Genomic DNA, 144,179 nt, shown 5'->3' with positions numbered 1-144,179 from the left:
TGGATTGATGGGCCAGGGTCCATTGTAAGAGGTTTAATAAGGCAAAATACTGGCTGTTGCACTTGGGTCACAACGACCCCATGCAACACTACAAGCTTAGGGCAGAGTGGTCAAAAAGTTGCCCATCAGAAAAGGACCTGGGGGGTGTTGGCTGACAGCTGTCTGAACATGAGCCAGCAGTGCACTCAGGTGGTTGAGAAGGCCAACAGCATCTTGTTCTGCATCAGGAATAGTGCAGGCAAAGAAGCAATCATGCCTCTGTACTCAGCCGAGCTGAGACCACATCTCAAATACTGTGTTCAGCTTTGGGCCACTCACTACAAGAAACACATTTTGTGGCTGCAGCATGTCCAGAAGAGGGCAAAGCAGCTGGCACAGGGTCTGGAGAGCAGGTCTTACAAGAAGTGGCTGGAGAAACTGGGATTGTTTCATCTGGCAAAGAGGCTAAAGGGAGATCTCACTGATCTCTACAGCTACCTAAAAAAAGAGGTTGTAGTGAGGTGGAAGCCAGTTTATTCTTCCTAGTATCATGTGACAGGACAAGAGCAAATAGCCTAAAACTATGTCAGGGAAGGTTTAGACTGGTTACTAGAAAAAGCTTCTTTACTGGAAAACCAGTCAGGCACCAGCATAGGTAGCTTCTTCAAGACGCTGAAGCTTTCATTTAAATCCTCACCGCCCCAACACCCATTTAAGATAAATGATTTTGTGTTAGCCATAAAGGAGTTCACAAGAGTTCATAACTTTTGCATTTTAAATATTCATAGCCAACATATTTGATTTACCCCACAATTTCCACCAGAAAATGAGAAAGTTTTGAAGAATGTGTTACTCTCAATGTAAATCTCCTGAAAGTCTCTGTCAATCATGTTAGTCCTTTCTCCACTGTTTTTTTTCCTGCTTAGTGATTGAAACGACACAAGTTCAATTACTTCATTACTTAATGAGTTCTTACCTTTAAAGGCTGTAAATATATGGAAAGCTAAACCAATACACAACAATTCTTCACAGAATAAAAATCTTATAAACATCAAGCCAGCTCATAAAGATCAACTACTATTCACTACCCTACCACTTCTAAAAAAGTAATCTAAATAAAAACCTGTAAAGGTCTGGAAAGCTTCTACCAAAGGATATGAATCTCCTCAGGGCAGCAGGCCCACAAGGATCATCAGAGGGCTGAGCATCTCTCTGACAAGGACTGGATGAGAGAGTTGAGGCTGTTCAGCCTGGAGAAGACTCTGGAGAAGTCTTACATCTGCATTTCAATATCTCAAGGGGACAGTATCACAGTATCATCAGGGTTGGAAGAGACCTCACAGATCATCAAGTCCAACCCTTTACCACAGAGCTCAAGGCTAGACCATGGCACCAAGTGCCACGTCCAATCCTGCCTTGAACAGCTCCAGGGATGGCGACTCCACCACCTCCCTGGGCAGCCCATTCCAGTGTCCAATGACTCTCTCAGTGAAGAACTTTCTCCTCACCTCCAGCCTAAATCTCCCCTGGCGCAGCCTGAGGCTGTGTCCTCTTGTTCTGGTGCTGGCCACCTGAGAGAAGAGAGCAACCTCCTCCTGGCCACAACCACCCCTCAGGTAGTTGTAGACAGCAATAAGGTCACCCCTGAGCCTCCTCTTCTCCAGGCTAAACAATCCCAGCTCCCTCAGCCTCTCCTCGTAGGGCTGTGCTCAAGGCCTCTCCCCAGCCTCGTCGCCCTTCTCTGGACACGCTCAAGCATCTCAATGTCCCTCCTAAACTGGGGGGCCCAGAACTGAACACAGGACTCAAGGTGTGGTCTAACCAGTGCAGAGTACAGGGGCAGAATGACCTCCCTCCTCCTGCTGACCACACCATTCCTGATGCAGGCCAGGATGCCACTGGCTCTCTTGGCCACCTGGGCACACTGCTGGCTCATGTTCAGGTGGGTATCAATCAGCACCCCCAGATCCCTCTCTGTCTGGCTGCTCTCCAGCCACTCAACCCCAGCCTGTATCTCTGCATGGGGCTGTTGTGGCCAAAGTGCAGCACCCTGCACTTGGAGCTATTGAACCCCATCCCATTGGACTCTGCCCATCTGTGCAGGCGGTCAAGGTCCCGCTGCAGAGCCCTTCTGCCCTCCAACCCAGCCACATCTGCCCCCAGCTTAGTGTCATCTGCAAACTTGCTGATGACTGACTCCATGCCCTCATCCAGATCATCTATGAAGATGTTAAAGAGGATGGGGCCCAGCACTGATCCCTGAGGGACACCACTAGTGACAGCCGCCAGCTGGATGTGGCACCATTCACCACCACTCTCTGGGTCTGGCCCTCCAGCCAGTTCCTAACCCAGCACAGAGTGTTGCCATCCAAGCCGTGGGCTGACAGCTTAGCCAGCAGTTTGCTGTGGGGGACAGTGTCAAAGGCCTTGCTGAAGTCCAGATAGACCACATCCACAGGCCTCCCCACATCCACCAAGCGAGTGACCTGACCTACCGAAGGACTGGGGAATGACTGTTTAGAAGGGCCTGTAGCGATTGGACAAGGGGCAATGGTTTTAAACTGGACCAAAATAGCTTTAAATTAGACACCAGAAGGAAGTTCTTTACAATGAGAGGTGAAATATTGTAACAAATTGTGCAGAGATGTGAGACATTCAAGGTCAGACTTCAGGGGGCTCTGAGCAACCTGTTCTAGTTGCTCACTGCAGTGGTGTTGGACAAGAAGACCTTCAAGGATCCCTCCCAACTAATGCATTCTGTGATTCTGTGTGATTCCATGACATATATGCACACACATAAAAGAGAAATAACAAGTCCATAATCGGATACATCATTTGCTTGCCACAGCTTGCATATTCCCTCTGTAGTATTAAAATAACCTGTGGGAAGCTATCATTCCAGAAATTACAGCTTAAAAAGAAGATTCAGCGTTGGACATTTATTGGGAAGACTAAGCCCTTTGACAGCTTTGCTGATAAGTTTTATTTATTATTTATTTATTAATTTTGAGTGTGTTGAGCAGCTGATTGCACCTTTGTCCAACCACAGGCAAAGAACTGTTCGGTTTAAAGCATGGTTTTACATGCAAACTATATTCAGTAGACTCTACTCATCACAAGTGGCAACAACAACAACAACAAAAACCCAAACAAAACAAAACACAGGACAGATTTAAGACTGTTGAGATTTTTCATAAAGTTGTGAAGGAACACAGGAATTACAAAGCATACCTAACTGACTGCAAAACATTTTCTCTAAGCAGGAGCCAAATTGCATCTGCTAAAGGATTTCCCCCCCCCCCCAAATCTATTGTGACTCTTCATGCTCCATTTTCCATTTGTAAATATTTGTGACAATTAAAAAAGTCCTGTCCTCTGCATGCAGTCAAACTTACTGTTTATACTGTCAAACTTACTGCTTTGCTTAGCTCTCCCAGAAATGAAGCTTGTTTCTACTCTGTGAAAACATTTCCATTAGATTTAGTAGGACTGAGGGAAAAAAAGGCAAGTCTTCACCTCCACACAAATCAAAATTCAAGAGGAAATCCACAGTTCAAAATAAAGAGATATTTTACTGCCAATAGGGGGAAAAAAAAAATCTTAACAAATCAGCCAGCTGTTGCACTAACAACATCAAATAAAGAAATTGTGGAGCTTTATCAATAATGCATGGCTGCGCACAGACGATTTATAGCTGTTTTCCATCACTGAGTATTGTGTAGTACTAAATTAAGTCTACAAAATTCAAGGACAGTCCACCCACACAGCTACTGTAAGCCAGTCAGGCCACTTTGAATAAACATTTTAAAGGCATAAAGTGAGTTTTATTAGCATGCTGAGCCACAGTTCCTAGTGGACAAAGGAGCTCCTTTGAAAAAGTATGAGTACATTCAGGAAAAGAGATGAGTTTACTCTTGGCCCTTACATGTAGAGAAATAGCAAAAAGGTTAAAATAGAATTACATGTAACAACTTGACCTCCTGAATTTATTTAGCTTAAAACATGAAGCATGAGAATTTATTTGCTGTACTAGAGTTTATTACATGTCTCACAACAGCCTGAGAGGTGCTGAACAGAAAAAAAAAAAAAAAAAAACAACCAAGAAATAAAGATGGTCTGAGAGGTTTTGTTTACATTTAGGTAGCTCTAAAGATTAAAAGGCTTCTTTTTTAATCCTTCACAAGTCACATAAATCAGAAAAGTACACAAAGGCTTTCATCAAGATAACGAACTAGTTATCGTACTGAAATCACCTCATCAACATTTATAGCACCAGTAAACAAGTGAGAAATAAAATCCCTCCACAGGCCAAATTAACCAAGAGTTGGTGTGACAGAAGTGCTTTTCGGTTAGTCCCACCTCTTCCTACCACAGCAGTCCCAACAGCACCTAACACATGAGAAAGCATGAAGGAATTTGGAGTACACAAGAATGCAGGTGTCAGCTCTGCACCTTCAACAATTTTACCCAGGCTCTGCACCGACCACAGTCAACATGCCACCTGGGTAGTTTGGTTTGAGTTTTGGAGTGAGGTGTAACCAGCCACAACGTGGATGGCAGCACCACCAGGAGGTGGGTGTGGGTCATGCTGCAGACTTTAGCTCTAAAATATACTGACTAGTATGAGGTTTGTTATGACCACTCTGTAACCAGAGCATCACTTCAGGCAGAACCGTCCAGATCCCTCTGGTAACCAACATAAGGTGATGTTCCTGCCTGGAAGAACTACTTCTGTACAGCGTGGGAAGATGAAGGACGTAGCACAAGATGGCTTGGCAGCTTGATGACTTTTTGGCATATTTAAGTACAACAACAACTAAGAGCAGGAAGGATGCAAATGAAAGTATTTAAGCCACATGCTGAAGTGGAAATATTGAGCCAAACAAAAGAAACTATTTACTGTGGAGGTGTGGGGAGGAAAAACAATTCTAATCTCTGATCAGCAGTATTTGGATTTGCAGACACCTTTAGTTTTCTAGTTAAGATGCGTATTACTGAATAGCAAAGTTCAACTTCACTTTCAATAAGCATGCTTTCTCAAAAAACAGATCCCCTTTGCAAATCTGAATATTTCATGGACCCCTGAAGCAAACTAATCAGTGTGTAAAACTGATTTAAGCAAGCTCAGAGAATTCAGAAAGTAACGAGCCAGCCTTGACTAAGTCTTCTCACTATACTGCTGTGCCAGACCAACCAACTCCCAGACTTTGGTAAAGTTGTTTTCCCCCTGTGAAAGCAGAATCTGTCTGCTTTGTTCTACAGACAGAACCTATTCCAAATGAAGTGGTACTGAGATCTAGTCATGTGTTTTAAAATAATAATGTTAAGACTTTCAAGACAAGCAGAAGTCTCAAAAGCTCTACAGCTTAAGACTTAGCTAAAGAAAGCAACTGCTGAGTAATTTGTCATCTGAGCTGTCAGAAGTGCAAGCATTTCTTCAGAAAGTTGGTTGGGGTTTTTACCATTTAATAGGTTGAGTTTCTACTGTGAAAAACTGAAACTGGTGTTTTACAGTCTGATGACACTTCAGTAAACCCCTTGACTAAATCAAAAACAGGGCACAGCTTTGAGAAACCCCAGACAATCCTACTGATGCAACCATGGCTTTATAAATGGACATTCTTTTTTTAATGAGGTTGTTGCTCACCTCACATTGCCAAAGGTAATCCAACAAGTGCATGGCCTTAATGACCTGCACATGAATCACATTCAGTGAAATTTAGTGACAAAAAAATGCTCTGGTACCTGAAGCATGTCACACCAGTGCTTTGTAACTCAAAATGCACTGAGGTGGTCATATTAGTATTTCAAATTAGCATTTATCTGCAAAAATGCCTTGAGCATAACAAAATGTTACTGTGTTACATGCACACATGATGTCTGGACACTCTTTTTTGAGGAGAAATTGAGCCGAACTCTCAGTAACTCTAGGTGTGCCAAGTTACAGTGTTGCACTACTCAAATGTACAGTGGAACAGCATGCTGTGCCACTCAGTGTAAGGCTGTGCAAAGAAGATACACACATATCTATACGACACAAGAGATACTTAAACTCAAAATATCTGAGAAGTCCACCCCTACATCCTGTTACTCTTCACAGCCACAGCTTTGTGAACAGAGCTGACCCCTAGGTCTACCTTAATGTCCATTTGTTAGTGATTGCACATGGTGTTCCCATACTTTGAGGAGCTGACTAGCAGTCAACAGTCATCATTACTTTGGCTATTCAATAAGTGGACAGAAGTCTACTCTTCTACCGCCCTCTACTTTGCACAGCCACAGGGACATCTGGAATGTGATTATTTTACTGATACCTGCTGCACTGCACTGGCCAAACAGATCTGGGGACCTCCAAGGGCAACCTGAATGTGCCACTATACACTTATCCACATTTCCTTCACTTGGCTGAGGGTGCACACACTCCTACAGCCAGGATGTGGCCGTGGTGCATAGTCATACAGGAACTGAGACAAGCCTAGTCACAGTGGTAACATTTTCTTGCCTAGCCTTTTCTAAGCATATTTCCTCTATGCCAGCCTCAGCTCTGCCTCAGGGCTCCAAAGTATTCACTGTTGTTTTCACCTAGCTCCTCCTCAAAGCACTTCTTTGTCACCAAAAGACAAAACCCACCTGCAAATTACTTTCCTGGTGAGAAGAGCAAAAGCCCAAATACACCTAAATGAAGACCAGCATCCTGTAAGGAGGAACAGACATCACTCTACATTCAAAAGCCCGGGACCAATTTGAAATGTGCTGGCATGAGGTCTGCAGTGGAGGGGCAGGCAGGCTTCCAGTCACAGCAGCAGCACCCTATGCACCCTGCTGCACAGAGTTTTGACATGGCAGGCAAAGGGAGAGTTAGTAGAGTCTGGGTGTATGCATGTACACAGACGTACACCCCCCATCTGAATGTCAAGGTCCGAGAAGTGAAGAAAAGCAGAAGAGTTGCTTTTCCATAGCTATGAAATTCTGCAGTTTGGGACAGGAGCTCCATTATTTTTGCAAACACTACATTCAGTAGCCTTCTACCTGTCCCAACAGCTGTCAGCAATTCAAGGCCACATCAGTAAGCATAAGATTTACTCTATACTCAAAAGCCAAACAAACTGTCCTCATTACTTGGGTTCACCTTGATTGAAGCACCACGAGACAAGAGTTAGCCTGCAGTGAGATATTTTAAGTAATCAGAATGGCCTGCAGACTAATTTTTGCTGTTTGAGAGAGAAGTTCAGTTTTAGGTGCATCTTATCTCTCATTCAAACCTGCAGCTCATTGCAGTGCACATAACAAGGTGAGCACAAACATTCACAAGAGCCAGCTGCTCCAAAGAGCAGAGCTAGCTGCCATTTCAAAAAGCAGATGACCAAATCCAGGAGTCAGTAGCAAAAGAAATAGCCTTTACACTAAGATTAATCCTACAGGTTTGATTCAGGCCCTCCCTGTAGTGTTACTCTTAACTTGATTTGCATCTTTGCACACACAAAATTCCTATATAGCCCTGTCCTGTTAGGGCACTTCAAGCCAGTCCTTGGTCACCAAAATGACTCTACAGTGAGTGAAGACCATGCTGTGTGCAGTGACATTGCTAGAAGCTAGATAGAATGTTTTGGTGAGAAGAACTAGATTACAGGCTGTGAAAGGGAAGCCATGGTGATGTCTACTTCACTCATAGGCTTGCTGAGAGGGTTAAGAACAAGAATCCAAACACAGATAAGAGAAATGCTCTCTGCCCGGGCTGTGGGCTGCATTTTCTCTCTCTAATCTAACCTGCCGTCTCTCTGATTAATCCCCCTGCTTCGTAACCCCCCTGGCCAACCCTCCATTCTTCCTTGGGCACAAGGCAACATCTAGGGTAAGGTAGAGAGGGGTGGGAGAAGGTGAAAGGGTGGTTGGGAGCCTGTGATGGTTTGGGGGTTACCCCGCCCCTCCCACACTTTGTATTTGCCCCAGCTAACTCAGACGGCCTCTGGGAATATAGATGAAGCAATTTATTTACAGCTAGCAGAATTTACAAGCAGCTATTTACAATATATACAGTTATATACAATTATATACAGAAATATACAAAGGATAAACAATATGAAAGCACAACTCCCCTCCCAGAAACCTGAGTCCCCAGGAGGGGCTCTCAAACCACCCCAACACCTCCCCCCGGTCTCTCTCAACCTTACCCCAGTTCTCAGGAAGAAAAGAGGTGCAGCCAAGAGGTTAGGGAGCAAGGTTAGTAGGAGCAGGGTTAATGAGATGTGACCAGGTCTAAGGCAAAAGCAAGAGAGAGAAACAAAATGGAGAAAAAGTCTTTCTTCTTCCCAGAGTTCTCAGCGAGACTGTGAGAGAAGTTGACATCAATTGTTTTCATTTCACTGCCCATTATCTAGTTCTGTTACCAAAACATTCCAGCTTGCTTCAAACTAGCACAGAGCCCCTCCTGGGGACTCAGGTTTCTGGGAGGGGAGTTGTGTTTCTGTATTACCTTTTACCTTGTATATTTCTGTATATAACTGCATACATTGTAACTATCTTCTTGTATATTGTGCTAAGCTGTAAATATAAAGCTTCATTCAATTTCCAGAGCTGGCTGAGTCTAGTCTGGGTGATTTTCCGAAGTGTGGGGGGGCGAGTAACACCCAAACCATCACACAAACATATTCTGTTGGTCCGCTCTGTGGCTGGGTCCACTCCCCTGCTGAGAAGAGGCAGCAGCACTATAGTGGGGCGGACAGTTCAGCTAGGAATCAAGGAGGTGAATGTGAAATATGCAAAATTAACAAAATATGGCAGCAGCAGCTTTAGTCAAAACAGAACGGGCACTTCTCCAGTTGCAGTTAGCTTCTTACCCACATTTTTCCATTTTTCTAGCTACAGTTAGCTTATTAACCATATTTTTCCTTGTGAATAATTTGTCTCAGGCTGACATCCCGCAGGGACTGAAGATTAAATCTTTGTACTAATAAAACATTATTAATACACAGATGAAGGACTAAGACATTCTAATGGAAAGGCATACAAACACTTAAGAGTGTAAAGTTAGTGATTTAGAAAAAGAAATCAAGTAGCTTCTTAACTGCATCAATTTTTAATGTTACTGAAATCGATAAATTTGATCATAACTAGCAAACACTGATAGCTGTGTCCAGTTTAAGACTTCATGGTGGTATGGTCCGTTATGAATCAAGAGGTGGAGCTAGAACAGTCTGCTGAATGTCTTCCTGCTACTCTCAGGAAAAAAGGCACATCTTACCGTAAAACACTGAAATGCCAGTCCTCTACTTTCCTTTAGGCCCTTTTAAACACCAGAAGTAACATAGAGGATTCAGCTACTTCAGCGCTTCAGCATTTGACAGCACATTCAGAAACCTGAGAGTCATCCTACATGAAGAGAAATTAGAAGTGCAAATTAGTCACCAGTTAGGCAATATATCACATGCTTAAAACTCCTGATGCCTGGTAGAGTCATGCTGCTAAATAATAATGAAATTGCCAACTATCACAATTACAAAAGGCTAAGTAACTTCTTGCTTCCATGGTGAAATGCACAAGCAATACTTTGGTTATGGCACCCTGGAAAGAAAGCATGAATTTTGCAATAGCTCTGTCACCCTGCACTGCCTTCCCAGTTTATACCCTTTGTTGAGACCACAGTCGCTGTGAATGAACATAAACAGAGATCCAGGCATGTCAGGATAGACCAGCCATGCCAGGTTACAGAAACACAACAGTAGTGTTTAAGGAAAGGTAACCTTGTACTAGTTTGAACTAAGAAATACAGCAGAAGCTCATGCAAGCTAAGAACTAGCACTTCATAAAACAGGATATTGGTGTAAATGGAAGACACATGGAAGTACTTCACAGACTGCAGTAGAAGGACAGACTTTGTCTTATTACCCTGAATAAGCTTTAAGAAAAAGAATCTATGTCTTGCAAGAGATGATTAATTGTTCAAAAGTTAGTCTGACATTGCTTAGCTTATGATAAGATCACCTCAGAAAGAGAAATTAATGAAGTTATGCTAATGCTATCTACCCTAAGAAAAGAGTATATTGAGGTAGCTGTTTCCAGGGGAACCTCATAAGAGATGAAAAGTCAGATTCCCAAAACACTGAATTTATATCTGTGCTAGTTTGAGCCTAGCTGGGATATTTTAGTGAGAAGAATTAGCTTACAGGCTGTGAAAAGGAAACAGTGGTGATGTCTACTTCACTCATAGGCTTGCTGAGATGTATAAAACCAAGAACACAAACAGATAACAGAGTTTGCTCTCTGGCTTTGGCTGCCTTCTATCTCTCTCTAACCTGCTGTCTAACTAATCCATCTGCTTCCTAATGCCCCAGCAGATTCTCCAAACTCACCTTGAACGTAAGGCAAAGTCTGGGATAAGGTAGAGGGGTGGAAGGGTGGTTGGGAGCCCCTCCTGGGGACTCTGGTTTCTGGAGGGGTATTGTGTTTCTGTATTACTTTTTAACTTGTGTATCTCTGTATATAGCTGTATATATTGTAAATATCTGCTTATATAATGTGCTAAGCTGTAAATATTCTAATTTCCAGCTCAGCTGAGTCTAGTCTGGGTGATTTTCTTAAGGGGGGGGGGGAAAGGTAACACCCAAACCATCACAATATCCTTGAGGATTAACTTTGTTTGACAAATTCAGCAATGGTTCCCCAAACTGGTATCCTGATACTGAATTTACCTCATTATAATGTGAAAACCCACACCCTCTAGCTAGAGAAGTCTCCTGCACAAATAAACCTCTTAGCCTCTGAGCATGCACAGCAAAGAAGAAAGTACCCCATGGCTAGTTAGTGGGCACTGAGAAGAGGCATATATGATATATTTTAGATGCATTTTACTGTATAAATACCTGCTGCACATTTCAACAGGGCTGCCAGATTCACAGAGTTACTACCTAGCACCTGTTTCTGTGCAGAACTGGAATAAAACAAATAACTGAACTTTGTGTGTTGGTTGACTTTGCACACTGGGTAAAGAATCCAGATTTGGGAGAACACAAGAATTCGTACATATTCTCAATCCTTACTGCATAAAGCCATTCCAGTTGGGGCTGAGTTCATGCCTGCATCACTAGGGCACGTAAGATCCTTTCCTCCACAGCAATTCAGCAAATAGGCTCTCTCACTAAGGTTTAGCCACCTGTGTTTCAGTTCCAACTCGTGCAGCATGTCTCATCTGCCAAAAGAGCAAACGTCCCAAAACCACAGGTGCAGACAGAGACAGCATTCTTTGCCTGGAGACATCCTGCCTCAGAACCACTCACAGGTACAATCCATGTCAGCTGCACCCCGAAGCTATGCCGATGTTGCATAGTTGCACAATGACATTGCTACAACACCTAACAGCTATGAAGGGATGGCAGAACAATTTATCTGTATCTAACGTGGTTACTCAAGAGAATGTTGAAAATTATTTTGGGGGAAAGACACTTCTTATGATCTAGGTTTTAATTAAGTACTTCCCTAGAGCTTTAGTGTGAAAGCACAAGGCAATTGTCCCAGTTTGTAAAACTACAGAAATGTTAACAGAGTACAAAACAATCCGGGTAAGAATTAAAGACATTTTCATTATAAATTAATAAACAAATTAGCACTGAAAGCATGTCACAGACAGGAGTCTCTAGGTGTGTATTATTCCAAACCTACACTGTTTACAAATCCCAAACCCAGACTCATATGGGTTGTCTCTATAAACTAAAACAACTAGGGAAACTACAAGGGTCTGTCTTTGGGAGGAGGGGAGGAATGATTACCCAGGAAGACCTTAGACTCTGGAAAGATAAACCATAAATGCAACATCTGTTTCAAAAATAGAAATTTAAAAAACCCTCAAAGTTTAAATCAGCTTCACAATAGTATTCAGTGCCTTTAAGCTACCTCAAGTAAACAGAATAGCTCTTCCTCCTTCTAGCCCTTCCTCAATATGTTCAGTCATACTTCCAGCTATTTATGCAAAATATGAACTCATTTACACTATAAGTTAGCTATTCAGCACACTCTAAAGATGCTTTTCTTATGTTTCAATGGGAGTGCATTTCAAGATGATTACAAGTATCCCATTTATGTATTAAAAGCTGTAATGCATTAAGAAACTTCAGATGATAGAAAACAAATTATATCCTTGGAGCTCTACAGTCAGAGAAAATACAAAGTACCATGACTGTTGTATTTCTATACTGAAATGCAGAGCAGGAGGTAATATAAAGTGTTACAGCAGTTTCCAGTAAAATTTCTTATTATTTCAAGACCTTAGTTTTCACCTTCAAGATGCTCAGTTGGTAGTTACACATTCTGGACCACTGCTCAGGGACACAAACACTGTCCTACCACACCCAGTACATCACGTCTACATAAGGTGGTGTCAGGATTGTTCACGTATTTCAAATGGGTTAATTTTGTCCCACATTTCACCTTTGCATGTTGCCTCACATCTAGCATGAACTCTGTATCAGATACTCTGTGTAATTCAGATGAAGGAAGTGTTTATGTCCACACCTAATCCAGAGCAATTTGAAAACACAGTAACTGCAACATCAAAGCCCAGGACATAACTTAGGCTCCAAGATGAACTGGTGACAACTTTCTAGGAATTGCAGCTCTTTATCAAAGACATCTGAACAAAAGTCAGAAATCCTTTTTGAAGCAGGATTTATCATGTATCTTACCATCGTAAAGATAGAACAAATGCTTCAGTTTTGCTTTTTACCCCACACAAATCACAGCATAGATGCCACAATGTGAGCTGACCCCTACACACCCAAGCCCAACCAAAACAAAAACCTTACGCTGCACACTCAGTTTTCCTTTAAGGAAAGAGAGAACAAAGCACACCTAATACATGTTAATAAAACCATCAAACACTGTTGAACACTCTGATAATGGAGATTAACAAAACAAACAAAAAAAAGTAACACTGTAAGTAAAATCAGAATCTGCATTAAACTGATTAATCTATATCATAGCAACAACCAATTGCTCTTCTAAACTGCCTCACAAACAGCAATCTAAATTCATCCTCAGACAGAGAACTCAGTGATACGAATAACTGAGTGCTAGGTAGAATTACAGAAAAGCAGAAAGTAAAACAAACATGGTAAAACAGTTAAGCAGAGATACTGCATATTCCAAGGAAGCACATCTGCTGCTGAAGCTGTCATTTTTACAGGAAGCTTTACTCTTGAAAGCTTGCCCTGCAACAGGTGTTTCTTATTTCCCAAAGACATTTTTTCACTGCTTTTTGACAGAAAGTCTATGTAGTTCATAGCACAGTCTGGCTTGGCAACTTCTCCACAGGCAGGTAGCACACATATTCCATCTTCTCTCATTTCCCACTTAAAAATTGTTCAACACTTCCTCCCACACGCTTTTCCAACACACACATCTCACTTCAGCGGCCAGATTCACCTATCTAAACAGGAATTTATGCTAATCTGAAAAAGCACCGGCCCCATTAACTGCAAGGACATGCTTGGACAACTTACTGAGATGTGCCCGAGATATTGCGTTAAACACTTCACAGTTAAAGACTCTCTGCGTAGCACCAGAAGCATTGCTGCATTCTTGCTGAGGAGGAGACGTTATTTTAAAACCAAAACTGAGAGCGAAGGGAATCCTTCCAGTGGTAAAGACACCATTTCCTGGTGAATTCATTCTAAATTTTTGGACACAAAGCCGTCAAGTAGCCAAAAGCAATATTCAATCTTGGTATGCTTCGCTGGCATAAGTTCTCGTAATTGCTAAAGGAAATAACTAAGGCTATGTCTGCATGGCACAAAGCACCATACTAATTAACCTTGCAGAGACACTAATTAATCTGGGCAGGATGCCATGATAACATGACTACTCTGCCGACTTGGGAATCTCCCCATGCTGATGTATTATGCCATTTGGTCATACTCTGCTCTCCCTGCACCCACCTCCAAGCAGTCTCCCTCACACGAAAGAGTCTTGCACCAAAGAGGACCTCTCAGAAGCTGTCCTATGGTTCCGTTTTTAAGTCTATGCCCTTCGGCAGACATTACCAAGCTGTACATTGCTGCATTACTTTGTAACAAACAGCTCCAGAAAAGACGATCCAGGACATCTCAGAGGAGCTATGATAATGATCATTGTCTAGCAATCATCGGTAGCAATTTATCCAGTAACATTTTAATTTCTCTGATGGTCTCCAAAAAGAGGAAGTAAAGACCCTGTTAATGATAGTGTAAATGTTTGCCAGCTGGTAGGTTCTAAATCACCGACAATGGTGTGGCCACTAACATCCTGGAAAAACAAAAACAAAAACAAACCAACAAAACCCAACAAAATAAAACAAACAAACAGAAAACCCAAACACATAAAAAAACCCCAAACAACAACAACAAAAAAACCCACCAGTTAAACTGTTGCCAAATCAAACTGCCTTCAGCATTCTGGTGATAAAACAAGTCCTGGGCTAAAGCCAGAACATTTTATCTGCTATACCTGATGCCACCTCTTGGTAGAAACCAACTCTTCAAGTACTGGGAACGGACTTTGAGCATCTTGTGACTTGTTAAAACAAATGACATAAGGAATAATAACGTGCTCAGCAGTAGCTTGGAAGGCCTGTGACAATAAGAAATGGGTTTTGAGCAGAGAGCAAGAGAAGGGGAACATCTGACATACAATACACAGCAGAATGTAGCCACGTAGCCTGCCCAACAACACAGGGTGCAAAGATGCAGATAGATCTTTCACTGTGGAGTAAACAAGCCAAAGGCAGGAGAAAGTGTTTTACTGCTAAGCAGAACAGACAATATCAGTCTGCATAGCTCCAGTCTCCTCTTCCTCTCCCCCACCAATGCTCATCTGAAAACGAGGCCTTTCCAAGACAATCCCGTTTGTATGGCCTCTCTCAAGAAATGCAGACCTTCTGTAAAACAATGCCCCATGAATTTATGCATGAGTTACTTTAGCACGGGAACTCACATTGCTAGTAATGAGACACACTAGCACGGCTAAAACCTGGCAAGCGAGGCTGGCTTCTCACATTTCGGTCCATTTGCATAGCAGAGGTCGCAGAGTGAGAAAGGACAGCTTCACCTTGGTCCCAGGTTTGCACTACTGCAGCCAGAAACCACTGACTGGTTTGAACAAGTAGGCCAATTCTTGTGGCAAACGCACAGGGACAGCTGTTAGTCCAGTATAAAGTGGACTGCATTGAGAAAGCTTTTTTAGTGCAATAAGCGGCATCATCAAGATGCTCCCTTAGCACTTCATGCTCCTATCAGAGTGGACAAGTACTCAATTAAGTCTGCCAGGTCCAGGAAGGATGAATACTAATCCTATGCCACTGTAAAAAGCATGATCACTAATTTATGAGAAATTAAACCGAATTCAATAAGTAGGTGTTAAATTAGCAGTTCTCACACTTAGACCCAAAGTATGTGGGCTCATGAAAAATGGAAAGGTGTAATGAAAAACACATTTGTTATCTGATTACTTTCAAAGTCAGTAAGACTTTTTCACAGGCACCTGGTGCACAGGTAAATTTGAGTCTGACTAATAAAAAGCTGCCCCCTTCAGAACAGTTGTGGTGGTTTATTTTTCACCCAAAGGCTGAATTTGAATTGTATACAGTCAAAGTGGCAATCTACACAAACATTTCAGCCTCCAAACAACACAATCTGGCCAAGATTGTAACAAAATAGTAAGACCCAGCAAGCCACACAAACAGATGTGTTGAATCTTAACATTTTTAGCTGTCAAGTCATGTGGGATTAACTCACCACCATTCACTGTACTCTCAGGGTCAATACACAGATACATTCCACTCTGTCTTCAGTACCTTCCCTGTACAAACTGTGGAGATCAACACGGCCTTTCTGGTTGGAGTTCTTTGCTCACTAGGATGACAGAGTACTGTGACAACACTCACTGTGATGGAGACTCCAGCTGGTAGACAGCAGTCTGAGATTTAATTAGAAATGCATAAACTTTGGCAAAGAAGCAGCACAAATATCCACTCTAACAACCACTGCCGCAGATGAAGCTTGACCGACAGTGCTAGACCTCACCAAGTGCTTCCTTTTATCCCATTTGTGAAGAAACCACAATCATCACCCATACACAGGGACTCATGTCCAAGGAGTAAGAGGAGGTAAAGTATTAGCACACCTAAATTTTGTTTGCTGGGAGGGTTTTTGCCTTCTTTTCACATGTCTCACTCTGTAGGCACATCTAATTGTTCTCTGCAAGACTAAGCTACCAAAACTCACCCCATATTTACAATTTTTTTTCAATTTAGGGAAAAAAACAAAACAAACAAAACAAACAAAAAAAAACACCACGGAGGGAAAAGGAGGTGTCACAATTGAAGCACTGATGGAAAGTTACCTAAAAGTGGTTAAAAAAAAACAAGGAAAACTGGGGAGACCCTCAGCTACACATCAGCCTCATTTAACTTTTCTCAGTACACCAGTTATACCCTGTACAGCATTGCATCCTTCAATCTGTTACATCCTTGCTCACATTACCATATCACTTCTGACAAGCAACAACGCACATGATAAACTTGTGCTTGCTTCCCTAAGGGGAACAAAGATTAGGAAAGGGTATGAAGGTCAATCCTTTGTCTTGCAATGAAAAGGAACTGGGAAGGTTGAGAATGAAACTGAAAGGGATCATAAAACACTATCTTGCTTGCCTGGTTCCTAGGTCAGATGCCCTCTCACCTGCCTGCAGGACACAGGCTATCCCTGATAAGAGCCACCTGTTTATTCCTTTGGTCCCATTCAAGCTAGACAAGCAGAGAAAGGGAGGGAAATGAGCCTGCCATTTTTTTTAGGGCAGAAGACAGTTCACTAAGCAATCTTAACGTTCAAAAAGACTAATCATACAGAGCTGTTAGTCATTATCTCCAGAAACAGAAGCCGAGAAACACTCTTCCTTTGTGCTGTTTCCACATCCTCATAGAAAATAGAAACATTCTCCATCTGTTAAGCATTACTACCCATCTCCACAGATGTAACACAGCTATAGCTAACAACAGTGAAATAGGCAGCTGATCTGCTCTAGAACCACAACAATAACCTGCCGGCACCTTAGAAAACTCCTATCACTCACGTATCGGTCTCTGTGTCTAGACCTGGGGGCTGAAGATCCTCTTACTTCAGGGATAGACAATATCCTGAAACTTCAACTTGACAGGAAAAAGGCACGTCCCTCCTCTGGCACCAAGCCAAACAAAGTCACTTGGCTTTGCAGCTCTGACTATCCATATGTATGCTGTCTAGCTGCCTTTGGGCTTTCTTAATATTAAGCCTTTTCATATTTTCAGGCTAAAGTTTTGAAAACACAAGGAATTGACAAACTCCAAGCTATACAGTGCTATTGGGCAGTATGCTCCTCACTACAACGGGCTACAACAACAGGGATCCTCAAAACTCTAAGTCACACATCACTGAGGACCACTGCAGCAGCAATGCTGTTTCCCTCGTGTAAAGGCAAGAAAATTTAAAAAAGACAGCTGTGTCATCAGATGATCTGAATCAATGACTTGAATAAGCAACGCTGAAAATAAAATCATCCTGCATTTACCTCCTGTGAAGCTCATTAACCCATAACAGCCATTCTATATCCTTACACCTTCAAGAGGACCACGTTCCAGGGACAATAGTTAATCTCTGATGAGAGGTTGTAGACAAAACTGAGCATTTTCAGGGACTTGGTGACCAGGAAAACTAAGTAGACAAGTATGTGACCTTAAATGCAAGGTCAGATTATTCTCCAGCACCTCACCACGAGGTCCTCTTAAGAGAAGATCTTTTCTCATCTTAATTTCAAACCCTATCACTGTAAGACTTTTTTTTATCCTGTATCCATCAAACAAAGCATGAGAGTAGTTGGTCCTACTATAAGCAAGAAAGACTAAAAAGTGTTGAGATGTGCACTGGTCAGTAGGTTTGCCTGTGTTGAAATTGTTAAAATGGCAATACTCCTGCTCCTTCTGCCAAAAAAATAAATAGGAAGACTGCCATTACAATAACTGCACTTTGTCTCTCTATGTAGGTACATGCAGAAAAGAAATATAGTAAATAATACACAAAACATTGAATTTTCAGGCTCCAGCTCCTGAAGGTTATAATCTAATCTCTCAGATCAGACTGGGGAAAACAACGTATGAACTGTGTGATTTTCAGCACACTTCCTCCAACAGTCAAAAGAACAGTATAAAACCTAAAAAAAAAAAACACCTCACAAACCACTTTTACCCCCACAGTCCATGAAATAAAATATGGTCAGAGCAATGTGAAGTCAACCAATTCCACCCGAAAATTTGCAGGCTCTTCTTTGCAAGTGCTGACAGCAGAAGGGGGGGGGGGGGGAGGGAGAGAGGACAGAATGAAAAAAGCGGATGAAAAAGCCATTGCACACTTTGGCAATACTGCTTGAGCATGAGGGCTCAAGCATGCTTGCGAGTACTGCGGATGAGAAGTTGCCAATTTAATCATCCCACCACAGCTTCTGCCTAGCAGACTTCGATTAGTGCTGGGCTATCCGGGTTGTTGCAGCAGTTTGCAGCTTGTTCACCAGAAAGATAGCAATGTGTCTCTCTCTCACACACACACATTTACACACCCTCTATTAACACTTCCTCGACATTAAGTGCTGCCATTCAAAAACGAACCACCACTTGAAGCCACAAATACTCTCTCACTTAGATGTCTTTTAAATAATCCTTTACATTGTAACACTACAACCTACCCAGTGACACAAACCAGCTCACATTTCACCATTTCACGAAAAAGCAAAGGAAAGTCTAAACTTACAGGGCTGCTAGTCCACGGTTTCTTTCTAGCACACTGTACATCGCTGAACTGCAATGCCTGCAACAGTAACTTGACCTCTCTGGGAAGGTGGGCGGTATTACACAAGCTGAAACATTAGAAACATGCATAATTACATTGGGTATTTGCCACACATTCTTTCATCTGTGAACCAGTGTGAATGGAAAAGGCGCTCTGACACTCCAGGCTTAGCTTATGTCCAAATCATCAATTAAGAAGATTTTTCATGAGGACACATTTTTTTTAGAGGAGGCGAATTTCCCTTTGGACTATGTCACAAAGACACAAGGATAGTGCGGCCAGCTGGAAGACAACAGTGGGCTAACACCAGTTATTTTCTGCTTTCTTCCTCACCACTTTGCTCTCCTCTGACCCCACATGCCCACTGCATTCACTTACACTGCACCTCTCAGGATGCCTGCCAGGACACCCTCACTAATGCATCCCCTCACTAATGACCTACCCATTCACCCATTCGTGGACGGCGACACCTCTCCTACATGCCTCTCAGCACAACCACGAATCTCTATCAGACCAGAGACTTTTAGCAGAAGGAGTGTATCTACAGGGCTGGCTTGGACAAAAACACCACTAGAAGGACAAACAGCACAGATGAATGAGGAGAAAGGACCGTGTTGGCTCCTAGCTGCAAGGGCAATCATAGCTCACATCACAGATGCTTAAACTTATGTCAGGAGTCCCTTAAGACAAAGTATACAAAGTTCCCTCTATATGCAACCCTCTGTTCAAGGAAAGCTGCACATTACCTTTTGAGTTCTGGGTGGCAGAACCAAAATACAATGAAATATCACAAGCCAGTATTCACAGCTGAAGCCAAGCAAAATAGTTTGAGAACTTTTAAGAACAGAAAATTACACAAAACACATTTTTTTCTTTAACAAGGAGAAAAAGCAGTTCCTAAAGACAGAAGAATTGTGCATGTGTTTACAGTCGTCTACTGTTACATCAAGTTCTCCTATTCCACAAACTCAAAACCTAGTCACACTCCTGACCAAGTGAGATTACAGAATCACAGCACTTTATAGAGGTTGGAAGGGACCTCCAGAGATCATCAAGTCCAACTTCCTTGCCAAGGCAGGATCCCCTAAGCTAGTTCACTCAGGAACGCATCCAGGCAGGTTTGGAAAGCCTGCAGAGAAGGAGACTCCACAACCTCTCTGGGCAGCCTGTTCCAGTGCTCTGTCACCCTCATTATAAATAAGTTTCTTTTCATGGTGAGGTGAAACCTTCTATGTTTCAATTTGTGGCACTTGTTCCTTGTCGTATTGCTGCTGACCAGTGAAAAGAGATTGGCCCCATCCACTTGACACCTACCCTTCAGATATCTGTGTACATCGATCAGATCTCCTCTGTCTTCTCCAGACTAAACAGTTGCAGGTCTCTCAGCCTCTTTCATAGGTGTCGAGGAACGGAGTTTAGGGGAATTTTGGGGAATAATATGCGAGGCTGATTAATTATAAGGTTTAAACGATTTATTACTAAAACACTAGAAATCCCCTTCCCCAAACTTATTTATGACTATCCCACCTAAGTTCTTGGTTCGCGGTTGCGGATTAAAATACAGAATGGTAAAAATGAAGAGAGTCTGTGATTTTAAGAGAGTTCATTTGAGTCTGGAGATATTATTCAGTCTCTAAATAAAGAGTTTGTCGGTTGTACAGATTGGTCAGTTGTACAGATTGGTACAAAGTTATAATCAATTCAGACAATTGGACAATTCTTACCAAAAACAACCTGTAGGACCACCCAGGGGTCAGCCCCCAACAGGTGTTCAGTGGGGAAAGGGAACCAAGGTCTTTGTCCCAAAACATAGCCTATGTTTACCTTTTCTGCCCCTCTGGGGGAGAAATCTTCTCAGAGGCTCTGTAGCTGCTGGGACAATGGCTGTCGCCATGCAGACAGATAGAAAGCAATTGTTTTGATTTTACGATGACTTGGCCTTCATGTGAGCCATGATCCTATCTATCTATGATTCTATGATTCTATAATTCTATGATTCTATGATCCTGTGTACAAATGGGACCTTTGCAAGAGGGCTCTGCTCTCTTCCATGACAACTACCTGAGGGGTGGTTGTGGCCAGGAGGAGGTTGCTCTCTTCTCTCAGGTGGCACAGCGCCTCAGGCTGTGCCAGGGGAAATTTAGGCTCGAGGTGAGGAGAAAGTTCTTCACTGAGAGAGTGATTGGATACTGGAATGGGCTGCCTGGGGAGGTGGTGGAGTTGCCGTCCCTGGGGCAGTTCAAGGCAAGGTTGGACGTGGCACTTGGTGCCCTGGTCTAGCCTTGAGCTCTGTGGTAAAGGGTTGGACTTGATGATCTGTGAGGTCTCTTCCAACCCTGATGATACTGTGATACTGTGTGATATTCCACCCCCCTGGCTCGCATGGGCCAAAAAAAAAATCGAAAAATGAGATGAAATATACATGTTATACCTAACCATTATACATACAACACCTTTAAACCTTAGAATATATAAACAGTGCAACTAATACACAAGCAAAACTATAATCTAAACCAGTTTAAAACAGATTAATCCCATATTCCACCCCCTGCATTTGGACAGTGAGTAACCGACAAACTCTTTATTTAGAGACTGAATAATATCTCCAGACTCAAATGAACTCTCTTAAAATCACAGACTCTCTTCATTTTTACCATTCTGTATTTTAATCCGCAACCGCGAACCAAGAACTTAGGTGGGATAGTCATAAATAAGTTTGGGGAAGGGGATTTCTAGTGTTTTAGTAATAAATCGTTTAAACCTTATCATTAATCAGCCTCGCATGTTATTCCCCAAAATTCCCCTAAACTCTGTTCCTCGACAACAGGGGAGTCCAGTCATCCTCGTGACTCTCTGCTGGACTCTCTCCAGCAGGTCCCTGTCTCTCTTGAACTGGGGAGCCCAAAAATTGACACAGTATTCCAGGTGCAGCAATATTTGTAGTTGCTGCTATCCCAGTTGCCCCTGAGCTTGAACTTCTGTTACCAACATCCACATATTGCTGTGCTGGGCAGCTAACTTAAATGTCCCTTTTTCACAGTGAAGCATTTGGAGCATTCTTGATTCCATCCATTTTATTCCTGGTGCTTGCCAGAATTCGATGTAGAGTACGCAATGTTTATTTCAGCTAATTCCACTTGCACTAGGGACAATATATGCATCTGGAACACTGTTGCAGCAGATGCAGGCATAATCCTAGGATAATTCTTGTTCTGTACTGCAAGCAGCCTGTCTTTCTCTGTTCCTTCCCCAGGACTTTATGGCTCCAAAATCTACAAATATCATAGCAGCATATATATACACACACAAATATGAGGGGTGTATGTGTATATATACATATATATATACACACACACATACATGAGGGGTGTATGTGTATATATACATATATATATACACACACACATACATGAGGGGTGTATGTGTATATATACATATATATATACACACACACATTAAAAAGATATATGAGTATCCAAGATCTGTATCTCCTTTAAGCAGGATAACCAGATAAATCAAGTAACAGAGTTGCAACAATGGCCAGATATATAGGAAAAACAACTTTCCACATGCATCTGAAATCTCAATATACTACAGATTAGTCAGCGTCAGGTTAAGACAACGCAAGCAGAACTTACCAGAGATGGTTTTTTTTTTGTTACTTTTAAACCTGCCTTTATACTGTGGTTTGTTTGTTGGGTTTGGGTTGGTTTTTTTTCCTCCAGAGGTTAAATCCTGCATACTTCCTGACACACTTATGTGGGTAGCTTTATTTTGAAGTTTCTCTCCATCTCCTATACAACCTAAAAAAAATCAATTTGATGACAGAACAATCCTCTTAAGGATTTACCCAAAGTATCTCTTCAAAATGTCCAACCTATGCAATTAAAATGCTTTCAGTCAAAGTGAAGTGATTTGTGGTGAAAAGACGTGCACTACAGCACAAAACTGTGAAAGAGCAAAGATTAGAGTGCGCATCAAATCCTGGTGGGAATCTCAGAATTGCCATTAGGTTAGCACAGGAATAGTGCTTTCTTTCTCAGCATTTGCTTTTTCAGTAAACACAAGAGAAACAAAAAGTCAACATTATAGTTTTGAGATTCTAATTTAGAAGTGGTCGGATAATAACCTTCTGCAAGTAACTATCCTGGGAAAAGGTTGTTAGAGCTCAGAGCTAATTAGGGTTTGTCAAGTTAAGCTCCTCCTGCTTTGTTCAGAAAACCTAGACAAATATCTCAGCCACGGATAAAGCTGGGGCCCTTCACAAATATTTGGTATTCCACTGCAAGCTTAGGCACATTACGTAAACATCTGGAGTACCCACTAGAAACATGAAAACCTCCCCTCTGCCCTGCAGTGTCTTCTTGACACCATTTCATCAAGAATGACAGAAAGCAAGCAATTCACAGAGGGCCTGGGGAGGGGGAATAGTTATAATCTGTAATTTGTCTACACAGACAAGAGGGTTTGGGGGGAAAAAAAGGACGAGGGGAAATTCAAGTCCATAAACCTGCTTTCCAGTACTTTTTATTTAACTTCTGAAAGAGGGAAAGTACCTTTCATCATTAACAGTAAGAGACTGTTTCCAGAAGTGTTGAAGGGTTAGAAACTAGACTGCTCTGGAAGCAAACAACAGTGAGAATTGGATATCTATTCCATGGAAACTGACCATATCGGGGCCCATAATTAATAAACCAGTTGCATTCCATGAAGCAGATACTTTGACACATTTCACTGCATAGGCAGATTGAAACCAACAAGCTACTTCTGTGTGAGCTATGGTCTAAGGAGGAAAAGGCTCATGGTTCTCTCTGGAATGCCTTCACCAGACTCCTAATACAACGTGAGAGCCTTGAGGTTTGATTGCAAAGATGCTTTCAGAATTGTAGATATCAACCCTAACCACTAGGCACTTTTTCCACCTATTTGTTTATTTTTTGAACCTGCAGAAAAGCTGCCCCTTACATACATTTTGAAGCACTATGTGCATGTGCAGCAACTACATATATTAGGTGCAGCTTAGTAACCTGAGAACATTCCCTTCACAAAACCAGGGAAACAAAGGCTTCCTCTTCATTGCTACTCCACGGGAGAGCACTGAAGGGTTCCAGTGAGACAAAGCCAGTAGCAGACAACCAGTGCGATAAACCACCACTTGCATTTTTTTATTCCAATGAGTAATAATGACATGGTTTAAAAGTAAACACTATCCATGCAAATGTTAAACATGAAAGAAACTGTCATCAAGGGGTAGATGCCTTGAGATCACATTTCAAAGCAAGGCAGCATCATTCGGTTAATCTTTTGGGGAAATCACTATGGATATTCTGCCTCGGTGTGATTAACACTGGAATTCCAGCCTCTTCCATAGAAACCTCAGGGGTCAAGAGTAGCAGCTTGTATATCATAGAACCAACTAGGTTGGAAGAGACCACCACGATCATCCAGTCCAACCTATCCATCCATTCCAATGTATCCAACCAAGATCATCCAGTCCAGCCCTATCTAACCAACTAGACCATGGCACAAAGTTCCCCATCCAGTTTTTTCCTGAACACCTCCAAGGACAGCAACTCCACCACCTCCCTGGGCAGCCCACTCCAATGGCAAATCACTCTCCCTGTGAAGAACTTTCTCCTAATATCAAGTCTATACCTCCCCTGGCACAGCTTGAGACTGTGTTCCCTTGGTCTCTGGTGGATTCACATTGAATTGTGTGGAGTCCATGTGTCATCCCTCACCGGCATAAGACCAGGATAAATCGGCAGAACAGAACTGCATCTTCATCTTAAGCCAGTAGCCTACTGTACTGAATGCACTAAATAACATAGATCCACACAAAATACTTGGATCACAACAATTCTCAGTGAGGACACGCAAGAGGTCAGTTTCAGAAGTGTCATGCTACAACGCTAATATATCTGTACTATCAACAAAAGCCTTCTGCAACAATAAGACTAACAAGTTTAAGGGGAAGAGGGAGGGAAGAAGGGATCTCTATGGAGTCGCTGTGCCGGGAGGTGTTCAAGAAAAGCCTGGATGAGGCACTTAGTGCCATGGTTTAGTTGACTGGATAGAGCTGGGTAATAGGTTGGACTGGAGGTCTCTTCCAGTGTGGTTGATTCTATGACTCCGTGATCATAGAATCAACCAGGTTGGAAGAGACCTCCAAGATCATCCAGTCCAACCTAGCACCCACCCCTAGCCAGTCAACTAGACTATGGCACTAAGTGCCTCATCCAGTCTTTGCTTGAAGACCCCCAGGGACGGTGCCTCCACCACCTCCCTGGGCAGCCCATTCCAATGCCAATCACTCTCTCTGGGAAGAACTTCTTCCTAATATCCAGCCTATACCTACCCTGGCACAACTTGAGACTGTGTCCCCTTGTTCTATTGCTGGTTGCCTGGGAGAAGAGGCCACCCCCCACCTGGCTACAGCCTCCCTTCAGGTAGCTGTAGACAGTAATAAGGTCACCCCTGAGCCTCCTCCTCTCCAGGCTAAACAACCCCAGCTCCCTCAACCTCTCCTCATAGGATTTGTGATACTATAAAATGGCCTCCCACAGCTTCTGCACAGCCAGGAATGAAAATCTGTTCTTCCAAAAGCAGTTGCAGATTTTTTTTTATTATTATTATTACTGTTATTTTTTGCTATGTAGTTGAGAGGCAGTTTACATATCCACGTTTTATTCCCCACATACCCTTATAAAACCTGTAAAAACAAAGCCTGGCTTCCTCAGCAAGCTGAGAGGAAGGCTACTTCTTGCTCTGACAGTGCGTTGCTAGGCAGAGAACTAGAGGGGTTCGGGGAAATACGTGGTGGGCTTTTCCCACCCCGAGCTACTTCACCGTAAATCCTTTATGAAACCCGATGAGCAGAAGCATGCCTATAGCCTGGAGCGATAACGCCGGCTCTTGCCTTTCATGCCGAAGCGGCTGTGCCTCTACTCCCCAGGCACTTCTCAGCAGCGACAGAGAGGAGTCTGTGCCACCGGACAGCCGAGGAAGCAACAGCCCCTGGGCTACAGCAGAAACGCCGCTGAAAATTTCACCTGAATCCCCTCCAGCCTGCTCGGCACAAATAGCCTCAGGGTGGCCAGCACCAAGACACCATAATCAGATGAGTTTTTTTCTCCTTATTCTTACCCTTTGCAACCTGAGAAGAGTTGAAAGAGGACACCAGCTAGCAAGAGGGCCGCTAATTAATTCCTCATCACCCAGGTACTGCAAAGCTTCTGACTGCAAAGTACCTGCTAATCTAGGAACAGAACAGGCACTTGATCTCGTTTTAAGAAAGGCTTGATTCCTTCTGAATAATGCCATTAAGAAAGACACAATCATCTCCTAAGATCAGTTTGTAACTTTTACCCTACCGTCAGTGAGAAAAGATGAAAAAGCATGAAAAAGCAGATGGAAAGCAGCATTTACTCTTGCTCACATTATTCTAAGCCTGGTTAACTTTCAAAGCACCAGGTCAGCTTGCTACAAGCATAGAAGCTTTCAAAAGGACAACTTTACCTGAGAAGGAGTCCTTGTATAATCTCTTAGGTGGACAGGTTTCCCTGAAATAAACCATTTCTGAGTAAGATGCACCAGAGCAGAAATACTGCGTTGCAAGACCAGAAGGCAGTTTGCAGGTAGCATGCTAGTTTAATACAGCAGCAGCTACAGCACTTTGAAGCTAAGGAAGCAGGATTTTGTTGCCTTAGGTGCTCAGATAACCTGGATCAAAGGCTACGAAAACCTCTTTGGAAACAGCACTAAAAGAAGAGTCAGCAAACACAGATAGAAAAGCGCCAGTGGACTCCACAGAGGGAGATTTTAGCACACTTTAACACTCAAGATGTCAAGCTTTCTGTGACCAGCAAAAAATGAGGCTGCCTTGCTAGTGCTAAAAAATGTTTCAACAGAAACAGTTAAGCTCTTGGTTGTCTGATGGCAGAGACAGCCATAAAACAACTACAGCCTCAAACTCCTGCAGTTCAGGTGCAGCCTTTTGGAGCATCAAAGGGACATCACAGCCATAAAAAACTCTGAAGAACAAATCATCTGCAAGGACAAATACCAATCCGAAGAACTTCTATCCTTCTTATTCTATTCATGACTGTGATGTCACTCATTTCAGCTACAACAAAGAACAGAAGTTTATTCTTTTGGTTGGTTGGGGTTTTTTTTTGTTAGGCTGGACAAGCTGTAAAACTGTGCAACACCCAAAACAGCTCAAATCTCACCATACTTTCCCAGTCATTTTAAAATGTTCTCTACACTTTTTCTCTTCACTAACTGCTTCTACCCAGGGCAAAGTGGGAGCACCAAGACCACCTCATCGCACTGCATAGGTACAGTGGGCAACAAGGCAAATGGACAAACAGGCGATGGAAGGTTGTGGGGCTATTTGGGGCTTTGTTTTGTTTTAATCTGTTAACACTTCCGAGGCACACAGAGTACACCTTGAATGCAGCACAGAGCTGCAGCCTAGCCAGCTGTGTTGCTTCACATTAGTTTTTCCATGCCTTTGTCCCTGTCCTGAAACTACTCAGCAATGTCAGTTATATACAACTTGTATAAAACCAAGCCAAGGGAAAACAAACAAACAAAACCCCATACACAAACCCAAACAACGAAGGAAAGCAAAACAAAGAAAAAAAAAATATAGTTTTATATTTCCTGGCCTTACCATAGCATAAAATCTTCACTGCAATCTGCAAAACAAGTTACTTGGTTTGAATCTGAAGATACCTGCAGTTCAGTCTCAGGTGTGCACTTCAGCATCAACAGAATGCAAATGTTGAAGACCAGATATTTTCCTGAACAAACCAGATTTTGCTCTGGACAAACAATGTGAACACTGTTTGCTCTGGTTTATTTTTCATTTTCAAAGCAAAAATCTTCCACTACAGGACATACCATCATAGGCTAAACAGTTTCCTTATACAAGCTCCTTTCTTATGAGGTAACTGGATTCAAGTCCTCCTTTGGACAAGAAATCTGAAAGAAGTCGGCTAGAGGATCCTGAAGATGCAGATAGGCTGGATCAGGAATGTGGTTGGCCAGAAGCTAGGCTGGGTAAACAGGTAATAAATAGCTATTCTCTGGGCTATTACTAAACATTTCACACCAATACTCTCAGATCTGAAGGGCAGGACAGAGAACAAAACGCACAGGGACGCATTTCCTACTAGATATTGTTGCTTCTTCTCAAAAGCAGTAAAATGCTCTTTTCTGAGTGGGAAAATGAATCCTTCCCTACTTGGAATAAATTCACTTACACACATTCCTTCCCTTTATACTGTGTACATCCCTACTTGGCATTGGGAGCTGTTGCACAAGATGCCTCAGCTGTTACTGATTAGCAGCTCATTTCAAGTCTTTTCTGTGTGCCCCAATCATCTCTGCCCTATCAGTCAGGCATCCTGACACTATCGGTTTCTTACAACTTCGCCCTCAGGTGTACCAAACAAATACCAACTCAATAGCTCAGAGTTTACCACATACCGGCAATCTTCTTCCCCTTTCTCCAAGGCACAAACTCCACCTGGCTTGCAACTATGCAGTCCTAAACAGCACAAGCAATTCTCATCATCAAAAGCTCCATAGGCAGCAGAGTATTGCTGCCATCCCCGATGAGACTGAAAACTGTGAGTCAGGAACAGGTGTCCTGTTAAGGAGAGGCTCTGTCTATTGCATATACCTCATAGATACCGACAGCTGCTAGACCGCTGGACCACCATGCAGTCTGTCATCCACTGGCTCCTGAAGAGCAGGATCTGGTGTCCTCCAGCCCAGAATGCTGGGTGTGTGCATACACCTATGGGAGGGGAGTTAGTTAAGGGTAACTGACAAACGTGGTGCTTCAAATCAGAGACTGGAGAAAAACCGAGGTACTTCAATTTCACCTAACTGAAATGTATTTTTTAAAAGAAAAAAAACCCAACCAACACCCTTTCCCTACATACTGAAGGCCATGAGTCTGTCCTTCACAAGTACCAGCACTGTTGTTTTGAATATCACAGTATCACCAAGGTTGGAAGAGACCTCACAGATCATCAAGTCCAACCCTTTACCACAGAGCTCAAGGCTAGACCATGGCACCAAGTGCCACGTCCAATCTTGCCTTGAACAGCTCTAGGGATGGTGACTCCATCACCTCCCCAGGCAGCCCATTCCAGTATCCAATCACTCTCTCAGTGAAGAACTTTCTCCTCACCTATCCAGAGCTATGTCCAGGTACAAACAAAAGGTAGCAACCCCCCGACTCCCGCAGCAAGCTTTGTTGTAACAGCTGCTGAAAGACCATGATACGCACCCTGTACCCCACTGCCTTCCACCTTGAGCCACCAGGCACCAAGATGATCTGATTCACCTTCATTTGCTCACAGCACACAGCTTCTAACCTTGCTCTGGGCCTGCAGCTCATGCTTCATCCACCCTTACAGCAACATCCTACCTGGCTCTCAGAGAAAGCACAGACACAGGCTGTCACCCCTTCTCTACCTCCTTTACTGTGGTGTGGTATTCTCAATGAAACGTTTACAATCAAGCACATGCTGCACTCACTGCAAAGTCCTGCCCCGGGATCTTACCCCAGCATTGCACAATGTGTGCTACTCAGCCCTGCCATTGCAACAAGCCCAGGAGTAGTGCAGGGGTGAAGTCAAGTTTCCATGGTCTCACAAAGCCTCCAAAGGCCAAGGCGGTGCCAAGTGACATGCAGTTGTCTTTGAAAAATGGAGACAGAAGACAAGGTAAAAAACACTGCAAACGCTGGGAACTTGTTTTCTACTGTAAGTGTTATACTAGGAGATAAGCTAAAAGACATTCTCCTGCCCATCTGCATGCAGCTGCTGCCATATCTGGTCTTATTTCCAAACACGACTGCTAACTGTCCATGCAGGCTGCTCTATGAAGTTAGTCATGCCAACTCCAGTATGATTTGGCTGATAGCAAAACAAAATAAACAACAACAGAAAGTGTCACTGGTAGGCCCTATAAATAAATAACAGACGACATTTACATTTGTGTCAAACCCATGCTTTGGCAAAAGAAAAGTTAATTCACCCAAGAGCACTTTGATCTTCTGACAAATCATTTCCTGATTCAAGTTGAAACAACACAAAGGACTTTGGACACCAACCAGCTGTCGCCCTTGCATTGTAAGCTGGCACTAAATCCCACACAGCCAGAAAGATTTAGGTGGTGGGAGGGAAGCAAATGGTCCAGTTGCATTCACAGCATGTGAGAAGTTTGTTCTAGAGAAGTAATTCCTCCTGCTACCTGATGCAAGATGACAGAACAGAGATCCATCAAAAGCCATGAAGAGAAAAGCAGTGTCAGGACACTTCAACAGGACAGAACCATAGCAAAACCTGTTGGATGGACTACAGCAGAGGGGTGAGGGGAGATGTCTTTGGTTTTGGTTGTTTTTTTTTGCTTTGCCCTCCCAAAGATGCTTACATACTAACAGATTCCCAAATGCAATGACCCCTTTGCGACCTTTGGGCCCGAGCTGAGTGAGAGAAACAAGAAGTGAGCTTAACAAAGATCTGAGACAGCAGCTGGGAAAAGTGAAGGCAGAGATGAGGTTTAGTAGCCATCTCCTTTTGTCCTGTTTAAAACGAAGCACTCACACACTTACTTGCGAGCTTAACAAAAACATACAAAGCAAAGTAGGCTAGCACACTTTCAACAATCTCTCTGATACTCTCTCAGTACAGATACATTCCTATCTTTCTACTAGCAAATAACAGCATTTGCCAACTAAAAAGAAATGTAGCTCAGGGGGAAGTGGATTAGGAGCATGCTATGTAGTTCTGTTACAGCAAACTCTTAATTAAAAAGCATTTTTAATTCAAGGTGTTGAAAGAAGTAGTCCACAGGACTGAGTAGTTTCTTCCAGTCTACATCCTCATTTTAATTGATGTGTTTTATTACCAGGCTTTGAGAATGAACAGGCTGTAATACACAAACCAAAAAGAAATTGCTGTCTTAACTACTGAGATGCAATTAATGTTTATTAACTTATTTTTAACTATAGATAGCATAAAACTGAACTCTTGAAACTTCTCCTTGTGGCAGACCTGTTACTCTTATATTATTTTTCATGAAAACAAGTTTTAGTGGCCAGACAGCTCTCAGATGTGCTGCCTGACCTGCAACCTGCCTAGTGGGTCAGTGTCTTCAAACTCAGCAGCACAAAGGATCAACTTGATAAAACTCATGCCTAGAGCTTTGAACTGCCTAATGCCAGATCTAAACCTGTCATTACTCCAAAATCTCATGTGGCTCTGTTGTGATGCAAATACTGTACAGTCCCCAGACACACACACACAAAAGTCATTAAACTGGAATTAGGAGTTATAAGTAACATGCAACTTGAACAAAAAATCAGGGTTAAAAGGAGCACCCAAGAAAAGATGTACAAAGAAGAAAGTAGAAAATGGCTGCTTACAATTACACTTCAGGCAAATACAGGTACAGGAGGGCTCTGTGCTGGGTAGCCTCCATCAAAGGCTCAGTCTCCCTTCCCTCCCAAGTGCAAGACCTATACCCACATCACCTGTCACCTCCATAAGTCTGACGGACTTTGCCACCCAACTCTGCTAGTGGGCTGAGAGCACAGACAGCATTTTAACGCTGCAGCCTCCTGTAAGCCTGCCAGTCACATCAGTTGGCAGACAAGGCTGATACCAGCAACAGGCCAGCTCTGTTAGACACGTAGCCAAGGCCAGCTCATCTGCAGCCAAGTTCCCTGCAGCTCCCCAGCTGCTGATCAAACAGGGAATTGAGCAAACCAGCCAACAGCAGAGGAAACACTCACATAGCACTAGGTCAGGAGTTAAAATAATGATCTGCAAGTTCCATCATGAACAAGATTGATGAATGCCAGAGTCACACAGAAGAGAAACTTGCCTACAAATAAAATATCCAGCCTTTGATGCAATTTCTGTCACTTCAGATAGCCCGCAAGGTTAAAGTAAGCAGTCTCTTCCCTTGAGACATAAATTAAACTAGGACTTAAAATGAATTTTCGTGATACAGTTGAGGAAATGGAGAGAGCTAATAGAGACTTCCTCTAGCAGCTCAGCATCTCAGTCTAAGTATTATCCCTTTATTATTATAAGGATGAAAATTAAAAGCTTGCTTTGCCAGTAACTCCATCTTTAGCTTCAATGTCAGTACTGACCATCATTCACTTTATCTGATATCAGTCCCGACACAGCCATCAAAAAACAATAAGACAGTCAAGACTTTCATGGGGCACAACAGCTTTTTCCTACAGTAACAAAGAATGATTCATGCAGGAACATACAACCAAAAAATGTGGCTATTCCATGCACCCATGTAGCAACCAGCTATCAAAAGACAGGTTAACAGTGAAAGGAAATCAAAAGATTAATTAAAAAGAAAACAACAACGTGTAAATGAGACTAGAAGAGTGTTCACAGCTAAGAAAACACTAGATTCCAACATAAAGCAGGAAGAGCTCAAGACAGCAGATGGCCTGTGGCTGAAGGGAAGGGCAGTGATGGGGCTAGCCCACAGCCCTCACTATTCTGCTGCAATCAACAAGAGAGTACTCGCAAAAGCACCTGTGGCACCTCAGTGCATTTGTGTGTTGTGACCCCTGGCCACTATATGGTCTATCACAGTTTGGATTCTGCTCTGTTTTTGAGAAGATGCCAAAAAGACAAGGTCTTAAATATGCATGGACAAGACAAAGTTCAAGCCAACATTCCTTGACAGGAAAGGTTTCCTCTCTGTGAGGAAAGGTACTTCCATGAGGTAGCAGGGGTAGCTTTTATTAGATATACAGAAATTTTCTTTGCAATGCTGGGGCTTGAACTTGGTTCCACAAATAGCCCAGTATGTTTTCTTTTTCCATTTGCAAAGTAGAACATTTTGTAACACAGCAGTAGCCTGTAAAGCTGCAGTAGTCACACACAGTCAGAGGCAGCTATGTCTTCATGCACACACACTTGCAACAAAGAGAAAATAATTGCACAGCTTCTGCTCCTGCAGTAACCTCTTCAGACAAAGTTCAAAACCAGCAGTAATTTCATGACAAGATGAAAATGCAAAGGAAATGATGGTTTTCCAAGAAGGAGTTTTAGTTGTCAGAGGAGACAGAGGAGCCTGAATTCTGCGAGGAACACCTCTTTCACGTCTTTTATTTCTTCCATTTTCTTCCTGTTACTCCCCTTTTCTGTATTGTCTAAGAAATTCTGAATAAACAGAGTGAGCATTCAGGGGCAGGGTGAAAGAGGAGGAGCAGGCACAACTTGACAGGCAGCGAACAAAGCATGCGCTAGATAGAAGAGTTACAGGAAATAAAAGGAGTCCAGAGAGCTGAGAGAGAGGAATAGCAAAAGCATGAGAACAGCCAAGATGCTTCACAGACATGTCTGGGCAAACATTCAAGGCCACGAGATGAAACTATCAGAAGCCAGGAGTTACATCGTGCTCCTTCACAGCACAGTAAAAACTGTCCTGAACATCTCCCAGGCGTGACCCATAGGCAATGCCCACAACTTCCTCTCTGGCAACTTCTTCAGAGCTGGGAGAAACCAGCTGTGATACACATCCAGGCCTTCCCTAAGCCTTCTTAATAAATAGGCAGCTGGTAGTCAACCTGGCTTAAGTGGTCAAGATGAGGCAATGGGCACAGATGGGGCTATCAACTCACAAGCTTAGCCAGGAGGCAGACTGGCCAGCAGCTAGAGCTGCCCATTGAATACTTTTCATCTTCAATGTCAAATTCACTATTTCTAGCAGGAATATTTTAAGAAGTCTTGGATCTCCACAGTATAGTCATTCTCCAAAACCAGGAGGAAATTTACTTGAGTTTTCCTCAGGACATGGTGCTGAAAGCCCCACCTCCATGAGCTGCTCTGCCATTTTGCTGTGGACTCTTGCCGTGTTGCAGGCTAAGCAGGCTGCTGGAAGCAACGTTTCAGCTATCTGACTTGAATCTACTTCTGCATGCAAGTCAAAACCACCTAAGCTAAGGCAAATCTCTTTCTAGCAGGATAATACACTGAATTTAAATCCTCACCTGAAAACCGCTGTTGCTTTAATTAGATTCAGTCAAATCCAAGTCTTTGCAGTCTAGACATGGTTTAGCAAGTGCTTTTATGCAAGTAATTCATTGCAAGAGAACACAATTCTTAAAGGAATTAGAAAGATAACTCATCACATGCTAAGTTTTATCTGGAGCTTACCTCAGTTTTGGCAACAAAAACCTCAATGGATTTTGACATGGAAAAGACAGCCTAACCTGACTGTTCAAACGTTAGTCCAAGCAGAGATTTTACTTAGGGGAGGAAAGAAAAGAAAATGTTCCTCTTCCAAAGTTTAGCCTGCCACAAAAGGCTTTCTGTTCAGAGCAAGAGCATTAACATTACAACTTTGATACACAGCACAGAACTGTGAGTCTTGAGACAATACAGAACATAGACTTCCATTCCTTACTCTACTGCTATCTGTATTCTCTATACTAGTCTTGGTTTCAGCAAACTTATGATGACTTATAAAAAGGAGAGAGAAAAGTCACATTCATAGGATCTACTGCTTCCAAACTGCAGTACAGATACAGTGATCACAATTTAAAGAACCTCCCATGATCACATACCTATTTAGGGAAACTTAAGGCAGGAGTATCAGAGCAGCTTTGTGGCTTGACAAGTCTTACATAGAAATCGAAGCAATGAGATGCTCCAACTCCACCAAAGTCAATTTGGCTAAGCTTTAATAAACACTTTACATTGCATATATACAACATGGCTGTTGAACGACAGAAAAAAAACTAAGTGCCAATGCTGTTGTGCTCCTAGTTGTGCCTAAATACATTATTGCCATATTTTATTTGCTCAAATACTCCGTGGCAGAGTGGAATGTGGAATATCAGTCCAGTGTGTCTCTAAAGACTGAATGTGCAAGGGGAAAAGCCTTACACGCCCACCTAGTTGTTCTGCAGGGCGACACCAGCCAGCAGGTCTTGTAATAAGGCTCTCTCAGCACTGTCAGAAGAATGGTTGTAGCTGGATGCTGAATCAATACAGTATTAACCAGTTCTATTTAACAGCTGTACTTGAATGCACCAGTAAGCATAAAGCAACCCATAAATCATCTCATTTTTACTCAAACATGTGAAGAAATCCCATTTTCTGCAATTTGCTAAGGAGACAGCCCTGACTTTTTTTTTTTGTTGTTGTTATGCAAATTAGAAGTTGCTTAGAGGAAGAGGGAAAAAGGAAAAGCTCTTTTAGCTGAGAGTGAAATTTCCTCCCTGCACAACAATCACAGAGACACCAGCACCCAAAGTGCCTCCTCCAGGACTCCACCACTCTCCTTCAGATTGCACACAGCCAAATCTCTGGGCCATTATCTTCACCACTGCATGCCTCTGTCACGTCACTCACCTGCAGTCACCAAAAAGATCTGGAACCACCCAGAACCGGCACCTGATGTGTTCATCTGTCCTTGAAACTGGAGGATGCAAATCACTGCCCTTACATGAAGATGTAGCTACAAGGACACTCCTTTAGCAAGCAGTTAACGAAGCAAAACACCACCCCAAATGAAATTCAGCTTAGGAATGTGAACTATGTAGGCACAGGGGCTCCGATGGATATTGAGGGAGGACAGAGGCAGACAGGTTGCTTTCACAAGCAGTAGTGGTTTCCTGTCCAGAGCAGAAGACCAACCTGGCTGCCTTCCCTCACCTCATGCATGTGCAGGCACAGGCATGCCGACAAACACAGAGATCGGGAATGTGAGCAATGTGGAGCAGGGGCCAGCTGGAGTGGCTTCGATGCCCAGGAGAGAGGGATGGTAACAGGTATTAGGGAAACAACACAAGACCAAGAAGCATCTCAAGTTGCTCCAGAGATGCAGGACATCCTTTAAGGGGGAGTCTGTGGAGGGGTTGCAAGTCTCAACTGACTGCACACTGCAAGCATGAGAAGGGTCCCTTCTTGTCCTACTTGGTTCATGCTTATGGAAGCAAAATTTTACATAAAGCTTTGTGATAAACCTGTCTGTCATCAATTTCATCTGAAGCAATCTGCAGGTCTCCAGTTTTCAGCTGGTTGCTGATAAGAAAAGTGTACGAGCATTCAAAGTAACAGAACACAGGCACTTCACACTTCCTGAGCCAGAGATCTGATATTCAGCTGTAGAAGCACAAGCCTTTTCTCCCCCAGGCTAACAGAAAATGGAATTGCTACACAGAAAACAGACCTGAAAACAGACCTCTCAAGTCTGTTTCAGCCAAAACCAACAATTCCTTACAGTATGAATCAGTCACCTGCTATTTTTAAGGTTCCTGAAGAACTCCATTTTATTTCTACCATTTTCTCAGTCCGCAGACCTCGGTCCAGCCAGAGGGGCAGAGAATGCACACTGCCTATCCAGCTGGTGCTGCAGCAACCCCGGAGGGGCTCACGCCTGTGGCCCCTGGTCACCTCCCAGCACCGGGTCTTGCAGGAGCACAAGACTACATCTCCTTAGCACGCCTACTGCACAACTCGTGACAATCATGATGTGTGCGTGAACACAAAGAAGGGTTTGTTTTCCTTACACTTCCCCAGCTGAGAAGGCTCCCAGCAGCCAGTAGTATTTTTTGTTGATGTGACCAATCTCACACGTTGCTTAAAAACACAACAGTCACAAGCAGCAGCGGCGATGGGGTGCGAAACTGCAAGAATAAAGAAAGATAAAGGCCAAATGATAAACCACAGATGGAATCAGGATCAAACTAAGGCAGCCGTATATCAGAGCCCTTGTTTCATAGGCAGGAACACATCAGAGCCCTTATCAACTTGGAAAAAAAAACACACAAGTAAAACAGTCCACCACACTACAAGAACAAAGAAGTATGCATGAAGTTTGTCGGCCTGTTTAAACAATGCTGACAAGATGCATAAACTGCAGCTAATCATGTCTACATCATTTTCAGCACCTCCTGGTTTCAGAGAGATTCAGTCCCATGGTCTTCTTGAAAGTGATTTTATCTCATCTGGAAAAATGCCCAAGTTGCCATGCTGGTAAAGCACACTTGGAGAAAATGGTAAAGTGATGCCAGATTAAGACTAGAAGGAAGAAGACTTCTCAAGACCCTATCATAAATATAAAACAACAACAAAACCAACCAACCAAAAAAAACCCACAAAACAACCAAAAAGGGCAAGTTAAAAGCTTAAGAATGAGTTAAACACCACATGTCAGGAAAGAATGTAACTTAACTAAAAATCTCTTCTTGTGTTGCTAAGTCTAACAGTCTGTGATACAGACTGTGGTTTTAGAAGCAAAGTTGTTTACTGAAAAATGTTAAGTGTGGCTTTGAAAAAAAACCAACAACCATGAAACAGCTTAATTCTAATCCCACTCACACAAATCCGCAGGAACACCTGAAAAGAGCCAGATCATTTTTAATGTCTTTAAAAAAAAAGAAATTAACAAAACTGACTCCACTGCTCCAGAGCCCTAACTAACTGTTTGTAGGTCTGTCCTGTTGGGTTTTCTTAATATTTAAAACTGGCTTTTCAGCAAAGCTGTCCAAGGGCTAAAACTGTGACTAAATACAGTCAAAAAGAGACTTTCTGCTTCTTGTGTTGTTTATGAAAATTTGAGATTATGAAAAATGTAAAGCCACTTTAAAACTTACATTTCTATTAATAACTTCCTTGTGATGCGGTTTCAAATGCGAGTGACAATTGCTCTTCGTTCAGCAAGCCCATTTTTAGTCACCAGTCTCTCCAAAACAAGGTGTTTCTCCTGCCAGATGGACAAAAAGCTGGAGAAGCACAGAGCAGGTTTAAGAGAGCGAGTGAAGAGCTCTAAACACAGCAGCTACGGAATCCTGCTTTGACATAAAGTCCCATCTTAGTAATAGCTATATGACAGTCCATAATGCTCATGTGCAAGTTTGACAACTCTCCTCCACTTTGTTTCTTCAGTCATTTTGCACTCATCTTTTACTTCTGCTCTCCTGTGCACTTACACATCACAGAACAAAAAAGCCAAGCCTAGCCTGCCAAATTACTTCTGCTTCCTGTCCCCGTTTGCCCCAGAAACCCAATTACAAAGTTAACTCATGCTAATGGAGCCTGAAGGGATGAGCACTCACACTCAGCTACATGACAGGTCACTATGAATGACCAGTATGATTTTCACCCTGGTTTGCTATCTGAAATGTAAACAATGAGCATTGAAATTATCCACTGCACAACTGCAGATACATCTTAATCTGAGTAACTGGAGTAAAAAAAAAACACACCCACACCTGAAACAACAAAAAAAACCCTCCAACGCCAAACAAACAAAACCCCCACCACAGCAGGATTGAACCCAGCATCAGTTTCTACTCTGAAGAAAGATTCAGCTAAACTAAACGACTCTCAGCAGACATTTTGCTGAGTCTGTTGAGGTACATCCACTCAGAAGAAAGGCAACGCTCAGCTGTGGTACAAGCCTCCAAAAGCTGGTCTGCAGTGGGAAGTGGATTAGGTCTTAATATATCTATTTATTAACATTGCAAGGATACTGAAGTGAAGGAGTTGAAACAGAGCTTGTCTAGCAGCTGGGTTAATAACAATGCATTAGTGAGAAAACCCAAAGGCTTAAATTGTTTTTGCCAAGCTGCAAACCAGAGAAGAGCTATCAATTCTTTCCTATTTCTCTGTTGTCAGATGTCTGGAAATCAGAGACAAATCCTGCAATATTGTCTCATTTAGTAACTAAGTATGGGTCCTGTCTTCATACCTTGTCTCACCATCAACACCACGACTGTCTTTTGTTACTTTTTATACTCTTGATTTTAAAACAATTCAGAGATAAAAACAAAGCAGAAGGCTCTTTCTAGTCTGAATCCAAAAATTTTCTTCCCCAATCATTACACATCTTGGCAAACTCTCTCCATGGAAATACTGAACCATCACACAGAACACTCATGCATTCTTTCTCTGTCCAAGCCAGATTAGTTTGGACTAACTCTGAAAGATCTTCTGCACCACTGTATTCTGCTACAGGGATGAAAAGAACACAGTTTGCAGGGTTCTTGGGCTTTTTTTGACACAGCAGCTCCAAAACAGCTCAGGAGCGAGCCCCACCCTTTCCTCATTTAATAGCACATGAAGTGAAAACACTGTGACGGGAGCCCACCATGCACAGCCATGTTGATGCACCTAAACAAACACATGCAACCTCTGACATTGTCAGAAGACTCCCAGCCATTAACTGGGAAAACAGTTGCAGTTTAAAACCAAACCAAACCAAGAAGAGCCAGAACAACTCAGGGGAAATCCTAGTTTTTATCTTTAAGACAAACAAGTTGCAGGCTGGTGACATACACGAATATGAAATGCAAAGCAAGGAGCTTTCTCGATCTCACCCACGCAGCACAGCGTGTCTGATCATTATCCACCAAGACAGTCCTAATGGATCAGATTTTAGAACAGGTCATGCTTTCCAGCAGTTCCAGGTTTGACTCGCAGACATAGTACCATGATTTTAAAGCTTATTAATTGCTGAAGTAACCCTGTAGCGCCAATGAGTGGCTTTCCAACCTCGCTTGCTACGCTGGCACAGCACAGGGGATGCTGTGCACAGAGAATAGCCAGGGGGAGTATTTTAGCCGGTTTGTTTCCAGCCAGATCAGTGCTCTGAGCCATTTTGTTCCACGGCCACATAAATATTCGCACCATCACAAAGAAGTTGGCAGCAAAAGTGCAAGAGAACTCACCGCTTTCAGCCAGGCACAGATTTACCGGCAACCCCTGCAAAGGCCCCTGTGGCACAGGCAGTTGCAGTCAATGGGAAAGAGCCAGGAAGTATGGAGACTCGTATGGATGCTGAATAAAACAGAAACAGCTCTGTCACCACTTTAGGAACTCAAAGTGCAAATAACATGGTCAATCTGGGCAGAATTTCCCCCTTTAGTACTCCATAACTCAGAAGGGATGAGATATTTGTAGGAATAATGAAAAAAGCTTTTAAAAAACACTTTATTTTTAAACAAACCAAGCAAACGTTTCATAGACTCCAGGTACCTACAGTCAGAAGCATCCTCTGCTTCAGAGGACCAGTTCGTGAAGCAGGTTTAAAAGAGATCACCAAGCCAGAGCAGACCAGCAATCCATCCTGAGAAGTGTGGTGCCCAAGCAACCCAGCGAGATATCTCCGCTGCCTACCTGTACATCAACCACAACCAACCACCACACAAGTCAGGGGCGCCCATAGCTCACAGCATACACAGCTGCAGAGACAATGGTGCAGCAGCCCATGTTTTGCATGTAAAAGACTTTTCTCACACTGCTATTTCGTCCTCCTATGCTCTGCATGCCACACCGCTGGGACAGCCCCACTGCCCAACACCCTCCTACCGTCACCTTCATCAAAACATTTTCTAAGACGCCTAGTTTCAGAGTTACAACCTCCAGCCCATCAGGGCAAATACCTGGGTCTAAATGTGGCTCCTGTATGCAACAGGAAGGCTATACACGGAAGAAACATGCGAACAGTAATTTGGCTTAGAAGAGGGCCAGACTCACTCTGGCAGATTTCCTGACTTGCAATTAAGTTCCACCTGCTCTTGTCAGGCTCCTCCATCTTCAGTCTACTCACATTTCTAAAGAATTAAAGGAACATTCAAAACACACATACATGACTCATGTCTAATTGCCAGCTGTCCTTCCCCAGGACAGTCCTAATTAGAAATCAAGAAAACATTTTTGAGCACAGAAAGACACAAAATCTTGGCATTAACTGCCAAGGGAAATCTGTGGGAGAATTTGAAGTCTAACAGGATGACACCTTGTAAGTTGTATTTTAGCCAAACTAGTCATTGGGTTTAATACTGGGGTAAGAGCCTGGTATCTGGGACAGCTTGGAAGTGAGACTGGATGATCTTGTGATCTGTCCTGAGTGACAGAAGTCTTTTCATTACTAGCAAAGCTCAGGAAGCATTTTTGGTATTTACTACTGCACATTAAAAGTAATTTCCTCTTTTCTTCATCACGGACAAATACACCTTTAATGTTGAAGAAGTGACTATTGCTGTATACATCTTTCTGCTATTTTGCAGTTTGCCAGGGAACCTTCAGCAAGGCAGAAACACAAATATAGGCTAAAACAGTACTCAGATTTAACTACAAGTCTCAGCACTGCTGTCATGACTGCAGACAGTTTCCCAAAGTAAAATACAGGGACAACATTCAGAGTTAAAGAATTAGATAAACTTTAGAGTGCCATTCACAGTACAACACTCCTAGAAGTAATCTGCATAAAACAAACTGAAAAAAAATAATCTATTATGCTGGTTGTTATTTTTGGACATGTATAATTACTTCCTTTCACATCTCAGTCTTCTGACAGCTGGGAACAGCCATATAATTTGCAGGTTACTTCCCCTCTATGAGAAACATCTATAAAGGCAGCAAGAGATAACCGTGGAGTGTCTGAGTTGACAAGCCTAAGTGGTTCCCTCAATTCTCCATGAGATGCCTAAATGTATTTTTTTACAGTACCACCAATTACTCAAACACTCAGATATTATTAAGATACTTAAAATGGATCAAACACTTTGTAAGTCTAATCATTAATCTGATTCTCTAGTCACAACAAACTTAACTTTGGTGTTTAAATAAGGTATACAGACAGATATTGTGAGGTTTTGTATATCTTTATATAGCTTAAATTAAAAAAAAAAAAAGGTAAATCCTAGGAAAAAAATACAGCTGGCATTTTGAACCACCCGTAAGCTACATTTAGCCCATCTTTAAGAAGTTAGGCAGAGCCAAAACTTCTATCTAGCTGCTTATTGTTACAATTCCACACAAACTTACCAACATTATAATATGATAGCCTAGTCATCAGCTTAACACTTCTCATCTTGCCACAGCTCACAAAAATTTAGATAAAATTCCTACTCATGCATGTATGGACACACAAAGCTTTAAAGCCACTTTACATGTTCTGAGTAGTTTCCCTTTCTGGACCACAAAGGTAAATTCAGATGGATCGGACAGTCCAGATAGTGATGTCTGAAACTTCTCCTATGGCTCATTAGCCAATTCCATTAGCTAAATGACTAGAAAAAAACCCTTCTTCTCCATGACCTACTGCTACAGCAGGTGCTGACACCACAAGAAAATCTGCAACTGTCTTCAATTAACATCTAATGTTTTAGTAACTAAAAGCACAATCAGCTGCCTGTTTCTGACAGCTCTTCACAGTGGTTCTGCATCACTTGCAGAAAAGACTCTTCATTTAGACATTTTCATTTCCCTTTCAGCATCTATTATTTAGAAACGCAGGACACTGCTGAAAGTGAGATGACAAGCTGTACCAGAAGTTTGTAAGGCTGAGAAAATACAGAAAAAGCAAAGATACGTAGGGGGAGCAATTGAAGAGGCTCATATTATACAGAGGTCATTTGTGCTATGAGAAATATATCCATTGCCAGTTTACCCAAAGAAGTTTGATTTTTAGAGATCCACTAAACAGGCACCTAAAAGAAATACACTTAAGGATGTGGCTTTATTCTCACTTTCTCCAGTGTAATTTTAAAGTAAAAACTAATCTCAAAAGAAATCAGGTGTGTACAAATTTAAACCCAAAACCAATGGGTAATCCCATATAGGCTAGAGTGATAGAGAAGCTGTCATTAAATTACCCAGAGTGGCCATCAGTAATTTAACATCCATATCGTATTTGCCACTGGAGAACCCTCCATCTGAGCTGATGAATTTTCATCTAGCGAGAGCTCAGTCAGTAAAAAAGGAAAAGCCTTGCTGTGACATTAGACAAACTAACCACCAAGAGTTCAACAGGCCATCAAATTCCACCCAGCACACGGGTCAGCAAGGTCACAGGTTGTGAGGTACACAAGAAACTGGCCACCTACACTTCTGCCCAAGCTGCTCTCTGGCAGCTGGAGCTGTACTGCTGCTAAGTTTGCTTCCCCTACCATGAGTGTGACCCATGTTTCCTCATACCCAGCAGTGTGTGGGATACTCACACAAGTTCCCATACCCAGATCCCCTCATGCCTTCTACATCAGCGGCGCAGTCTCTCTTGCTCGAAAGGGATGGATGAAGCACTTTGACTTCTCTGCTATAGGAGACCTGTCTGGAGGCAGTTCTGGTATAGGATCTCATTTTACCTAGTCACTAAAACAAGAATGGTATTCCCAGAAGAGAGACAAAACTTCAAAGATACCACTTGCAGATGGGTTGGGGGCAGCTGCCCCCCAGCCCCACTGCTGCCCAGCTGTAGTACCTGCTCACTGAAAAACAGACTCCAGACGTGGTGACCTTAGCAACATTCCCAAGGGCATGAAACCTCATCTGAACAAAAATGTCAGGGCTTTCTTTGCACACCTTAGGTGCTTATTAAATTAGTTCAGCCTTTCTGAACCTCACATTAACCCAATCAACCTCCTCTCACTTATCTCTTACTTTCCTTTCTTCCCAACATGTACTCATACAGCCTTTAATCAGATCCTGTCACCGTGCCAGGAAGGGTGAAATAAAAGGGTAAAATACACCCAATATTTTAAATTAGCAAATTTGTCATGGTCACCTTTCTTGGCTAGTCAAGATGCAAGGTTGTCAAGTATGCTACAGAATTGCCAGATGGGCTCTGCTGTTAATTGTATGTTTGAGAGGTTTTATTTAACAAAAAGCACACTAAGCTTGGCCTTAGCATCAGTACAAGAAAGTTAAACTTAACTCGGTCTTCCGTGAAATCCAGGGCCAAAGAAGTCACAAGAAAGTGACTGTCATTGCTGAGGTTTGTAATTACACCTGAATCAGTCTGTACACGTAATTGTGTATCAAGTTATTTGGCCTAAAAATGTTTGTTTCAGAACGATGATAGTTTTCAAACTAGTTTTCAGGATGTCTACAAGAGCTTTTTGAGATGCACAAAGAGTAGCCCAAGTTCAGGCATACTCCTAGGCCCAAGTCCTCCCCATCCTCCCCCGCCCTATCCGTAAGAAAATTCCCTAGTGCTCTACATAAATTGCCATCTCACAAGCTCGGCTACCCCCGCGACATTCCGTCTGCGGGAGGCACCGCTGAGGATGCCACCCGTACCCTGCGCGCCAGTACCTCGTCCCGCTCCTTTCCCCAGTGCTGGCGCTGCCCACGCCGCCCAGCCACGCTTCCATCCCCGGACGAACAAGAAGGCGGCAGCGGGCGATGAAAGTAGGGGGGAACTGCCGAGCCTGTGGTGGGCGTACGGCGGCTGCTCCGAGGAGCTCAGACCAGCACAACATGAAGGGAATAGTCACGGCATACCTTCGCCGCTCCGAAGCAGTCACGGGATGCAGGGGTGAGCAGAACACACTCGTCCGTGTACACTCTAGGCACAGTCACGCACTTTTAGTCAAACTAGGGAGCTGGTACCGGTACCAACAACTCTCGGCGACGTGGTTGCACGCTGCTCCCCAGGACCGCCTCCTTCCTGGTGCCGGGGCAGCGCCGTGGCAGACCGCCCGCTCCATGCGAGGGACATACCCAGAGCATCCTCCAACCCCCACACTCCGTGGCGGGCCACTCTGCCCAGCGAGAGGGGCAACAGTTCCGTCGCTCCCACCAGCCCCTTTTCGTCTCGTCCCCGTCCCCCGCCCGCCGCTCACCTCCGAGCTCTGCGCTCCGGCGGAGTCCCGGCACGACCGCCAGACGGTGCGAGGGGGAGGTGGTGTTGGGGTGCCCACCAACCTCGCAACGAACTGCAGTCCCCCTAGCAGCCTGCACCACCAGGACCCCGCAAACTCCTCTCGTAGCCGCTTTGTATCCGCCGGTGACCTGCACTGCGGCTGCGCGCTGCCCAAAATCAACAAGGCGCGCTTCCAACCTCTCTGCCGGCACCCTCAGCCGTACCGCGCCCCCCACGCCTAGCAGGGCCTTCTCTTTGCCCGGGGTCATCGCCCGCCCCGAAGTGCAAATCGTGTGCTCCCTGGCAGTGCGAACTCCGCAGCTCCGGACCACGTTACCTCTGACAGTGTAAACCGGCCTGCTCCCCCAACAGTGCGACCCTCATCTACCCAACAAAGCAGCTCCTCCGCGCCGCAAGGCACCCCTCTAGGAAACCCTCCTGCCCCATCGCGGGAAGAGGGATGGTTAGGGACTAGTTCTGGGAAACTGACGGCATTGCCCGCCCGTGCAGCTCCGGAGGCGGCTGGGAGAGCTGGCGGCCGCGGCCGGGAGGATGCTCTGCCTTCCACTGAGCAGCCTGGGGCAGCAGGGTGCCAGAGCTTCCAGGGACAGCAGGGTTACGGCCGAGGCTGCCAGTGAAAATGTAGCATCCTCGGGAAAAAAACTCTCTAGGGTAAACCTAGATGGTGTCTTCTCGGTGCTCGGGCTGGAGGGACCGACTCAAAGTCCTCAGGAGGAGCTTTTGACCATGGCGGGGTCTGAGTCAGAGCCGATACCTGGTCAAGACTGGCGCCGGCCGCTGCCAAGAGACTGGGATTTCCTACCGGATATTGCCAAGTGAAATGCCTTTTTTTTCAGTGTCAGACCCCCGCTATAATGTGTCCATCTACCGCCAGCTATTCTGTTTCATGAGGCTGAATTTCATCCTTGTTCAAGCCTTTCAAAAAAGAGCAAACCGCAGCAGGTTCCTCTCTAGTGCTCTGTGAATCTCAGGTAAGAAGCTACGTTTATAAACTTGTGCGTTGGTCCAGGTCTGGATGTGGAGTCCTGCAAGGTGACAATTTTGAGTTACTTCACAGCACAAACGGACATTTCCCCGTGTTTGTCTCATTTTCCCTGTGGTATGCTGTCAAACACTGGCACTTCTTGACCATTCCCTCCTATTTCCTTCCTTTCATTACCCATTCCCTGGGTAACTATCCTGAAACTCTCCATATTTACTCTTTTTTTTTTTTCTTCTTTTTATTATTTTTTAAATTTTCTTATTTCTCCCTCCAGACACGATACCTGAAGCTCCTGAATGGACAGCAGCAAAGATTGCCTCAATGAATATTGATTCCAGAATCAAGCAAGGAGATAATTAGAAAAATTAGAAAATTCTCTCCATTTTTCCCAGGGGATCACACTCCAGTAATGGTAGGGAATAAATGGTGGGGTTTTCTCAGTCTATAAAAAGCTAATAGGCTCGGTGATATTTCTGTCTAAATCATTTCCAGTATTTCTTCTGAAATCACTGAAGCCATTAAAACATTTTAGAGATTAAATCATGTCACGTATTTTTCCAAGTAAAGCCCCAGTGATGTTGATATAAATGATCTCTCAAACCACTAAGCTTTTATGGAAAAAAAAAAAAAAAAGCTTTTATATATTTTAATTCAAAAGTGCATATTTTTAGAAATACATGCAATCCAAATTTTTGACCAAACCCCGCAGCTCTTTAAGATGCTGATAATTATTAAACCTGAAAGTGCTAACTTTCCATCTAGAGGCTTTTTATGGTTGAGTTACCAGTCTTAAGAAAAGTGGGGGGAGTGATGAAAGAAATAGTTGAGACAACAGTGAGCCTCACTTAACCATTATATATATTAACGATCCCAAAGAAAGTATACTTAGGCCAGCAAATAACTCCTTAGCATCAGCTCATTCATCTGAATAGTTTGGGTCAGGACCATGTTGTACCAGAAACTGTACAAACACAGAATGAAAGCACTTCAGACCATGGCAATGAACAGAGCAAGCAGACAGGACTCTTTCCACTTCTCCCACTTGATCTTTTCTTTCAGCAGTTGCCAGGTCTTGACAGTTTAAACAAATAAAATTAAATGAAGTAGTCAATTGTTGTGTTACCTGCGTCAGAGTGTCAGGAAAAGTCTCTCAGTGTGGTCACACAGTAGATGGGGCTTTTTTTCTTTGATGGTGCGATTAAAACTACCACATCTTGGTTCACCCTTCCGTTCTTCAGGGCTTGTCTGTCAAACTACCCATGACTCTGGAAATCTGCCAAGTAGGACAAAGTGGGTATACAAAGGAGCAGAAGGAGTGGGGATATAAAGGAGCAGAAAGTGAGGAGGGCCTGTAAGCACCTGCTCCTCCATATCATCTGCCCTGGCCTCATAGGCACATAGATGTGTGAGCGATTGGGAAAGGGGACACAGACTCTCCCGTAGTCTCCCTGTAAAGCAGCAAAGAGAGTAACTGGCTTTGGTCTAAACTAATCCAGGCAAAACCTCAAGGAGAGAGAAGAGATGAGGATGCTGCTGTGTTTCTATCCCTTCGCGGGTGGGACTGGTGAGGTATGGGGTGTTGCTGCCCAGCTGGGTATGCCCTGTCTGGGTCACTGCCACTGGCTATGTCACTCTCAGAGACAGCTGCACAGCCCTTACCTTCCATCCAGGGTTGTGAGAGCGAATGAGTTTGCAAAATGCACAGCACAGGGAATAGGCGCCTTTGCAGCCCTTTTCCACCTCTTTGGGGTGCTTCTCATCTGGGCTTTCCTCGGGCAGATGGGAGAGATGGATACATAAACAGATAGTGAAAAAAAAAAACCAAACATGTCCTTCAAAAAAAAAAAAAAAGAAAAAAAAAAAGAAAAATAAAAGAAAGGAGACCCATTTATTTAGTTCAATAGCCAGATGCCCCCCATGTCTGTGAGCAGTTAATCATAAGTGGAATATCCAGGACTAAGAAAAGGCAATGTTTGAAGAGAAACAACACATTGTAATTTTCCATTATCTGGATCTGGTCTAGATAGACACTGTGTATGCTTTGGCAGAGTTTTCTGTGAGATTTTAGGTTTCACACAGTACAGATAAAGCCTGTGCACACATAGTTCAGATGTTAGGGAAGAAAAAGGACTTAAGAGAAGCCATCCCATCCAATGTCACAGTTGGTACACTGACCAGGGGCTCAGGAAGAAGGAGTTTCCATGGAGTGTCAGGCCCTATGTATTTGTGTTTTAACACCCACCATGCTTCACGTTTTATGTTGAACAACTGGCACAGCTTACTCAAGAGCCATATGGCTGCTGTTGTGCAGTGTCCCGTCAGCAGCCTTGGAGGCTGCAAGTGCAGCTGAGTGAAAGTGGTCAGAGGCAGGGTGCACCAACTCTGCTCCCAGATGTCGCTCGTATCCTGTTCACAAGCGTTGAAAGTAGGAGGACCACACATGCCTACTGCTTAGCTGCAGTTACAAAGAAGCACGAGAGGCCATGTGTATGTTCAATTAGTTGCTTTAGGTCATCCTCTAACTGGAATGAAGTCTGTGGCTACACTGCAAGCAACTCCTCGTCAGTAGTGGATAGAAAACACTGAGGCTAACTCATTTTTTGCACAATACTCCCCTCTTCTGCCTTAGGCTGGCACCCTCAAAATCTGAGATGCACAGCCTTGATGTAGTGGAAACAGCCTTGCCCTGTAAACGGAACAATTCTGTTGAATTTTATAAACAGAAAAATTCTGCCTTTGCCAAAACAAACAAACAAAAAGTTTAAACGTTCTTTCCATAGGAAATGACAATGTTTTCCTGTGCCTTACTTTGTCATTCTAGAAACATGGTTCACCTGAAAAAAGCCCAGCCCATATATTTACGGAAAAGCAGCTTTGGCTTGTAGAAAGTGTTGTTTCAAAGCAGCTGCCTAAGTCTGACCAGAGCACCACGACTCCCTCCCTGCCTTTCCAATTCCCCCTTGCCTTTGTGGTGACAGAGATTGGACAGTGTGGCAGAGATTGGCCGGTGCTGCTGGTGGGACTATCTCTCTTCAGAGGCCTGCGGTGAGCTCCTGCCTATAAAGGACACTTTTGAAGTGCTGATCACTGCCAAGCTGCTGCCTTTGCCAAAGCTAAATTGCGGTCTACGGAATTAAGGAAAGTCCATTTAAAATGCACTGGACCTTTGTTGCTCTGCACATTCATGCTAAACATTGTGAAAAGCAAAACATTGCACTGGTGTGAATGACCCTGCACAGTGGGCATGGCAGCTGAAAGTCAGAATAATCCTCTCTGCTGGCAAGCTTGTGAAAGCCCTTCTTTTTCTTTCTGTGCATCTACTCTTCTGAACTGCTTTTAGAGAAGCAGTGGTTTCAGAAGGTGTACACAGTGTCACTCTTTTCTCAGCGTAGCACACCGCTAGCAGATCATGCTGCATGACTTGTTTCTGAGCACCATCTGCAAAGGAGGGACACTACACAAACACAGAAGGCGGCAGAGCATTTTTTTCTGCCCTGGTTCCAGGCTCACATCAGTGGCTGCCTGGAAACAGTGCAACACAAAAAATGAAATGAGGCAGCATAAGATGAGTTTCCACCATCTGAGATTTTGGTGCCGGAGGGTGCGTGTTGCTGTTTGCCATGTGGTGTCTTGAATCTCATCAGTAGGCCTACGTATGTTTGAGGCACAACAGTGTTCTTGATTTGTGCGTGAATGCACAGGAATGCAACTCCAGAAATAATTTACTAGCTGAACTGTAGCACTGGCCTTTCCTCTTGTCTTTAAAGGAACAGTGTCAAAACACTATAGTTTCCAAGATTTAACCAACTCAAATGAGATAGAGGAAAATTTGCCATAACTTTGCCTTCTAGATTTTACCTTTTTAAAAATTATTATTTTGTTTTAGATCGCTACAATATTAAAAACCAACAAAAGTTTGATTCTTCAGAGCTCTCCAATCTTTATTTTATCTCTGAAGTGGGTATAAAGAGGCTGCTACACTTTAGGTCGAATCGGGCAGTGGCATCACCACGTTCAGTCTCCACAAAGCACTTTGCTTGGATTTGACATCTATCATGAATTGTCTGAGAGATTAACATAATAATTTCCTGAACAAGTTAAGTGCATACAACTACTGGGGTGTAGAATTACAGTGGAAAATCATGCCCAAACCTTAAATTGTCACCAAAAGTCAATTTGGACACCTGTATTGGGGCAGGTGAGTGAGTCCACTTGCCAGCTGATGACATGGAGATGAGTTTGGACAAGCTCACAAGATACCTACCTCATGTATCAAGGCAGGCAAAAAACATTTCACATCACTCTGAGAGCAAACCTGAGACCCATAGTAAAAGACAAAAGCAACAAATATAGGAAGAAATCAGGAGATTAAAAAAACGCTGGGAATTTCTTGCCAGAGCAAGGAATTTGTTAAATAAACGCCCAATTCTCAGTTGGTGTGATCCTAAATTTGTGCATGTTTACCCCAGGGAATGGCAGAATCAGGAAATTAATGGCCCTAGCATTTTTTCCCCTGCTTTGTGGCTCTCTGGAGAAGTTCCTCCCTCATCACAGATTTTGGTTTCACAGCAGGAAATAGATAGCATCTAGGGGGGCATTTAAAGAACCTCTGTGTTATACGTGAGACATTTTGAGGTTTCTTTCTATCTTTATACGCTTAGAGAATTTAATTATTAAATTAAAACGTGCTCTGTGCCAGAAATGGGCTAGCAGGAACTGCTCTTATGCACAGATGGATTTATTTACTTTGTGTTAATGTTGATTTTATTTCTGTGATGTTGAATAGATTTCATCAGAGTCATTAGTCCTTTGTCCTAGTTTTGTGTTTACAAGGGGATTTTAACTTAGAGGGATGGTATTGTAGTTTTGTTGTTGTTTTTTTGGGTTATTTGTTTGTTTAATGGGATTAGGATATTGAGAGTCTTGACTATGACAGTGCAAGAGGAAAAAAACTCATATACTGAGGTGCTGAGAAAGGTGGTCAAGCTGTCTTCTCCTGGTTTCTTCCCTCACCAAATGACATAACAAGTAAGGGGCCATAAAATGGTTAAGTGACAAATCTGAACACTGAAGTTCTCACTGTGACCAGTGTCTAGGCTGAAGAAGAGAACAATGCTTCATTCCTCTTTTGCAGACATTAGCGTGAAGCTGCTTTGATAGATGCTGGGAAAAGGTTCTCTTGTTTTTTAAGTGCATCTCTTGTTGATTAATGTGTGATTTATAATGCTAGAGATGAATGTAGATCCTCCCTCATAACTCACAGATGCTTTTCATCCTGTGGTGTCTGATACTGGCCATGGCATAGGTAGTAAACGAGATAACTGAAAGGCATGCCAGGTCTAACAACACTACATTTGTGTTTCAGCAAACTCATGACGACCAGTGGAAGTCTTCAGCCTTCAAATCTGCCTCCTGACAACACAACCTGGCACAAATGTAACTGTGAAATCCTCCGTAAACTAAGATGAGCTATCATTTTGTCAGCCACAGGCTTCTTAGGGGACCTGGCAGTTGTTACACAGACATAGGTACTCTGTCACCACTGGAGACCATCCGGGAACATATGAGAGCCCCCTGGTGTTAACGTATGGTGTGTAATTCTGCTCTCTGAGTGCACCTTGCTTTACTGATGCAGAATGGTCCCGAGGATTAAAAAAGGTGTTATTCCACAAAGCATTTCTAGGTTTGGGCAGTTTTCCACTCTTACTCCAGCAACAGTGTTAAGCAGGTGGCATGGGCTGGCATGTCCCAGATCTTCCTCACTATCCTCAGTGTTTGCCTGCAGCCACACTTGCGAAGCTGCGTGCCACACCAACACCTGCATGGCCACTTGTCCTTGCACTAGACTGTCCTAGTCAACCCACACAGAGGTTCACAGCAGCTGGGTGTCACAGAGGGGTATTCTGATGCCTATGCCGATTTTGGTGGAGGGGAGAAATTAATTGGGGTGAGATAATATTCTATGAAAAAATATATGTATTTATTAAACTCAATATACTGAACTCTCACAACCCCCAGCCACTGTATATTTAATATTAAAAGGATTCTACACGGTTATGAAAACATTCTAGGATTTATATCTACAGTAACTTATTAAGAACTTGCAAACATTCACACTATAAACTGAGAGAGGAGTTTTCCCCATGGCTTAATGCTGCTTGGGGTCTATATACTATTCGCCCAGCCGAGTGGGCTGGAAACTGTTTCTGCTCTATGGCAGAGACAACAGATATTACAGAGGCATTAAAGCGTTTACTTGCAATTCTTATTAATTATCAGTCACCCTCTGGGGCTACGTCACAGCCTATTACTAGTGTCCAAACTTCAGAGGAGTCTTTGCCCATGGACTTTGAGGCTGGAATCCTCCTGGTTTCTGGAGAAATAGTCTCTGACCTTGTGCTGCTGGCTTCTTTGGGGTGCTCTCTCCAGGGATATGTAGGCAGGATCTCAGGTGCAGAGGCAGGATGCTGTGCTGTCTCAGCACGATGTAACACTGGCCAGACAGGCCGATCACGTGCAGACAATTCAGAGTCTGCTGCCTGGTTAATTCAGCGGCAGTGGTGCTTACCTGGCAATGATAGGCAGCAGGCGTGCAAGGTGTGCATCGCTGTTTGGGAGTCTGTGCTCCATAGGTAAAGGCAGGCAATACAGGATCTGGTCCTGGTAACACAGTGGCGTGCAGATGTGCACAGCTGGCTGGGAGACTGTGAGCTCCACATATATATATATATAGGCAGGCTTAAGTGAGCTCTGCAAGTAAGTATGCAGGCAGGGGAGTCCGAGCATGAGCAATGGAGTCCGAGCTATGCAGGGGAGTCCAAGCACTTCGTTTAGCTGTGTACCCCCATTTATTGATTGTGGGCTGAGATTAATGGCCCTTTGGCCGCTAGAATGACCAATCAGGTTGGTAGTCAGCCAAACCTTACCGTAATAGGCAAAAGCCACTGGTCTGGACTTTCCCCAGATATGGGGATCACATGGGCTTACACCAGGCAGACACGAGCTGGGTGTGTGGGGGCTTACACAACAGGTTTAGAAACACCTTATATAACATAGACCCTGAGCAGGCCAGACTATGGCACCAGGTCTGTTGTGCCCCTTTTATCCATTTAATGTGTTTACCTCTGGTTGGGGCAGAGAAACATGTCCAGGCAGGGCAAGGCACAAATAAGCCTGTTTTTGGGCCTACAGGCCCTCCACAACACTGGGTACAGGGATCTTGGTCAGGGGGTGAGTTACAGCAGCGTTGTGGAGAGCAGAGATGGGAACTGAAAGCAAAGTGCTGAAGTTAAACAGAGGACTAAACAAGCTCCAGTGTTGCACTCACGAATACCACATGCTAAATTCCTTACCTGGCTGTAGGAATGATCAGCAGTGAAAGAAGGCTCAGCTGGCTTTTGTGAGAAGATTGCCTTCTTCAGCAAAGCCTTCTGAGTGCTGCGACGGCAGCTGGTGCTGCAGGATCGGCGCCCTGATGTTGGTACCCAGCTTGTGAGCGCCATCCCAGTAACTGGTGGGTGCATCTGGGTGTGTCCTGCATTGAATAGTAATAGAGAAGATGAACAGCGAACCAAAACTAGCAGAGGTGACAGGAGAGCCCTGCAGAGGGACCTGGACAGGCTGGATGGGTGGGCAGAGGCCAATGGGATGAGATTTAACAAGGCCAAGTGCAGGGTTCTGCACTTTGGCCACAACAACCCCAAGCAGCACTACAGACTGGGGACTGAGTGGCTGGAGAGCAGCCAGGAGGAAAGGGACCTGGGGGTACTGATAGATAGTAAGCTGAAGATGAGCCAGCAGTGTGCCCAGGTGGCCAAGAGAGCCAATGGCATCCTGGCCTGCATCAGGAACAATGTGGCCAGTAGGACAAGGGAGGTTATTCTTCCCCTGTACTCAGCACTGGTCAGGACACACTTTGAGTCCTGTGTCCAGTTCTGGGCCCCTCAATTCAGGAAAGATGTTGAGGTGCTGGAACATGTCCAGAGAAGGGCAACAAAGCTGGTGAGGGGCCTGGAGCACAAATCCTATGAGGAGAGGTTGAGGGAACTGGGCCTGTTTAGCCTGGAGAAGAGGAGGCTCAGAGGTGACCTCATTGCTGTCTACAACTACCTGAAGGGGCATTGTAGCCAGGTGGGGGGTGGCCTCTTCTCCCAGGCAACCAGCAACAGAACAAGGGGACACAGTCTCAAGTTGTGCCAGGGTAGGTATAGGCTGGATATTAGGAAGAAGTTCTTCACAGAGAGAGTGATTTCCCATTGGAATGGGCTGCCCAGGGAGGTGGTGGAGGCACCATCCCTGGGGGTCTTTAAGAAAAGCCTGGATGAGGCACTTAGTGCCATGGTGTAGTTGACTGGCTAGGGCTGGGTGCTAGGTTGGACTGGATGATCTTGGAGGTCTCTTCCAACCTGGCTGATTCTATGATTCTATGACATTCTGCTTTTATCCATCTGCTTCTTCAAACTGTTCCTCTCCATGGCCATATTTCTGAGCTGAATAATTTCTATCCACGGCAACCTTTCTTTTGTGCAGGCCAGGGAACAAGTGCTCACTCTTAGCACCCTTTACCACAGGAGAGCAGGGCCATGCTGCTGCTCCAGCTGGCCTGGAGCTCACGACGTAAGTAACGATCTTGACACTTTGTCCTCCTCCTTTGAAGGAACAGTGCAGAAGCACAGTGTGCCTTTTGTTCAATGCCTTTGCAGTTCTTGATGAAAACTAGCAAAATCCAGGCAGTCAGCATTAAAAAAAAATAAATCCCCCAAATCCACAAAAATCTTCCTAAATACCAACAACATATTTTAAAAAACCTAGAGGTTTCAGAAAGTGAGACATTTTTAGAACACTTAAAGATTTCCCTTATTTAAAAACAAACAAAAAGAGACTTCTGTGATTACTTTTTTTTTGTGATTACTTTTTCCTTGACACCTTCCATTAAAACAGGTGCTGCGTGTCCTACTCAGTCTACAAATTGAGATGTGCTCAGGATTTCAACCTGTTCTTAATTCAGTGGTATTAATTTCATGGTATTATTCCCTTTATCTCCACTATGTGTCGGGTTTTTAATCTTTTGCTTCCTAGTTGCTTATTTATTTCTTTGCAGATGGATTTTTTTCACTCAGCTGCAGTCTTTGTCCTAGGTTGCAGCACACCTAGGAGGTAACTGGGTTTCCCTCTGACCTGAGCTGAGTAATTGTTTCTATACTATCATGGAGGACTGTTTTCACTCCTTTTAACTTGATACAGATTACAAGAGATTTGTTCATAATTGATGTCTGAAGTCTGTTGCATAAGCCAAGCTCTCAGATATCTCTTGCAGAATCACAGAAACAGATTGGAAAAGACCTCTAGGATCGAGTCCAACCTATAACCTAACACCTTCTAATTAACTAAACCATGGCACTAAGTGCCTCATGCAGTCTCTTCTTAAACACCTCCAGGGATGACTCCACCAACTCCCAGGGCAGCTCATTCCAGTGGCCAGTCACTCTTTCTGTGAAAAACATCCAACCTAAACCTGCCCTGGCATAGCTTGAGTCCCCTCAGGGATCAGTGCTGGGCTCCATCCTCTTTAACATCTTCATAGATGATCTGAATGAGGGCATGGAGTCAGTCATCAGCAAGTTTGCAGATGACACCAAGCTGGGGGCAGATGTGGCTGGGTTGGAGGGCAGAAGGGCTCTGCAGCGGGACCTTGACCGCCTGCACAGATGGGCAGAGTCCAATGGGATGGCATTCAATAGCTCCAAGTGCAGGGTGCTGCACTTTGGCCACAACAACCCCATGCAGAGATACAGGCTGGGGTTGGAGTGGCTGGAGAGCAGCCAGACAGAGAGGGATCTGGGGGTGCTGATTGATACCCGCCTGAACATGAGCCAGCAGTGTGCCCAGGTGGCCAAGAGAGCCAGTGGCATCCTGGCCTGCATCAGGAATGGTGTGGTCAGCAGGAGCAGGGAGGTCATTCTGCCCCTGTACTCTGCACTGGTTAGACCACACCTTGAGTACTGTGTTCAGTTCTGGGCCCCCCAGTTTAGGAGGGACATTGAGATGCTTGAGCGTGTCCAGAGAAGGGCGACGAGGCTGGTGAGAGGCCTCGAGCACAGCCCTACGAGGAGAGGCTGAGGGAGCTGGGATTGTTTAGCCTGGAGAAGAGGAGGCTCAGGGGTGACCTTATTGCTGTCTACAACTACCTGAGGGGTGGTTGTGGCCAGGAGGAGGTTGCTCTCTTCTTTCAGGTGGCCAGCACCAGAACAAGAGGACACAGCCTCAGGCTTTGCCAGGGGAGATTTAGGCTGGAGGTGAGGAGAAAGTTCTTCACTGAGAGAGTCATTGGGCGCTGGAATGGGCTGCCTGGGGAGGTGGTGGAGTCGCCATCCCTGGGGCACTTCAAGGCAGGATTGGACGTGGCACTTGGTGCCCTGGTCTAGCCTTGAGCTCTGTGGTAAAGGGTTGGACTTGATGATCTGTGAGGTCTCTTCCAACCTTGGTGATACTGTGACACACTTCCTCTTGCTCTGTCTCTTGGCTGCCTGACAGAAGAGACCGACCCCCACCTGGCTACAACCTCCCTTCAGGTAGCTGCAGACAGCAGTAAGGTCTTCCCTGAGCTTCCTCTTCTCCAGGCTAAACAACTCCAGCTCCCTCAGCCTCTTCTCAGAGCTTGTGCTCCAGGCCCCTCAGCAGCCTTGTCACCCTTCTCTGGACACATTCAAGCACCTCAACCTGTTTCTTACATTGAGAGGCGCAGAACTGGACACAGTACTCAAGGTGCGTCCTAACCAGACTGTGTTGACATAATATTACTCTCCCAATGTTAAAAGATAGCAGCATGAAGTTACAGCAAAAATGGCATCCTTCCAGGCTGCCAAGAAATCTAGTACTTCTGAGGCAAGAACTGTTAGAATTTTTGTAAAGTGGTTCTTGCTGACAGTCCCTCTCCCTTCCCCTTCCCTTTTCTTTACCCTTTCCTTTCCCTTCCTCCCACTGGAAAAAATGCCATCTGAGGGACTTAAGTTTGAGTCCAGGATTTAAAACCTTAAATCAAGAAGGAACACAATCCTTTGGGAACACGTCCAACCTTTCCTTGATACTTGAGGAAGGATAGTTAATTTCTCAGGAAGTTGAGCTGCAAAGAAGGAAAGGATATGGTTTTGTGCCTACTTTCTTTCTTTACTGTTAAACTCAGAATCACTTATTTGGTTGAGGAGTTTAAGACACTCTCTTGGTACTTTCACATTCTAAACACATTAGCAGTGCCAAGCTTGTTTTTTTCTGTTTTGTTTTTTTATGAAGCTCTCTTTGGCGAGCAGAACTTTGTACAGATGCTCACATTTGGCAAATTCAGAAGTCTATGGTAGAAATTACTCCTTTCTGGTTGTTTTCCAGGTCAATAGTGTTAAGACATAGTCCTCTTGCCATCGTGCTGAAAACCTTTGTTCCTTTGTTATTAAACTCGCCTTGTAATTTGGATTACAGCAGTCCTAGTAGACATCCAACACGTTTAGAAATACTCCACATTTAGAGGCAGATGGGGGGGGGGGGGGGAACCTGTAAAAAGAAGTAATTCTAAAAGAAGTATTACATTCACAGACAGAAATAGAAGATCAGTTTTACAGCATAGGGAAAAAAGGGTGTAATGATTTACAGCATTTACATTTGCATTCAGATATCTTCATTCTGTATACTGATATTCAAGCAAGTACACAGCAATTTTTCTCCTCTCACAACTCTTTCCATTGAGAACATACATAGCTTGTAAATTGCTCATCTGCCTAATAATCAGAACTAAATGCATGCTCTTTAAATTCAATGAGAGAAATTTAGGTGCACAGGGTAGGGGCCGGGAAGTAGAATTCGATATTGTGGGGTTTGTCCCTAAAGGGAAAAAAAACAACCCTGTTTTGAAGGGTGCAAGGCAGCAGACAGCTAAAAAGCAGGTGAATATAACAAAATGTTGCAACTTTCAAGGCTTTCTAAAAGAGTACTACAGAAAACTGCAACGAGAGTTGTTTTTTTCTGTATTATCAGCTAAATATTTAGGTTGTTTTCTGGGTTCTTTTACTGATCAACAGTGAGCGACTACACTGTATGCAAAACAGTTCTTAAAGGTTCATTGTTACAGAGAACACCTGGAAGACTGTTATGTCTTGAATAAAAATGTCTCAAATCAGTTCCTAGTGGAGAAGGAGTCACAGAAAGAGATTCAACTCACTTTGTCAAGCATTTGATACATGACAAATTTTACTGTTACTTTCCAAACACTAACTGAGCTGTAGTGTGAGTATAACACTGCCTTTGTTCATGTAATAATAAAGGACTTTTTCTGCAGGGGCCTCTTCTCCCTTCAGGTTATTGATAAGACCAGAGCATTACCTAACTTGAGATGATTTACCAAGACTCATTAACTACTTTTTAATCACTCCATTCAAACGGTTTAAAGTATGGTTGAAACACAAACATCTGAACTACGCCTCAGATTGCCCATCTCCCAAATTCAGTAGTAATGGCAACATCCTGTGACCACTCCTTGTGCCCATCCCTGCCTACCAGAAGGCAATAGGCAGTGCAGTAAACTACAGTAATTGTGTGCTTCATTTTCATAACAGACATTGCCTTGAGAGATTATAACCTCTGAAAGAACCCTGGCTGAAGTTATGTCAGCTAAGCATTAATTCCCCTTTCTGAAATATCTGATGACACATCAAACAGATAGAGGGGACAAAAGAGGGAATGAAATAGTTCACTTTTATTTTTCTAAGACCTCACACCTGTGAGAAACCTAAGGAGGGATTGCTCAAGGTTCCAAAGAGAGGTTATGTAACCCAGACCTGCCAATTGTGACAACACTGCATTTATCTTTAAGTGGTACAGATGTGGCTACGACCACTCAACAGTCGTACCTGTTCAGTCTATCACTTGCTGCAGCCTTGAGCGTGTTTGTTTGTTTGTTGTAGCTCAGTATGAAAGGTGTGCTACTCCAACGGCTGCTGTTCTGCAAACTTGGAAATCTAGCATTAGGGCTGCCCATATAGGATCAGTAGTGCTGACCAAAAGCACCCACCTTGACTGTTGAAAATAGTTGAAAACACGCTGGCAGGCTAATTTACACTTCTAGGTGTTGTGGTTGGTCTTCTCACAGCTAGCACGGACTCCTTATATATGCATTCTGCTAAAATATAAGATGCAGCAAAAACGCACTCCAAAACATTCTGTGAAACTGTCACTTTATTGCAAAATGAATACCATAAGGTAGAAAATCTACATTTCAGATAGTTCAGCTTTTGAAAGAAATGTGCAAACCATTTTTCATTTGCAGAAGGGGTGACATGAGCTACAGATTGAGGGCAAGACTGGCCAGCTGTTTGAGGGATGTTCAGCTTATACACTGTGAGTGGAGAATCCTTCAGTATTCATATTGAGAATATTGTTTCAGTGCAAGGACCACACAGTATGAAACACTTCCTAGAATCTCAGAATCAATTACATTTCATTATTTTTACCTAGCAGCATGTACACCTGTAAAGGGTTTTGTTTACCCGAGGTTTCTGTTATTTAGGCTATAAGTGATAAGCATGTTGTAAACAATGAGGTTGGAGAATGGGGTTGATGACAGTATTCTGACCTTCCTCTCAAAACAAGCTGTTAAGAACAGTAGATCAAGGGGTAGCTTCTGACAGGCAGAGAGCTCCTAGCTTCAGAACTTTGATAAATTAATAATCTTAATTCAGAATTGTTTGAAAGAAACTTAATACAGGAAAGTCATGGAGGCATATTTTTCTTTCAGCTTCAAAATCACAGAGCACTTAAAAATTACAGACTACTTATTCCTGATCATTGCATTTAACAATGCTATGAATGAGTAGGGAAATGCTTTCTTAAGCTCCATGTGCTGTGTGAGTACAGTTTTTCACCTATTTCCACATCTCTGTGTCATATAGAATGTCTCTGTGATAGAGGACAATTAAAACTGGACTCACTCAGATTTCAATGAAGTGTTGGGAAAATTCCCATTGTCAAATGGCAAGGCATCAGACAACCATAAAAGATCAAAATGTTCCCACTAAAAGCAACAACCTCAATCTCCCCTGTATTTTCAGAGCAAAGAGGCTTTGCATTTAGGAACACACAGCAACAGCTTTGAAGAGAGTTAATTTTCTAAAGATAACTACAAAGGGAAAACTTAATCCCACCACTTAATTTAATGTTAAATTTGGTGTTTGGGCCAATGGGATTGATTACTTTAATGAGTATTAAAGTAATTTTCCAAAACCCTGAAAAGGTGGGGGGGAAGGAAGTGGATCTTTTCTCTAAAATACAAACTTCATATGTTAAGCATGGTCACAATACAAATTATGGCTCTGCCATTACCTCACTACATGAGTTCCAGTGTCTCTCTCTCTACATTCCTATCTGCAAAACTGTAATAGTCTTTTCTTACTTCAGAGAAGTGCTGTAAAGATTATTCTGTAAAATGTTTGCTCAGGGTTCAGAAAAGACTGAGCGTTATGTACTACAAGCTACCTCCTACTATGCAATAAAGCATGAGTGAAGATCTTTGTAGGAAATCCTGACTATGTGCTTCTGTAGTTAATTTTGGTTAACACTACCTATGTAAGAGCAGGGTACAGTAAAAGAATCACTCATAGCTTAGCAACTGCTTTTTACATTATTGCTCGTTAGCTCTGCCTAACATGACACTAATTATTAAAAAATTCAGCTGCATGTGAAACAGTAATTTAGATAATCTAGAAGAATTGCTACTTCTTACATTCCACATCTGGTTGTGAAAACCTGCGCGGAATTCTCCCTGCAGCTAAAGACCATGACAGAAACTAGTGACAGAAGTGATTGAGGAAATTGTTTTCTAGGGCTAGCTTAGCAAAAACTGAACAGGGCACCACGTCCCCCCTCATAAAGACAGTATTTAAACATGGGATTAACCTGCAGAATGTGCTCCATCGCCAAAAGCACGTGGATAAACACTGTCTTGGTAAAGGACCGTAGATACAATTTGCCAGCATCCCTCAGCCATGTTATTTGGATTTATATAACTTCTCAACCAAACCGCACACAGTTCTGTGTCTGTTAGCTAGTGGTGACTGACCTCATGCCTCTGACCGCTAATGGTCCACCCCTATGCATTATATGATTATTTTACAAAACTATGTAAAAAACATCCCCTTTTTTCCTATCTCAACCTCATGACGTGTGGTTGATCAGGAGTCATCCCCCAGTTTTCATTCAGTGATCTTCTGTAAATGTTCTTTACATGCTGTCCAGAAAGTGCATATGGTGTCTTGAAAGACATTCCTGGTATCAAAGACGATGAAGACCCCCTCACTTCTGGCTTGCAGCATGAGGCTCTTCCTTGGTCAAAGTAACTAGTCCTTAGGTGCTTTGTGATGAAGTCTGGGCATCATACTTCCTAAAACTGTGGTTACGGAAAGATTCCCTGCAATAAAATGTATCCATAAATAAAGCTGCCGAATTAAAAGAACTAAAAAAAAAAACCTGCCTTGTGAAAAGATCAGCTGAAACATGTTACTTGTTGGCTTCTCAGTGCTCCTACCCTGCACTAGACACAGTGGCTTGGTAAAAAGGTGTATATTCATAAGAACACAAGCTAATATTATTCTGTTTCAGTCATGGGACTAAAACAGATTATGTTATCTGAGAGAGAAAGGATCTCTCTTACCTCACGCGCTGGCTAGCACCACACGGTGCCATGTGTTTAACACAAATACCCATTTTATCTTCTTCCAGGCTTCAAATATCAAAGCTCTGGCAAGATGTTTCAAATACTTTTTTTGTTAAGGTGGAGGAAAATCTTTTCTATTTAAATTACACAAATCCTCTACCCTAGGAAGGAGCAACACGTGAAATACAACTGAAATGGAAGTTACCAGCCTTCTTTAATCAAGTATGAAGCTGTCACTGTATATTATAGTCTGCTTTCAGCTGTGAATAAAATTCCCTGTCTTCCTTGCAAAAAATGGCATCTTATTGTATAGCTACAAGAGATGATCCTGCTGATACTGTACCTTCTGCTATGGACTTTTACCACAGGTTTGTACAGCTCTGGAATCTTCCTCTCGATCATGGGCCTAAGGTTCTCCTTTAGCTTCCCATAGTTTTTCTTGAGCTCTAGCTGATATTCCCGCTGGTCAGCAGTAATGAGGCGTTTGTTTTTCTCCACTGCTTCACCACACCTAGGCAAAAGGAGAGGGGAAAAGGCAATGATATGTATCATCTACTTCTGTTACTGAATTCATTAATTTTATGTTAGGTAATCTGAACGACCAAAGATCCAGCTCCCCTGGGCTAGGCATTTCTCTGGTAATTTGTCACATCCAAAATGATAATGGATGAATAAGAAACTGTGTCCTTTTCAAGTACACAAATTGAGGTAATATTTTTAAGACATGAAGAATGCATGAGTGAGCTAATAAAAACCCCAAGTTTAATGACTACAGAATGGTGAGCTGCCTGCCTATTTACTATAAACAGATGCAGTGATAACAACTGAGAGCAGAGGCTGTACCTTCTCATCCTTCAGCAATTATGCTTTGTTTGGATTAAGGAGATTAATATCTTATTATGAGAGTATGCTTGTTAAGATTTACAAGAACATACAATGCAAAGCCCTTATGTGTCTATCACTACCAAAGTGTCGGCTTGACAGATAGGGTCAAATACTTTCTTATAAACATATCCCTGCAAGAAAATGTAATTTTGATAGAAATAAAGGTTAACAGTCTGAAATGCTTGGGCTCTGTATCATGGTAGAAGATAATACAAATGGGACCTTAATTTCCACATAATTAGCCTGAAGTGTTAAAATCTGTTTCCGTTTGAGATGCAAAGCCCACCAGAACACTGACCATGAAGCATAGATAACAAGTCCAAATCAACTGTCTGAAGCGTGCAATGCCAGGATTCATGAAGCTAATATGTGTAATTAATTGCACGGTCATATGATCGCTATGTTATTGTGATTGTTTGCTTTATTGATGAAATTCGACATTTCAGTTTTGTTTTACTGACCTCATTATAAACTCCTTGAAGCACAACCTCAGCTTGTTATGATGTCGATAAAGTCTGGGATCTGATGGAATTTCTGCCAGGAACACTTGTGCTACCTCTAGCGGTCCCTTAGAGAAGTAACACAAGAAAACGTCAAAACCACCTCCTTAGGCTGTTTATTGTTTCACCAGATGAGTTATGAAAGAAAACTATGCACAGTCACCATAGCAGCATGATTTTTAGCTTGTCCAATCGTCCTGCCCCACCTCAATTTCTCCTTTAGCAGGCAGAGCTTTTAAACATCATATTTTACCTTCTCCTGTTTTTATTTCTCTTCCACTCCCACATGGAAGGTAACAGAAAATTTTTGCTCAGCACAGAAGAGCTGGGATAGTTCTATGGGCAAACCTTGTTACATGACAGAAACATAGCTGCTATGTGTGGCACTACAAGACGTCAATGGAGCTAAATGGGGTATTTAGGCTGTCAGCAGAGAAACTAAAGTCTGTGAAATTGGATAATGACAAGTTTTCACTTGCTTGTGTTTTCACTCTTTCATTGCAATTTTTGTTTTGCTAGCAAGCATATTTATAATTACTGCATCTCAATTATTTTGCAGGGGCACTCAAATCTTGACCTGATGTGAAACTCGGAGTTTGTGATGGTTCCACCGCAGAGCTGTTATTGTAATTTTCACTCCTCAAGGATACCCCTGGAGTGAACAAAATGCCTGCTATGGCTAGTTTACTACAAAGGGAAAACCCTTGTCTGCATTCACAAAACTTCTGTCAGTTTCTGCACCCGTAGTCAGCACAGCACCTGCCATGAGCACTTTCATTAAATGAGCAGCATACAATGATGACTAAGTATCAGGAGTGAAAGTTTAAATTCAGGCTGTGTCCAAAGGTGTCTGATTAGGTGTACTGCTTCTGGTGCAAAATATATGAATAAAAAAGAAAACACAATGATAAAAGTATGCAGAAAATGTACACGTAGCTTATTTGGCTTCCTTACCTGATTTACAGTGGCTCCAACCGAGCCCTGTAAAACCATCTGGAGCATTTTGGCATCTGGTGGCTCTTGGTTTGTGGCTGCACTCAGTTCTTGTGTTTTTTTCTGCATATCTTCAATCGCAACTTCAATTGGAGTTAAAACAAACTAATGAAAGTAGAAGAGAATATGCTTCATTACTTGAATCATGCATGCTGTTGACCTGTTCTAAATCTGGCCAAAAGAAGTAGTTATGAAATCCAGGATGTCTCTTCAGTCTAAATGTCATCTTGGTAAAATCTGATTCAAAGCTTTGACATCTTATGATTTGCAAGAACACGATGTGTGTTTGCCTCCTCATTTGCATAAATTCATTACTCTTTTAAGTTACTGGCTTCACGTGTGAAATGCTTTTGTACTTTCTAACTATATGAAGCTTCTCTGTCCCTTAAACCAGCTATAAGACTATTTTGGTTCTTTAAGTGTACTTTACCAGCCACAAATACAGCCATAAACAGAACTCCACACATCCTCCTACCAGCTTACATTAAGAATACACATTCACTATCCTCTCTTCTCCACAGTAAAACCTATCCTATGCTTCTCTACCCATTCTATGCCATTTCCGTTTATTAGAGTAATGTATGAGTAGTCCCCAGTTCAAGAGAGACAGGGACCTGCTGGAAAGAGTCCAGCAGAGAGACACAGGATGAATGGGGGACTTGAGCATCCCTCCTATGAGGATAGACTGAGAAACTTCAGGCTGTTTAGTCTGGAGAAGAAGAGATCTCATCAATGTCTATAAATGTCTGAAGGGTGGGTATCAAGTGGATGAAGCCAATCTCTTTTGGCTGGTTAGCATCAGTAAGACATGGAGCAACTGCTACAAATTGGAACATAGAAGGTTTCACCTCAATGTGAGGAGAAACTTCTTTACAGTGAGGGTGACAGAGCACTGGAACAGGCTGCCCAGAGAGGTTGTGGAGCCTCCATCTCTAGAGACATTCAAAACCTGCATGGATGCATTCCTGAGTAAACTACCCTAGGTGATCCTGCCTCGGCAGGGAGGTTGGACTTGAGGTCCTCTGGAAGTCCCTTCCAACGTCTAAGGTTCTTTGATTCTGTGAAATTAAGCCTTCTTTTTCCATTCCAAGCACAGAATTAGAAAAATCTTCCCATGCAGAGACTCCTTCAGCTCCTGAGAAATTAGATCTGTCCTCAAAATCCAATTACCTCTTCCTTTTGGATGACATTGATTCTTGTTTTGATGTAGGGGAAGGCATGCATTGTGGTTAGGATGGTGTTCCTCTTGTATTGCTCACTAAGCTCTCCTCTGGGGCGTCCATCCATGGTGAATGGCGTAGTGTACATGAACCTACAGAGGCTGAAGTTCTTCTCAAAATAGGTTACCCTATTTTTCATCTCATACTCATCAAAATATGGCTCCACAAAAGTAATTTGAATATATGCCTGAGAAAAAAAGGGGAGAACCATTACAATGCTTTACAAACCAAGAACTGTTAAAGGAATGGCATATGTGAAACATCCCATAGCTTCCATTGGCTAAGCATGGTCTGGAAAAGCAGACTGCTGCAAATCCCTTCAGGGCCCTTTCATTTCCTACAGCTGACAAAACTTGCCTCTGGGGAGGGCACAGCTTAGCCCTTAAGATCAGAGTCAGAGCAGGGACCAGAAATCAGAACTTACAATTTTCACACTCTGTTAGAAGCTACCAAACCAAGCCTTTCACAGAGGCTCTGAAGACATCCCTGGGTACAGCAACATAGCCAGGCTGGGGTGGGTTTTTTTGCCTTACTGTCTGATCATGAGTGCTTCAAGGGCATCCTCCCCTCTTCCTTTCTCTTCCATTCCTCAACACTTTCAGTAGTATTGCCTTACCTTATTGGGGTCCAGCTTTCTTTTGTCTACAGGAGCAGAGTCCTTAATCACTTCTACAACATCCTCCCCAAAACACTGGCCATAAAATCCCTGAAAAAGAAACAGAATTATCCTGAGCTGTTTTTTGTCCTTAATACAGTGCTAATGATTTTTATGTCTCCAGGAGAAACGAGTATCCGTGACAGTTTCTGTGCTCTGTACAGTCAATATGCTGCTTCATGAAACACAGCTGGCCAGAATAAGGCATCTTCCTCACAATTCGGTGTAAGTTGTTCACAAAGAAGCAGAACTTGAGGTAAAGCGATCAGAAAGCAACATTGCTGTTCCACAATAACTTGTTGAAAATGTACCAAAACAAGAATCTGGCATGCTCAGATCAAATAATTAAATATATTTGTGCTAGTTTGAGACCAATTGGAATATTTTAATGAGAGAAATTAGATTATAGGCTGGGAAAAGGATACAGATATTAGATTACAGGCTGGGAAAAGGGGATAGAAGGGACCTTAAAAGTGGTGAAGTCGACTTCACTCATAGGTTTGCTGAGTTATGACAATGTCTCTGTCTGTCGGAGTCGGTGTCTCTGTTTTCCTCCCTGGGCATCTGCTGCTCTGTGTAACCCAACTAATCATTTTGCTTCTAATCCCCCTTGCCAATCCTTCCAGCTCACCTTTGCATATAAGGCATACGCAGGTTTAGGTAGGGGGGTGGAAAGAAGGTGGAAGAGTGGTTGGGAGCACCTCCTGGGTGCTCTGATTTCTGGGAGGGGTATTGTCTTTCTGTATTTAAACTTGTATATTTCTGTATATAGCTGTATATATTTGTAACATATTGTAAATATCTGCTTGTATATAGTGCTAAGATGTGAATATGAAACTTTATTTCTTAACTTCCAGCTGGCTGAGTCTAGTCTGGGTGATTTCATATGGGGTGGAGGCAGGTAACTCCCAAACCATCACAATATTACAGGCCTGCCCATTAAAGACATGGCCTCATGACAGAGGATCATATAATAATGCTACAAAGAAGGACAATAGTGTAAAGAATGTACACAAAAGAAATAATCTACTTTACAAATCAGTTTGTTGCTGGTTTTTAATAGCAATGATGCTATTAGAACTGTGTGGGTTCAACAGAAAGCATAATGTCACAGTATCACCAAGGTTGGAAGAGACCTCATAGATCAAGTCCAACCCTTTACCACAGAGCTCAAGGCTAGACCACGGCACCAAGTGCCACATCCAATCTTGCCTTGAACAGCCCCAGGGACGGCGACTCCACCACCTCCCCGGGCAGCCCATTCCAGTGTCCAATGACTCTCTCAGTGAAGAACTTTCTCCTCACCTCCAGCCTAAATTTCCCCTGGCGCAGCCTGAGGCTGTGTCCTCTCGTTCTGGTGCTGGCCACCTGAGAGAAGAGAGCAACCTCCTCCTGGCCACAACCACCCCTCAGGTAGTTGTAGACAGCAATAAGGTCACCCCTGAGCCTCCTCTTCTCCAGGCTAAACAATCCCAGCTCCCTCAGCCTCTCCTCGTAGGGCTGTGCTCGAGGCCTCTCACCAGCCTCGTCGCCCTTCTCTAGACACGCTCAAGCATCTCAATGTCCCTCCTAAACTGGGGGTCCCAGAACTGAACACAGTACCCTGGAGATCATATTAGCACAACGTTCTTTTCTTTACCTCCAATCTGTGAGAAATCTCAGGAAGCTTGGTAATTGCAGGTTCCTTATAAACAAATTCTTGTTCATCCAAGTCTCCAAATTTGGATCCATAGAAACCAACACGGAAGTAAGTTCCAAACATTCGTTTCTGACCCTAATTTATGAAAACAAAAAGGAAATTTACAATTTTTCTGTCAGTGTTGTAGCACTTAGATGCTGTTTTTTCCTAACTGACGTAGAAAAAGACCTGCTAATCCCACATCTTCCCTGTTTCAGAGCCAGTTCTATGTAACACGAGTGCTGACAGATTAGAATCACGACTTCATAGAGGAAACGGTAAAAATGAAGGGGACATTTGTCTGAAATCCAAAATGTAGGCTAATCACAAAATAACTTCTGCAAAACAAAATAGCTTTGTTTTTTAGTTCCACTGGACACACACTATCCAAATAAAAATTTAATTTTGCAATGGAAATTTGTAAGGGTTTGTAACTGACTGAACTCAGCAGCAAGATTCTTCCAGAGAAAGAGGAAGTATGAGTGGTGAGAATTCAGCCAGATTTTTGTATTTCTTCTGGAAACAATAATTCACTGACAACAAAGTTATTTTTTCTTAAACAGATGTGGCCAGGTGGAATCACGCATGTTGTTATTCTGTGTCTGATCTGCTAAGCTGATTTTCTGTAACTGTGAACCAGCTATGTCTACAGAGAAGACAAATCTTCTTTTCACTGTGGACTACTTTGTGTAGGTAGCAGATGGAAGCTTTTCACAGTATCACAGTATTATCAGGGTTGGAAGAGACCTCACAGATCATCAAGTCCAACCCTTTACCACAGAGCTCAAGGCTAGACCATGGCACCAAGTGCCACGTCCAATCTTGCCTTGAACAGCCCCAGGGACGGCGACTCCACCACCTCCCCGGGCAGCCCATTCCAGTGTCCAATGACTCTCTCAGTGAAGAACTTTCTCCTCACCTCAAGCCTAAATTTCCCCTGGCGCAGCCTGAGGCTGTGTCCTCTCGTTCTGGTGCTGGCCACCTGAGAGAAGAGAGCAACCTCCTCCTGGCCACAACCACCCCTCAGGTAGGAAAAGGGAATGGATCAATATCAAACAAATGGTTTATTATCAGCACTCTTAAACAAGCAATGTGTCTTGCTCCCAGTGCCTTGCCTGACCAGTACCTTGTTAATAATGCTTTCAAAAGCCTTCTGTAGCTTGCTGTGTGTCAAGCTAAGCTTCCTGAAGTCTCGATGTGCTTCCAGGATGGGGATGACAATTTTGTACACCTCATTCACAGTTTCATACAAGCCTCCCTTGAGAGGAAAAAGAAAAAGGGAGGGGGGCAGTAAAGAGAAGAAAGACATGAGTTCTTATGCACTCTGAAAACAAACTAGATCTTCATCAACAGCCAGCCAAAAAGGGTAATTATGGGACTCGTCTGTTAATCTGCTATGTTGCTTGTTTTAGCTTTCCCAAAACTAGTAATAGTAAATGAGCTACAAACAACAAAGTGGATCTAATTTGTGTGATCTGTTTGGCTCCCATGGCCAAATTCCTGTGTAAAGCACATGGTTTCCACTTAGGGACTAGAACAGTTAGAAACACAGGTGAGCAGAAGGAAATAGATTTGTTTAGCATGTATGCTTGAGGGCAACCAAAGATGCATCTAGATAAAAAGAACCCAAATGATTACCCTCGAAGACACTGAATCATATATCTTCTTTCACACTGCATCAATATGGTGTGCTGCTTGAGTGATTTTTCCCCTCTACTCCACTCTGGTTGAGACCCTACCTGAGTACTGCTTCCAGTTCTGGAGCTCCTATTATAAAAAGGATATGGATATGCTAGTGCATGTCCAGAGAAGGGCCACAAAAGATGACCAGAGGGCTGGAGCACCTCTCCTATGAGGATAGGCTCAGAGACCTGGGGCTGTTCAGTCTGGAGAGGAGAAGGCTCTGAGGAGGCATTATCGTGGCCTTACAATATCTGAATGAGGCCTACGGAAATCTAGTGAGAGACTTTTTAGGATGTTGGATAGTGATAGGACTAGGGAAAATGGAACAGTTTGCCCAGGAAGGTGGTGGAAGCCCCATCCCTGGAAGTTTCTAAGGCCAGGCTGGACAGGACTCTGAGCAACCTGATATAGTGTGAGGTGTCCCTTGCAATAGCAGGGGCATTGGAGCTAGATGATCCTTGGGGTCCCTTGAAAACCTGACAATTCTATGATTCTATGACTCTTTACATTGTAAGTGCAGATTATGAGGCTGATGGCAGTGTTATGTAAAAGCATGGGAGTAACTCTTACATGCTTTCTAGATCTGTAGTTTAAGGAAGATCTTTTACTTAAATGTACTATCCTATGAAAATACCAATCAAAAGGCTTGGTTCATAACAGAGACTTTAAACTTTTTGATGCTGCTGCCTGTAGTCTGCACAGTAGAGGTAGACATATGGCTGAGCTAGGCTACCTGAAAAGCCTATCTAAGCTAATGTGGCTAAAATTGAGTCAGCCATAAGATGTTTCTCTGTACCTTGTTTGTAGTGGAGCAGATCCATAGAGACTGATTCAACAGTAAGACTTTGTTTCCCCAAGTGGAGGAAGATAAGGTACAAGTCTGGCCCAGATAGCCCCACTCCATCTCCTGACAATTTTGGTTTCCATGCTCACCGTGCTGAAGAGTTCTGCTGCTTGTTCCAGCAGTCCTACCAGGCCACTTTCAGAGAAGTATCTCCCAGAACATATACTGTCTTCATCTGGAGACAAAACATCATCTGAAACAGCAGATTCCTCCAGGACATTGGGTGAAATGTTCTAAAATACAACAGAGCAGCTAAATTAGAAACCTAGATCAACAGGCTATGATAAAGACTGAGGCAGAAATAGTTTCAACATATTTACGTGATGGGAAGATGAATGAGATTATACAAATGCAGCCAGGGGATACACAGTTACATTTCATTTAAAAGTGAATGTAACATCCTAAATCTCTGCAGATGGCAGATCAGGAGCTTCACTCCTGAGCCAAGAATCCTAAACTTCCTTGCCCCAGGTTAGGTTTGAAAAGTAGACAGACTCCTGTAGATTGCAAACTGCTCCCCACTGTGATGGCTGGATTTTCATGGAGCTCAATCTCCCACAACACAGGGATCACACAACCAATGTGCCCTTCCTACTGCTGGTATCTGGGGTTGGGAAATTCCAAGTTGCAGCCCTGAGCTCCTGACACTAGCTTGAAAGAAGTGAACTTTCAGCCTGGATGAGGCACTTCGTGCCATGGTCTATTTGATTGGGTAGGGCTGGGTGATAAATTGGATTGGATGATCTTGGAGGTCTCTTCCAACCTGGTTGATTCTATGATTCTATGTCTACAGTTCTTCAAGATATCTTTGAATAAATTACACTGGGTAGAGTGAACATAGAAAATTTTATAATACATAGAAATACACATAAATGAACATTAAAGCCTGTGTACATACAGCATGGAACTTGCCTATGTAACTCTATCATCAACAGAAAAGCTGACCTTCTATTTGCTAGTAGTCAAAAAGAGTTAAGTTAGTGTTATAGTGTTTCAGTTCAGCAGACACTGGCAATGACGATCTGTCTAAGTGCAGGACAGAATGCTAGGTGACTAGCTGGATGAGTCCTTAAAGGCATATATATCAAATGGCAGAAATACTGAGGGCTGTTACTGTTGATCAGATTTCAGATAAAGGATTGTCACCACACATCACTGGCAATGTGGGACTTCCCTCCTTGAGTTTTGTGCCTGTATTTATTTCTTCCTTGGTGAAATTGCATCATCTCCATCAGAAGGTTGAGCACAAAACTCAGGACACTATTTGAAGAAGTTAAGTACAAGTCTGAATCTCAGCCAGAGCGAAAACTGCAGCATGGTTTAGCACATCCATACCACTTTTCACCCAACAGTCTCATATAACTTCAACCAGAGTTAGCCTTCCTGGCACTTCCAAGGACAACTCATACAACCCATGGTGCAGCTCAGTTTCTGACTTTTCATTTCTGTAACAGTAGCCATTAAGTACTATTTTCACAGAATGGCATGTGGATTTTGTTGTTTGCTTGCTTGTAGCAAAACAGAAAAGGAGTCCAGGGGAGTGATTTACTTATGAAAGTGGCAAAAAAAGTCACAGCCACCAATTATCTTTTATTTGCCTTTAGACATGCAAGAACTAATGTCAGATATGTATTTCCACATTTTACAGTCCATCCATTCTAGTAGAAGACAGCCTTCATAATGTACATCTGGTGTTTGGACAATCTTTTGCGAAGTGGATATACCTCATCCACCTTTTGCCTTGATCTGCCTTTCAGATTGAAGAACCTTGTACGTCACTTGGATAATACAGGCAATTCATAATTTGTCATGTGTATGTATCACCAGAAATTATTTTGAACCTCATAAGCCTAGTTTTATTTATGGAAAAGAAACACTTGTGTAAAGACATGGGGCTTTACTGTGGTCCCTAGTCCTTACCACCACACTAGATATGACTAGTACACAGTAGTAAAGGAGGAGTCGTTAGCACATTAGAATACTTTAAGGGTTCAGCCATTTCTGTTTTTAATAACGTGAAGAAAGCAGTAAAATAACTGAATTTGAACATGAAGTCAGTCCAGGTAAGGGTAACTAAAACTGCATAAATCTGATGGACAATATATAAATATCTGCAAAATGTCTAAGACTAACAATAAAAAGTTATGCTTTCATCTACATAATGTAGAAAAGAAAAGCTGAAAAAAAACAACAGGAAAAATTTCTGGAAAAGATCCATGTGTGACCAAGGAGCTCAACAATATAAAAAGAATGAGTGAAGTCTTTGGAGAGATAAACAGAGATATTACTAGGCTGAAAGAACTTATGGGACATATTCACCCGACTTTGGTGTGCCTGTGCATAGAGAACAGTGATTGTGTCATTCATCTATCAGAAGTGTTGGGTAGTGACAGGAGGACAGTCAATGGATTGGAGAACATGCCCAAAAGAACCAAGTAGCTCAAATTACCCAGATCAGAGAAAGGAAGTTTGAAAGATGCATCTGTCAGAGTCAGTAAGTAACTAGGAAAAGGTATGTGATAATAGAGGGGTTCTGCTTAGCAAATGACAGATTACAGCATGCAGCTGCTGGAAACAGAAGCTAGAGACAACCAGATCCTAAAGTACCAGTTTTGTACCAGTTTTCATCAGTAAGCATTTATCACTGCAACAACCTTCCAAGATTGGTGATAAATACTCTGACAGTTTAACTCTTCCTCCTCATACACGCACTTCTACTCTGCTTAACACAAGAAGGAATACACTCACCAGAACTAACCTTGTGCTCTCAGATCTTGGGAAACTTTTCTTACCTGAAAATTGACACTGCCCACTGGGAGATAGTTTCGATCTTCAAGCATGCTAAGGTACTCTGCCACTAGTGCTGCAGCATGAACAAGACACATGGCTGCTTCTGTGTAGCACTTCCTCTTAGTGTGTTTCTCTGCCATGTTCTGCAGCCAAGTCAGCCTCAAGTTTGGTGATGTCTGGTATCCTTTGGCAATTCTAACAACACAGGGTAGAAAGGAGGTGTGAACAATCACCTCTTCTTAAGTAACAGAAAATATATGATATTATTTATATTATATGTAGTAATATATAATTATATATAATAATATGAAGATTATGCAATTTTTCATAACTCTTCATCTGGCTTAAATGGAATGAGACATCTCTGTCTTTATTCTCTATGATTTGCTAAGCATGGAGCAAAAGAATGGGTAGTCAGGGACACAAAAACTAGATGGTTTGTCCACAGCCTGTCCCTAAAATGTACAGTTGTTCTGCTCACCTTACTGCAGAACTTCCTCAGTAGCAATTCTAAACAGATTCACCTGTACATGAGATCCATGAGCATCTCTGGGTCTTCCTGAAATTCCCTCATTTTCACTGTATCTGACAGGATACTATTCAGATTACACAGCAGCTCCTCTACCTGCAATAACACAATGATCAACATGCATTGTTCAGGTGTTTATTTTTCTCTTCTTGAAAAATAACTGCATCTGCACCAGATAATGTTACTCTTTTTTTCAGTCCCTCTTACCCAAGGCAATGTCAGGATGCTGAATTCTTACAAAACGTTTTCCCAATTCTATTCAATGTAGCAAAGACTGATGACATAGATAATTTTATAGACACATTTTAATTAATCAAAATAAGCTGTTCATTTCTCCACGAAAAAAAAAAAAAAAAAACAAGCCTACGTGCTAAGGAAGTTCAGCTTTAGCTGATCTGTGATCTGATAATAAAACAGATGTTTTTGTAAGTCTTCAGCACAAGCTGAGTTACTGCAAGAATTTTAGAAAAACATTTAACAGTTGCCCTAAATGTTGTTCATTGTTGTTGCTGCTTCATTATGAATTGACATAGGGAGAGAAATTTCCATGATGCTACTTGTCTGAAAACTCGATGATTCAAGTTCCATCTTGTGAAACTCTTGCAGTGTACAGTTCCTGCTGAGGTCTAGAAGAAAGCTGTACAGAAAGTCGTACATAAAGCTAAGAATGATTCTCCTGTACTGTGATTTGAATAGAACTTCTTAATGAGTTTACTCTACAGCATTATGTCCTCAATTTCCTTCCTGTTTATTCTTGTGTTAGAAGTGATGTCATGCAATAACCTCTACATAACTGTTTTATTTGCCTTAAAGACCAAAGATCTAGACAAAAGATAGAGAACTTGCTCCAAGCACATTCCTATGTGAAAAGTCCTGATAGAAGCCCCAGATGTCACAAAAGATTTGACCTGAATGGGAAATGGAGTTGCCTGCATATCTGCATCCTCCTCTGCGTAGGCTAAGATGGTTCGTAAGGACCGTCGAAGGAACTCCTCATTAAATTCAGGTGATTTTCCAACTAGAGAGGCTAGTGCCATAGTCACCTGCATCTTCACTCTTGAAAAATTCTTCAAGACAAAAAGACAAAAACATGAAAGAATGAAGGCTGCCCTGCAGCATGCATACCAGTTCACACATCTCTGTCTACCATATAAACCAAACCCACTTTCTACTGCCCACACTACGGGCATTAAACTCACTGTTCACACAAGTGGCCTCTGATGAACCAAAGCCAATTCTATTTCACCTGGTTAAGACTAAGTTCCCTAATTCTGACATGTCTATACTTTGGGGCAAGAATGTTCCTTGGAATATTTCTGCTTGCCTGAGACAAAGTGAAATCAGAAACACCTGTTTCACCCTCTACACAGGACCATGGTACATAGATTGGGCCATCCACAAAGGAGAAGAAAAGGAAGCAGGACTGGGAAAAACATCTTGGAAACAAGTCTGAGAAGCAAAAGGCCTCTATGGTCTGGTGCATCATCTGGTGATGCACTAAGCCTTGCTGATCATGGTGTCTCAGAGAAGTATTTTCTTTCTGTAAAGTCAACGCTTTTTAAATTTTAAAGTAACAAGTAGGGAACAAAATTCTATGCAAGGTCAAATACTCTCCAAAATGCTAATGCCAATTCATGTTCCTTTGTGCTAGGATTTTGTGAACCTACACAATTAACATATGTATTTTGCTTCATATGTGTGGTAAGAGCCAAACCCTGAGAATAGAGGGCCAGCAAACATACAGGAGTTCTACTAAGGTTGTAACTACATTGAAATAGCACTAGTCTAAGTTCAGTAGTTATCACATAGGAGTAGAAGAAAAAAGCCCTGCAGATGTCAAAATGAAGAATATTGCTTATGCATTTTATAGTCATTGCTATCTAAGGTCTAGTGCTGATCCACTTGAAGAGGCACTTAGAGATGTGGCAGAAAAAGTAATGTTCTGAAGAAAAAGAAATCAATAATAGAAACTGCTTTCCCCCTACTTGTCTATCATTTTTATTTTGGCTCATATGTGTGAAATGCACAACACTTGACCATTCATCTGCAGATATCTTCTATTTGCTACCATAACTTCAGTTTCAATTGACCATGAAAAAAGGCAGCACAAAACATACTGCTGTTCTCGGAATCTTACATTGTTGGAGCTGAAGCTGTATCTCATGAGGAGATAAAGAGTGGCACAGGCTTGAGATCGTGTTATATCTATGCTGCTGCTGCAGTGGTGAAGAACTCTTTGACACAGGTCAGCACACTGTTCAACCTCCTCTTCAAACAGGAAATCTCCAAACTAAGAGAGACAGAGGAAACATTCATTACTCTCTTTTCTGGACATTAAAATATCATTAGCTTAGTGCACAGAAATAACACCATTCGGACTACATTTCATACTACTTTTTTTTTTTAATTTGGACTTCTAATTCCTGTGATGCTACAGGTTCTCATCTTCAAGCTCTCCTACCGAGAATAAGGGTTTGAAAAAAGTCTCTGTGTTTTGAAAAAGAGAGGCAGACAGACAGAGTATGAAAAAAAATCTTTTCAGAGTCCCTTGGCTCTGAAAGCTTTTGAAAAGATGAAACATTGCAGAATTCTTAGAAGCATGCAGAGTTGCTACCTTCAGAATTCATAATGGCTGATGAAACATGTAAATAACTCCTTAAGCATAAGGAGCAATTATTGACCTTTTGAGTTAATATCCTACCCTTCAGATACCTCTTCCAACCTGGTTGATTCTATGACTCTTCCTCCAACTGTGCCACAAAACTTTCCTTGTCCATGTCTATTACTCACTTCATACCAGATCCGCCTTTACAGTGCCTCCGCAATGCACCTATCAGACTGTTACAGCCACAGGGCAGGATGTCTGCCCTAAGAAACACACTGTAGACAGCACAGATGCATACAGATGCATCAGTCCATATCTATGTATGTGGGATGGACAAAGGTGTGAGAACACAGGATATCCTCATTTGCAGGCCCATTTGCCTGGTTCGAACCTTCCTTCACTGCATTATCTCAGTGTTTTATGGCTAATTTATATTACAAGCCAGATGGCACAGGATTCTATAATTTTTGTCTGCAAAGTAACTTCTATATACCTACAGCATGATAGAAATAACTGGAATAATTGCTTCATAAAATATAGAACTGAGTCAGTTTACTTAGAAAATCTGATCTGTTTCAGTGAGAATAATGATTGCTTCACAAAATTCATTACTGTAATTGAAAGCTAGCTTTCAAAGATAAAGTGCAATGAAAACATAATTATGAGTTTCATAATTACTCAGATACCTATCCTGTAATTAGGCTTTGTCAGCCAAACTGCACTTAACAGCAGGCAGGCTTTAATCAGTTCACTATTTGCATTTTAGTGTGTTTTAGGGAAGAATACATTTACTGTATTTTTCCTTTGTAGTAGTGCTTTTCCTTGTATGAGAATAGACCTTTAACAGATTTTAAGAGAGTAGTAATGAAGCACTTAACACATTTATAACTCATATTATTAAAAAAAAGTTCCAGGCAGAAGGAAGATGAAATATGTCAAATGTCCACATGTTAAAATTTACTTATTATTTTAGAACCTATCTCAGAAGTAGAAACCTAGAATGATCCCCTTGATCTCTGATGGGCTACTTTTGACTTATCTGCTGCTGAACTGGTTGGAAGTTAGTGATGATGATACGATAATTTAAATTTGACTTCACAAAACCTGTGACATCCCTCAAATTAAGATTCCTATCTAAAACCAGAAAATATTTCATGGGTAGAATTGTCTACCTTTTTTTTTTTCAGTAAAATTTCTATATTTAAGAGTAGACTGCTAAACCCACACAATGACTCAGATTCAGTTTTTCTGTCTTGTGTGGTCAGTAAAATAACCTTGTAAGAACTATAGAAGTTTCTAACGTCCTAACATCCCTATGGATAGACATTTGTGTTACACACACAAAACATTTAAGAATGCCAAAGGAAAAGTAAGTGAACGCACACAGCTGTGCTCTAGAAATGCTACTCTAATAACTTGATTTGAAGCATGAAAACAGTAGTATGTCAAGAGCATACCTTAGCAACGAGCGCTCTGAGTGTAGCGAAACAGTGAGTCAGGTAAGTGGTGCTCTGATCGCAGCCAAGAGAATTTACCAGGACCTTCAAAACTCCTCCCAAAAGATTGTCTCTGCACTCTACTGCAAAGCTTGCCTACACATGGAAAGAAAAACAACAGTAACTGAATGTGGTAATTCAGTAATGGCCTGGTTTGTGAGACATCTCAGTTAAGGGATTGCAGGGTGTTTTTATATATTAACACCTGCTGCAGAGGAAATTGAAAGCATTTTTGTAGTAATCAGAAAGACATAAGAGAAAATGTCACAAATGTAACATCTGCAGACCCTTCAATGCATATTTTGAAGCTCTGTCCAGCATTTATGTGTCACAGAATTGTCAGGGCTGGAAGTGACTTCAAGGATCATCTAGGTCCAGCCCCCTTGCCATAGGCAGGAACACTTCCCACTAGATTGGATTGCTCAAAGCCACATCCAGCTTGGCCTTAAAAGCATCCAGGGATGGGGCCTCCACCACCTCCCTGGGCAAACTGTTCCAGCATCTTACCACCCTCATGGTGAAGAACTTCTTCCTAACTTTTAATCTGAATCTATTCTCCTCTAGCTTGGATTCATTCTCCATAGTCCTATCACTACCTGGCACCCTAAAAAGTTCCTCACCAGCTTTCTTGTAGGCCCCCCTTCAGATACTGGGAGGCTGCAATCAGGTCCCCTCACACCCTTCTCTTCTCCAAACTGAACAACTTCTTCTCTCCACTGTCAGATGCACCACAGTGCTTGGTGTTGTCAGCAAACTTGCTGAGGGTGCACTCAGTGACACTGCACACGATGATAATGAAGATGTTAAACAAGACTGGTCCCAATACTGACCCTTGAGGGACTCCACTTGTCACTGGCCTCCACTTGGACAAAGACGTATGAACTCTGTGCAGCTGTCAAGCCAGTTCTTTATTCACTGATCTACCCAATCTTTCATGTACCTTGGATTAGGAAGTGATCCTGTGGTGGGCAAACACCATCCTTCCCCGTGCCTCCTCAAGCTGTTTTCTTGGTCATTTAGACTAAAGAGACATACTGCTATGCTCTGATCAAAACCACAACCCAAACAGTGGGATGATTAGGTGCTCAGTGGTGCTGTGTGAAAATAATTCCCAGTACCTTGCAGAAGCCTAGTAGCTAAATACTTTTATACTAACAGGTTTTCAAGAAGGATGTCTTCTCCTCAGTGTCTATGAATATTGTTTCAACAGTAGTATTCATACACCCACGAATTTGGAGCATGTCTTTTAAACCAGGAGACCAATGTCTAAGCAGAGCCCATTATTAAGTTGCTAGCATTGCACTATCAGTGGACCTGTGAAACTTTACTGCATCTTATTGATAGATATGAAGTTAGTTATGCATGTTACATTGCTCTAGGGGAGCATCTCCCTCTTCAGGACTCCCATGCAGGTGGAAGATAATTTTGTGCACTGAGCAGATAATTTTGTGCACTGAGCAGTCTGTGGAAGACAAGGTTAAATCCTCTTGTCTCACAGGATTGTACTCTCAACTATGAACAAAAGCCACCCAGCACTCCAGTTCCAAACTAACAGCATCTTCAGATACATTCCTAGCATAAATGTTTTTCTATCCTCACCCTCTCCAAACTTCAGGAACACAGTAAGACAATGGAAATGTCTTTCTGCAACATCTATTGAAGACAACATGGTAAGTTTTCCTTTCACCCACAGTAGTTCAGTGCCCTGCAGTAGAAGGGACTTGAGGCAACTGTGTAAGGTAGACAGCAATTTCATCTTTGTATTCATTCTTTTAATATTTCCACCCCTTCAGATTATACAATTTTCACAGTATCACAGTATCATCAGGGTTGGAAGAGACCTCACAGATCATCAAGTCCAACCCTTTACCACAGAGCTCAAGGCTAGACCATGGCACCAAGTGCCACGTCCAATCCTGCCTTGAACAGCTCCAGGGACGGTGACTCCACCACCTCCCCAGGCAGCCCATTCCAGTGTCCAATGACTCTCTCAGTGAAGAACTTTCTCCTCACCTCCAGCCTAAATCTCCCCTGGCACAGCCTGAGGCTGTGTCCTCTCGTTCTGGTGCTGGCCACCTGAGAGAAGAGAGCAACCTCCTCCTGGCCACAACCACCCCTCAGGTAGTTGTAGATAGCAATAAGGTCACCCCTGAGCCTCCTCTTCTCCAGGCTAAACAATCCCAGCTCCCTCAGCCTCTCCTCGTAGGGCTGTGCTCAAGGCCTCTCACCAGCCTCGTCACCCTTCTCTGGACACGCTCAAGCATCTCAATGTCCCTCCTAAACTGGGGGGCCCAGAACTGAACACAGGACTCAAGGTGTGGTCTGACCAGTGCAGAGTACAGGGGCAGAATGACCTCCCTGCTCCTGCTCACCACACCATTCCTGATGCAGGCCAGGATGCCACTGGCTCTCTTGGCCACCTGGGCACACTGCTGGCTCATGTTCAGGCGGGTATCAATCAGTATCCCCAGATCCCTCTCTGTTTGGCTGCTCTCCAGCCACTCCGACCCCAGCCTGTATCTCTACATGGGGTTGTTGTGGCCAAAGTGCAGCACCCTGCACTTGGAGCTATTGAATGCCATCCCACTGGACTCTGCCCATCTGTGCAGGCGGTCAAGGTCCCGCTGCAGAGCCCTTCTGCCCTCCAACCCAGCCACATCTGCCCCCAGCTTAGTGTCATTTGCACACTTGCTGATGACTGACTCCATGCCCTCATCCAGATCATCTATGAAGATGTTAAAGAGGATGGGGCCCAGCACAGATCCCTGAGGGACACCACTAGTGACTGGCCGCCAGCTGGATGTGGCACCATTCACCACCACTCTCTGGGTCCGGCCCTCCAGCCAGTTCCTAACCCAGCACAGAGTGTTACCATCCAAGCCATGGGCTGACAGATTAGCCAGCAGTTTGCTGTGGGGGGCAGTGTCAAAGGCCTTGCTGAAGTCCAGATAGACCACATCCACAGGCCTCCCCACAGCCACCAAGCGGGTCACCTGATCATAGAAGGAGATCAGGTTGGAGAGGCAGGATCTGCCCTTCCTAAACCCATGCTGGCTGGACCTGAGATCTTTGCCATCCCTCAGGTGCGCTCTTATCACCCCCAAGATAACCTGCTCCATCAGTTTCCCTGGCACTGAGGTCAGGCTGACAGGTCTGTAGTTCCCAGGTTCCTCCATCCGACCCTTCTTGTGGATGGGGACCACGTTGGCCATTTTCCAGTCTCCTGGGACCTCTCTGGTGAGCCAGGACTGCTGGAAAGTGATGGAGAGCGGCTTGGCCAGCTCAGCTGCCAGCTCTCTCAGCACCCTGGGATGGATCCCATCTGGTCCCATGGACTTGTGGGTGTCCAGGTGGCTCAGCAGGTCCTGAACTAATTCTTCATGAATTTCCAGGGCAACACACTGCTCCCTGACCCCATCTCCCAGTTCAAGAGGCCACTTGCCTCCTCCTCCCTCCTTGCTGTTGAAAACTGAGGCATTCAGGACCTCAGCCTTTTCTTCGTCATCAGTTATAGTGTTCCCCTCCTGGTCCAGTAAGCAGTGGAGGCTCTTATTGCCCTTCTTTTTAGCGTTGATACATTTATAAAAGTGCTTTTTGTTATCTTTCACAGAGGTGGCAGCCTAAGTTCTAGCTGGGCCTTAGCCTCTCTAATTTTTCTCCCGCATAATCTGGCTACCTCCTTAAACATGTCAGGAGAAGCCTTCCCCTCCTTCCAGAGGTGATACACCCTCTTTTTCTCCCCCAATTCCTTCAGGAGCTGTTTACTCATCCAGGCTGGTCGCCTTCCCCACCGGCTCATCTTTCGGCACATGGGAACTGCCAGCTCCTGTGCCTTCAAGAGCTCCTGTTTAAAGTAGGTCCAACCATCCTGGACTCCTTTGTTCTCAAGGACTGCTGCCCAGGGGACTTTGGAAATAAGTTTCTTAAGCAAATTGAAGTTTGCCCTCTGAAAGTCCAAGGTGTAGGTTTTGTTGTAGTGCCTCCCTACCTCCCTGCATATTGAAAACTCCACTATCTCATGATCACTACACCCCAGGCAGCCTCCCACTGCCACATCTCCTACCAGCCCTTCTCTGTTGGAGAGCAGCAGGTCAAGCTGAGCTTGACCCCTAGTGGGCTCACTTAACAGCTGGGTCATGAAGCTGTCCTCCATGCACTCTAGAATCTCCTGGACTGTCTCCTCTCTGCTGAATTAAGTTCCCAGCAGATATCTGGCAGGTTAAAGTCACCCACAAGGACAAGATCTGATCTTGAGACAGCCTCCAACTGTTTGTAAAATATCTCAGCTGTTTCCTCATCCTGGTTGGGTGGTCTATAACAGACTCCAACCAGGATGTCAGATTTGTTAGTCCTCCCTCTGATTTTAACCCACAAGCTCTCAACCTCTTCGTCCCTCACCTCAAGCTCAGTGGCATGGAGTGACTCCCTAATATACAGGGCCACCCCTCCTCCTCTTCTCCCTTGCCTATCTCTCCTGAAGAGATTATATCCCCCCAGTATAGCAGCCCAGTCATGCCTGTCATCCCACCAAGTTTCTGAAATGGCAACTATATCATAGTCACCCTGGTGGACCAGGACTTCCAGTTCCTCCTGCTTGTTACCCAAGCTGCGTGCATTGGTGTAGATGCACTTCAGCTGGGCTCTTGATTCCCCAATTGTCCCTAGTTTCCTTGCCACTCTCTCCTTCTCAGAGAGAGTAATTGCCTCACCCACCCCCTTCAGACCTAGTTTAAGGCCTGCCTAATGAGCCCTGCCAACTCCAGTGCCAGGACTCTCCTGCCCCTCCTAGACAACTGCACCCCATCATGATCAAGCAGGTCCAGCGCAGTAAAAGCTCCCCCGTGGTCAAAGAACCCAAAGTGCCGCCACTCGCACCATCCCTTGAGCCAGCTGTTGATGTCATAGGTTCTGCTGTTCCTCTCTGTGAACTCCCTTGCTACAGAATATCTTTAAAATATTTTGTACTGCCTAAGAAACAAAAGGAGAAATCAATCTTGCTTCCACTGGTTTTTGAGGTAGCAGAGATCCCTACCAAGTGGTAGGAATTCCCACCTGGATGATGTTCTCTTGCATATCGAGAATGATCAGGTTAGCTTCGGTTGCCAGGTTTCCACTGATCAAAGCTTCTTGATCTAGCTCAGCTTTTGTCCTGAAAAACAGAGTTCTAATTAAAGCATGCAAGAGAGTACTCCAAGAGTGAGATAGCCAGGTGTTTAAACCACAATACAGACAATATAGTTCTGAACAATCTCATAAGAATAAACACAAGTAAGTGTTCAGAGGTGTTTCTTAAGAACTGTGCAAACAGATGAGGAGAGATGATATCACAGAACAAAAGTCCCTCAGGTAGTGTCTGAAAAATGTGCCTCTGCATAGTTTAAATAGAAGCTTCTGCTTCCTTAATAGCACAAAATAGCACGTTTCCTCTCACTATCACGTTCAGTAATTTATTAATGTGTAACTTGTGGCAGTACAACAAAACAAAAAATAGAAGCAAAGGTAAATGATCTAATATTTCCAGAGAAGAAATAAAACCAATAGGCTTGGACAAAGGGTAAATTGCTTCAATGTATAGCAGCAGTGTTTAATATAGGCAAGTAAAATATTCGGCTCTTGAGATGACAACATGAGGCAGTAGGTCCAACAGCTATGGAGTCTATACAGCAGTGCCCCATGTCATTTAAGAGAGGATGGAAACATTTATAAATGACAGAAGGTGATGTCAAGGCATATATCTCCTGCTCCCAGCAGAAGTGTTATTCCCAACAAAAGCATATTTTCAGATTTCTTCTATGCAGGAAACACAAAGGGAAGGCTTTGATCTTTATCCTAAACTGCTCAGAAAAAGGCTACTGCATGGTGAGAAGCTGCTCCCCAAAGTTTGAGCTCTGACTTGGGCCAAAGTTCTTAAAGTGCATATCTGTGGATGGAGCAATACCCTTAAAATCACACTCCTGAATGACTTAAAAATCTGTAGCTTTTCTTCTACGCTTACTTGCCTTTTCTGCCCAGTAGAGTCTTTTTCAAGCCACAGAAGTAAAAAGCCATCATTTTGGGCACAACCAGATAACTCTGGAGAGTGCTAAGATGTCAGAGCAGCCTGTGCTAGTTTGAAGCAAGCTAGAATGTTTTGGTGAAAAGAACTAGATAATTGGCTATGAAAGGTAAGCAAAGGTTGTGTCTCTTCTCTCACAGTCTCGATGAGAGTTCTGGGAACAAGAAGGGTAAACATTAGATAACATTCTCCATTTTGTTACTCACTCTGCCTTTGTCTTCAGACCTAGCCACATCTCCTTAACCTCACTGCCACTAACCTTCCTTCTTAACCTCTTGGCTGCACCTCTATTCTTTTCTCAGGATTGGGGTAAGGTTGAGAGGGCAAGAGGAGGTGTTGGGGTGGTTTGAGAGCCCCTCCTGGGGACTCAGGCTTTTGGGAGGGGAGTTGTGCTTCTGTATTGTTTATCCTTTGTATATTTCTGTATATAACTGTATATATTGTAAATAGCTGCTTGTATATTGTGCTGCTTGTAAATAAATAGCTTCATTTGTATTCCTGGAGGCCTTCTGAGTTAGCTGGGGCAATTTCAAAAGTGTGGGGGGGCAGATAACATCCAAACCATCACACAGCCATATAGTTATTAATTACAATGACTCAAAGCAAGGAAGAGCAGAAGGTTCTGTCAAAAGGCTGGTGTTCTAATCAAGCCAGGGATCACCAAAGATGAGTAAGAACAGAACAATTCCTGTCAACAGGATTGCCTTGCACATTAACCATACTGGATGGATCCCCTCTGACACCACAGGCAGGTTACTATCTGCCACTACAGTCCCAACACATGCTGGACTGAAGAAGCAGCAAGCTACATGAGGCTGAGTGGCAGCCTGCACAATCCTGCTGTGCTGCAGATCACCCATAGACACCTTATTTATGGCTCATATTCACTAAAGGTATCTAAAACAGGTAAGAGCAGAGATCTCATATACCACAGTGATGAATGTTGGGCAAAACAAAAAGGCCTGGACAGGATGCAGAGTCACATAAGCAGATATTTTGGTTTGAGTGGTTTAACTGAACTACTATAAAGAGATATTGTAGAGTTTCTGCTTGAGGACCATTTAAGTCTGATTTCAGTGAAATTGTCTGTGAGAAAGCAAGATACTTTCAGGCCAAAATAAGAATATCGACACAGGATCTGAAGTTCTTCCGAAGTGCAGAAGGTGAAAGGATTATTTTTTCATAATTTGAATGAATTCCAAACTAAATCTTGCATTAAAAAAAAGTATGTGATAATCCTGGATGAGTGGGAGTCTAGAATGTAGCTGTCACACAGCACAAGCCAGTGTTCCCAGTTTAAATCTACACATGCTGAAGGATATTACAGGAGCTCACAACAGCTTAGCTGGTTAGTGGCCACTATGTCTGATAAATTGTGGTCCACTTAGTCAAAATTCAGTCAAGCACCTATGAACATATGACACATCTTATTGAGGGAAAATCCACAAGTTCCATCTCCTATAATAACTTACCAAAAGCCACAGAGAAATGCTGTTAGTAACACAAATTATTCCCTAAAATACAGTTTTCCACAAACCTGAACAGTGACTTGAATACTACCACAGAGTGCTGATAAGGTGAAATGGTCTTAGACATGGTAACTTAAAATGTGCAACAACAAAAATATTCACTACAGAATCATCTTCACAGTATCACAGTATCACCAAGGTCGGAAGAGACCTCACAGATCATCAAGTCCAACCCTTTACCACAGAGCTCAAGGCTAGACCATGGCACCAAGTGCCACATCCAATCCTGCCTTGAACAGCTCCAGGGACAGCGACTGCACCACCTCCCCGGGCAGCCCATTCCAGTGTCCAATGACTCTCTCAGTGAAGAACTTTCTCCTCACCTCAAGCCTAATTTTCCCCTGGCGTAGCTTGAGGCTCTGTCCTCTCCTTCTGGTGCTGGCCACCTGAGAGAAGAGAGCAACCTCCTCCTGGCTACAACCTCCCCTCAGGGAGGGGAGCCCCTGCTTCCCCTGCTCATGACTGTTTTCTGTTTTAACATAGCAATGTCAAACCCAGCTCAGCTGATTTAATGTGTCAAAACAAACCACAGTACTCTGTGTGTGTGTTGTATATACTGTATACACGTATGTACTCTTTGGAGTAGTTGATACAACTTGTACCAATAACGCATGTTTACAATAATGCAAGTAAGAAGGAAATGAAAAATCTATAGATAACTACTTAATCTTCTCATTCAAGTATCTCTTCATTGTGTCATAACAACAGTTGCATACTTCCACTGCATAAACATTTTCTATTTTTTTCTCTTTGACAAAAGAGGGAAAGGATTGAAACTGTTGATTATGTAATAAAATATACTAGGAGAAAGAACAAAACATAAAACCCCCAAACAGCTTTGTTCTAATAAAAGAGATATATATTTATTAAAAGACTTACTTATCTTGTCTCTCATTTGCCTGCCGCCAGTGAGTCTGCTCCTTTCTCCAGCGTAAGTTCTCATTTAGCCCCACTGATCTATCATTCCCTAGAAGTGCAACAAACATGACGGAGATTGAAGCAAAAGGAGACACACAACGCCTGATAACTCACCAAAAGAAAGAGATACGTGCCTGTAGCAGTCTATCAGAACTAAACCCATTCAACTTCACAGCCTCAGGGCTCTAGCAAAAAGACAGCATCCCATCATTCAATTTCAAATAGGATTTTTAGAATATTAGCTTGCTTAATGTCTTCAAAGACCAAGACACAGATTATTCCATTTGTTAAATGAAACAATCATTTTTGCTATGATAGTTTTGACACCATCTCTTAGCTCCTGATTAGAAAATAACACAATTTCTTGTATGTCTTAAAACTTTGGAGTTGGTCTTATTCTTCACCTGGCAAGAGCTCATCCCTAAGCTACACCTTGGATAGTTAAAAGATAATGATATCTTTGTCCACAGCAAAACAAAGAAAGCTCTTCAAGGTAAAGAATTTTGCATGAAAAATATAAAGACGAAACCAGGGACAGTGCATACATTCCAATTAACAATCTACAACCTTTTGAGATCTTCTCAAAAGACATGAAGGGACAGGGGTATGAATTACCAGCTGGTATTCTGCAGCGCTTCATCATTTCTCCTCGTGCTCCTTCACCTCTCAGCAAAGCCTCTTCTAACCGAGCCTTCACATCTCGTGACTTCTGGAGTACTTGTGTGCTAACTTTATCTGAGCTTTGTTTGCCCTGAAAGTGAAGTCACAGCAATCAGTACCTTCATCTTTGGATGTAAGTCCAAACTACATCTCCAGAACCAGATACAATAGGAGAGACCCGCAGAGGGGGAAGAAAGCAATTAATATGACTAATATATAAAGGCTAATTAAATGTTGAAGAAGTGGAAAGAAATGGTACCTGCAGTGCTCAAAATCACAAATATATTGCTCAGAGCTAAAGAAATAAATACTAATCTTCAGAGAGAAGGTTATTTGATCCATTTCGCCGTCCCTGGGGCAGTTCAAGGCAAGGTTGGACATGGCACTTGGTGCCATGGTCTAGCTTTGAGCTCTGTGGTAAAGGGTTGGACTTGATGATCTGTGAGGTCTCTTCCAACCTTGATGATACTGTGATACCCTGTCAGAGAGGGGGAGTCCTGACGTCCAGTCCCAGTTATTGGCTAGAAGGTGATCATTATTGTTCTGTCTAGTACTTAAAGGAGCTGACAATATATTGCTCACCAAAAATATTGCTCAGAACCTTAGGAAAGGGAAAACTGTTTGAAACAATTCAAGCCAACTCCATATGACTTCCTCAAAGGTTTAAGCTGCATTTTGCTTGAAAGCTAGTTTTAGACATTTCATCTGAATTAATTTTTCCATTCATAGCCCAGATTAGACAAGAGCTAACTGAAAAGTTGTGAGTAATAAATTTTCCATGGAAGGTCAGGAAAAAACCCAAAACAGGACAACCAAGTCAGCCATGTTTTGCTTACCTTGTACTCAAAGCATGAGACACAAATGAAAAGGAGGTCTAAGATCCTATTCAGCTGCATGGATGGAAGGTCTGCAATCCATTTCTGTATTAGATTCTGATCAGCATTTTTCATGATCCAGAGGAAACAGATCAAAAGGTTGCGAGTAGTGTCAGGACCTAATGTGGTATTTTGTCTGTAGGGCTAGAAACAGATAAAATGGATGTTATCTGAAGGCAGAAAAATGAGAGGGAGGATATTCAGGTGAAGTAATATGACAAACTTGAGTGAAAACTAACTGCAGCACTACACTTCAGTACATGTAATCTCTACCAAGTTATACTTTTTGAATGTATTTGTGCATAGTTACTGACAGCACCAGGTGTAAGCATGTGAAGACAGAAAGAAGCACAAAAGCACTGTTTGCTAGATGTTTGTATTTTAATTTCCTCAGAATACTGTAGAAAAAGGTTCTCTGTCTGGTCTCCTCTTGTCGTGCAGTTGTGTGAGCTAAACTGTATAGAAGATAAAAAAAACGTGAAGGGACACACTAAGAATAAAAATTATCTTGAGTCCTAGATCCATAGATTCGTGTGAGACAGACTAGAGAGCAGCGGAGGAAACAGTGGCATCTGTAGGACTAACTTGGATGTGGAAATGACAATAGGCACGTGGGAGTACTAACTTAGAGTAAATGAGCAATTAAGATGACAGGAGGAAAATGATGCATTCTTTGGGGCTGAAGGAAACAAGAACACAGTTTCTGCTGTCTGTAGTTATTTGTGGGAAAAAAAGTATAAAAGGTGAAAACATACACAAAGAAGAGGAAAACATACACAAGAAAGGAAACCGGCAGAACGCTGGACATACCAGGGACACCAGAGACATTCCAGAGCTCCTGAGGCTGAATTGATTCCCTGCAATGGCTAAGGCCACATTCTGATTGATTGCACCAGCAGATTCTCGTTCTTCTGGGTTTCCTGCACGCCCCTTTCCACTGCGAACATCTGAAACTAGATTTGAAACATCCCTTTGGAGCTTCAGAAGCAATTCATGTGTTGTTGCTCACGTGTTACAGTCCTCCCTCAGGTTGTAACCTAACAGAAAAATTGGCACCTCCATCCCTGAGGCTGTTGGTTTACCTGATGTGCCAAGCAGTGAAAGAGGTGCAGCATTAGCACGACAGATCACAGCCATTTGCAAAGGCTGACAAATTGTTCAAATAAATCCAGGGAAATATATGTTCAGAGAAGCCTAATTAAAAGCAAAGGCAATTGCAAACGAAGCTGCCTTTGAAATTCAAAAGGAAGCAAGTCCTTCATGTAAAGCACTTTGGACTGTCCAGTCCCACTCCATTTCAGGCAAGAAGACCAACACAAAAGCCATATATGGATGTTGTGATATTGAACAAACTACTTAATTCAGTACAGTCTGCTGGCTAAAGAACAGGTCTGATTTTAGTCATCTAGATGCTTCTAGTCCCTGCAGTATAAGAATAACAAGTTAGAAAAATGGGATAAGATCTGATTAACCCATGTATAATAAATGTTTTCATCCTACTACACTGGAAGTCTTAAACAACACTTTCATAGTATTAAAGCTTTTGTCCGAACACCAAAATGCATAAGATCTCCAGAATCAGTGATAAAATTACATTCTTCAAAAAAGCATGCTTCTCCTCTTTATACCTTTTATTTTATTCACAAAATTGAAATGCAGTTTTTGAAATAGCAGATCCATCATCTCACAAAAAAAAAAGTGAAACAGCTACTTTCAGCGGCATCATATGAACACAGAGGTAGCAAAAATGCAAGGAAACAGCTTAGATAATGTTGTTTTAAATGGCCTGATAATGTAAAGTCTATAATTATCAGATAATAAAAACATCTCATTTACCTGAGATTAATTTTGGCATAATTTTAGTAGCACTGAAGAGCAATAGAAAAAGAACACAATTCAATTTCTTTAATTGTGATGCAATACCACGTGAGTATCACTCTTGTTTTCTTCCCTTTTGTCTGTTAAACCTCTCTATATCTCACTATTTCTTGCAGGATTTATTTACAGGATCACAATGCTTACAGTAAGAGATAGGCAGGAGTACTTAAGGATACATCTCATACAGTCATGAAGTGAGGTTACTGAAGTTTTTCCTGTCTAGTTTACTTCTACATAAAGAAATACTCAACCTTACAAGACTGTGGAGAGTTTCTGGGCTTTACACAATCTTTTTTATGTTTGACAGGGTTTTTTAGAGAAGTCACTCTAAGAAGCTGAAAAATACAGAGGGAAAAAAGTCTTACTTGTAAAATCATGAAGTTGTGGCAGTGAATCCAAAATTATACCAACCAAAGGGAGGTAGAGAGCTGCAATTTTAATCTTCACCTCTTTTTTGGCGCAACGTGGGTCTAGGTCATGGGAACTCAGCAGGCTAAGGATAGCACTGACAGCTTTTCTTTGCACCTTGCTAATCCTGTTAACACAAAAACCATCTATGAACTCCGTTAACGGGTCAGGCAAAGTATTTATGTATCAAAGATTTAAGAAATAGAGTGGAGGTGAAGAAACAAATTAATCACAGAATCATTGAATCAACCAGATTGGAAGAGGCCTCCAAAATCATCCAGTCCAACCTAGCACCCAGCCCTAGCCAGTCAACTAGACCATGGCACTAAGTGCCTCATCCAGTCTTTTTTTGAACACCTCCAGGGACGGTGACTCCTCCACCTCCCTGGGCAGCCCATTCCAATGGCAAATCACTCTCTCTGTGAAGAACTTCCCCCCAACATCCAGCCTATACCTCCCCCAGTACAACTGCAGATGGTGTCCCCTTGTTCTATTGCTGGTTGCCTGGGAGAAATGACCAACCAATTCTCAGATAATATCTTCCATTCTTAGCAGAGACTAGTCTCATATCTCCAAGCCACATAATCAAAGAGCATTCAAGTTTTTCAGACTTCCTGTAAAGATTTGATATGCTGAAGAGGGGCGCTTAAAGAAAAGCATCAGACTCTAGTCAAAACTGAGCTACATTCTTAAGGTCAGACAAATGCAGAGGTGGTTTAGAGAGAAGAGAAACTGAAAGGAAGTTGCAGCCAGGTGGGAGTTTGTCTCTTCTGCCAGGCAACCAGTGACAGAACAAGAGGACACAGTCTCAAGCTGTGCCAGGGCAGGTTTAGGCTGGATGTCAGGAAGAAGTTCTTCACAGAAAGAGTGATTTGCCATTGGAATGGGCTGCCCAGGGAGGTGGAGGAGTCACCATCCCTGGAGGTGTTTAAAAGGAGACAGGATGAGATGAGGCACTTGGTGCCATGGTTTAGTTAATTAGAAGGTGTTAAGTGATGATTTGGACTCGACGATCTTGAAGGTCTTTTCTAATCTGATTAATTCTGTGAATCTGTGATTCAGTGAAATGTTAAGCCAACACTTTCATGACAAATAGTATATTTTTGTTCACTAGGATCAACATACTGCAAATAGAACACTGACTGGATGATTGCTTTGTTATGGAATGACTCACTGAAAAGAGTGGAGGAAACAGGACCACTCTGGAACCAAACTATGACCTTGCCAAGAGTAATAGTGTGACTCAATGTCATTCTAAAATCTGCAGATTGCAATACCCACCCGTCACTGTCTGCGTCCAGTGCTGCTGCCAATTCAGTGAAAAGTAAGCCAGTCAGAAAGTGCTGCTGACGGTATTCGGCTGAGAGGTCAAACATTCCAGCAATTTTCTGGTCCTGGAAACTAGAGCAGGAGCTTGAGTTCTGCAGAAGTATAATATAAATGTTAAAAAATGATAACAGAAAGAAAAGCTTCTTATAGAGGTTTTAGTCATAGTCTACGTAGCTAATGGAAAATGTCTAACAGAAGAAAAGTACAGGCTTTGAAACAAGGTTGCACATTTTGGAGGAAAACATCTGAGTGTGAAATAAAATGCACCTAATTTCTAATGAACTTCTTAGTAGGATGCAGTCTCATCTTTTTCAGTTTGTGTGAGCCACTCATTTGACAGTTTTGAGATGCAAAATTCCTTCCCCGTGTTCATTAGTTTGGACAGGATAAAAAGAATTTTCTTTGTGTTTACAACTCTTTACATAGAATCAACCAGGGTGGAAGAGACCTCCAAGATCATCCAGTCTAACCTACCACCCAGCCCTGTCCAATCAACTAGACCGTGGCACTAAGTGCCTCATCCAGGCTTTTCTTGAACACCTCCAGGGACAGCAACTCCACCACCTCCCTGGGCAGCCCATTCCAATGGCAAATCATTGCTCATACTGCAGATGAGCAGCCATCGGACATTGGACAGCAAGAGAGATCATGGTACGAGAAGCTGTGCACTGTACCTTCTTCAGCATCCATGATGTCTTAGTGTGGAAGTAAGGTCAGGGATGACATGGGAACAGTGTTTCCTTTCACCATGGAAATCCTTGGCTGAGCTTGCTGGCAGCTGACAATCTAGAGCAGCCTTCATATTGCTGGAACTTATGGCTATGAGTGATACAGAGCCAGGCCAAGCTGCTGCTATGTATATGTTGTGAACTGCTTACCTTCTAGGATCATAGGTCTGTGCCAAAGGTCACCTGGAATGTTTCTGTCCCCTAATAAGGTAAGCAAAAGTCTTACACTCATCTCCCCAGATTAGAGTTTATGAGTTCAAATTTTACTTTTATTTTTTTTCCCAGTATTTTCATTAGTCACCTGGGAATAGTCCCAGAAAACAAACACATAAGGTGGCAGCCTATCACAGTGTACCATCTGTCTTCTAGTATACTGGGTCAAATGAATACTCATGTGTCTGAGCAGCTCCATACTTTGTATCTATGTACTTAAGCCCACTTCCATTTCCATCTCAAGCAGACAGGCATTGGCTGTACTGTTTGTGTGGAAAGTGTGGAGCACTCATTACATGAATTTGGCTTCTCTCCCAAGCATTCCCAAAGATTTATTCACATGGCCACATTTCTCACTAAAAATCTAACTCCATCTGGGTAGCTCTTCTGCAAACAGGTCAAAATTACTGCAAGGGTGGTTATCTAATATATTAAATCATCCAAGGCCCATGAAAGCCTCATGATTTGCACAGGTTGCACTTCATAGGTTACTCCTAAAGGAGAAAAAAAAAATGATGATGTTGCTTTGGAGGATTACTAAACTGGTGTCTGTCCAAATCTGACAAGGCTGGTGAGGGGGCTGGAGCACAGGCCTTACAAGGAGTGGCTGATGGAGCTGGGGTTGTTCAGCCTGGAGAAGTGGAGGCTCAGCGGATACCTCACCGGAATGGGCTGCCTGGGGAGGTGGTGGAGTCACTATCCCTGGAGGTGTTTAAAAGCAGGCTGGATGAAGCACTTAGTGCCACGGTTTAGTTAATTAGAAGGGTTAGGTGATAGACTGGACTCAATCTCGAAGGTCTTTTCTAACCTGGTTAATTCTGTGATTCTGTAGAACTAGTTGCAAGGGGTGTGCTGACTTCTTTTTTTCCCAGAGGCAGAATCACACAGAACCACAGAATGTCAGGGGCTAGAAGAGCCTTTGAAAGATCATCTAGTCCAACCTCCCCCTGCCAGAGCAGGATCACCTATACCAGATCACGCAGAAACACATCCAGGCGGGTTTCAAATATCTCCAGAGAGGGAGAAGAATCTCACTTCTAGTTCTTTGGTATTCATGATTATCATTAAGCAAAACTAATAGGAAATCTGATTCTAAGACTTTCATACTTCGATTTTAAAGCCACAAAAACCTGCAAGAAAATAGCATTTACTACTATTGACCCGGAAGAACATTTGAGGTACAAAACGCAGCTCATTTTAGCTTTCAAACGGTTTTTTGATAACAACACTTGAAAAAGCTGTGAATCTGAACTGCTCTTTTAGTCAGAGTGCTTTTGTACCTTCTACCATTCTATCTTAATTCCTTTCCATTGAATTGAATTGCTTCATCCCAGTCCTGCCCTCTGTAAGACCACTGAGGGGGAAAACAGACATGGTAGTACCCTTTATTAAGGGTTGTGCTTTACGGTAAAAGCAAGATGCCATCTAAGTAGAACACAGAGGAAAAGAGCATAGGACTGGCAAAACAGTATGTAGTGTGCCCGATAACAATTTCCTTATTGAATGTGTTTGTGAGTTCCGTGCCTAGGATGACAGAGGAAAGACTCTGATGTTCAGGAAGTCTAAAACTATGTCAGTAGCAAGTCAAGTCTAGAAAAATGTGCATGTACTGGGAATGAAATCTTGGGAGAAATAAGAAGTTCCAAGGAAGAGCATTCTAAGAGAAAAAAAGGTCTGATATTTAGAGTTTCCATACCAAAAGATCATACATTTCAAATAAAAGGGAAAAAAAACCAGAAAAATCCTCGACAGTCATAGCATCATCTGTAGCACTGGCAAGGGGAAGAACCCAAAATAAAGCATGTTGCTATTTGAAAAGGAAAGCATGGTGATCCTTCTCTGAAAAATACTAAGGTTCAACAGAAATTCATGATTCCAGGCTACTGAAAATGGCAATGTTTTTGTCACTAACTTACATAATCACAGCATCTACATTCACTTGCAGAACAAGTTCATCCAGAAAGCAAACACACAGAAAGTACTCTACTCTGTGCACTGCTCTATGCCATATGTTTCTAAAAGAGATATTGAGTATGTAGGATAGATGAGATATAGGTGAACCTGTCAATTACCTTTCAGACCATGTATGACTTAAGTCAGTCATCCTCTGTTTGCATGCTTCGAGAGGGGCACATACCTGTGTTATGTGAAGTTTAACTCACAGGGATGCAGTTTTGCAGTAGTACTCTTAGTCTTTATTGTCCTGCCCCTATTTTTTCATGAGGGGAGCTGCTCTCCATGATCTAAGTGGCTAATTCCAGCTTAAGTATCTGACTACAGAGCAACAGGAGTGTGTGTCGTGTGATATTCATGCAATATCATCTAATGGATGCCTACCTGAGAGGATAAGGAGGGTGACGGGGATGCTGGAGCAGATGCAGAAGTCATGAAGAAGAGGTTCAGATTGAGGTAATGCTCATGGCTGCAGAGAATTCTCAGGAACTCCAGTCTCATGGAAATCAGAATGGCAAGTGAATTCAACTTGTTGGAGAGCTAGAAAAGTAGACCAAAATGTGATGAGGATGTACTATTTAAATTACCAAGCAGTGAAATATCCTCCTTCCTGAAACAGAAATAGACAAGTAGCCCAGCATAAATTAAAAAACTCACTGGTTCCCTGTACCTAACTGATTTCCACCAGAGAATTACAGAATTATAGGGGGTTATGAAGAGACCTAGAGACTGAGGATGGGCAAGTAGTTTTCTGGCTAATTTCTACACCAACTTCCCTGCTAACACAGGCATGCCTAGATCAGGCCACAAAGAATTGTGTCCAGAAGGGTTCTGGAATTCTCCAGAGAGGAGGAGGCTCCACAGCCTCTCTGGGTAGACTGTTCCAGTGCTCTGATACTGTCAAAGTAAAGAAGTTTTCCCTTATGTTTCAGTGAAGCCTCATGTGTTCTGGTTTGTACCCAGCCCTTGTGCTATCATTGGGCACCACAGAAAAGAGCTCAGTCTCATTCTCTTGACCTCTGCCCTTTAGCTATTTTAACGGTTTGAATCAGAACAAAACAGGTCAAACTGAAGCAGTGAGTTAACCTGTCTGTTTTTCCAACACAGAGGGAAAAGACAAAAACTTGGGATAGGCCCAAAAAAAAGCAGATAAGAGTTTACTAGTACAAAATGCATAATTATTTTATCCAATTTGCAGAAAAAGCACTATGCTAAGTAGCAGCAAGCAGAAGCAACAGAGAGCCAAAAGCCCAAGCCAGGACACCACTCCCCCATCTGTCTTGGTGTCCTGGATACCCCAAATTCCTCTCACTCCATGGTTTCACTGGGAGAGGAAAGGTGTGAAAAACCTGTTTCCCCCCTACTGCCCTGCATGCTTGAAGGGGAGGAGCAAAGGGTCCTTCCAGCACAGGGGGGGACCTGTGCAGATGCCTGTGCTGAAATTGCGCTGGTGACTGGCTGTGTTTTTCGTGCCTAGGAACTGGTAAATCTACACTTTGTCTAGGGGAGAAGGCATAAACTAGAGTGTTTTCCTGCCTTGGGTGCTTCCCGCCTTGAGGCTCCCTGCTGTGATAGTTCCTGCAGAGAGTCCCCTAAAGGACAAGCTCCTGAGGGACTGGACCATCCCTGCTCTGGACAGCTCTCCCACTTGGCACTCTTTAGTGCAAGCTTAACAGGCCCCAGATATCCTTTTGAAAGGGAGTGAACCGGCAAGCACATGGACCTCTCTCTCTCTTAGACCCTATTCAGTAAACTAATTGCTGTCTGCCAGACAGGAGAACCCTAGCAATTTTGGCTCTCCCCCTCCCATTGTGAGAGCAGCCTCATCCCTCAACCATCCCATGCAGGAAGAAGTGTTGGACACACTTTTGAGTTTGGCGCTCTGTGACTTGCCTCAGACTTCTGTAGTGTGGATCTTTATAGGATGTCACCAGTAATGTTACAGGCTGCCCCTGCAGAAAGGATCCAGGCTTGCTCACATCCGTACCTAAGGCTTTCTGCTCAGCCTGACTGATCGTGAGGGTAAGCTGTGTTTATAGCTTAACCTTTTCCATTTCCTGACTTCTAAAATAGCCAAATTTATCTACAGCATCCTTTGTAAGCTGAGCCTGCTAAACTAAATTAATTTCTGTATATAGCTTTGGGGGCAGGGTTTCAGGAAAATAAAATCATTCTATTTTTATGTATTTTCTTGGGCACATTAATTCCCTGCCTCCACAACATCTGGTAGGGCATAAATCCTGCCAGGCTGGTTTAGCCCTTGCTTTCCACCTTCTGTTGCAGGTCTGGGAAGCTGAGTCAGATGAGCAAAGCTCAGCACTATGTCTCAGGTGTCTTGTGCTGCCCTTCAACCTGCCTGCATGGTCAAACTAGGCATGAAGATTTGAATCCATTGGCCAGAACAATGGTGCTAGTGCCTATTGGCCAGTTTCATTTTAAAAATGAAGTATGTAAAGGAGGATGATTTAGAAACCACACCTTTCTCCATTCAGCCTTTCTACACTGAGCCTCTGCCTTTCTGCCATTCGTGGCTTGTTAACTGGGAATCAATGCAGCCATGTGTATGCAGCTGGCACCCACCAGCTTAGCAGCAACTCAGTTATTCTCCTTCTGCCTGGAATATTTTGTATTTTACCCCAGGATCATTATGGTGAGTTTGAAAGCATCTTTGATACAGGAGACTTACTCAGGGACCAGAAAGCATTGTAAGTACCTATGCTGGAGTGAATTCCAGGACTCCATATGCATAGTTAAAATTTTTCCTGGTCTTGTGCTACTTTTTTCCAAGTTCTGATTGTTGAAACTGTTTAATTCTGTGCAATTACTTCCTGTTGACTGAAAACCCAAAGAATCTCAGGGAATTTTCCCAAATTTTGAATATTAATAATAAAAGTTACTATTAATGCAGAAAACAATATTCACAATTCATAACCAATTATTAATTTCCAATACACCATCCCTCCTCATCCCACTGTCGTCCCAGTGGAAAAGATAACAGCAAGAACCTGAAACCCAGAAGAACCAACTGGAACAGGAAGGCTCCCATGTTACAGTCTGAACTTTAAGCTTGATAATACTGTGCTCCAGCCAGTACTTTCATTTTTTAAGCTGGCATGACTGCAGTATGGTATGAATAGCAGCAGCATGTTCAACTCAACCTGTGCTAGGTATTTATAAGCATTCATAACATTTGCTCTCATCCTTCCCTTTTCTGGGGTAAAGAAGCCTAGGTCTCTCAGCCCTTCCTTGTGAAAGAGATGCTCCAGTTCCTTAATCATCCTTGTGGTCCCCTGTTTAACACTCTGTAGTATATCCTTGTGCCTCTTGAACTGGGGAGCCCAAAACTGGACACAGTACTCCAGGTGTGGCCTCACCAGGGCAGAACAGAGAGATGGTTACAGTCTAGGGTTGTGAATTTTTAACTCCCAAAGGAAAATATACAATTCTTGTTTTCCTTTTTGCACAGCAAAATGATTAAAATCAAACTAAACCAAACTCTGCTGAATCTGTGGCAAACCCATAAGAAGTTCTTTTAGGCAACACAGAACACCGATGGCCTTGTTGCTTCCCTTCTTATCAACAACATCAGTAGTGTACTGCACATAGTGTAGGAAACCAAGCTGGCTTCCTTGTCTCCTCCCACCTACCATCAATTGACTGAGGGCCTTTCTCTGGTAGAAAAACTGCAGCAGGTGTGTCATGTCACAACTTTCCCATTCAGCTACAAATGACTTCATAACACCCTACATCTTAATTTGTTTTTAACGCTGAGAGGCTTGTAAAGCAAGAAGACAGAGATGTGTCATTTAAATTAAACCTGCACTGGAAGAGTCAGAGTTCAAATGCTGCTCACTGTATGACCAGCAGGCCCTGCTCCTGAAGAATAAAAACAGAAAGAGAAGTGGCTTCATGGATGTCCTGCAGCTGTGAAAGTTAGGAAATTTCCACAAGACTCCTAACCTCCACTCATTTTTTTTCTGCTGACCACAAATCAAAAGAGAATTACAGTCTCTGCATATGTAATAGAAAATAAGAGAATTTACCTCACCCTTTAACACAGCTCAAAGGATCCTCATGAATAAATGAATCTGAACAGGACACTGGACTGCTTACACAACAAAGGCAGTCCCAACCACGCACAGTGCCTACCTGATTACAGTAATGTTTGATGAGATTAAACACAAATCCTCGGTCCATTAAAGAAAGAAGATCATATAAGAAAAATGCCAGGCTGATATTCATTTTTTCTGCTTGCTCACTTTCCTTTAAAAGAAAAGGGGGAAAATTATTTAAAAACCGCAACTACAATTTATAAAATTTATACAGAAGTGGAAGACTTTTTAGAATCATTAAGCAACAATGTAGGGAACAGTTCCCAGAATGAATTAATGGAACATACCAGGCAATATTGTTTTCGTTTTCTAACTTATGGGATACCATTACAGTTATACAGAATCACTCATGTAAATTATTTCAACCATTGTTGAAACCTTTCATAGAGAAATGTTAGACAATAATTGAACAAGTTTATCTATGCAAACTTTTGGGCTGACAAAAATGAAATGCAATTTGTGACCTGTTCTTAATTTACTGTGAGCTGCCCTCCTCTACATGTCTTTCCCCATCTCCCCACTCTTTTTTTTTAAATGGAATCTTTAACACTAGAGAACGCTGATTTAAAACACAAATGCTGCTTTAAAATATTCATAGAAATCTGAACTGCCTTTGCTGATGGAATGGCAAGTGTTTTGTTTAGAAGTATGAAGTGTAAAACTGATAGTAAAAAATTACTGATAAGATAAATCCATGGGTTTTACCATGCAGCAGCTAAGCTTTTGCACATTTAGAAGTGCCTTGATTACCACAGACATGCAGCCCCTAAGCAAAAGTGGCAAAGAAGTGTCTGTGCCCACTAAAATACGGCTACAGCTACACTGTACACACAATTTAAATTGTACAATTTCAGTAGCCTGTGTAATTCACCAAGAGGAATTTGCAGAGGTGCCTGAAGGATCTGCACACAATTAATACTCAGGAGCTCTCAGGTGTGTTCACTGAAGACTGACAGGAGATGAGACTGAAAAATGTTGCCCCTACTCCTGACTAATGAGAACAGATGTGCAGCTCCCTCAGGGTGGTTATAATTTAATTTTTCATTTCTAAAAATTTTTGTTGCTGTTCACAAATATATATACTCTGTGTGTATGTATATATATATCTAAATATCTCCTGTAATCTGGAATTTACCCAGTAAAACATTCTTCTAGTTGGAAGAAAAAAAATGAGCCTTGTTATCTTACTGAATAGGCTTGGCTCAAATTTGAACTGGGTAAGTTTAGACTGGACATCAGGAAAACAATTTCCACAAAAAGGGTGGTCAAGCACTGGAATGGGCTGCCCAAGGGGGGCACATCCAATCCTGCATGTGTTTAAAGGTGATTCAGATGTGGTGCTTGGGGATATGGTTTAGGGGTACACTTTGTAGAGTAGGGTTATCGTGTGTTTGGACTTGATGATCCTAAGGGTCTTTTCCGACCTGAATGTTTCTTTGATTCTATGAGAACATGCCAGATATATTAATGCAAATTACCAGGGCAATCTGACATGTTCAACCCAGTACTGAAATACAGATTGTTACTGTTTGGATTTGAAAAGCAGACACACATAGAATCATAGAATCAACCAGGTTGGAAGAGACCTCCAAGATCATCCAGTCCAACCTAGCACCCAGCCCTATCCAATCAACTAGACCATGGCACTGAGTGCCTCATCCAGGCTTTTCTTGAAGACCCCCAGGGACGGTGCCTCCACCACCTCCCTGGGCAGCCCATTCCAATGCCAATCACTCTCTCTGTGAAGAACTTCTTCCTAATATCCAGCCTATACCTACCCTGGCACAACTTGAGACTGTGTCCCCTTGTTCTGTTGCTGGTTGCCTGGGAGAAGAGGCCACCCCCCACCTGGCTACAATGCCCTTTCAGGTAGTTGTAGACAGTAATAAGATCACCCCTGAGCCTCCTCTTCTCCAGGCTAAACAGGCCCAGCTCTCTCAACCTCTCCTCATAGGATTTGTGCTCCAGGCCCCTCACCAGCTCTGTTGCCCTTCTCTGGACATGTTCCAGCACCTCAACATCTCTCTTGAATTGAGGAGCCCAGAACTGAACACAGTACTCAAGGTGTGGCCTGACCAGTGCTGAGTACAGGGGCAGAATAACCTCCCTTGTCCTACTGGCCACACTGTTCCTGATGCAGGCCAGGATGCCATTGGCTCTCTTGGCCACCTGGGCACACTGCTGCCTCATCTTCAGCTTACTATCTATCAGTACCCCCAGGTCCCTTTCCTCCTGGCTGCTCTCCAGACACTCAGTCCCCAGCCTATAGCGCTGCTTGGGGTTGTTGTGGCCAAAGTGCAGAACCCTGCACTTGGCCTTGTTAAATCTCATCCCAAATCACCTATTGCTGCTCTGTATAACCAACCAATGTCCCTAATTCTGCAAACGCTGCAGTGAGATCTGCACACATAACATGATTCTATTCACTCACACCATCAAATTCGATTTGAATTAACATCTTGTAGAAACCTCTGTATTTCTCATGAGGAAACTGTGAAATACTAATTTCTTAGCAACACTTACAGTTCCACTGAAACATTTTTAATACAACAAATTCTTATTACACAATGTACCTTAGAAAAAAATAAGTCGCCTGTTTCTTAAGTAAACATTTATGTGGAGATGCTGTCTCTGCACATGGCTATCAAGAAAGCGCACCAAAGGAGCAAGCAACAGCTAAAGCTCCAGAAACAACTTTATAGTAGACAATGACAATCACTTCTGCCATTCTCAGCCCTCAAGACCCCTGTATTGGTGCTTTTCCAGTTTCTGCTCCTCAATAGTACAGAAGGGCACACATGGAGAAGCATATCTGGAATATGAGGAGCTTGAAAAGTGACTCAGCAGGCCAACCCGTCCTGCCTTGTGGCAGAGCGTACTGCTGTCCTAGCACAGCGCACTTGTGAGCTCAGAGACATGAAAGCAAGACAGCTGCAACAACTGAACAGATAGCAGCCCCCCACTGCTTGTCTGTGGCCTTAACTTTTCTACTGGCCAATGCCCAGTGATGTAAGATGACAGTATTAATGTTAAAATATAAATTACATTTTGTGAGCCTTTCAACTTGATATCAGTGCAACTTGCTAAAATGCACCAGGAGAAAGAATTTCATAGAATTTAGGGGCCATTTCCTTAATTTTAATACAGCCAGCGGCTATAGATTACTCATGATTGAATTCTGCAGCCCTGAGGAGGAATACTGACTTTACATTGTATAGCCAGCCCACTGGCATCAGAGAAGTCAAACATGAAATAAAATACTACGCAAGAGAAATAAGGGCAACAGGAAAGGGACGTAAAGGGAATAACCCCTGATTGACCTGCAGTTTGATGTCCTGGCTAACTGTCATTGAAAATCCGTGTCAAACCTTTCCTGTCGATGGAAAAAGGTGTTCCCTTCCTACATCCTGCAGCCCTGCTGAGAAGCAGGCTGGTGAGATGAGAGGAATAAAAATAAACTGTCAGGGGAGCATGTTCCTTGGAATGCCCCAACTCTTGCTTATGGTCCCTTGCTTTGGTCTAATTCCAGTGACACTGCTGAAGGTGAAATAGGATTAAATACATCTCAGTGTAACACAGCAGCAAGGACCCGCAGTGCTCATTTCATGCATGTACCTTCTGTGGTTTGACTAAAAGTGCAGCAATCTCTGAAGTAACCACACTGACTATAGTGGTAATATCATCTTTGAAGCGATCAGAGAACCGACTCCTTCGTGGGTTGTCTTGCTTCTCTATGTTGTGGACATACTGAGCCATACTCTTTATCTGGAAATCAGAAAAAAAAGAAGAAATAAAAAAAGTGCTAAAACTGGAGTTAAAACTACTTCTTTAGGTTCATGGGATTAAGATTCCTTAGTTGCTTTTCCCTGGATGTAGTCACTCTTGTTGTCTAGAAGCTGCTATGAAAAATCCTACATGTACTGGCAATGACAACAAAGGGCCTAAGACTCAACACAGATAGGCAGTGATTCCTGTGTTCATATTCACAAGGATGGCTACTCTCAGCACCTGAAATCAAAATCATCCTTCCCAGTCCCTTGCAGCCCTGAATAGCTGCTCTTTGAAGCTTTTGACCTTCACAATGACAGATGGGGATTGACTCTTCTGGAATTATTTCTTATTTTCTCACCTGATGTTGGGTGGCTTGTATGCTGCCACTGGAAATTAAGATGCTTTTTCCCAATGACATTCTTCACCTAAGAGCTCTCTGAAATTGAGTTTGGGAAGCCTTATCACTGCTTCTATGTTTTTAAAGAACTGGAAAAATTAAGATGCTTTTTCCCAATGACATTCTTCACCTAAGAGCTCTCTGAAATTGAGTTTGGGAAGCCTTATCACTGCTTCTATGTTTTTAAAGAACTGGAAAAAACAGGAACTGGTATTTAAACAAAATGAAGGAGTTAATTTGATGTCCATCTTTCAGCATTCTTCAAACTGCAGATCTTTCTGCATGTAACTGATGCAGGACTTTGCCATTACAACCTGTCAGTGTGAAATGGGGGTGAATATGTAGCATTCTTTAGTTATACTTTCACTACTTGGGAACTCTTTTCACACTGGATCTGAATAACTGAAGAGATCACCACCTACCTCTATCTATGCCTGGAGTACCTGTCGCAATTTACCATTAACTTACTCTAAAATACCACAATCAAAACTTACCAGGAGTTCAAAGAAGAACCAAGCGTACTTGAAGACAGATTCTCTCACCATGCCAGTGCTGACCACCATCTGGAGTGCCAGCTCCTCATGAAAATGCTAGATAGTAAACACAGAGTGTTGGAAAATACTTTTCTACCAACTCATCTTCCAGTTTCAACATCCTCCTCCTTTCCTGTGGCAAAAAGTCCCTCATACTGGAAAGTCAGCAGCTGAATGGGGATGTGTGTACATTGCCACAGGATCAGATAGCAGATTTGAGCAAAATAACATATAAGGAGTGCTGGTGGAAAACAGACGTCTGTGGATCCAGCATCCAGATAACTGGATTGGAAAATGCTTTTGTCTATTCTCAGCTCACTAGCTGTGTGCACAACAGGGAGCAGGCACATTTCCCAGTCTTCACTATGTGTTTCTATTATCACATCCATGCCTTTTTAAAATAAAGTGGACGTAAAGTGATAGGAAAAAAGGACACAGCAATAACCATAGAAGAGCTTGTACAGATGTTTGTAGTTGGAGACAGTAGTATTTGAAGTGAGGTCTGACTAGAAGACACACAATCTCAATGCTTTAAACTCTTAGGAAACTCCTATCTGGGCTAAAAATTCATTGCAATGTCTACTTTCTTCTCCTGACAAACAATAAAGCTAATAAGATTCCTAAGCATATTTATATGGACTAGAACATATTAATCCATTTGATATTTGAAGTTGGTATACACCTCTATGCTTCTGGGCAGAAAAGAAACCAATACACAGGAGTAAGAAATAAATCTTTAAGTCATTCTGGACTACTCATTACAGGGTTATTCCATTGCTTCTTGATCCAAAGCCACTGCTGCTGATCAGTGTCAAACACAAGATACAGGTCTGAAAAAAATATCAGTGTGATATGGTATGTTGCTAAAAAGCTATTTGGGAACACATATTCAAGACAGAAAGGGATTTCTTGGTTCTAAAATCTACAAAAAGCGGGAAAGAAAAACATTCTTAATAGAAGAGAGATAGCAAACATGCAATTTAGTGTAACATGTAAAGGCAAGTATCAAAGGGTAAACAGCACTGGAAAAAGGCAGAGGCCCTAACACCTTGAGCAAGACAGAAAAGGGAGGATCCAGACAGGCTGCTACTTGTCTGAATACATCCCAGAGAAAGAATGTAAAGACTCTGAAGCAGAAAAGTTTGAGTAATATTTACATGCTGATTTAATACTCCATAACAAACTCCTTGTTGATGAAACTGCTTGTTATTCTCTCCTCTCTCTCCCCATTTAGAAATGGCAATTATCAACACTGCCTAAGGAGGCTCTAGGCTCTGTTAATGCGCTCCTCACACTTACTGGTAGGTTACCTTTTTATTGGATGGTCTTGGGCTTGCACAAACACTTGGCACTTCAGTTGTTCCTTCAACACAGAAAGACATCCGACTGGAGCCATGATCTACAGGCTGGAGGGCACAGCCAGAAGAAATACGTAAGCTAATTAGCAGAGGATAAATTAGTGAGGGGGCTGCGGGGTGGGAAATGGGGAGCGCTGGAAGGTTCGCACAGATGCTGAACAGCTCTTTTGAACAGCTCTTTTCCTTACTTCCCATCCCCCTTCCCGGTAGATGCCAAACCACCTGCATACCCCAACGGCAGCAGCGTGCAAATGCCAACACTGCCCTCACGTGGCCGATTTCAGCACTACAGCTGTGCTGGGGAAGCGCTTAACTCATCAGTTCAATTGGTGGCTCTACAACGGAAATCAAGCAGCATTTGGGAATCTTCCTTCCATTAAAAGTTATGCCAATTTAAAAGGCAGTGAAATGCAGCATCGAGTTATAAATTCCTACACTTACCAATGTGATGAAGCTGTAGTACCAAACATCTAAATTTTGTATTAATTTGGGAAAAGAAATATAGCTTGAACTCTGTAGTTTTGGGACACAGTACACAAGGGTAAAATTGATAACGCTATTAGGTTTCATCCTACATGATTAAAAATTGCTCTGGATGAGTGCAAATGCCTACATAAGCAAATCCAACGATTGGCAAAGCCTGTGCATCACACCAGTTGTGGTTTCATTTGCTGAAGACAAGCACCCACTCACTTTAACTGCAGAGTTGGGATCGATTATTCAGTGCAGAAAAAACTTCAAAATGTTTCTGAAAAGCACCTGCTTGAGAAGCAGTGTTTTATTATGTAACAGTTAAAGAAAATGGAGGGGTGAGACAAGAGTGTGATATGTAGCTGTGAATGAGAAAGATAGAGGAAGTTCGTGTTTCTCTCTATGGTTGAATTAAGTGTTTGGAATGTCCAAGTTACAAAACATGTATGTAGCATCTGCACCACGGCCAATATAAAATCCTGGGGCTGTTGTTGTTTAAACTGCCTACACTTGTTTTTTTTTAAACACTATTTAGCAGCAAACAGCCTCTGTGATTTAAAACAAATAAACCCCCCAAAAAACCCCTAAGTTTAAAGAACCAAGAATAAATCATCAGTGCATTTTAACAAATCTATTTCCCTTCTAATGATTCTTGAACTCTTTCATCCCTTTCAGAAAGGTAATCTGGTCCTAGTATAATCAATAGTAGTCTTTTCTCACATTGACTGTGTGCAGCCCCTACATGTGAATGGAAGCTAAATATCCAGAAGAGCAGGAGAATGAAAGACATCAATAAAAGGCAAAATATTTCTCTGTGGATTGTCTAAGCCTGAAACAAGAAAAGGAGTTCTTACTGCTTACTGCCTGAACTGGTAACAGACATCAGAATTTGGGAAAGGGATTTAATGCATGCCTGTGCTGAATAAGAGAAACAGCAAATGCTTCTGGTGATACATTCAGTGCACTTATGAGAAGCAAACCCAGCCCTCAATCAACAAATCTACATTTTTAGGTATAGGCCAACACAATTCTCCAGATACCTGACTTCATTTGCTTACCTTGGATGACATGATGTTTTTTACCTCCTCATCAGTAGCAGTTTGTGTAATGGCAATGTCAGGATTGCTACAGCTTATCACTCTGCTCTGCAGGAGTTTACTCCCAACGGACACTGCAGAGGTACGTCCAAATGTGTAATATCGAGACTCTGTCAAAACGGCACCGCTGCCTGAACCTGCCCATAGGGAGATGTCTGAACTCAAGATCAAAGAACATATCTTTGAGACAAACAAAAGGTTCAAGACAGCTTTGCTCAGTGTCATTACAGCATTGGCATTTTGAATAGCATAAAACTCCTGAAAAGTTTCACCAATTGCTTTATTAAGAACTTACATAGGCACTCAATGACAACGTGCACCTGCTTTCTGAGCCAACAGTTCACAGGGTGCACAAGTAGTAACAAAAGATTCTTCTCTGGGCTGAAGAGTCACAGCTCTCTCAGCCTTCCCTCACTGAAGAAGTGCTTCAGTCCCTTCACCACTCTCGGCTGTCTATCTCCAGTATGACCATCTCTCTCTTGAGCCCAAAACTGGACCTAGCACTCAATGTGGCCCCAACAGTGATGAGCAGAAGAGAAGGATTGCCTCTCTCACTCTCTTGGCCAACACATACGATTTTTATCCTCTCCTGACATCCCTAACTTGATGGAGAAATGGACAGAGCTTGGCTCAATGTCACTTCACAGTAAGTTAATACTCATTGAAAGTAGTTTATTAAGGTACAGGACAGTAAGAAACGCCCCTCCCCCGCCCCCCAAGGCTGTTTTAATTTCTAGAGAAATTTTGTCTAAAAAAAGCTTCAGCTTAGCAGATGTTGCTCTCTTTCACCTAGATGAAGCTACAGTGTTACACATAGCTGCAGTCATCTCACCTCAAGCTTGCATCATGAAAGAACAACTGATAGAGACTGATGAGCATTTTTATGATGCTCTTTGCAGTGCTGAGACCTTCCTCTGAGGTAAATTATATGTCTGAACACTACTGTGCTTAAATGGCATGCAACCTAAGACTGAGAGGTTGTGTTTTCTGTTTTATAGGCTAATTTCCTAAGTCCTCTTACCAGAAGCACCATGCTGAATAGCATATGTCAAGAAAAAACACTTTTTCAACTCTTGCACCAAACTTACCTGGCTTGACTACTTCTCTTTGAGGATCTGGCAGACGAAACACATAGTAGACATAAGATGCTAGAAGGCAATTCCTCCCATGCTGGTCTTTGCTCAGGTCCTTGCTATTGTGGAGACTGTTCACTATTGCAACCACAGACTCAAAGGCAAACTGTGAGAAGTTGGCTGTGAAACAAAGGCAAGAATTAGCCTCAGCACTGAAGAGTATAATACAATGAGGTGAGGGTATTCTTTGTACCAGCAACACCTAGTCCTACAAGCTTTAATTCAGGTCTTAATAAATACAGAGCTCTAGACAGCAACTGCTATACTTGACTAGACCCAAGGTTTACATAGGCAAATAATCAGTCTTCAGTAGACCCACTGACTTTTGCTCAACATAAAGGCAGACCATAACTGTCAATTACCATTTTTAACAGCCTTCACTTATTTCCTCTAAAATACTTCAAAGAATACTAAGACTCTTTATTCTTTGACTGACAGACAAAACAAGTTATCAGGCTTCTCTACAAATATTACTGTAGATGACAAATGTTGATTACCAAAATGGGATTGGAAATAAACCACACCACTACCTCTAAGCATGGGTTTCCTCAAGAGCTGACATATGTGAAGGGCAACTGGCAGCTTCAGCAACAGAAAAATCTGCGTGCATTTTTATGCCCTTTCTATTTTTTTGATCATCCACTTCTGTCTCAAGGTATTTAGGCAGAGGATGTGGTGCAATAAACAAGGTCAGCTGTAGGGTAAATGTTTTTCTTCAGAGTTTTCCTTGCAAAACAACAGCATGCCAAACAAAGCACAAACCACTTTATGACTTATATTTCCAGATAGGTAAACTACTACAATTTAATCTACCTTCCAGAGTTCAAGAGTTTTATATATAGGGCGAAAAGGAGAGAAGGCAGAACCTCAGTTAAATTTACTTATATTGCACAGTGAAACTGTCTTGAGAAGCACAATTCCTTTTGAAGTGGACTAAATACTAAATCTGAGACTGGGTCTTTATCAATATTTTCCCCACATTTCTAGGTTGGTTGTACCAGTAAATACCTGTCTGGCCAGCTATGACCATGGGCTGTACAGCTAGCTGGAAAAGTTTGTCTAGTACCAAATGTAAAAACAAAACAAGAGGTTCTAGACGTGAGGAATTCAGACAGATAATGCTGAGTTTCAATTCATGTTCCAGTGCAGCCTCTGTAATCTTCTGGTCCATCAGCCGAATGGGAAATGTCACTTGACTTTCTAGAGAATGGCACAAAGTGAAGAATTTCTCCAGGTGATTGTCCTGCAAATACAGTTCACCCACAGTTAACAAAGTTGATAAAGTTTAAGCTGCTGCTAGTTAACCAAAGCCCGATTGATTCACCTGATGGGATGAGAGAAATTATTTTCACCATCCGGCTTGCAGTGGTGCCTAGCCCTAAAAATCAGCCTGTAAAGCAACTGTCACAGCCTTTTGTTTACCCCTTTATGTCTGGCTCAAGTTTAGATTCTGGTTACATCAGATCAAAAGCAGAAACATTAATGGTCTTATTAAAGTGATTGCTTCACTGCATGAAAATCCTGTTCCCTTTCTCTGCTAAAACTCCATTGTGTCAGATGTCTATAGTCACCCTGCCACACACACTGAAGTTTCAGCTATGTACATGTTATGCATCTTACAAGTATGCCTTACTTGTAGTCAAAAAGCATGCCACAAAGGTATGATGGACCTTCCTCACACATGGGGCCTTCTGTTAGGATACAGCAACCAGAGTTAACTAGAACAGCATGATGGATAGGAGCCACTGTAAGGCACCATAAACAAAATAAAGCTGCTCTGTCTCAAGCTGCTATCCAAAAAAGAAAGACAAAGCTGCCATTTCCTCTTGTAACATCCAGAATCATTATGTTCTCATTTATCACTAAGCCTGTGTCCCCACATCAGGTGGCATTGATCACTGCTGAGCCACCTAAAGTATTCTGGCAGTATAACCTGTCCCTGGAGGCAGGGAGGTGTTATGTCTCTGCAGATGTGGACACACTGAGCTAGCCTTTCAGAACAGACCATGCAAACTGTAGAAACCGACCCTGTGTCCTGCTATTATCTTTCTAACAAAGCATGCTCCTGCTAAGCTGAAAGGATACCAAGCTGCTTGATGCTACTTTTTGCTGACGGTGCTCATTTCTTCACTTGTACCAATGATTTCATTTCACCAAAGGATTTCAGTTCACTAAGAATATCAGGTTATCTCTCTGTTAGTTGTTTTTAAACCCGTGTGGGCTTAAACACCTCTGTTTCATAACCTTCTGAAGTTAGCCTAGAGCAGGGGTCCTCAATCTTTTTAAACAGGGGGCCGGTTCACTGTCCCTCAGACACTGTCAGGGGCCAGACTATAGTTTGGTTCCAGCCCAGTCCCAGCGGGTGCTTGGGGGCTGCGGAGGCTGGTGAGCGGATTAAGTGCCAAGAAGCGGCTGCTTGGTTTCCTGCACAACCCCCAGCGGGTGGGGGACCGGGGAGGGTCTGTAAATACCAGCAGGCTGGATTGAGGATCCTGGGGGGCCATAGTTTGAGGACCCCTGGCCTAGACCTTTGAATTCCCTTTTAAAGGAAACTACAGATGTGTATTTTTTCTGATGCATTACCTGAGCGTGCACAGAAGAAACAGCTTGCACTTCAACATTGAAAACACCCTTGTGTCCTTCAACCCACTTAATAGGTGGTGTCTGAGATGGAACTTTCTGTGAAGGAAAAGAAACATGGAATTGTCATCTTCCTTTTAACAATAAAACAGAAAGTCTGCTTACACAAGGTTCTATAGGATATTCACGCACTTCACTTTGGATATCTGAAGTGAGTGCCATACAGAGGATCACAGCTGGGCATCTTCTTGTTCTCATAGCCTAGATGGAGACAAGTGGATGCACTGAAGAGAGCAATGTGGAGCAGTCCAGGTGGATGTCTGGCACATATACTGTAAATATACGCATTCTGATGGGGTATTTTTAAGATTAGAAGTTCCCAGTCTGTCCATCGTGGTGTGGTGCAGTTTTAACCCTCTAGGTAGTTTCCTACATGCCATATTTACTCAAGGGCACTGCTTTCTGCTCCACTAGCAGCATCTGATTCCATTTCTCCTCCCTTTCCCACATTAAAAAGGAGTAAATTATCCTATAGAACAAAGCCAGTTATTGACTTGACAGCCTCTAAATGACTGCGTTCCTTACAAGCATTTGCTTAGCTCAATAACTTATAAAAACATAACGATTTATACTGTTAATTTTTCTATAATAATAACACAAACAGTGACAATGATAACAGCACTTTTCTCCAGAGCTTCTCCTTTTTAAGTGCAAAAAAAGAGTATTATCTATGAGCAGAGAGCAACGTTAGTTCTTATAACACTTCTACACTGGGAAAACACTATCTTTTAACAATTTTCTTTGTACCTCAGGAGAGTGAATTGAATAGTGGACAGGCAGCTTATCCAATGCAACAGGAAGACAATAATGTCCAGTTTGAAGACGATCATTTAAGAGAATTGGCAGCCACTGAAACAGATAGAAAGAAAACACAGCAATATTCATGATTGTATCTGATTAGGGTTATTTATCTAATTTGTTATGTACAGTCAACGAAACAACAAATGAGATATTGACCCAAACTTCTATGCTTCAACCCATTTAACATTAATTTCATTGCATTTAAAATTCACTGGTAGCTACTGTAGAAAAATGTACATAACCACTTTACAAACCATCCTTCTTGAAGAAAACAAACGGAGCTTTTCATGTATGATTAATTCTTTTAATAAAGCCTATCAGAATGATTTAGCAGAGTCTATGTTTCTGTTTTAAAAAATAATGTATTTTGGATAGGCTGACAGTAGGCTTTGAAGGATATCAACAGCATTAAAGTCTTGCTAAATTGGACACCTTTAGTCATGGTCACTATGAGAATTAAGAGCCTTGAAGAGGAAGACTCTTCACTAGTCAATGAAGACTGGGTAAGGGATCAGTAGCACAAATTGAATATACTCAAATCCTTGGGCCCTGAGGAGATGCACCCAAGAATGTGAAGAGAACTGCCTGATGTTGTTGCTCTACCACTCTATACGATTTTTGCAACATTGTGGCAAACAGAAGAGGTGCCTGAAGGCTGGATGAAAGCCAATGTCACTCTAGTCTTCAAAAAGGGCAAGAAAGATGTTTTAGGTAACTATAGACCAGTCAGCCTCACCTCCAGCCCTGTAAAAAACAATGGCGTGGCTCATTCAGGAGGTCACCTCTATGCACATGAAAGACAAGAAGGTTATCCTGAGTAGCCAGCATGGATTTACTAAGGAGAAATCAGGCTTGACTAATCTGATGGCATTCTGTGAAGTCATAACTGAATGGATAGATGCAGGGAGACCAGTGGATGCAGTCTACCTTGACCTTAGCAAGGCTTTTAACACTGTTTCCCATAACATCCTTGTGAGCAAGCTCAGGAAGTACGGGACAGAAGAACAGACAATGAGATGGATTAGGAACTGCTTACACAATAGAGTGCAGAGTGGTGATCAATGGTACCAAGTCCAGCTGGAGACCTGTAACTAGTGAAGTCCCCCAGAGGTCAGTGCTGGGTCAAGTCCTATTCAACACCTTCATCAATGACATTGATGAGGTCACAGAGTGTCTGCTCAGCAAGTTTCATGGGGATACCAAACTGGGAGGCTTGGCTGGCACAATGGAATGCTGTGCAGCCATTTGGCAAGACTTGGACAGACTGGAGAGATGGGCACAGAGGAACCTCATGAGGTTCAACAAGGATAAGTGAAGAGAGCTGCACCTGGGAATAATAAGTTTGGGAGGTGCTTTGCTAGAGAGCAGCCTCATGGAGAAGGACGTGGGAGTCCTGGTGGACACTACCCATGGGACAGCAGTGTGTCCTTGTGTCCAAGAAAGCCAATGGTATCCTGTGATGCTTTTCAGAAGAGTGTGACCAGCAGATTGAGAGAAGTTCTCCTCCACCTCTACTCTTCCCTAGGGAGGCCCACCTGCAATACTGCATCCAGTTCTGGGCTTTCCAGTTCAACAGGGACAGGGATCTACTTGAGAGAGTCCAGCAGAGGACTACAAGGATGATTAAAGGACTAGAGCATGGTCTTTTGAGAAAAGGCTGAGAGACCTGGGGTTTCTAGTCTGGGGAAGAGAAGACTTAGAGAGGACCAAATAAATGTATATAAATATAGGAGGGCTGGGTGTCAAGAAGGGAAGGACAGCCTCTTTTCAGTTCTGCCCTGTGACAGGACAAGGGACAGTGGATATAAACTACAATACGGGAAGTTCCACCTCAACATGAGGAAGTATTGTGATAAAAAGCAAATACAAACTGTAGCACAAACACAAGAAAGCAGTAATCTGGCCCCACATCTGAACTGCTGATGATGGCATAGGAGGTTTGAAAATCTGAAGTATTACCATTAGCAATGCTTTCCTCTTAGTTTACAATGTCAATTAAAAATATCAATTTAGAAAGGAAAAGTTTAAAAAGACTGTGGTACAATATGTATTTCCTAGGCTAAAAGATTGCCAGACTCAAGACAAAGATAATGAATGTGAGAGGATTACTTTTTAACTTCTAAATTAAAGAACGTGTTAGAAGATAAATGATACATCATAAAAAACATAACTGAAAATACAATGTTAGTTGTTACCTCATGTATGAACATGTTAGGTAACAGTAAATATTCTAATTGTTTATGATCTAGTTTTTTGTAGTTGTTTTTTCCCCAATAACTAGCCATCTAAGAGAAACAGGCAATATGCTATAAAGCACTGATGTTGCAAATAGTTGGATGCATACTTCAGTTATGTCAGGTGAACTCATCAAATGAAAGTCGTTCAACAATGTGAAATTGTAGGATGAGGATGTAATACAGCACAAGATATTCCACTGGTTTTGATATATTGTCATAACCTCAAAGTTGTCTTTAAGAGTCTGCTGGTATGGGATGTACAGACACATCTGTATCACACAGAACTTACTGAATACCCAAGGAGAGTTTCCACAGACGCCCCTTGCTTTGGCTGGCAGCTGATGTGATAGAATGTGAACAATAGATGGTGTTTCTCTGTGAGTTTTGCTGGCAGTTTAATTTTCACTTCTTCATAGAAGTCAGGGGACCTGTTTAAAAAAAAAAATGCCAGGCTAATTTCCAATGTAAGTATGAGACTGGACAGAAGGCCAAATTTTCCAGAAGGCAAAGATGGTTATAAAAGCTGTATAAATCCTGAAAACAGCCTCATAGCCCAGTTAAACAAAATTCCCACAAATATACAGCTGTAGTTATGATCTATCTATAGCCTTGAATCGGGAAGAGCATAGATGGCATCAGACGGAATGTTTCAGCTTTCACCCATCTCTGTATGTTTAAAAACATTCAGTGTTAATTATGTGTTCCAGCATATTTATTATGTAGATCTAAGATTGAGAAAACCCCTTGATCTCTTTCAGGCCTGTAAAATCAAAGTGAATGAAGTAACAGAGTTGTGCTGCTGCTTCCTGCTCTTGCCCCTTGATCTTCAGTTTAGGAATATTCTCAAGTAAATCTGAAAATCTCAAAACAAGTAAAGCAATAGTTACTTATGCAAATGCATGCAGCAATCAAATTAGGTTTATTACATTTACTTGACATTAGGTAAATTACATTTACCCACAATGTCAATTTTCTTAAATTGAAAAATTAAATGTATTAGTACCAATGTTCCTTCATGGACTATGTAGGCTAAGAATTATATAAAGAGGTAATAATTACTATTTCTTGAGTAATACAAACAGTTACAATACTTACTTATTATGATAAGTGACAGCTGTGTATATTTCTTGCACAAATTCTGAACCTGAAGATTTCCCAAAAATTATCTACATTAAGAAGAGAAAATAGCACCACTCAGGTCTACAATACTTAATTTTCATCATCTTGCATAAATTTTAAAAGAGCATATGAAGCCTAAATTTGACTATCCAATTTTATTTGAACACACTGATGCAAATGCCTTATTAACAAGCATCTTCCCCACACACCACTTGGGGTATACCACCAGAAAAAGGGAGCGGAGGCCATTTCCAGAGCCACTCACTACCTCAAATCACATACTCTAGTCTTGCACTAAAACATTAGGAATTGCATGAATAAAGCTATGGTAATCCCCTTACACCTTGCCTTTAACTGAATTCTAAAATGTTAAAATTATTTTTAAAAGCTTGCTTTTTAGTTGTACTCTGCTCTTTCAGGGTGAGATCCATCGCACCTTACCCTACGCATCCAAATTCTTTTACAATCAACAATTGCTTCCCTCACTTCAGACACAACTTCATAGTAAGGTCCTGAAATTCAGTGATTCTAAAGGGAGCCTGGGGAGATGATCCTCGACAAGGGAATCTGTGTGGCACAAGCCCATAAGTACTGAGGTAAGCTCTCTCACATTTGAGAGGGTGAACTGTGTCTGTTCTAGCTGTAATATTGGCAGAGCATAAGGAAACCAACAACACATCAAAGGCAGTGTTGTATCCGCATGGTATACCTCTGTGCTAGTTTGAAGCAGGGTAGAATGTTTTGGTGAGAAGAACTAGATCACAGGCTGTGGAAGGAAAACAATGGTGATGTCTACTCCCCTCAGAGTCTTGCTGAACAAGAAACGAAAACATTAGATAACACTCTCACCATTTTGTCGCACTCTGCCTGACTGAGCTACATCTCTCTAACACACCCTCCACTCACCTTTGCTGCTTAACCTCTTGGCTGAACCTCTATTCTTCCTTGGGACTGGGGTAAGGTTGAGAGGGGCAGGGGGAAGGTGCAGGGGTGGTTGAGAGCCCCTCCTGGGGACTCAGGTTTCTGGGAGGGGAGTTGTGTTTCTGCATTACTTTTTACCTTGTATATTTCTGTATATAAGTGTATATACTGTAAATATCTGCTTGTATATTGTGCTAGCTGTAAACAAATAGCTTCATTTATATTCCCAGAGCCGGCTGAGACTAGTCTGGGTAACTTCTAAAGTGCGGGGGACGGGGAACACCCAAACCATCGCAACCTCTATCTCTAAAATAAATGTATCTTGGGAAAACATTGTGCTGATGCTCTGATTTCAATTTCAGAGCACAGATGGCATAAAGCTATGAAGTATGCACTGTGCAGTGTCAGCAAAGGCTGGCCAGGTGTCAGTCTTTGCTCCAACATACTGTTGGATTAAAACTCCTCAGAGTAATATTTCCATTCATTTTCCCCCCCTCTAACACATAGAAGATTTTATCCCAATGTCACTCTCAAATAGCCAATTACATTGTGAAAAACTTGCAGAAAATTCAGGCTGAAGCAGATATCTAGGTTAGAATGCTTCTAAGTGAACCTCTGAAGCTTGGTAAAGCTGAAGAGAGAATCTTACAATGACAAACGTTGAATAATTTGAACGGAGCGCCGCCTGCTCTGCTAGTCACACACACTTAAGCCCTAACATATACTGTGTTTCAAACACAGAAAACTCTGCCCACATTGCATGATTGTGCACCTGTCCAGATTCACACAATGAAGATCCCAACTTCACCCTTGAAGTTTTACACAAGAGTATTTGCATACTTATAGTGCACACGAAGGAGTTACACTGGAAGACAGACCGCTTGATTCTTAGAAGGTCTCTGAAGCTCTGAATTTGACCATTCAATTTTCCACCCCAGCACTGATGATTTAATATGCTGTCAGCCTTCTGAAAATGAGGCAGGAAAAGATACACCTCTGTTCAGCTCAAGTGACAAGTCTGCATTCTGATAAGAACATTAAGCATCACATGACCCCTGAATCTTAAGGTTTCCTAAGGTCCCACTAGAAACTGTGGCAGTGGGAAGCAAAAAAAAGAGTTCTCTCTTCAGAGGTTCCTCAAGGATGCATGTAAGTAGAAGTCTGCTAAGAAATCTGAGTGTTTATTACCGGCATTGCACAGGAGGGGTCTTCACCACACATAAACTGGATCTTGATGGTAATATTTCTTGCAGAAGCTAGCCGGTTAGCAAAATTCAGCCTCTGAGGGTAAACATAGAGGAAATTTCTGGAAGAAAGAAAAGGAAGAATAAAATGGGTGACAAGCATCTGCAGTTCAAAATGAAGTGCATAAATAAGCATTTTTCTTGTTCCTTTCCCTCTTCTTCAGTTTTACCTAAACAGTGAAAGCTTTGCTGGAACTTTATTTCAAAATTTCACACGGAAAAGTTAAGTTCTTACTGCAACCCACAGATTGTACTATGTTTAAGGTTTCTCATGCAGCAAGCTATTTCTTTGAGAAAAGAAGGAAAAACAAGATAGGGAGACTGCCTTAAAACATGCAGTTTCTACTCAGAAATATATGCATGCATTTTCTCAATGTAATGAAAATAAAGAAACTTTCAAGAAAGCAGTTCCCTCGTCAGCTCTGAAGAATCAGACTTTAGAAGGGGTGAGGAATCACTCAGAGGTGATAAAAACCAAAAAATTAGTAAATAAATCCAACAACTGAAGTTCATACATTGCTATCTTACAGAAACAAAATGGCATGAACTTCTAGGTTAGGCAAACAAAAAATCAGCATAAAAGAATTGGAGTAAATTCAAATAAGATATTTCAAACTAGGATTCTAGAAATGGATATTTTCCAGTAATGAATATGAATAATGCTTTAAAATACAGTACCACTTGTTGCTTACTAACATCTGTACATAGACGTATCACTTAATTTAAAAAGCACTCTTAGTTTCAGTGGGGATTTTGGCAGCTAGAAGGTCTTCCAAGTTGAAAACATAGCAGTTCTGTTAGAAGAGTCAAAACACTAACAGAAATCTTTTTCTCCAATGAAGTCTACACTAAGTTTAAGATTTCAGCCACACTTGGATTTACATGCTGTCTGGCACCATCTGGCATCTATTTCATGTCTCTTTTTCCCAGTCTGGTACAAGATTCTTACTGTTTGTCCTCTGAGTGTAAGGAATGAAGTGCAGTGTTGCTGGAAGCATGCTGGCTTTCATGAGAAAAAAGGATAACTACTCATGGGCTTTCATGCTTTCTTTCTGTCTGATAGTCAGAAGCCACACACAAAACCACTCTGCTCTTACCAGAGATACTCCCCCAGCAACATCATCAGCGGAAATTGCGAAGCAGCTTTGGAAAACATTGTCTTTAATTCAGACAGTCCATCTTTTATTTATTGTATCTCACGACACAGAAACTGCCCTTTGTTACAACGTGGCATAATAATAACCAACTACACACAGTTTAAGCTACTTTCCTAACCCACAAAAGATATGTGGGCCCTAACAAGCCTTGGCAAACAAACTAGCATGTCACTTACCTTTCCTTTTGGCCACAACAACACTCCTGCCTGCCAAACATATGCACCTTCCTAAGTGCAATTTCTGCTCTGGCTAATTCTCCAAGATGATATTGGGAAAAGTTGAATGGAAGAGAGAGATCTATTGGTAACCTTTACTGAATTATGCTTGGTAGAATGACATATTAAATGAAGGATATTATCAACATTACTTCTGCCAGAGGTGATGAAATACATGCACGGGAAGCTGCATAATCCAGTCATTGCTTCATTAATCTGCGACCCAGCAGAAGATGTCACAAATCTGAATAACACCCCTGAGCACTGGCTTTTACATTTAGATGTGACTTGAGTTGAAATATACATGAAATCACAGAGCTCTTTGCTGACTATGCAAGCAAGGACGTATTCACTTCAGCAGCTACTGCCATTTATGCTCCAGTAGTTTTAGGGTTCTTGTGTACACGTGCATTAAGGCTGTCACCGCTGAGGAAGAACAGAGGCCACTTCCATTCTTTCTCAACAGTTGTGGCTGACCACGGAAGTCTCAGCAGAGTGGAAGTTAACCAGTGTGACACCCACCTACAAGGGCTCAAAGGAGGATCTGGGAAACTGCAGGCCTGTCAGTTTGACTTCAGTGCTGGTGAAGCTGATCGAGCAGATCATCCTTTTCTCCCCATTCTGTAGGAGAGGCGCTTCTGCTCGCTGATCATTTTTGTGGCCCTCCTCTGGACTTGCTCTATCAGGTTCATGTCTGTGACTTGACAGACCCAGAACTTAACACAGTACTTCAGATGTTGTCTCAATAGAGCAAAACAGCAGAATCACTTCTCTTCATCTACTGGGCATGTGTATTTTGATCTGCTGGCCATGCATGTTTTGATGGAGCCCAGGATATGGTTGGCTTTTTGGGCTGCAAGTATGCATTGCTGGCTTGTGTCAAACACTTCACCAACCAGCACCCTCAAGTTCTTCTCTGCAGAGCTCTTCTTAATCCACCCTGCCTGTATTTGGGGATTGCCCTGACCCAGTCACAGGACCTTGTACTTCGCCTTGTTGAACCTCATGAGGTTGGCATGGCCAACTCTCCAACCTGTCAAGGCCCTTCTGGATGGCACCACACTGTTTGGTGTCATCAGTAAATCGCAAAGGGTGCACTCAATTTCACTGTCTGTGTCACCAACAAGGATGTTAAACAGCATCAGTACCAGTATTGACCCCTGAGTGACTGACTTCACAGAATAACAGTAAGTTAGGAGCTTGAAGTGACCTCAAAATAGCATCTAGTCCAACCAGCCTGCCAGAGCAGGAACAGCTATACCAGATCACACAGGAACACATCCAGGCAAAACTTCACAATCCCCCTAGGCAGACTGTTCCAGTGCTCTGTCACACTCACAGTGAAAAAACTTTCTCATGTTTACATGGAACTTCCATCATTGCCCCTTGTCCTGTCATTGGGCAGCACCAAGAAGAGCCTGACTCCCTCCTCTTGGCACTTGCCCTTTACATATTTGTAAACATGAATGAGGTCATCCCTCAGGCTCCTCTTCCCCAAGCTAAAGAGCCCCAGCTCCCGCTGTTTCTCCTTGTAAGGAAGATGTTCCACTCCCTTATTCATCTTTATGGCTCTGCACTGCACTCTTTCAAGCAGTGCCCTTTCCTTTTTGAACTGAGGGGCTCAGAACTTAACACAATATTCCAGATGTGGCCTTACCAGGGCAGAGCAGAAGGGGAGGAGAACCCCTCTCGACCTACTAACCACAGCCATTCTCCTACATCCCAGAATGTCATTGGCCTTTTTGGCTTATGGTCAACCTTCTATCCACCCTTTCCGCTTCACTGCTCTGTAACAGGTCAGTCCCCAGTCTGTACTGATCCACGGGGTTGCTCTTTCCCAGATGCAAGACTCTATACTTGTCCTTATTGAACTTTATAAATTTCTCCTGTCCAGCTCTCCAGCCTAAGTCTTGCTGAATGACAGTCCCACATTCCTTATACTTTAGGAAGTTTCTTGAACTGGGATACCTACACACTAGTTTCAATCTTTAATTTACACAGGTCCCTCGAGGACTTAGCTTCTTGTGAAAGAGAGGAACACTAGCTTACTTGGCATACTTTAAAAATTATTTGCATTTACTTTGTTTTTCTTAAGCTTTCCTTAACAGGATTTTCTTGCCTTTCTTTTTTTTCAGAGCTTTCCTTAACAAGATTTTCTTGCTGACAGTATGCCTTTTTTTCCCACACTATAGAGCAAAGAACAAACAAACGTTGAAGCCGAAGAGCAATGGCATCGATAATACAACATGAGATTTGCATGGAAGGCAAAACAGAATATTTACCAGTTAAGAGAGATTTAAAATTAAGGTGCTCAGCAGAATGTGAAAGCAGATATTATGCTAATGATTTTCATAAAGAGAGTTAGCAGCTGTTTAAAACACCAAATTGTAAAGATTAATTGATCTTAAAGCCTTTTCCAACTTAAACAATTCTATGATGCTAAATAGATGGGCCTGTGCCACCGAACTACACTTTTGCTCACCAAACAGAACACTGGCGTGATTGTGCTGCAAAAGTGTCTCAGCTATGGCAAAGCATTTCTGGCTTGTGGGAAAAGGGGACACTTTCAGTGGCACTGCACAAACACATGTGTTACTTTCTGGATTCTATCAGAATCCTCTTCATTCTGCAAAGCTGGTTTGTTCAGCTGCATGTGAAACTATTGCTGGAGTTCATTAACAGTTTCAATTAATAACTCCTGTTTCTTGTTCCAAGCATGTTCATTATCACAGTCAAAACATGACCAAGCATTTATGCATTTTTTCACCATTTCCTCAATATATCTAACTTCAGAATGAGTTTTAAGTTTACAGCATAAGACTACCTACGGCATGTCATTTTTGTCATTACCACTGGTTTACTAATTAAGTAATGGTTGATGAAGACAATTAATTTTTGTAGATATTCTTTTCATTGTTACAATCCCACTTCATTTTGCTGCCATGACTTCTGCTTAGGTGAAAGTCAAAACAAAGCTCAAAAAAGCCTGAAGAGATTAAGCTCGCTGGGTGTGAACTCCTCCCCAAGGCATGTAACTATTGCACTACAGCAAGCTTCTTCTAACGTGGGTGTATGTAATCAATACAGACACCTTAGCAACTGAAGGACAGCGTGGAGACACCCACACTTGCTTCAGAGGATGCCCAAATCTACTTTCAGCATGGTGGCTCTGATATTCATGATGTACTGCTGCAGAAGTTCGCCTTAAAAAGAACTAAAGGCATAAAGCTTGCACAGAATACCAAGTCAGCAACAGAGCTGTTAATAGTATTTTCTAATTTTTCCACCTGCTCCTCGTCCACCACCAGAACCTCCTCCTTCTCAGTTGTCTGTTGAGAAGGTGGAGGGAGAGGTGCTGGGAAAAGTTAAATAAATTTGAAGTAGACTGGGAAAGGAAGATAAGAGCATGGACTGATGGTGTGGGGGTTCACTTCTGAGTGTACAGCTGCAGCGGAGGAACTGCAGGACAGAACCCTCAGGGGTGGTGGATGGCCTGGTACAAGAAACAAGTGGAAGCATGGGACTCTTGTAGACACTGGAACTCATCTGAGACAGAGAGATGGAATTCATCTGTGACGAAGGGATCTTCGCTCCTGCACGCGTGAGAAGCAAACTGGAGCAGCAGCTTGAAGACTGGAAATGAACTGGACTTAGTTGCCCCATTTGAGTGCCCCAGGAGTGGAGACACGCCGTTTGAGATCACTGTGGAGTGAGCCAGATTGTGCTGAGAAGGACTCTGAGAGAATTTGCTATGAGTAATTGAGACTTTGCAATGGGCGGTTGCTTGGATGCACAGACTGCAAAGATTTGAGTGAGAATGGACTAGAACTGTCCATTACTTGATGTTGAGTGCTGCTGAGCACAATGCAGATCGAAATAGAGTTCCTTTGTTTGTGAAAAGTATTTGTTGGAGAATTGTATGGGTGTTTTCTGCCTTTGGGTGGGCATAGAACCTGTCCAAGGGGTGGTTACTTCCTGGTGGGGGAACTCCAGGACATGTATGTTGGGCAATGCAGGAAGGTGGCAAGATCAAGCGCAAGTTTTGATTTGGACTGAGAGAGTGAGAGTTTAAAGTATGTACAAGTTGTTACTGAGTCTCTTTCAGATAGTTGATATCATCTGAGAAGTCCCATTGGATGAGAAGAGTTGTGTCCAGGATCTGAGCGACAGATGGATTTGAAGGAAAGCAGCGGAACGATGCAGGATTTGGATGGCACTGTTCACTGTATAGAGAATCTATTTCTAGTTAGATGAGTAGTGTGATGTGCAGGAATTATGGGATTGAATATAGGGGTGGAATGTCCCAGGTTGAGGCTATAGGGTTAAAAAAATTTCTGGGTACTAGAAGATTGTTATTCAATCCCATAATTCTGCTATCTCTTTATAGACTCACAACAAGGTCAGTTCATTCTCCTTTCCTCCTCCTCCTGCCCTGAGTGTGTGGCAGGAGCCAATGTATCGGGAACACGTAAGCAGTAGGCCTCTTGGGTGGCAGGGGTGTTGAGGTGGGAGGAGAGGATTGGAGCACTGGGGAATGTAGATTTAGATTTTTGGGGATGGGGGAAACTTCAAGGGGGTTTGCCATGGTAATTTCTTTGTAATGTCTATCGCTGTATTCTCTCTAAATATAATTCTGTATTTTCTCTCCAATTTGATTTGAGAGTTTAATCTCTGTCGTCTCTCTTTAAAGAGAGAATCTTTGGAGAAGGTCCAGCAGAGGGCTACAAGGATAATCAGGGGACTGGAGCACTGTCTTATGAGGAGAGGCTGAGGGACCTGGAGCTTTTTAGTCTAGAGAAGAGAAGACTGAGAGGGGATTTAATAAATGTTTATAAATATCTGAAGGCTGGGTGCCAGAAGGGAGGGAACAAACTCTTCTCACTTGCTCCCTGTGGTAAGACAAGGAGCAGCTGCAGCACAGGAGGTTCCAGCTCAACACAATGGGGAACTTCTTTACTGTAAGTGTCCCAGAACACTGGAACAGGCTCCTCAGAGAGGTTGTGGAGTCTCCTTCTCTGGAAACTTTCAAGGCTTGTCTGGAAGCATTCCTCTGTGACCTGAGCTAGATTGTATGGTACTATTCTGGCAGGAGGGTTGGACTCAGTCTCTCTGAGTCCATTCCAACCCCTGACATGCTGTGTTCCTGTGAATGGCCCCATGAACTTTTGTATTTCTGTATCTTTAATACTGTGATACATCATTTTGAATTAGTGCTGGCTAGGTATTACCAGTATCACTGATCACTGGTCACTGATCACATTCTTTTGATATTCTTTTCTTCTTGGAGACTTCGAGATGCCAGATCACTAAGAAGATATGGGAATCGCCAGTTGCATTCTACTGAGTACTGTGATATTCCTCAAACAACTTGAACTTAACAAACAACACTATAGTCTAGAGTTCTTGCTCATGGCAAAAAAAGTACACAGAACAAGGTACTATATCCTCAGTCACACAGATGACACAAATTAACAGTAGAAACAATCCAGCACAAACACTTAATAGAACTTGAAAATTACTGTAAGATATACTAAAAAAAAAACCCAAAACCAAACCAAAGTACAAAAAACCCAACAAAAAACAGAAAAAAGAAGAGGAAAGACATCTATATCTGTATGCCAAGCTAATGAGAGCTGCTGCCAGTTTCTTTCAGAAATTGTAGGAAGTATGTCAAAGGACAACATAATTAGAGTAGTAAATACACTATAGAACTTCCTGCAGGCACTTCATCATGTTACGGCTAGCAAAATTACATAATCACCCTGACACATAGCTTTGAACATCTTAAAATTTTGTCTCTGTTTCTGAACAAAAATGTCCAAAACACAATTATTTTTAAAAAATGTATTCTAAGGAATTAGAGAATGTATGTTATTTCTTACCTATAAATGGTATGGGGAACGTACACTTCCTTTATTGGGAATTCCAAAATCTCTTTGTGAGGACGACTACGATTTTCTGGAAATGGCTTCACTGGTAGTAATTCCGGTGTCAGACAATAACCAAGGTTTTCTGGAGCTGGGGAAATCTCCACTTTAAGTGTTCCTGTAAAACAAACAAACAAAATGTGCTAGTTTGAAGCAGGGTAGAATGTTTTGGTGAGAAAACTAGACCATAGGCTGTGAAAGGAAAACAATGGTGATGTCTACTTCCCTCAGAGTCTTGCTGAACAAGAAACGAAAACATTAGATAACACTCTCACCATTTTTGTCTCACTCTCTGGCTGGCTTCTGACTGAGCTGCATCTCCCTAACCTCACCTTCCACTCACCTTTGCTCCTTAACCTCTTGGCTGAACCTCTGTTCTTCTTTAGGACTGGGGTAAGGTTGAGAGGGGCAGGGGGAAGGTGCAGGGGTGGTTGAGAGCCCCTCCTGGGGACTCAGGTTTCTGGGAGGGGAGTTGTGTTTCTGTATTACTTTTACCTTGTATATTTCTGTATATAACTGTATATATTGTAAATATCTGTTTGTATATTGTGCTAGCTGTAAATAAATAGCTTCATTTATATTCCCAGAGCTGGCTGAGACTAGTCTGGGTGATTTCTAAAGTGTGGGGGGGCAGGGAACACTCAAACCATCACACAAAAAAACCTCAAAATCTCAGAAATTTATCTGGGAAACAAATAAAAGAAAAAAGGGCAGCAGTTCTCTCCTACTTCCTCCACTCAGAATCTGTTTTGATTTTTTTTTGGCCAAATTAGACACCACCAACCAGGAAATCCAGGCTTGCTGTGGCAGGCAGTAGAACAGCTCATACTGACAGCATTCACCCAAATACAGGTAGACTTTCAACTAAAATTCTCTGTTAAGTGAAAACTCATCTGAGGAATTCACACTCGCCATTTCTGGCAACTGGCTAAGGCAAAACAGCTTTGTATACAAGTTCATGTATTTTAAGATTCCTCTACAACCCAGAGGAGCTTTATCTCTAATTTATATAAAAAGAAAAAAAAAAAATGTTGGTCAGTAGCCAAACTCTGCTTTTCCACTCTGTTCTCTAAGACTGACCTAAATACTAAAATGAGATGAAATCTGCACATATTTTAATCTCCCTCTGTAAAATACAATTAATTCAAAAACTCTGCAGGGAAATAGCAAGGATCTTAAAAATCGGTTCCAAGTTGTTTATTGTCTTAAAGCAGGCTAAATAAAAACAATCTTCCATCCAGTAGATATACTGAAAATTGAAGAGGAAAGCAATTACTTAGAGAGTATCAAGTTTAATGTAAACCTCCACACACACTCATACAAAAAAATCCCTCAAAAGCATCTGGCTCAGCTAGACACTGAAAACAAGGGAGTTCCACAATAGTATCTAATACAGATATAATTGTATTTTGAGGTTTGAATTTACCCAACAACTTCAGAGACAAAAGTGCATATATCCTTTCTATGCAAAATTAATTATGTACCTGGTAATGTCTTAATTCTCCTCTGCAAGGAAGATGATCTTTTGAAATCAGCTAAAAATTTGAACAGATCTTCATCACTGAGCCTGTCTCCTTCCTACCATGAGAAAGACAAAAATCAGTATCTTAATAACAACACTCCATAATGCTGAGGGAAAGCTTCTGAATCATGTCCTTGAGGCATGTTAAGCAAGTATGCTGCCACCTACTTGACAGTAGTTATCCTCTGTCCCCACATTAACAGATCATCTATTTTTTTCCAGTACAGTACACATTACATAGATGAAATACATCTTAGGCAAGCAGAAGTACAGAGTATTCAATACCTGTTTAAAGAAGGTGTTGATGGTCAGAGAGACTGTTTTGAAGTTTGATACTGGATAGCTGTCCTCCAAGCCTAGACTTCTCTCAGAAAGTCTTCTTGCCTGTAGTCCTGTTGCCCTCTTGTCACTAGCAGATCCTTTCCCTTCAAAGGGAGATTGAATGAAGCATCAGCTTGCTTTGTGTTGCTTCAGTATAAAGACTATCAGAACACACCCGAAATCCACAACATCTCAGTAACACTAGAAAATAGAGAGAATACCTGGAACATTCCACTACTTTTATTTCAGATTATGTGAAATAGTGGAAGGCCAGGACACACCTAGTGAAATGACATTATTTTTGCTGCAGAGCACAAGCTTATTCACATTTCTACTTCATGGGTTGTAAATCGCATTGATCAATGTTACTGATCAATGTTATTTGATGATTTTATTGCTCTATGTTGTATATGCTAGAAACTAAGATTACATGCATTTTGATCGCCCTGTATTGTAAAGGAATGCCTTACAGAAGGAGTTGTACTACTGTAAAGCCAGTGCTCAATGAAAATCTGGCCTTAAGCATGAAAAAATAATTAGCATACATAAAGGTAAATATGCAGACATGAAACCAACCAAGTCGTGTTTGTAGCACTGAAAAGGAAGGCTGAGAAGACACTTTTGAATCTGTTTTTCCATCTTGATGCCAGAGAAATTGACATTGTTTCCTATGCACAGTCCTACTGAAGAGTTACTCTGAGTTACTTAGAAAAGTTAGCTAGACAACTACCATTTAAACCTTCGGCCTCAGGTATTTCTCGTTCAAGCGTTGAAAGATTGAAGAAGTTAGTTAGGCTTATGGGAATCCAGGCAAATGGCATTCTGTATTTGCCCAGCCGCTGACAAAAGGATTCAGCTTGGGCTTTCAGTTTTTCAATCCTTTCTTTTGTCTAAAACGAAGAAAATAAATACTGTTTAAGAATCAATTGGTTATTTCAATGCTACTATAGTTTCAGTTCTTATCTCTCTTGCTTTCTTGCGACATCACTGTCAGGATCACAGCTCTTTCGACTTGTACGTTCTTTTTTCAGTGATTCTCAGCATAGAAGAGGAGAATTAAAATCTTTTTGCATTGACACAATCCCAGCACAAGAAAAAAAAATAAAATCAGCAAATCAGCACACATTCTGTGCACACATTATTCCATTTAAACAGTCATTACAGTAATTTACTTACCTTACCAGCCTCGCCTTCTTTAAGAACCATGTAAGGCTCTGCACAGTCTCCAATTTCTCCTTGCTGAAGCACTTTTTCTATCTACAGAAAGCAGTAAAAGATGACACTCACAAAGAAAAAAAGTATCACTCAAATAGTGACGTGTTGCTTCTCTATTAATATGAATGAACCTGCCTAAATACACAACACAGAATTCTTAAAGCTATCTTTATTAATTGACTGATACAAAACCTTCTGGTTTTCCATCTAGTTTGTTAGAATGCAGAAAATACATATGGCAACACTCTCAACCAGCATTTTCACTGAGACCAGGAAAAGGAACAAATTCTGAATTCACGCTAAGTCAGTTTCAGAATTAAATTATGCCAAATCCATAAAACCAAAGCCAAAACCCATCACAGAAAGCAATCAAAATTTTAAAAATATGGCATATTTCACTTTAATTTGCCTTACACAGAGAGAGGAAATACTAAATACTTAGTAGAATTGGAACAGTGAATAATGGTATAAATTCTCAACTTAGGAGTGAGCTGTATCAGCAGACACTTGTACATGTACTAGAAAATTCACCTTAGCTACAGGAAACTCATGTTTGTCAGTTCCATGAATTTAGATAACAGATACAGCCAGGAACAGGAAGAACAATGTTGAAGCAGCACTGTAACATACCTTTATGACTAAGTATATATCTGATGAGGGATAGGTGACAGAAAACACTGCTGATCTTGCTTGGGTAGACAAGTCAATGGAAGGTGTATGAGAACGCAAGAATCCTCTTAATGAATCAGAGTTGAGGTCACAGTGAAAATATTCTGAGATCTTAAAAGAAAGAATAATTAAAATGCATTCCAAAGACAAAAAATGCACACAATTTTGTCTTAAAGTAAGTCACAAGTAGTAATTAGAACTGAAAATTAAGCACTTACAAGCACGTGATTTTGACTGAAAGAAAAGAAACCCTGGATCAGATTGCATGCATGAAAAAAAGTTGCATGGTTTTTTTGTAAGTCTTTTAAAATTATTACTCCAGAGATAAAAAAAAACAAGTCATCTGATCAAAAATCCTGTATGCATACTTACCTTTTTCCTTTCTTTCACATCATAGAGAGCTATGCATGCAAACAAAGGCTCGATCTCTATATCAAACCTGTTAAGGAAAGACACACAGGACACTGATTAATACTGTGCTCCTAAGACTCATATGATGAAATATGAAAGGACTGTATTTGACTAACAACTCCATGTGAAAATACAGAAAAATATTTAATTCTGGACCTCACCTCTCTCAAAGTTTCAATCACTTTTTTATTAGTGCATTTTATTTCATGACTTCAAGAGGAAAAGTGAACTACACAATAAATTTCCTAAATTTGTTAGAAAGTGGTCTCCAATAACCATGAAAGATGATCATAACTTTCTTGAATTTATTTTCTAATTCCAGTACCAGCACACAGACCAATCTAGTTTGTTGGCAATTGAGAGCCCGAGTTTCTGTTGTCTCAATGTGCAACAATATCTGGACTGAACAGACAAGGCAATGGCTTTTGATGTCTCTCAATAACTTCCTTTCTGGAGCTACTGCAAGACTTGGCATATGGTTTTAACAATGGGAAATGGTAAGCTTTTCCTTGGTGGAATTTTGTCTTTACCTGCTCTAAACCACTGCACCTGTGCTGTGGAGAGGCCTGTGACAGGCATTTTACTGGAGGAGCCTTGTGCAAATCAGCACAGCCTCCCATTGTGAACTGGGGAGGCCACCCCACACCAAAAGAGTGTAAAAGGACTGTGCTAGTTTGAAGCAAGCTGGAATGTTTTGGTAACAGAACTAGATAACGGGCAGTGAAATGAAAACAATTGATGTCAGCTTCTCTCACAGTCTCGCTAAGAGCTCTGGGAAGAAGAAAGACTTTTTCTCCATTTTGTCTCTCACTCTTGCTTTTGTCTTAGACCGAGACACATCTTTCTAACATCACTGCTTTCTAACCCTGCTCCCTAACCTCTTGGCTGCACCTCTCTTCTTCCTGAGAACTGGGGTAAGGTTGAGAGGGCTGGGGGGAGGTGTTGGGGTGGTTTGAGAGCCCCTCCTGGGGACTCAGGTTTCTGGGAGGGGAGTTGTGCTTTTGTATTGTTTATCCTTTGTATATTTCTGTATATAATTGTATATAACTGTATATATTGTAAATAGCTGCTTGTAAATTCTGCTAGCTGTAAATAAATTGCTTCATCTATATTCCCAGAGGCCATCTGAGTTAGCTGGGGCAAATACAAAGTGTGGGAGGGGTGGGGTAACCCCCAAACCATCACAAGGACTGTGGTCTCTAGGGCTCACATGTTTCATCCACCACAGAAGCCCTTGCTGGATGTACACCCACCACTGAGGAGCTTGGACTAATTCTGTGAAGATGCCACTGGACCCAAGGGTGGTGATATCTTTCCTTCTCTATTACTTATCTCACTCACTCTCCTCCTTTTTTCTTCCTATTCCCCTCTCCTCTCATCCAACCAAGTGTCTTTAAGGTGCAGGTGATCAAGAGCTTTCACACAATGCTCCTTGGATCACATAAACAGAATTAGCTGTTTGGTGTTGGCTCACCTTAACCCATTCCAAGGGAATTTCTGAATCTAGCATGGCCTCCCCACTGCTGAGGGCCAGCTCAGGCTATTGAGTTGACACAAATACATAATCTGTGCTCATTCAAAATTCCTTTTCACCCTGACAAGTTAAAGACTTTTTACATGATAGAAATATTCCTCTGCTACAGTAAGTCAAAACCAGCAAGCATGTAAACATCTGCTGAGCAGGACATGTACAGTGGTGTCACAGGGTCAGCAGCAGTACATGGGTATGAACCAAGAAATGGTAAGCGAGGGCTGTGAAGAGTACTTACTTCAGAGTTTGTAGCTTCACCAAAATCCTGTTGCCCAGATGTTCCCTTGGACAGTTTGGTACTGGTCGTATCTCCACTGCATCTTCCTATCATTAAACAGTTTTTCTAAGTCATACTCAACTAAAACAACTGTAAATGTACATACTTAGAATATTTATGCAACAGAGACATTCCCTGCTTCAGTGGGCATTTAATCTCTTGAGAGATGAAATAAAATTGATTTATACTTCAAAATATTTATACCTCTGGCCCTCAAGCAAGTGTAGCAGTAAAAGGGAGCATCGTGACACAACTGTATCACACACAAGTGCCTTTACCCACATTGACAGGGGCATAACGAGGGTTCAAGCAACACCACAAGTCCAAGTACAACCTTGTGAAGCTGATAAGATGTGAAGTCCAAGTACAACCTTATGAAGTGACATGCCTGCATTACGTTATCGTCCAGGAAAGCCACGTATCTAGGCCATAACCTTCTTTTCAACCAGAGTGCAGCCTGGCCCTTAGACATGTTAGCATAGTCAGCCTGGGAAAGCTTGTTGATTAGTCAGCCTTTGAGCTCACCTCATCCACAGAGGGGTACAGGGAGAGAAGCTCGGCATGCCTGTTGGTGCGCCGTGCCTCCTCATTCTGCCTTTCAAACTCCTCTGGGCTGATGTGCCGCAGCAGGTTCTCCAGCCGGGGGTCTGGCTGCAGGCTGCGCAGGTCGAAGTCAGAGGCAGCAAGGGCTGTCTTTGAAGCCTCCTCTGGGAATGTATGGACATGTTGGGGCCCTGCCTGGAGGAAAACCACAACTGTTGAGAATGTTACAAAACATCTCTTGATTTTCTGACAGAGTGCCTTAATGTCACCTCTGTTATGAGGCCTAATGGCAAGCACAGCTCTCTGCTTAATGCAGAGAGCAGAAGAGGCTTTCCTTGAAGAAGCTGCTGTATTTAGAATCAACATAGAATCATAGAATCAACCAGGTTGGAAGAGACCTCCAAGATCACCCAGTCCAACCTAGCACCCAGCCCTAGCCAGTCAACTAGACCATGGCACTAAGTGCCTCATCCAGGCTTTGCTTGAAGACCCCCAGGGACGGTGCCTCCACCACCTCCCTGGGCAGCCCATTCCAATGGGAAATCACTCTCTCTGGCAAGAACTTCTTCCTAACATCCAGCCTATACCTACCCTGGCACAACTTGAGACTGTGTCCCCTTGTTCTATTGCTGGTTGCCTGGGAGAAGAGGCCACCCCCCACCTGGCTACAATGTCCCTTCAGGTAGTTGTAGACAGTAATAAGATCACCCCTGAGCCTCCTCTTCTCCAGGCTAAACAACCCCAGCTCCCTCAGCCTCTCCTCATAGGGTTTGTGCTCCAGGCCCCTCACCAGCTTTGTTGCCCTTCTCTGGACATGTTCCAGCACCTCAACATCTCTCTTGAATTGAGGAGCCCAGAACTGGACACAGTACTCAAGGTGTGGCCTGACCAGTGCTGAGTACAGGGGAAGAATAACCTCCCTTCTCCTACTGGCCACACTGTTCCTGTTGCAGGCCAGGATGCCATTGGCTCTCTTGGCCACCTGGGCACACTGCTGCCTCATCTTCAGCTTACTGTCTATCAGTACCCCCAGGTCCCTTTCCTCCTGGCTGCTCTCCAGCCACTCAGTCCCCAGCCTATAGTGCTGCTTGGGGTTGTTGTGGTTTAGTTATTTCCCAAAGTTAACAAAACGTACCTGAAAGTTTGCGTCACTGGAATCCAACGTTTCCGATTCAAACGTTTGTTTCTGAAGTGTCTTGTGGAAATCTTTTCGAGATCCCTTGTTTTTCAGGCTGCAAGTATCCAGATTACCTTGGCTTCTTTGACAGGGAAGCCCAACCAAGACAGGACAGCACAAGAGGGATGAAGAGAAAATACGACAGAAAAAGACAAAACAAACAAACCAGTAAGTAAAGCTAATTGGAACATTTCTGTGCAAAAGAGCAGTTACACAAGAATGTGACACCTCACAATGTTTAGTTGTTTTATTGCACCACTGCAACTCTCATGTGTATTTCAGAATGGGGTTAAAATGCAAAAAAAAAAAAAAAAAAAATCTTTCAGATCAGTTCCAGACTGTAAACCTGAGACAGCAGCAAAATACCTATGTACAAACTCATCACTGAGATCCTCATCAGACACTGTGATTATTTCAGTGACTTCAAGAACATGATCAGGATACCTTATATCTTGGCTGGCTCTTTGTTGTGGCAGTTATACTTCAACGAGCTTACTGCTCTTTTCACAGATCTAGCTGGCATCCCAACAATCCCAACATGCAACAATCTACACCTTTCAAGCACTGCCTTCATTTTTTCAGACTGCTATTGCTGCAGAATAATGTAAGCCATTCTGCTGGCAACCTCCCAGAATTTTGCAGCAAGGTACATTTCTGTGGCAGATGGCAAAACTCAGCAGGTAGCCTGGAAAAGGAATACCAAACACATCCAGAGTTCTGTTTCTTCCACTTTGGTATCCAATTTGCTAAATCCTGTGATAGGCTTTTTGCAATCAGACTCCTTAATCAGAGTCTCCTGTTTCATCCATTTCCCTTTCCACAACACTCCCAAAACAAGGTGAAAATGTCTGAGTACACTCATAAAGATGCCACAATTTGCAGTTATCGATCAGGGAGACACCTTTTTATTACACTTTGGGAGTTACTGAATTACATGCTACAATATGTTATAATTTTTATTGTTTGCATTTTAATTGTTTAGCACACTCACTGTAATGAAAACTAAGTCATAAAAGAGCCAATTCCAGCTCTCCTTGGATGTGACCTTGTTTTGGAACCTCCTTAATGATTCAGAATGAAGGAAAGAAACTGCACAAGTTTTCTTTAAGAAATTTCAGCATCAAAATGAGTTTTTGTTGATTTTTCTCACTACAAATCGATTACAAACAAATGATTAATGGAGAGGTTTATGTACCTGAGATGACACCTTCTCTGGGATGTACAAGCTACAGTAGAAATGCCTATTCCTGGCAGTTTTATTTGTTTAAAAAAATTATGAAAAGCACAGCAGCAACTAAAACTCACCAAGAGCTGAACCCTGCTTTTAGTGCACATCACCTTAATGGCCACTCTGACTTAAGAAAATGAGACAAGGAAAAGGAACAAAAGACAACTCAAGGGAGAAACTGACAGGCATACAACAAGCCTTTCATTCAGTCTCCAGCAATAACAGATGGACCCTCATCTCTGTCTAGCAGCTCTGTCACACACTTCTCTGCTGTGGGACGCGAGGACTACATCTGTTCATGCCACTCTTTGACCTTGTTTTGAACTTTCACATCCATGGATTGATGAGACTCACAGTAACAACCCATCACTGGTTTATGTGAAATTGCACCAGCTTTTGCACTGTCTTGTTCCTTACAATTTTTAATAACTTGCTGGCTTTGCTATACACAGCTACCAAAGCTCAGCTCTCTGGAAGGGCCCTTTATCATGTTTACTGCAGATTCAACTGCTCAATAAAATTTTTGAATGCAAGTTTGCCTTACCTGAATAAACAAAATTGTAAAACACATGACAAATCTTTTCATGTATGTGTATTTCTGTGGCTCCATTCACACTTCTCCAAGTGTATATAAATGCAAAAAATAGTTATGTTCTACTTTCACCTCATCTGCTTTAATGCTGGCATCCTACTTGTGTGTACAAACAAAGATGTGTTGACTCTTTCCAGCATGCTCAGAACACTGCCTGCAAAATCTAGTCCCTGTGCTTTGGGCAATGCAAGTGAAGAGCCTTAAAAGCCACTAGCTTATGTTTAGTGACTCACTGTGGAACAGTTCTAAGAAATCAATCCATTTCATCAGCACCCTCAGAGGAAGTCTCTTAATAACGGTCTGTGTCTGCTCTGTCCCCACACAATTAAACAATGCAATTCCTTCACAATCACCAGGAGTCAAGCCCATAACATGCTGACTGCTGATGTACTTCAGGACAGAAGAACACAGTAGTTAAGTACAGGTGAAGTGGAGCAATGAAATGGCAGCAAATCTGACAGATTTGGCTGATAGTACTTTTTCGAGAACAGTGCCTGAGTGCAGGAGGGGATAAACAGGAAGTGGTGCAGAAAAACAGAGATTCAAAAACGTCTTTCTGAAGTACGGAAGGGGGTAATGGAGAAGGAGCAAGCTCCACAGCCACAGCACGTATTTCAGAGTCTGGGGCAAAGCTCCCCACAAGAAAGCTCTGGGTAGGAATTTCCTTCACATTTAATATATCAAATGGAACAAAACTGAATGATAAAATGATTAAAAAAAAAAACAACAACAATAATTAAAAATAAAACTTAATTAAAAAGAACTAAAGTCAGCCATAATGACTACTGGTCCAATTCTGTGTGTTGAATGCTGCTGACCCCAAATGCAGAAATCATTCACTGACAGCAAACACTAAAGCTGCATATTAAATTAACCATCCTATTAATATAACCAGTCACTTCTGGGAAAACCTATAAGGCTCATTTTTTTGCTACAAACATTCTGTTTCCTTTTCAAATACCACAGAAATCAGATCATGTTGTATCTTTTGAGCACGGAGGGGAAAATGAAGAGCACACAAATGGAACCCTGTCTACGTTTTGTTTATAGAGGGGACAGATGAGAGTGAAATAAAAAACCCTCTTACTGAATTGGAGAAGAATATAGAAAAGTGTATTTAAAGATGTGCAGGAAGAAAAATATGGAATATACGAATCTTTAACACCTAATACAGATACAGCACACATGAGAATTCCCCCAAACCAAGCTAAACCACCAAAACCCCATGAGAACTCCATGGCTTTCTCAATGGGACTTGGGCCAAACCACCACAAACCTTCATCTCTGTTCTCCTTCCTTTTAGTGCAGCCAAAGAGTAGCAGTATTCCTTATTTAGAGAAATCATAATTACAGATTACTGATGTGACTTTCTTCCCAATTAATTCCCAGAGTGCCTAATATTTAAAAAGATGCAACAACATTTAGCTACAGTCCTCTAGGTCAAACAAAACATTTGGCTTATATATGAGCAAAAGTAATTTCTTGTCTTCAATCACTTATTCAAATCATTATTCTTCAGATTACTTGTAACAGCCTCTCTGACAAATTAGATGCAAGATAATTTTCTTTTATTTGCTTGCATGTAGCTTACTTCCGATGCACGATCAGCCACTCCCGGACATATGTCTCAACACAGTCTCTGACATGTGAGTCCAGTTCAACTCTGGGGAAAAAGCAACATGTTGGAAATACTTCAGTACTTAGGCCATACCTTAAGGACAAAGAAATTTATCTGAACACGCTGAACACGCTGCTCCATAGTGAAATAAATACACAGGAGAGGGAAGTATTGTTTGAGGTTTGAGGAATTCTGTGTACTGCATGAACACACTGATAGAGATTTCTGTTAACATTTTAAAATTAATAAACATACATTGAACAGGGGTAACCATTTGCTACAATACACATTCCATGACTACAAGGCCAATGTTCCTATAAAATGCAGCAAAATAAAATAAATTATGCCAGCTATATTCTTTGATTTTCAAAACTTGACAGCAAGTCTCAATGTACAGCACTATCTTCTCAAAGGCATCAGCCTCTGGACTCTTGCAAATGCATAGTGTCTTGTACATTGTTGGTTCAATTTTTTTATCTCTCATAGAAATGAGTAAAATTCTGAAAGGGGACTTTCAGCTTTTTATCAGATAGCACAGTAAAACTTTAAGATCAAGAATACATTATAATTTAATTCTATGATTTTTCAAATGAGTCTCATTTAATAAAGTGGGTTGTCAGTGCTGTCTGATAGACAGGGTGCTGATTGTAACTAAAATATTTTAAGCTGAAGTAAATGTTCATGAATTTGCTCTCGTTATATTGTAGCCTAATTCCTCTGTCTCTGTACTAAAAACATTTAGTGACCTGCATCGAGTAAGTTATGTCCCCGGTATAAGTGAGTAAAACAGTAGGATACACAATGTAGTGCAGGGGAGAGGGAGAGGAGGGGGAGAGAAGAAAATTACTTTCTCCCCTCTCTTCTATTTTCTTTTTTTTTTTTTCTGGTGTACACCTACCTGACTTCTACTACTACCAGCTAGCTCAGGAAGTCATGTAAGTGCTTGCACAATTTTAAGTTTGCACACTGGTCTAATAGAATCAGTGGCAAATTTCTAATGCTTAAAGTTCAGCAAGTGCACAATTGCTGGATGGACAGCAGAGTGAGGTATATAGATCAACGTATTTTAAACTGAGGTGTTCAAGAAGAGACTGGATGAGGCATGGTCCTGTTGACTGGATAGGGGTGGGTGATAGGCTGGACTGGATTTCTCGCAGGTTTCTTCCAACCTGGTTGATGCATGAATCTATGATTTCAGAGGGAGAGAAAGACTACTAACCCATCTTCTGGCATAGACGGCTGCAAAGTCCTGCACTCTCTGGGTGTAAAGACAACATCTAGGTCATCTTCAGGAAAATCACCAAGTTCTTGTGCTAGTTCCAAGTCCAAGCTGTTTTGGCACGTCATTAGGAGGCTTTCAAAATCTACTGGCTCTACTGCGTCATAAAAGGAACGCTAATGAAAGAAACAAAGAGGTGCTCATTTTAGCAACAGAAGGATTTTCTTAGTAGTGTAATTCATATAGTGTCATTCATTTAATTCACATCACTGTCTCATTATTAAATGCTGGAAACTGACTTTTAGCCTTTCATAAAGTGCCACTCCATGTTCACGTTGCTAAAAAAACATTCAGATGAAAAAAAAAAAGAAATGGAACAAAAGAGGGAAAAGTTTTAAAACACAAAGAAAAAACGTAAGGCAATACAGCTAAATCCAAATTTGCATCTGTTTTCTCTGTTGAGCTTCCCTAGATCCTACTAGAAGGAGAATAGATAGAGGTGCTTCCTGGACACCCTCAGATGTGTTCTGCAGAATTTCCATGAGATGCACTCAGTTGCCCTTGCCCAATCCATGATATCACTCAGAATTACGACAAATGCAGCATTTAGTAGGGACAATAGAGGACAAAAAAAATGCTGTAAAACATCCTTGTCTGTAAAGAAGAAGGACTGCATGCATTGGTTAGCCCAAATACCTTTCACAAGACTGCCTCTTGAGGATGCCAGCAAAAATAGTCTCAACATAGATCAGATATCTATCTCTATGGTACTGTTACTGGAGTGTGGGGAAAAGAAGGCATCCAATGTCCCTGATATCAACATTCTCTTTATATTCAATGGCTACTGCAATATGTCTGTCTCATGCAGTATGTGTTTTGGAGCTATTCTCCATCACTCCAGTGTTTCTTCACACAATTAAAGTCTGTGGGCCAAAATCATTAAGTCTTCACTCATTACTATGAAGTTCTACTCATGCAAGGGTCTCATTGAAGTCAACAGGATTTTCATCTGAGTACGAAGCGACCTCTGCATATAATACATGCATATAATATATGCAATATATGCATGTATACACATATAACATATGTTATATGCAACATCAGGAATTTTGGATCGATAGGAGAACAAAGAATTTTATGTTTATGAAATAGGCAAAAGTGTTCAGCAGCAGCAAAGATACAGGTAAGTTTGAAGTAAAATGGCCCACACATAATACACCATGTCGGTCACTGTTGATAGCAAGATGACTGATTATTGATAAATATGAGTTTTGGAGCCTTTTTAAGTGTTCTGGAAATAGAAGTGAGGCAGTTATGCAACGAGTAAACATCCAGAAACATCTGGCATAAAGTGAAGCACATTTTAAAGGAATGTACTAAAAATATCCGGAAGAAGCAAACCAATTCAAGCTTTTGAAAAAAAACATATGTGGTACAACAACATCCTGCAAATGATGTAGCAGAGACACAACTCCCTGCTTCATGTTCCCTTTTCATAGGGAAATTGTATCAGTCTCTGCATTGCGTAAATTAAGTCTCCGAGATCACTTCTCTGCTTGTGCATTTAAGGGATTGATTGAATTCTCTGAAACTACTTTTGGGAAAAATTATTTCCTTGCTCTTTTTATTCAAAGGCAAAACCTAAAACTGTCAGAAAGTACAGTAAACCATGAGGTAGCCATTTGAATAAATACACTGTACTGTTAATAAATGTTTAGCCTAAGCACTACCTCTGGTTTCTACCTAGTGTAGTACTGAGCATGCTGGTTCAACAATTATGAGCAAACAGTGATCTTTATTAGCTACAGCTTCTTAACTAATTGCCTTGCTGTACTATCAGCAGGTAAACTATTACTTCCTAATACACACAGATTAAGATCTACTAAAAGAATAATTCACAAGAGATTAAAGTGAAACACAGATTGAAGTATAATAAAAATATTATATATTTTCAGTGGCTGAAGATGATGTTTTACATACTAAATATTTTTGCTTAAGACAATCAAGTTATTGATAAAGCATTGTACTTTCTCTCAGAATCCACACTTTACCATTCTGGAAAGTCCAACCCATCACATTTCATTGTTTTCTAATTTTTTTCTAGTTGAAGTACTAATAATCCTTACTCACTAGAATGTGGGGGTTTGACTCCTGTGAATTAGACACAAATACAAACAAAACAGCAAAGAAGGTAAATGCGGATGGAGCATAAATGTCTTCCTAAACGATTGGTGCAAATTAACTAAAGGAAACTGAAACACTGTTTTAGCTGAAAAGCCAACATTCCTTTTCACATAGCAGACAAGTGTGCAGAACAAATACTCAACAGAAAATTACACAAATCACTACTGCAAACATACCTTTTTAAGGATGATGGATTAGAGGCACACAAAGTCTGACAGCATACAAAATGGCAGCTGCAGCACAATACCCAGCAAATGGCCTGTTATCAAGTTTCTCAACAGCAAAAGCAGTTATCTGCATGTAGAAGGGACCTCGCCTTGCTCAGGCTGAATAACCGCAAGAAACAAGTTAAAGCATCACAGCATTTCAGATTAAGGAAGTGAGTAGTGGTGTGAGGCCCCAACACACAGGAAGTAACTACTTACATCTAGTGTTTTACATTTTTCACAATTACTAGTGCATAAAGACTTTTGCTGCTTCTACTTTACGAGGTCTCACCAAAAAAAGTTAAAAGGGTAGGAAGAAGGAAGCCATCAAAATCTTACTTTTCGTTATGGCATCGTCCGTTTGCAGAATACCTACCTTCCTGAAAAGCAATTTAAAAGATCTGGCAATTTTTCCCCACTTTGTTGTAACAGCAAGTGTCATGTGACTCTTTAGAGAAGGACTACACATGGAAGGCTGAAGAAGATTCGGGGACACGTAACAGCTGACTCAATTATACCTATGCCAGTCAGCCTGCTTTGGCTCTTCTCACTTTGCATGCGTCTACAGCACTAAAAAAAAAGGTCAATGTGCTGTCTCTGCTGCTAGCTTTGGAAACTCTAATAAGCTGAGCTAACTGAGACTCTATTTTTTTTCCCCCCATTTGTTCAATGATGATCTTGGCAAACAATCTCTTATCAACATATAAGGTATTTACTTGATGGAGTTGAATGCTTCTGTGTGTCAAGGATGCAATATGCTCCAGCATTTACTAATAATCTTTGATTGATAATAATCTGCAGACAGACTGTCTATTTCAGGCTCCAATGACCATTCTCAGTTTTTCAAATGCATAATTTCATCAGCTCAGCAGGGAGTAGTTTTTAAAAGTCTCATACAGAAGTCAGAGGAAAGCAAGACAACTTAAGGCAACCATTGGGCAATGTAGATGTCAAATCTGTGTAAAGAATATAAACCCAGAACATAAACCCAGAACTTACCATATGAAGAGTAGAAAAGCCAGGGGCACTGAAACTTCGTTGACAGATTGGCCCAAAGCCTGGTTGGAGAGCAAACTGCTTTCTTATTTCTGCAGAGGAGTGCCTTTAATTAAGCAAAGAAAAACAACAACTTAGAATTGCAATTATCTTCATAAAATTTCCAAGTCCCAGACTTTAGCCACTTTAGTCTTCTAGCCCAGTGTTTAGAAACATATTTTGATGATGTTCTAGACTACTCTTGTTCTGTAGTTGATGCAACCCCCCAAAAAAGAAAGTCTAATGCTACACAGTTAATATTCTGACACTTCTAACAGATTTCCATAATTATAGGACCATAGAATCAGTCATAGAATAGTTTGAGTTGGAAGACTTCAAAACCTCTGCCCTATGCAGGAACATATTCTACTAGGTCACTTCCAGCCTGGCCTTGAAACCTTCCAGGGAGCAGGTATCTGCAGCTTCTTTGGGCAACCTGTTCCAGTGTCTTACCACTCTCATACTAAGGTGTTTCTTCCTTTAAAATCTAATTTAAATCTACCCTCTTTCAGTTTAAATCTGTTAGCCTTCATCCCACAAACTACATTTCCTGATAAAGAGTTCCCTCCCTATCTTTCCTCTCTGTTCCCTTGAAGTACTGTACGGCCACTACAAAGCCTCTCTGGAGCCTTCTCTTCTCTGGTCTACACAGTCTGAACTCTCCCAGCCTTTTTTCATAGGAGAGGTGCTCCAGCCTTCTGATCATCTTTGTGCTGCTCCTTTAGACCAAGTCTTTTTGTGCCGAGCCTCCAGAGACATAGTATTCCAGGTGGGGTGTCACCAGAGTGAAGTAGAGTGGCAGAATCACTCTCAACCTGCTGGCCATGCTTGCTCTGATGCACACCAGGATATGATTATTCTTTTGGGCTGTGAGCACACATTGCTGACTCATATTCAGTTTTTCTTCTACCTCATCCCTAAGTCCTTCTCCATGCAACTGCTCTCAATACACTCATCTCCCAGCCTGTATTTGTGCTTGTGATTATCCTGAGCCATGAAGCTGGCCTTCTGGCACTCCATGAGGTTTGCATGGGTCTGTGTCTTCAGCCTGTCAGGTTCCCACTGATTTGAATCAACTCAGAGCTGATTGGCAGGATTTATTAAAGGAAAGACACAAAACAAAAAGCAAGACTACCCCAAAATGAAGAAAAAGTGGTGTTACAGAGATCAGAAGAGAAAGCTTTAAAAACCTGAGAATCCAGGTTGAAACAGAGGTTCTTCTAGATGGCTCTTCCAGTGTCTGTCTACCCAGACACTATCTAGGTACTCATAGGAAAATGTCTGTGTTAACCTAGTTCATGTGACGTCCCAGTGTTTAAAGAGGCTGCAGTCTACAGCTATATGTTCACCTTCCCTGCCTGTACATCAATCAGCTTTGTCTGATTCTGACCAGAGCTTTACAGCTACCCTTAACAGCAAGGATGGTCTAGCTATCTACTGAAACTGAAGTAAGAAAATAAGGAAAGAAGGCAAGTGATTAAGAATGAATGCAAAGCAGTCACTAAAAAAATCTGAGCATAAAAGGCAACTATATCTCAAGAGAGAAGGAGTCAAATGATTATGGACCAGTCAGCTAGTCCCCAAGACCTAAAAAGGTAATAGCGCAACTTACAGCACAGTCATCAGCAGGTGGAACTGTGATCTCTAGCTAAAGCAAGGGGCACCATGAAATGATAATTAACATAAACAGTGCAAGACGCATCAAATTTAAAATGCTTCAGAAGGGAGCAGTCAAAATGCTAGCTATTTTGGGAGGGATGACCTGTGAGGAAATGTTTTTTAAAACAGATAACAAAAGAGATGACCGAGCAGAGACAGCAGTGGTCCTCAGCTGTGTAAAAGGTAGCAATCCGTAAATAAAACAATGAGAAATTCATACTCATAAAGGGAACAAGAAGTAATCTCCTTAAAGTGAGGCAAGAAAGATTAAAAACATTGATAGGAAAACTGTTTCCACTGCAATGACAGTGGGACACTTAAAGCAGCCATCTGCTGATGTCACCACGATAACAGCACACCAGTGATAGAGATGATGTCTCTGAACTACATGGAGGACAGCATCAAGGCAACTGCACCCCTTTCACAGACCAGCAACGAAACTCAGCAGTACTAATAGCTCTACAGATCTCTCACAATGATATTTGTTCCTTTGCTTAGAATAAAGGGAAAACACCAGCTGAAAATAAAAACGTGTAGATTTAGGGTAGGTTTCTTCGGCAAAAGACATTGGTGAATTCACAGTCAGTCAGTGTTCACATGGCATGTGGAAACATAGTGTAAGCCTGTGGAAAGATGCAGATAATGGCAGTCTAGGGCTGCTACACGGTATTGGAGAGAAATATCAATTGGAATTATTTGCACTGTGTTTTCCTGGCTCTACCTGAATGACAATGCCATATTCCTCTGGTGTAAACATTAAAAATGCTGGAAATCACTAGACTCATGATGCACCCAGATGGGAATGGAGGGTAGCAAAAAAAAACCCACAAACAAAACCAAATGAAGACAAAAATACCAACCCCAAACCCTGCTGCAGCTCAATCAGCTTCATCAATGACTGCCCCATTGGTAGATGCAATGATCCAGCAGCTCACCTGAAGTGCTAAGAAAAAGTTGAGACATAGCCTGTATTTCACAAATAGTCTTCAATGCAAAGGATATAGTTTCCATAATATATTAAAACAAGAGTACAACTGGAGTAACAGACTATACTTGAAGGTTCTTAAAATTAACTTGTAGCTCAAAATCTGATCTATTTCTCAGGGCAGAGCTCACTGAAGGATTTGAGACATGAAAATTTGGGTTATTGGTTGGGCCTAGATGAGGTAGCAAGAAAAGATGACCAAAAAAGCCATATATTTTTCTGTTTTTAACATATATCAGACATTGGTTGAACACTGATGGGTATAATTAAAATTCTATGAATGCTCATAATGCATAAAGCTCATTCTGTAGTTCCACTGTGAATTCTACTTAACAGTATAGGTTTTTTGAAATAAGTGATTTAACAGCAGGCACAATGGGTATTTCACTAGTACAGAGATGATAGTAATTACAGAACAGCAATTTAGAAATAAACAGCTTTGAACATCACCTATTAACTGGAAACCAGAAACTTTGTAAGAATAAAACTGATTTTGAAAGTAGGCTTCCTACAATCCTACTGGATTGAGTTACCTGAAGTTACTTACTCTTAGAAGTTACTTACAAGTGGCAGACAGGAAAAGCAATACTTAACAACTCTAAAAGCCCTTCCAGCAGACTCTGAGGAACACTAAGTTGTCATCTGTGAAAAACTCTCCTCAACCTCCCTGCCCCTTTAAAGAGAGGCTAGGCAGGAAAGGGAATATCATGACCTGGTAACTCCCACCTGCTCACCAGCTAGCTCTTAACCCACAACAAATGGCACTCGTAACGATGCACATTTGGTATGAGAAGGTTATCAGGTAGGCATGTTTCACAACCTGCACTGCTACAGGCATCAGTGTGGTCTGGTGCACGTTTTTCAAATAAAAAAAAAAAAAATAAAAAGAAATCAGAATATAAAGAAAAACAACTACACTGAACTATGCCCAAAACCTGCAGTTTTTAATGACTATAAAATTTAGAAGTGATAGAGAGTGTAAAATGCAACATTAAACACATCTTGTTTGCAGTTTATTTTTCTAAGTTTCAAAGTGAAAACTGTTTGGAAAGATAAACAAGGAATGTTCATTTGCAAGGCCTGGAGGACTTGAAAGTTTTTCTTATTTGCAACTACATTTTTCTTGGGTTAAGGTTAGGATTTCCTGTAGTATGAAAAAGAACCTTATTGTGAATTGTAGCCTAGACTTCACAATGCACATAGATGTCTGAAGTCTAAGAGGAACAGATCTTAAAAGCAAGGATTTTCAAATCCAGAGGTTCTGGTCATAATCTAAAGTCGATTTTCTGCTCACCATCTTTCAGAGACAAAGCAATACCCTCAGTTCTCTAACCATGTAACAGGGATTTCACATTTCAGTGATTCCACACATACATGAATACAGTATAACACCAATCTTGAACCACTGTAATAGCAAATAGATGGTTGTATTTCAAACACAGTTTGAGTACAGTCAGATGAAAAAATTAGCAACAGCTGACAGTAACATCTGTCTCAACAATAACAACACAGTTCTGCTTGCATGACTAACTGTTCTCTACAGGCTTTATATTTACAACTAGCACTTGTATTATGGAGATTATCTTTCTTGCACTTGTAGTTTTTCACAGAGATTTGTCTGGTTAGGCTAGTGTTTGTCATCAAACACATAATTAAGTGGCTACTATCATCTGGATATATACAACCAAGGCAGACTACTCCAGAAAATGTAAACAAAAAGTTTGGAGTAAACAATACAAATGAAAAGTAAATCACTGTGAATAACCAAATGAATTAGTGCTCTCTGAAAAGTAGTTAAGAAGGCATTCTCTTACTGCAGGAAATGTAAACCTTCATGCAGTATATCAGAGGAAAGGTCTCTGTGACGGACAATAAGATGTCAGATCTAGTAAGAGTATCCTGACTAACACCTTTGAAAAACGAGCAGATACCTAAAGGAATTGATCTTAGTACTGAGAGTCACTACCTTATAGCCTATTTTTGATATACAGCATCATTTTCTTTTTCACCTTACTCCTGTTACTGATTTACAACTTGTCTCTGCTAGAGAAGGAAGAAACATTCACACAGTTATCCGCAAGGATTAGAAATATCTTAGAGGACACACACAGAGTTTTGCACATATAAACTTGACTTTACACATAATTTGCTTTTAGTTTCATTATTTTGTGCTTTTAGAACACAGGACAGTACATAACAAATGTTACAGCAGTTCATACAGTTGTCTCTCTTATGGTCTTCACTACTTTCTAGCTCATACAGTCAACAGTACAGCTTATTTCCAGGTGTCATTCCAGACATTGTGTGGATGCTGACAGGCTTTGATACAGCTGGACTTACATGAAACAATTATCAATGCCAAAGTATGAGGTGTAAATCAGCTGATACTCATTTGAATTATGATGACCAAGCTGTATACTGTTGAAATTTCTATTGTAATTCTAAAACAAATATAGAAACACTGCGCTGATATAGATTTAGTCTAATTTACTGCTCACTGGAAATGCTCTGTCAAAGGCAAATTAATCATCTTTAGGGCTGATGAACAGATAATAATAATAACAACACAAGATAACCTCACAGGCAGTAGGAAATTCCCTTCTCTGTCCTTAGTGGTATTTACAGTAGACAGGATCCATTCCTAGAATGCTTTAATGTCCTTGACTTTGTGGTCAATTTAGAAGACCACTATTCCTTCAGATTACATCTCTCCCTTGAAATGGATGACTACCTGTAAAAATACTCCAAAATAAAACCCAAGTAAATACCTAAGGAAACTGCCATCTGAGGCATTTAATGGCTGTTTAGTTGTTCCACACGCAGTGAGCACTCATAAGTGATACAAGAAGAATGAGAGCACTCATAAGTGATACAAGAAGAATGAAACCACGGTCTCAATCCCTCCTTACATTTTCTTCTCACTAAGATTGCCTTGAATCAAAAAAGTGGTGGGATGGCAGGCAAAGCATCCTTGTGCAGAGGCTGCAGTGAGGATTGTCCTTTATAAGTGGTGTATGAAGAAGCAGAACTCCCTCTCTTCCCTCCTTCCTCTGTAC

The 144,179-nt window shown here is 42.1% G+C and overlaps 1 protein-coding gene and 1 long non-coding RNA gene across 5 annotated transcripts; one reads left to right on the top strand and one right to left on the bottom strand.

Moving 5' to 3' along the window:
- The first annotated feature begins 45,510 nt into the window (after positions 1–45,510).
- On the top strand, positions 45,511–46,586 carry LOC135173305 (uncharacterized). The gene is made up of 2 exons (XR_010301285.1): positions 45,511–45,597; positions 45,755–46,586. It is a non-coding gene; the product is annotated as an uncharacterized LOC135173305 (long non-coding RNA).
- A 12,097-nt stretch (positions 46,587–58,683) lies between these two features.
- On the bottom strand, positions 58,684–141,763 carry DOCK8 (dedicator of cytokinesis 8). Of its 4 annotated transcripts, none has more exons than XM_064176403.1 (49): positions 141,688–141,763; positions 140,999–141,081; positions 138,444–138,546; positions 135,055–135,230; positions 133,809–133,880; positions 130,356–130,479; positions 129,203–129,415; positions 128,639–128,724; positions 126,831–126,897; positions 126,420–126,569; positions 125,751–125,831; positions 125,305–125,464; positions 124,539–124,678; positions 124,216–124,309; positions 122,687–122,849; positions 115,377–115,494; positions 113,244–113,314; positions 112,438–112,576; positions 109,858–109,959; positions 109,054–109,149; positions 107,479–107,713; positions 106,426–106,590; positions 105,299–105,474; positions 103,722–103,817; positions 102,373–102,468; positions 101,326–101,475; positions 97,748–97,861; positions 93,983–94,138; positions 90,657–90,796; positions 89,333–89,502; positions 87,900–88,042; positions 87,051–87,233; positions 86,170–86,305; positions 85,516–85,603; positions 82,105–82,201; positions 77,014–77,148; positions 75,089–75,241; positions 73,860–74,018; positions 72,947–73,047; positions 72,425–72,617; positions 69,722–69,865; positions 68,232–68,363; positions 67,067–67,201; positions 65,389–65,478; positions 64,723–64,959; positions 63,514–63,657; positions 62,521–62,627; positions 61,518–61,685; positions 58,684–60,928 (listed from the first exon to the last, which is right to left on the bottom strand). In XM_064176403.1, exons 2-49 carry the CDS (start codon positions 141,043–141,045, stop codon positions 60,865–60,867), a joined length of 6,309 nt encoding a protein of 2,102 aa, XP_064032473.1. In that variant the 5' UTR covers positions 141,046–141,081; positions 141,688–141,763; the 3' UTR covers positions 58,684–60,864. The 4 variants fall into 4 exon arrangements, with proteins under 4 accessions (XP_064032473.1, XP_064032474.1, XP_064032477.1 ...); XM_064176404.1 differs by having other exon boundaries at positions 141,671–141,755; XM_064176407.1 differs by lacking the exon at positions 140,999–141,081 and having other exon boundaries at positions 141,688–141,756.
- Between the last annotated feature and the right edge of the window lie 2,416 nt (positions 141,764–144,179).

The sequence above is a fragment of the Pogoniulus pusillus genome, chromosome Z (genome assembly GCF_015220805.1).
Source record: "Pogoniulus pusillus isolate bPogPus1 chromosome Z, bPogPus1.pri, whole genome shotgun sequence".
Lineage (NCBI taxonomy): Eukaryota > Metazoa > Chordata > Aves > Piciformes > Lybiidae > Pogoniulus > Pogoniulus pusillus.
The sequence above is the reverse complement of the archived record's forward strand: the minus strand, read 5'-3'. Positions and strand labels throughout refer to the sequence as shown.

What these genes read in the sequence shown, in the direction of transcription:
- DOCK8 (XM_064176403.1), bottom strand. Translation starts at nt 141,045, where the DNA reads ATGGGGCAGTCATTGATGAAGCTGATTGAGCTGCAGCAGGGTTTGGG. An exon ending in CTGGACGCAGACAGTGACGG is followed by an intron (nt 89,503 to 90,656) that starts GTGGGTATTGCA and finishes TTGTGTTAACAG; the next exon opens with GATTAGCAAGGTGCAAAGAA. An exon ending in ACAACTTCATGATTTTACAA is followed by an intron (nt 88,043 to 89,332) that starts GTAAGACTTTTT and finishes TTTCAAATCTAG; the next exon opens with TTTCAGATGTTCGCAGTGGA.